The following is a 143501-nucleotide window of genomic DNA, read 5'->3' as shown; positions in this document are numbered from 1 at the left end:
TCTCAGTAATTTTAGGCCCGGGCAGGCAACTAGTGTTCTATAATGTCAATGTCATTATCCAAACGTGTAGACTAAACACAGCTACAAGACCTCAGCAGGCCACCCTATCAAGAGGTGGAGCCTTATCACTTGCTTTAACCAATAGAATGCACCAGAAGTAACATTGTATGACTTCTGAGCCTGGCAGCTCTGGTTCTTGCCCTCTGAGAACACTGAGTCTCCCCCCCGCCCCCAGTGCTGTGAAGAAACCTGAGATGAAAGATCACATGGAGAGAGGGACCTGGTCGCCCCTCAGCCATTCCAGCCAGGCCAGCCCAGGGGCCATCAGAGATGGTCCAGCCCCTGCTGATCCAACAGCTGTGTGAGGGAGCCAGGCCCAGCCAGCAGAACTGTCCAGGTGACCCACAGAATCAGAAGGCGTAATAAATTGTTATTTTAAGCCGCTGAGTTTGGGGGTTGTTTCATACCAGAGAGAACAGAAATGAAATGTCTCTTTTGGAAATTCATTCTAGATCTCACTCATCTGTGGAAACTAAAAATGTTGAAGTCATAGAAACAAGAGTGGACTGTGGTTTTAGGGGGGATGGTATGAGGGCAGTAGGTGGGGAGAGGCTGGTCAAAGGGGACCAACCTCCAATGATTAGATGAATGAGTTCTGAGGACTTAATGGACAGCGTTGTGACTATGGTTAACAATATGGTGCTGTATACTCGAACGCTGCTCAGAAAGTTCAATCTTTTTTTAAAAAAATATTTTATTTATTTATTTTGGCTGCACTGGGTCTCAGCTGTGGCAAGCAGGATCTTTTAGTTGCGGCATGCGGGTTCTCAGTTGCTCTGCAGGATGTGGGATCTAGTTCCCCGACCAGGGATCGAACCTGGGCCCCTCCATTGGGAGCGAGGAGTCTTACCCAGTGGACCCAGGGAGGTCCCAGGAAGTTAAATCTTCAATGTTCTCACCACCACCCCACCACAGCAAAACGGTAGTAACTATGTGAGGTGAGGGAGGTATTATCTAAACTTTTTGTGGTAATCCCTGCAAAGTATACAGGTATCAAATCATGACATTGTACAACCTTCAGCTTACGCAATAGTATACGTTAATTATATCCCAAAGGAGCTGGAGAAAAAGCTCGTTCTGCTCTTTTTTGAGACTGTACATATAAACATACAAATTCCAAATTGGAATATATAAATTCCAAAAATACTTTTGATCTGGAACAAGGCTGAACCAGATATGGCATGTAAATAATCTCCAAATTCCAGCTTCTATAACAGCATTCTTCATATGGTATTGTGACTACTTGTTTTTTCTTAAAAATATTTTTTAATTATAGAAAATATTAGACATGTACCAAACTACAAAGAATATTATATTGAACCCCAAGTAGCCATCATCAGCCTCAACAATTATTAACTCATAGCAATTGTGCTTTGAATATACCCTCCACCCACTTTCCCCTTCCCCCAGGATTATTTTAAAGCAAAGCCCAGATATCACATCATTCCCTCTGCAAATATTTGAGCATGGAGCTCTTAAAGATAAGGCTAATTTTTTTTTTTTTTTTTTTTTGTGGTACACGGGCCTCTCACTGTTGTGGCCTCTCTTGTTGCGGAGCACAGGCTCCGGATGCGCAGGGCCAGCGGCCATGGCTCACGGGCCCCGCCGCTCCGCGGCATGTGGGATCTTGCCGGACCGGGGCACGAACCCGTATCCCCTGCATCGGCAGGCGGACTCTCAACCACTGCGCCACCAAAGAAGCCCAAGGATAATTTTTATAACCACCTGTTTACATCTCTCTGACCACCACAGCTTATAAGCTTTGTGAGAACCAGACTTTATCCTCTCCCTTGTTGTCTGCCCAGAGCCCTAGCTCCACTCGTGTGTGACCTGGGCAATTAATTGCATAGGGTTCCAGCACTCAGAGGGTCCCATGCTTGGTTTAATGCTCTACAGTTGCCATCTTGAAATTCTTAATCCCTTCTGAACAAGGTCCTGCATTTTCATCTTGCTCTGGGTCCCACAAATTACATAGCCAGTCCCGGCTATAGCTTAACCAAGCAGCAAACATTCAGTGATGGAGGAAGGGCACTGTGTTAGGCTCTGCAAGCACTATAGCACACTCATGATCTTGACCCTGGACTGAGCCTTCCATGCTCAGTGGATGATACCGCTATCCTTCCGACTTGCAAATCCAAAACCTAGATATCATCTCTGCCTCCTCCTTCTCTCTCAACCTCCCATCCCCTCACTGTGCAAGCTTTTACCAGATCCTAACATTGGCAACTCCAGAATCTCTGTATAAGACGAGAGGCTAAGGGAAAGCTCATTTTGAGCTCTCTTTGCACAGCAGGTATTAAAGTTGTTTAGGTTTATATTTATTTGGGTGGCTTATTGGCAAGGGTCTTAGTTACGGGTTCTCCCAGGTGCTAGTGGTCTCTTTGGAAGGTGATTCCAAGAAGTCCTGTGAGCCAACAGGGAAGCGAGACAGGGAAAGCAAAGAAGCACACGGCGCGTGTGAATGAATGGGTTACCCCTCTAGGCAGCTGGAGTTTGATTCTGTTGGGTACCCTCTGTGAGATGGTAGCGGACACTCAGAATTGTCCCACTGAAAGGAAAGGAAGCCGGGGTATTTATCCACCAGCTCCAGCAGGTGTTGACTCAAGGTTGCTCCTGGGGGCTTTAATTCCCCAGCATTTCCAACTGTGTGCATGCTGGCCGAGCACACATCTACTGCCCAGGAAGGCCCTCAGGCAGGAAGACACAGGTGCTTGAGGTAAGAAGCCCTCTGTGTGTAGAGGGAACTCTCTCTCAAACCTGCAGGTGACCTCTGAGGTGCTGAGGGTTATGGGTGAGACATCAACAGCACCTCCTCTAGGAAGATGGACGGAAACGTGGGACAGCTAAATTTTTTCCCTTCCCAAGACCTGTTTGACGTTGTTACTGGAATCAGTCCATTTCTTTTCGCTGCTCCCATCCTGGACCAAACCTCCATCTCTCGTCTCCTTTGGTTAGGCCCCCATCATCCACATTTCCTTCTTGCCAATCTCTTCTTTGTCCCACAAACAAAGAGATCATTAATACTCATTGGGTGTTCTCATTGCTCCTAGGATAAAGGCCAAAATCCTTAAGGTTACCTGGAAGACCCTACAAGGTTTGGCCCTGACCTACCCTCCAGCTCTATCAAGCACAAGGAAAATGGCTTCCTATACTCAGCCATGTTGCTTTCTGTTCCTTTAATAGCTTGTATTTCCTCCTGCCACAGGGCCTTTGCACAAACAGTTCCCTCTTCCTGGAAAGTTTTTCCTAACCCCCCAGCTTTCTCACCAATTTAATTCACAAAATGTCTCAGCTCAGTCAGAACTTCTTCAGAGAAGTTTTCCCTCAACTCTCTGGCTTGGTCAGCTCTGTTAACACTTATCACAATCATAACATCACATTTATTTTGCAATTAATTATTTGTTTCCTCCATGATGGCATAGTGCCCTTTTATTTCTATTTTCTTACTGTTGTTCCCCGACACTGAGCTCAGGGCCTACCTAGCATGCAGTAGGTACTCAGCAATACTTGTGGAATGAATTTGAAGACATACCCAGCCTAAAGGATGTTTAAAAGGAATGTACTGGGAGACAAAGTTTAACAAAATATTTATGATAACCACAGACATATATTAGCATGAGTAAACAGACATCTCTTTAAGGGTACATATTGTCTGTAGTTGAAAAAGGTAAAGATAACCTAAAATTCTAGAAACATGTGAATGGCTAAATAAACGGTGCTATATTCGTGCTATGGATACCCCGCACTCTTGATATAATAATACAGAAACATTATGATAGAGTTAAAATCGAAAAGCAAATTGTAGAACACTATGTGTAGTATGGTTCCATGAGAGTGTGCGTGTGTGTGTGCGTGTGTGTGTTCCTGTGCAGGCCCTTGATTTGCATAGAAGCTATATGAAAGGTGACCCAAGAAACAGTGGTTGTCTCTGGGGAATTGAGTTGGTGAGGTAGGAAGGATATTTGTACCCTTCTATAATATTTGCACACTTTACTTTTATAATGCTTTGCTTAATGTTAGTGAGGGGAATTTTAGACATCCACAGTGGAGATTTTCTTTTTCTTTTTTTGGGGGGCGGAGAGGTGAGCCCCGTGGTATGTGGGATCTTATTTCCCCAGCCAGGGATCGAACATGTGTCCCCTGCAGTGGAAGCATGGAGTCTTAACCACTGGACTACCAGGGAAGTCCTGATTTTCTTTTTGAATGGAGACTATTTCTCTGCCTAGGAAAAAGGCCTCTTGTGTTTAACCCAAGGAAACATCTTCATTTGTCAAAAAATAACTTCCACAGGATCCAGTTATGAGGCTATTAGCTGTGTATCCAATAATATGGAGGAAACACCAATGTTTCAAAATTCTTTGTCTTGTTGAAGACTTCTGGGACGTCCCAATATTCCATTTACTTTCATTAAAAAGCAAATTGGCAGTAAATTTTCCTAGATTTATTTACTCTCAAAGTAAGCACAGCCTTTGGCTCAAATACTCTACATTTAGCAGAAGCAAGAGTGACACAGTGAACCTGCTTTGGGTTATAAAATATTCTAATGGATTGAGTTAAGGCATTACTTTTCTGAACCCCAGTCAAATTGCTATATTCAATATTTAATTTAATTCATGTTTATTGAAAGTCAAAGTACCTATTACTTTACAAAGCACATAGGGAATCAGAATAGTAGCGCTGGAATTAGACCAACACAACTTGAATTAAACCAGACACCCCCACTTAAGGGTTGTGAGACCCTGTAAATCTATATTTCTTTGTCTGTAAAATGGGAATAGCAGCTCATAGAATTATTTTAAGGAGTAATCTATATATTTCTACATTAGGGAAATGCAAATCAAAACCACAGTGAGAAAAAAAAACAAACCACAGCGAGATACCACTTCACACCTATAAGGATGAATATTATCAAAAAAACAGAAAACAACAAGTGTTGATGAGGATGTGGAGAAATGGAATCCTTGTGCACTGCTGGTGGGAATAGAAAAAGGAAACTGTGGAAAACGGTATGGCAGTTCCTTAAAGAGTTAAACATAAAACTACCATATGACCCAGCAATTTCACTGCTAGGTATATACGCACAATAATTGAAATCAGGAACTCAAACTGATATGGTATACCCATATTCATAGCAACATTATTCACATTAGCCAAAAGGTGGAAACAACGAAACTGTCCATTAATAGATGAACGGATACATATTGGATTGGCCAAAAAGTTCATTCAAGTTTCCCGTAAGATTGTAGGGAAAAACACGAACGAACTTTTTGGCCAGCCCAATAAAACGTGGTATAAACCTACTTTGCAATATTATTCAGCCTTTAAAAGAAATGACATTCTGACCTAAGCTACAGTATGGAGGGACCTAGAAAGCATTATGCTAAGTGAAAGAAGCCAGTAACAAAAGGACAAATATTGTATGATTCCATTTATAGAAGGTACCTAGAATAGGCAAATTCACAGAGACAGAAAGTAGAATAGAGGCTCTTAGGGGCTGGGGTTGGGGCGACAGCAGGGATGGGCAGTTATGGTATAATAGGTACAGACTTTTTGTTTGGGTTGATGAAGAAGTTTTGGAAATGGATAGTGGTGAAGGTTGCACAACACTGTGAAGGTACTTAATGCCATTGTACTGCACACGTAAAAATCATTAAAATGGTCAATTTTTTGCTATGTATATTTTAACCATAATAACTAAACTATATATATTTCAAGCACCTAGCATGGTACCCAGTGGGCACTCAAATTTACTTTGAACCATTCATGGGGTAACACCTTTGGCCCGGACAAAAACCTTTCCATAATTAAGGAAATAGTGTATAGAATGTCTACTGAAAAGACCAATATAGCAGGGTACTAAAAACAAGGCAAAGATACTCTTTATTTCAGCCTTTGATTAGCCCTGGTTCCTCTGGTGGAACACAAAATGCACAAGGCAAAACCTGCCTACATCTGTCCCTGGTGCCGACATCATCACATTTTATAAAAGAGATGCTACAGCAGGAAAGGGCAGGAAACCTGAATTGACAAACATGAATTCACAGGCCACGACTTCTACCAAACCCTGCGAGCACAAGTGAGTTCTGCAGTGGCTCACCCCCTCCAATGATTCTCACCCCATAGGGTCACTTTAAATCCACATTCTGCAGGAAGGGACCTAAGACTCAAAAGCTTCCAGGAGCCAGGAACATTAAGGAGTGACACAAGCTGAGGCAGTAGGGAGTGGTGAGGATTATGGCAATTTGGAGCTTTCAGGCCCCACCTGAGTAGGCAGCAGCTCAGCTGACACTCGCTGTGGCCACGCCCAGACACAGGTCCAGCTTTACAAGATCCTCTTATTTCACACAGAGAAGTCACAAACCCAAATTCTTATGTGAAATATCTCAATTTCTAGGGGGTTCCCTGGTGGCGCACTGGTTAAGAATCCGCCTGCCAATGCAGGCGACACGGGTTCAAGCCCTGGTTGGGGAAGATCCCACATGCTGCGAGGCAACTAAGCCTGTGCACCACAACTACTGAGCCTGCGCTCTAGAGCCCGCGAGCCACAACTGCTGAAGCCCGCGCGCCTAGAGCCCGTGTTCCGCAACAAGAGAAGCCACCGCAATGAGAAGCCCACGCACCGCAACGAAGAGTAGCACCCGCTCACCACAACTAGAGAAAGCCCGTGCACAGCAACGAAGACCCAACACAGCCAAAAATAAATAAATAAAAATAAATAAATTTATTTAAAAAAAATCTCAATTCTAAACTCGGGTGTATTAATCACGCCTTTTATTTTCTGTACTTTTGATGCTTTGACACGTGGGTCCTTGCTGACCCTGGAGGGACTGTCCGTCCTAGGTTTAGCCAATTTCTAGAGCATAAACAACTCATCTGTGAGTGTACTTTTCCAATATAAACCAACCATTCCAGAGCCCACACACCAACTACCTCCTTTATTGGGCTCTCACGCTCTGGCTCACTATCTCCCTGCCCTAACCACCCCAGGGCAGGTGCCGGACAACCAAGGGCACACCCTATGCCCCCCCCCCCAACCCTCCGACATTATTCAAACCAGCCAGTCCTAAGCCTGTTGACCCTACTTTGCTCGTTCTTCCCCAGAGAAACCACTGTAGGGTCTCCAGCCCCCAGCCCCGCCCCCTCCCTGCCTTCTGACCTACAGCAGTCTCCCCATGTGTCCTCACAACCATGGCGTCGCATTCCTCCACCTCTGGGGAACTGTAATAAACTATCTTTTCAATGACAGTTGTTTCCTGATCAGTTGGCCTTACTAAACCTCACATTTTCATTTAATATACTGTATTTTAAAACAATGGGAAACACTGATTTAAAAAAAAAATTAAGTGGCGAGAACAGTGATGCCTGTTGTAATATCTATGAAGCAGGACTGAGCCATGCTACTCTCCAAGACTTTCGTTTCGATGACTTTTTACATCCATCCTATATGGATATCATTTCTTTCTTTCTTCTATGATAAGGACCCTGAGGCCCAGAGAAGTCAAATAGTTGCCCAAGGTCACCAATAAGTGGCTTAGATGGCAAGTGAGTTTGAGTTTTGAACTTGGAGAAGGCAAGATTAGGGGAGGAGGAGAAACAGAAACTCCTAGATAGAGAAGATTAGGACTGTGATGTCACAGAGGTTAAGGAGAGAGATTGTTTACGTGGGATGGCCAAGTAGTAATTTCCATTTCTTAGGACTTAAAGAAAAAGGTTTTGTGAGTGCCTATTGGTGATGGTTAAGAATTGAATAAAGAGTTTTGTCTTGCTATAAGGTATGTGTTTTACTTGGGATCTAAAAAGAGAAGGATTTTGTCCAGTCACAAATCAGCTTGGTGGAGAAGGAGGAGGGTCAAGCCTCATGGCGGATATTATTCCCAGATAATAAAACACCTGCTAGTACTGAGCTAACAGACCTGTAAGTAGCTGCTGTATCTCAGGCCCAAGGTCATTCCCAAGGTGACACACATATTGAGTGGTACCTTTGGAATTTTCAGATTGATTATTTACATATACAAAGAATGCATATTTAGATCTGATTGTTAATGTGCTTCATAAACGTCAGCTCAAAATAGGGGAAATCCAAGGCATCTCATTTCTGGGATACTACTAAATTTCTTGACTGATTAAATTCTATTTTCAGCTGTATGACTCATGACACCACTAGGATCTTCAAGTTGTATGACACACTGTGTAGAATAGCTGTGTAAGGTCCTCAGCCATGGAACCACATATGTTTTGGGGTGTCTTTTTACTGCCCAGCTAATATGGAAGTTCAGAGGAAGCAACTAATGCCAGAATCACAGAAATACTAGCAACATCTCACACCAGGCAGTGTGACCAATAATAGACGTGACACACACCCTTAATGTACCTCTCAGTATCCATCCCATCTCTTTGCTAACAAACCAAATGATGGGGGGCAGGGAACTTGACAATGTACCCAGCTAATTAATCACTTTCCCAACTCTCTTGTAGGTATGGTTGGCCTTGTTAACGAAGTTCAGGACAGTGACAGGTAAGGAGAAATCTGCTGGGAGGTTTTTGGGAAAGACTTTCCTTTTCTGATGACAGGGGACAGAGGCAGCAAATCCAAGGCTTCTCCCTCTAATGGTGATCTGATATCCATTCTCCTGGTGATAGACATTTGGGATATGTCTAGGTTTTGACTGTTATAAATAAAGCTGTTATAAACATTATTGTGCAAATCTTTGTAGAAATATGTTCTCCTTTCCCTTGGGTAGATAATTAGTAGCAGAATTGCTGGGTCATAGATTAGGTGTATGATTCATTTTCTCAATAATGTAAGGGCGTTCCAGTTGCTCCACAGCCTCACCCATATTTGATGTTGTAAGCCTTTTAAGGTTTAGCTATCTGGAAGGAAATGGTATCTTATTGTGAATTTTGTTTTGTTTTGTTTTGTTTTGCGGTACGCAAGCCTCTCACTGTTGTGGCCTCTCCCGTTGCGGAGCACAGGCTCCGGACGCGCAGGCTCAGCGGCCATGGCTCACGGGCCCAGCCGCTCCGCGGCATGTGGGATCTTCCCGGACCGGGGCATGAACCCGTGTCCCCTGCATCGGCAGGCGGACTCTCAACCACTGCGCCACCAGGGAAGCCCTCTTATTGTGATTTTAATTTGCATTTCCCTGATGACTCATGGTCGTGAGGACTTTTTCATGTGCTTATTCACCATTTGGGTATCTTTTTTTGTCAAGATGTCAGAACCACAAGCTGGGAACAGCCAGAATCCCACAGTCAGTGCTTGGAGAACCATCTGACCAGCACAGGCTGCAATGAGAGTGAGAAATAAACTTCTATTTTGCTAATCCACTGAAATTCTATTCCATATGTTTCAAGAGTTAAACTGTATATAAATTATACCTCAATAAACCTAATTAAAAAAATAAAAAGAATGGCAGAGGAGGGGTGGATCCTGAGAAGACAGGAACCCAAGTGGATGTTGAGCTGACCTGGACCTCCAAGCATGACTCACATGTGGAGACGGCTTCTGGGCCCTAACCTTTTGTGTTGGGATTTAATCCTATGCCGCACATACATTAACTAAACGGTGATCCTTGCTAGAATACTTCCACTTGCTAGAATGAATTCAGGCTTGAGATGAGAAATTGAACTGGACAAATGCAGATGGGCTGCAATGACCTAACACTGTCAAAATTCCCAGCTCCCCTCTGTTAAACTGGAAGGCCCAGTCTCAGGCTTCAGAGACCCTCAGGTCACATTGCCCGCGAGCTGCTGATTCTGGACCTGGCTGCCCCCAGAATTAAGTTGAGACCTCCGGGAAGTCTGCTGTGCAGAAGTATCTGAAACCTTCTGAACTGTCTTAAGCTGAACTTTCCTCCACTCCACAAGGCCTGCTAAGCTCTATCTGAAGAGCTTGCAATTTAAAGAAGTGAAGAGGCCGGGAGGAATAAATTAGGAGTATGGGATTAACAGATACACACCACCACATACAAAATAGATAATCAACAAGGATTTACTGTATAGCACAGGGAACTATATTCAATATCTTGTAATAACCTATAATGGAAAATAATAGAGAAAAAAATATATGGAACTTTGCTGTACACCTGAAACTAACACAATATTGTAAATCAACTATACTTCAATAATAAAAAAAATAGTGTAAAGAAGTGAAACAAACACATGGGGTTGAAAATGAAAAATATTTTCTCCAGGGTTAAGTCAGGTCCTGGGGTTAAGACTTGTTAGTGGAGGCCACCTGCTATCCTTTTAAATAGATAAAAGACTTTTCAGTCTGCCACCATGAAAAACTACATCCATTTCTCCCCCCAGCCCCTCCCATTCTCCCACACCCTGCTCCCCTCACCCCCAAAACCCTATAATTAAAAAGGCTCTTTTCATTCTGGAATACAATTCAAGCACAATCACTAGGAAAACCCTGCCCTGTTTCTGTGGTTACTGACAACTCCCTTTGTGTAAATCTCATTAAATCAAACTGGGGACTCCCAGTCTTTAAGACAAATCCTAGGGAGAGAAAGCTATGTTGAATTTAAAAATGATGTTGCAAATCTCAGGTGTGAGACCTCTTTGGATTAGAAAATAATATTATTTATCTCCCTGAAACCACTAATAAATCAACCATGAAAAATTGATAATGGTTTTTGTCACCAAGCGCCCTTTTTCTACTGTGGTAGTGTTCTTTGTGTTTCCCTTTCCAGAAACAGAAGGCTTTCTTTGACAAGCTATCTTATTTTCATGTCTTTAAGAAGACAAATGAAATTACTGAAAATATTGCTTTGGAAACTATTTTCAATTCATTTTCATCCTGTACAGTTTTTGTATTTAGGAGCAATTTGCTTCTCATTTGAAAAGAAAAATGTCTCTTATTTAAAGCATAAGCAACAGTGGGTGTTCCCTATAGCCTAAGAGGCTGGAAATGTAAAATGGTTCTCATGTAAAACTAGAGACAACAGAGAGATTTCCCTATAACAGAGTAGCATACAACATAGAATACTCACACATTTAACAACCTCCGGGCCTAGAGGTTGTGTTACCTGCTCTTATCCTTTTTTTTCCTCCCCTTTAATTTTGTTATTTCTATTTCCATTCTAGAATTTCCAAAGTCCTTAACTATAAAGAGTCCTCTTCTCTTGTGTCTTTTTCCATCAAAGGATATAAATAACTTAGACATTTCCTTATCATCCAATGCACAAATAGACTATACTGAGCCCTATTCTGGGTACTACCCAAAACAGGGCTGTGATGGGACCCACCCTGTGGGCTTATGTACGGATATGCCTTTCTTTGTGTGAATTCTCTTCCCTGCCACTGTGCCAAGTCCTAGTGACTGGAAACAAGCTCCTTGGGGGCTTCATTTAAAGGATTAACTTCCACCGACTCCTCAGTCTTAAAGGGATCTTTCACCTTGCTTAATTCATGATGATTTCCTAACTTTGCCCATGTGTCTATGCCTGAGAATCTAGAGCTGTTGGGACTTGGTCAGACATACTTTATAGAAAAAGGATAACCTGGTAGAATAATCTTCAGATAGAGATAAATAAAGATAGCTTTAAATCAGAACTAGAAATATCTTTACCTTGAATGAGATAGTGAAGACCTAGGACGACCTTAGGAGGTTTAGGAGTAGAGAAAAGACTGTCAGACAAAAGGAGGGTGGAGAAGAGGGCAAAAGGGAAGAGGATTACAGAGGCACACTCTCTTGTGAGATGACATCGTGATTAGCACAGAGAAATGAATATTTATGAAGGTGGCACTGATTATATTACGAGGGAATCATTTGAATAATCATGAATATGTTTCCATGCATTTGGACCTAATGGGACGGTGTTCAGCCTTTAATGAGGCATTGGCGCGTGTTTGCAGAGCCTGGGAGAGGGGAGTGGGAACACAGAGAAGGGGATGAACAATACAGGTCACAAGGTTTCCGCATGTAGTTTTCTCACTGTACTGCTCTCTTCTCCCTGCAGTCCTGTCTATATAGATCTAGGGGAAAAACTCTAAAGTCATGCACTGGGTGCCTTCGGTGCAGAGGCCAAAATGGTTTGCTGTTTTTTTGTTTAATTTATTTATTTTTTGTTTTATTTTATTTTTTGCTGCGTTGGGTCTTCATTGCTGCGCGTGGCCTTTCTCTAGTTGCAGGGAGCAGGGTCTACTCTTCATTGTGGTGCGCAGGCTTCTCGTTGCGGTGGCTTCTCTTGTTGCAGAGCACGGGCTCTAGGCACGCAGGCTTCAGTAGTTGTGGCACACGGGCTCAGTAGTTGTGACCCACGGGCTCTAGAGCGCAGGCTCAGTAGTTGTGGCGCACGGGCTTAGTTGCTCCACGGCATGTGGGATCTTCCCGGACCAGGGCTCGAACCCGTGTCGCCTGCATTGGCAGGTGGATTCTTAACCACTGCCCCACCAAGGAAGCCCGGTTTGCTGTTTTATCTAAACCTACTTTGCGAATGAATGGGGCGGAGTGAGGCTCTAAGTGTTATGCAGATTGTGAAACTGAGTTTTTGGATGGTTAAGTGACTTTTCCAAAGTCACAAAGCCATAGAATGGCCAAGCCAAGGCTTCAGATGCACCCCCTGGGTCACTCCCAAGTGCATATAGGGTGAATATGCCACCCCTGCTCTTAACCAGGTCCTGAAACCAGGGGTGTGATCTCAGTTGGAATACTGTGGGTTTTGGCCAGGTTCGAGTCTTGGCCAAAACCCAGACTGGGACTTGAACCCACGTGTCTGAGTGGTTTCAGGACTTAATGAAGCTCAGGTTCTTGATGTCTCATCACGGAAAGAATTCAGTGAGAGACAAAGTGATAGGTAAGAAGTGGATATACTTAGAGAAAAACACACTCCACAGAGTGTGGGCCATCTCAGAAGGTGAGAAAGGCACCAGGGTTTGGGGTTGTCAGTTTTTATAGGGGTGGGTAATTTCATAGGCTAATGAGTGGGAGGAGTATTCCAGCTATTTCAGGAAGGGGCGGGGATTTCCCGGAATTAGGCCACCGCCCACTTTTTGATCCTTACGGTCGCCCTAGAACTGTCATGGCGCCTGTGGGTGTGTCATTTAGCTTGTTGATGTGTTACAATGAGCGTCTACTGAGGCTCAAGGTCTAGTGGAAGTCAAGTTTTCCACCATCTTGGACCCATTTGGTTCTAATCCGTTTACGTCATGTCCTCAGGCTATGTCATTGTTTCAAAGCTTGTGCCCTGCCCCCTTCCCTCCTGTGTCCGCAGGAGGCAGGAAAAGCATAGAGGGATGGGTGCGTGATGCTGAGTTGTTCAATGGGCCGGAGGAGCTGGGGGCGGAGGAGGAGGGCTCCGAAAGGGTGGAAGGTTCCACCTCAACAAACTGAGCTGGACTGGTTTCTCAGGAAAGACACACGGAACCAGTCCCGCATAAGGCATAAACCCGCATGCCAACTCAGTTCTTTTCTACCAAGAGAAATAGAGCTCTCCTTGGTCCAGGCATGCTCGTGTGGGCGGTACGTGCAAGGGAGAGGCAGGTGATCTTGTGCCCTGGAGCTGAGCGAGCCTGGCTCCAAATCGCGGCTCTTTCTTTTTCCATAGCTGCAGTTTGACCTGGGGCAAGCCCTCTAGCATGGGTTCCTCGGCTGGAAGATAGGCTGTGTGAGGCCGAAATGCAACAAGAAGTGTAGCAAGACGCCTAGCACAGGATGCAGACCCACATATGGGAGCTATTATTAGCTTCTCCCTGCAGGCGGAAGCGGAATTGCACGCGGAGTGCAGGCTCGCTGGGAACCAGAGCGGGGGAGGTAAGCGCGTGATTCAGCTGCCCGGTGCATCCTTTCCGCGCGGGCTACACCTGCCACGTTCGCTGGCACCTACCGCCGGGGGAGGTTTTGGGTCCGGCGCTGTCAAAGCTGGAATCCGGCTGGAGTTTATTCCCCCCAGGATTGACACATTCTTTCTTTAGATATGCTAATACAGTCAATTAGATTACAGGCTAGTCTGGCCTTGGCAGGCTTTGTCTCTTAAGCGACTTTACCTATCTCAGGCCTTTCATATTAGATTTTTTAAATAGTGCATCTCAAAGGAGGACTTTTAACCCTAGTTCCGAGTTCTTTCAGGGGTACTCCAGTCTGGTGATCTCCAACCCTGACCGGGGCCCATCCATTCTTCCATCCTGGTATCTACTGGGACCTTGGGCACTTTTTTTTTTTTAATAAACATTAGAAAGTACATCTCACTTTCCTAATCTATGAACTAGGTTGTTCGGTGAGTTAAGAATCAATGAAGTCATCCTTGAAGGATTAAATGAGAAAATCTTGAGCACCATAGTGTATGGTGGATAGTAACGTTTAATAAAGGTGTTGAGTGAGTGAATGAATGAATATTACCTGTGATTACTGGGGCCGCCTGCCACGTGCCAGGCACTTCGCTACTCTGCGGATATAATGCTGAACCAGATAGCGGTCCTGCCCCCTTGGAGCCTACAGTCCTTGAGGGATAGAGACAAACAAGAAACCCCCATGCCGGGGAATAAACGCAACCACTGGAGAAATGCAGGGTGTTCCTGGAGTGCCTAGCTAGAGGACCAACATCAGTGACAAGGTCTCCGAGGCTCCCCAGAGGATGTGGGCTCCTGATGCTAAAAGCTCAGCCTCTCTGCACCAGTGCAGAATCAAATCTCGGAGACAGTTTTGAGTGAAGTAGAAAAGGATAGCTTCATTACTTTTCCAAGCAAAGGGACACAGAACGAGCTCCTGCCTTGAAAGGGAAAACTATGTGTCCCAACCCCAGAGGATTTGATGAGGGGTTTATAACAGTGGTTCAAGGGCGGGATCTCTGACAAGATTAGGGTGTGAGCAGGGCCTGCCCTCCTTTAATGTCGTCTCAGGTGGTCGCTCTCCTAATCTCCATGAGCTTCTCTGCTCCCTTTAATCTCGCCTCAGATGGTTTCTTCGCTGCTCCTCCCTTGATTAGCAATTGTTAGAATCTGCCCTTTGGAACTCAGGGAAGGTCATGGAGGCCGGAGTCTTCCCTACAAGAAACGGGGGAGCAAAAAAAAGGCCTCCGTGCCTGGGAGCCCCACAGGGCCCCGCTCGATTTCACTCCAAGATATGACATGAGTGGTAAGAGTTAGCCAGCCAGAGGTGGAGAACCTCAGTGCCCTGGTGCAAAAGTCTTCAATGCAAGAAAGACTTTCTTCCTACAGTGAGGCCCTGAGGGACAATGGGAGTGTACCTTGCGATGGGGGGGGGGGATTTGGGTCTGAGAAGAGGCATGAGAGGTAAGCAAGGGTTAGAGTTTGGAGAGCTGTGTAAACCACGTAAGGGAATTGGATTTTATCCTAAGTACCATGGGTGTTTAGGAGACAAGGTCCACAAGCTTGATAAAAGTGACTCAGGGCTTTCAAGCTTGGACTCCATGTGGAGTAGTGGTCAATATGAGACAGGAGGAAGGGGGCAGGGCACAACCCTTAAAGAAGGACACAGCCATTGAGAAAAACTGGATATGTCAAAAAGTGGTTAGAACTGATTAGGCCCGAGATGGTGGAAGATTAGACTTCCAGTAACCTTGAGCCTCATTATACCCTCATTTTAATACCTTAGCGTATGCTACGTGACATGCCCACAGGCACCGTGACATTTCTGAGGCTGGCCAAAGACTGGGTGGTGGCCTAGTTCCTGGAAATCCCCACCCCTTCTCCAGAATAGTTGGAATAATCCTCCCATTCCTTAGCCTATGAAATTACCCAGCCCCTAAAAACTAACGACCCCATATTTCAGGCCACGCTCGCCTTTTGAGACGGACCTCATTCTGTCTATGGAATGTGTATCTCTCTCAATAAACCTGCTTTCACCTTGCTATGGCTCACTCTTGAATTCTTTCCTGTGCTAGGCCATGGACCCTCACCTGGCAGCACATCCCAGGGACCCATGTTCCGAGGCTTGGGACGTGAGGTGGTCTGCTCCCCCTCTCCACTTTTCCTTTGATTATTTTTCTTTTTCTTTTTATTTTTTGCGGTACGCGGGCCTCTCACTGTTGTGGCCTCTCCCGTTGCGGAGCACAGGCTCCAGACGCGCAGGCTCAGCGGCCATGGCTCACGGGCACAGCCGCTCCGCGGCATGTGGGATCTTCCCGGACCGGGGCACGAACCCGTGTCCCCTGCATCGGCAGGCGGACTCTCAACCACTGCGCCACCAGGGAAGCCCTCCTTTGATTATTAAAATTTAGCTCACTTAGTTCTCGGGGCAGAACCGTCTTGCCTTGACGGCTTGTATTCTTCACAAGCTTCCTATATTAATAAATCTATTTCTTACCTATCGCTTTGCCCCTTGCTGAATTCATTCTGTGCCAAGACATAAAGAACCTGAGTTTCATTAAATCCTGAGACAAGTTGTGTAGTTTCAGTTGGAAGACTGTGGGTTCAAGTCCCGTCTGAAGTGCGGTTTTAAATAGAACGTGGCGCCCGACTGCCTGCGCTTGAATGCTGACTCCATCGTTAGAGGCTGTGAGCTCGAGAAAATTACCCAGCCTCATTTGTAAACTGAGATCATCACAGGGCTCAACGCTTAGGTGTGTGTGAGAATGTGGGTTAAATGAGATAATAGATACAGAGCAAGATACTTAGAACAATACCTGGCGGGGAGTCAGGGCAGCGTCAGTGTTGGGTATTGTCCTTGCTACTACAACTCACACACCTAGAACCACAGGTCTGGGGAGTGTAGGGGGAGGGAGAAGCTTACAAACTGCCAGGTGAAGGAAACGCCAGGAACTTGGAGCTCCTCCTCTTAGTTTAGTCATGGTTCTTACACACTTGATTACTTGGTTTCAATAGCTGATTAGAAAAGGAGGAGGTACTGGAAGTAGGTTCCCTAGGAAAGGCAAAAGTAACTGCTAGAGGCTCAAGAAAGATCGAAGTACCAGGAGAAACAGATGCAAGAACCTATGCACCCAAAGCATACGAAAATCTTCACGGTATTCTAGTACAATTACTGACAGCATAAAGACTCTGTTCAGAAAATGGCTCGCCCATGAAGGTGGGAGTATGTCTTATGAACTTTAGAAGTAATGTTAAGTTGGACAGAACATAGATTCACAAGAGATCCAGTGCTAAACCACCCAGTGTATGTATGGTATCTCTTTCTATAAACCTCACCTCCAAGATGCCTGGCCATTTAGGTCTTGCACCTGTTTCCATTTTTTCCTTTAATGGGATTGTTTCTTGGATCTTTGAAATTTTCCTGGCAGGCTCTCAGTAGCAAACTGTGCCAGCTAACCTCACTTTCTTCCTGTATCGCACCACTGTATTCTTGGTATCCCATCATTTACTTCAAGACATCCTGAGATATACATTGCTCATAATAATGCTGTAGGGTGAAGGTATAGCGAAGCTTAAAGGCATTAGCAAGACAAAAGACATACGTGGCTATTTCTTTGTATAAAGGTAGATGTTTTCCATTTTTATTTTATTTATTTATTTTTTTCTTCCAGGTGGGTGAGATATGGAATAGGCAGAAGAAAAAGAAAACTTGGTTTGCATCTGGGTGGAAGCTATTAAAGATCAAACCACGGCAAGAAATACTTTCTGCTGCTGCGTGGAAAAGGTGTGCTTTCTGAGCTTCTACCACCTTTCTGGCTTCCTGCCTCTGGAAAAGACCCATAAGAGGAACGCCACGGGTCACAAGAGTTACTTAGCTGAGTAAATACACATGAGTGATTGGGGGTGGGAGGATTACAAAGTCTTCTCTAAGTAACCAAGTCAAAACTAACAATACCCAGTTGTCAGAACATCAAATGAAGCTGCCCAAACTATCACCCTAGACACGGCCAAGTATTTTAAAGACTGGCCGTTGAGGACAATATTTGATGGATGTAGTTTTGTTTTCTAGCTTATGTGAACAAGAGCGCCATGGAGGAACAGAGTGAATGAAGTTGGGGAAGGAAATCCGGTGATTGTAGATGGAGAACACTTGGCAAGACAAGGAATGGTTAGGGGTTGTTTAAAAAAAAGGATTTGTTTTTACTGCCAAATTTATGGCTCAATTCTGATTCGTATCAGTGGGATTTGTAAGCTGTCCTTTGACTGGGGTTTGGCAGTTTGGTACATATTGGTGGTCTTAATCCAGTATCTGGACCAGAAAGCAAATGTTTTCATCTTTGGAATCCCCGTTACAATTGAAAATTTTCCAAGGAGACAGTGGAAGCCAGATGGGAATGCGGCATGCATCGCCCTGTTAGCACAAAGTCCTCAGTTGGTGCCGTGTTGCTTTGTGCTTTCTTCTTTCCTTCCTGAACACTCACAGAGTGCCTACTGTGTGCCCAGCCTGATGAGACTCCAGAACACTAGATGCTGGGGATTTAGAGCAGTGAATCCAACAGACCACATCTTTGCTTCATGGAGTTTGCATTCAAATGGTAGGGAAAGGAATGAAAGATGCCAGATTTAGCAAATAAAAATACAAGGCACCCAGTTAAATTTGAATTTCAGATGAATAATGAATTTTTTAGTGTTAAGTAGGTTCCAAAGATGGGATGTATTATATCTGGCAACCTTAAATATAATGCCAGGTAGTGGTAAGTGCTATGGGACAAATAAAACACAGTAAAGCGCTAACTAGAGATAGAAGGGGGCGATTTTAGTTAGGGCAGCAAGGGAAGCTCCCCTCTGACAAGGTGATGATGGAGCAGAGACATGAGTGAAGAGAGGGAGGGAGCCAGGCTGGTAAATATCTGTGGAAAGCCATCCAAGACAGCAGGAACAGCACCGCAGAGACCCCGAGGTCCAGTACTAGGGTCACGAATTGGGCTCTGCACCAGTAAGCATTCAATAACTTAAATCAACTAACTCCAGGTCAGTCCACGGTTCTATTAGCCACTCATTTCATATCCTAATTCTGCAATGTGTATTATTAAAGTCTAAGTGATGGGGGGGTGGTAGAAAAGGACAAAGAATGGTAAGGAAGAAGGGTAGTACGTGGAACTGTTGACCTTGGCACTGAGGATGGGATTCAGCCTCAAAGCTCCACACCAGGGTACTGGGAGAGCTCCTGTGGAACCTTATACTGCTACCTTGCTCTATGCTAGAGAGTACTACTGGGGTCTCTAAAGGCAGGCGAGTCTGTCAGATGGAAGGGCTGCTTTAAATCTCACCTGCAGGGCCTTCCCTGGTGGTCCAGTGGTTAAAACTCCGCGCTCCTAATGCAGGGGGCCTGGGTTCGATCCCTGCTTAGGGAACTAGATTCCGCATGCTGAAACTAAGACCTGGTGCGGCCAAGTAAATAAATCTTAAAAATAAAATAAAATGTAAAAAAAAAAGAAATCACATCGTACAAGCAGAATAGCTTGGTATGAGTGTGAGCACTCCTATTATTTCTACACTTGCACGTATACTTCATGACTTCTTCACTATCAGAAAGTGCCCAGGGGCTTTCCTGGTGGCGCAGTGGTTGAGAGTCCACCTGCCGATGCAGGAGACACGGGTCCGTGCCCCGGTTCGGGAAGATCCCACATGCCACAGAGTGGCTGGGCCCGTGAGCCATGGCCGCTGAGCCTGCGCGTCCGGAGCCTGTGCTCCACGACGGGAGAGGCCACAACAGTGAGAGGCCCACGTACCGCAAAAAAAAAAAAGTGCCCAGGATAACAGATCAAGAATAGTTTTCCAGGGCTTCCCTGGTGGCGCAGTGGTTAAGAATCCGCCTGCCAATGTAGGGGACATGGGTTCGAGCTCTGGTCCGGGAAGATCCCACATGCCGCGGAGCAACTAAACCCGTGCGCCACAACTACTGAAGCCTGTACGCCTAGGGCCCGTGCTCTGCAAAAAGAGAAGCCACCGCAATGAGAAGCTCGCGTACCGCAAGGGAGAGTAGCCCCTGCTTGCCACATCTAGAGAAGGCCTGCGTACAGCAATGAAGACCCAATGCAGCCAAAAATAAATAAATTAAAAAAAAAAAAAAGAATAGTTTTCCAAATTCTACCTAAAGAGCCAAAGCTCTAAGGCAAAGGTAAGCCTTCCTTGGCTTTATATTTGTTCGTGGGCTTTTGCTATTAAATTCTAAGTGCTTATTGGTATATTAGCTAGGATAGTAATCACAAAGGAAAATTATCTATTCTGTGACAAGCTTCCTAGCAGAAACAATATAAATATTTTAACACGAAATAAATAAAGAGAAGGAAAATTGAAAACAGTTGTTTCCTCAGATCCGCCATATGTGCCACTAAGATCCTACCCACCTGATCGTGGAGGAGTCCTGCGATGGTCTTGGTTTTACAGAGGGTAAGATTTTCCCCTCTTTTTTGGCAAGCTACTTTGGATTTGCTAAGGATAAAGGGATCAGACCTTTTTTCAAATTGAGATTGTCCTTATTTACCCAAATGCTTTATTACTTAGTAGGTTCCAGAGAGGAAGGTTTAGGGATACTTCTGTGCATGTTTTCTCTTTCTTCTCCAGTCACCTGGTACCACAACCTCAGACAGGATGGATGAGATGGAGGAGGCTAGAGTCAAATTAGGGAGGCCCTGAAGAGGCAAAATCAGCAAGAACCAGAACTGGCCACTCCCCACCCCAGCCTGGACTTTGAGAACCTACACTATACCTTAGTGTCTATGTTAACATCACTTTCTGTTCCGTTATTTTAATTAGCATTTCTTTATTCTTCCAGAGCTCTCCTGTCCCAGAAAATGGTTTGGTTGTTTCTTAGAAGAACTCCTCTAAAGACCCATCAACTCTTGATGAAAAGGACACAGTAATCCGTGCGCTAAGATTCTTCAAATCCCTCGCCTCTAAGTCCTAACCTTGCTGTTTGTATCAATCCTGGACTCATGCCTCCTAGCCAAGCTCCCACATTGATAGGCCCACCTTAAACCAAGCTTCCAATTCTCAGTAAATTCTTTTCTTTTATTTTTCCCGTCCTCGCCCCTCCTCCCACCCCACCCCCTGATTCTGACCTTCCCCCTCCCTATGAGACATTGTGCGAGCATTTTTTTTTTTTGCGGTCCGCAGGCCTCTCCCGTTGCGGAGCACACGCTCTGGACGCGCAGGCTCAGCGGCCATGGCCACGGGCCCAGCCGCTCCGCGGCATGTGGGATCTTCCCGGACCGGGGCACGAACCCGTGTCCCCTGCATTGGCAGGCGGACTCCCAACCACTGCGCCACCAGGGAAGCCCTGTGCAAGCATTTTGAGGAGTGTTCTCCCCGACTTCCTGTGGTAAGCCTTCAACTCAGCTTTGTCTCGTCAGCAGGTGGTGATGATCACATGAGGGGGGCGCTTTTTCTTCCAGCGGAAGGAATAACATGGTGTATATGCATTTAATGTGATAAGCTGCTTGCTTAAGGGCTGTTTGGTGAGCAGAAATTGCTTGAAAAGAGGTTAGCGATAAGTGAAGAAGTCTCTGTAAGAGAGCAGGAGAGGGACTTCCCTTGAGGGAAGTGGTTAAGACTCTGCGCTTCCATTGCAGGGGGCACGGATTCGATCCCTCGTTGGGGAACTAAGATCCCGCATGCTGCACAGTGCGGCCCAAACAAACAAACAAAAACAGAGAGAGCAGGTGAGAGGGAGCTCCTTAAACCAAGGCATCCACAGAGCTGGGGACAGAGGACAGGTGCACGGAGAAGGCTGCTGAAAGCACAGGCAGTCCTCGCCTCCTGGCTGTGGAGGCAGGAGTGCAACATGGCAGAGGGGTGGAGAAAGGAGCGTGGGGCCGTTGAGTCACATACCACCATGGAGGATGGGAGAAGAGGAGGTATCTTTTGGACCTCCTGAGTTAGACATGACTGTGAGTCATTTCTCGAGCTTACTTGACAATTCATTGTGATCTGGAGTTAGAGGCGATGTTAGGGCTAGAAACAGAGATTTGGAAATCCAGAATAAAGAGATACTTGAAGCCCTGAGAACGAATGTGTTTCCCCAAGGAATGCAGAGTTCGAAAAGAAGAGGGTCAAAGATAGAACCTTGAAATATGAAAAAGAATGTATATATATATGTATATATATATATGCTGAATCACTTTGCTGTACAGCAGTAATTCACTCACCATTGTAATTCAACTATACTTCAATAAAAAATAAATTTTTTTAAAAAGATAGAAGGGCTTCCCTGGTGGCACAGTGGTTATGAATCCGCCTGCCCATGCAGGGGACACGGGTTTGAGCCCTGGTCCGGGAAGATCCCACATGCCGCAGAGCAACTAAGCCCGTGCGCCACAACTACTGAGCCTGCGCTCTAGAGCCTGCGAGCCACAACTACTGAGCCCACGTGCCACAACTACTGAAGCTCGCGTGCCTAGAGCCCGTGCTCTGCAACAAGAGAAGCTACCGCAATGAGAAGCCCGCGCACCACAATGAAGAGTAGCCCCCGCTCGACGCAACCACAGAAAGCCCGCACGCAGCAACGAAGACCCAACACAGTCAAAAATAAATAAATTTATTAAAAAAGAAAAAGAACTTTGAGAACATCCATATTAAACAGAGGACTGCAGAAAACTCAGCTAGGAAGAAAGGCTGAGAAAGCATGATCTTTAGAGAAAGGGGAATGGCATCAAGCTAAGGGAAAGAAAGAATTTCAAGAAGGGGCTGATGTGAGGAGTTCCATGCAGAATTCCCAAAGTAGGGACAATCTTTCAGACTATAGTTTCATTGGGGAGGCAGCCAGAAAGAGGGGTAGAGGGTTTATTTTACGCCCCAAGAGAAAGGGTCTTTATTCCTCTTGACTTAATTTGTGCTTAGAGGGTAAGGGTAGGATGGACTAGTTAAAAGAATCTAGGAAGATGGGTGGCAGCCCCTGGAGGGGCTTAGTTACTGCTCCCTTTGCAAAGCAACTGCGGGGTGCCTGTGGTGCGCAGTGCCTGGTGCTAAGGTACAGTAAGTCCCCTACATAGGAACGAGTTCCATCTGAGAGCGCGTTCCTAAGTCCAACAAAGTTAGTCCAACAAAGGTACCCAACTAACACAACCAGCTATATAGTACCGTGCTGTAATAGGTTTATAATACTTTTCACACAAATAATACATAACAAACACAAAAGATAAAACATTTTTAATTTTACAGTACAGTACCTTGAAAAGTTCAGTAGTACAGTACAACAGCTGGCATACAGGGGCTGGCATTGCAAGAAGAGTTACTGACTGGAGGAGGGAGAGGAGGTGGGAGATGGTAGAGCCCAAGGATCGTCAGCAACGGGAGACAGAGGGCAAGCTGCAGTTTCACTCACGCCTGACGCTGATGGCACAGGTTCTGGTTCCTTGCTGGATTCAATTCTGTCTACCCTTTTGAAAAAATGATCCAGTGATGTCTGGGTAGTAGCTCTTTTTTTCTTGTCATAGATGACACGGTAGCACTGGATTGCATTCTGAACGGCTGCTGCAACCTTCGTGTACCGTTCTACATCCGGGTCTGTGCCTCAAAAACTAACAGTGACTCCTCAAATAAAGAAAATCTCCTTGCGTTGTGAATCTCTTCGGTTCTTCAGTTACTTCTTCCCCTTGTCTTTCTTGGTCCTTTCTCTGGGCCTCCAATTCCGTCAGGTCTTCATTAGTAAGCTCCTCATGTTGCAGAGCAAGGAGTTCAATGAAGTCGTCCTCTTGCAGACCTAGCTTGAAATAAAGATACTCTACTACCGTACTCTCTACAGTACTGTGAAGTACACAAAAGCACAACCACTTGTAGAGGATGCATGCATGTGACAGTGTACCTCAGACATGTGAACTAACTTATGTAGTTGGACATGCGAACACACATTTGCAACTTGAAGGTTCGTAGGTAGGGGACTTACTCTAGTTTAACTGGTTGTGGTTTATGCTCTGAATTTTCCACGTGCTACAGTCAAGTTGACTTAATACTCTGTGTGATGGACTGGGAGGGACAAAATGAGAGAAAGGTCAGAGGAGAGGCGCTGATGGAAAGGGAGGATCCAGGAATCCTCTGGAAGTGATACAGTTGATTGCCTTTATATTTGGTGAGAGGCTGAGGTGGAAACTCAAGACGGGTGTGATGATGATTATTTATCTGATCATGGTTATTTATTTCCCCAAATCTGGACTGTCAATGCAGTGAAATTAAGGAATACAAGTTTTCACTCTATCTAGCAAAAATTGAGCTTGTCCACTCAAGGAAAATTTTCAAGTCCAATGGCTTTTACTCTCTTTTTTTTTTTTTTCTTTTTTGGACCACACCGCGCAGCATGTGGGATCTTAGTTCCTGACCAGGGATCGAATACGTGCCCCCTGCAGTGGAAGCGTGGAGTCTTAACCTCTGGACCACCAGGGAAGTCCCCAGTGGCTTTTACTCTTGATGAATCACACCTATATATTCACTTATAAATTAAACACAGAGAGTACTATCCTGATATGTCTTGTACATTACAAATTATATGCAAAAACAGAAGTCAAAGAAGGTTGAAATTATGATGGACTAAACAATGTCATTAAAATTTAATTTTCTTTATGAGCAGTATAAAGTATTTTGCTCTCATTAAAACTTTTAGTATTCAACCTGCATCTTTTTGGGAAATCTTGGTAGAACACATTGTGATAAAGTGATTTGAAGATCTTGTTCTAAATTCAGTTTCTTTTTATGTTGGTTGTTTTAAACGCTGTCTTAGTGGGAAAAGTTATGTACCATTGGAACAGGCGGATCATTTTCACCGAGTGCTTAATGATAAGGCTCACTTTTTCTTTTTTTTTTTTCTTTGAGGTACGCGGGCCTCTCACTGTTGTGGCCTCTCCCGTTGCGGAGCACAGGCTCTGGACGCGCAGGATCATCGGCCATGGCTCACGGGCCTAGCCCCTCCGCGGCATGTGGCATCTTCCCGGACCGGGGCACGAACCCGTGTCCCCTGCATCGGCAGGCGGACTCTCAACCACTGCGCCACCAGGGAAGCCCGATAATGCTCACTTTTTAATTCCACCTACCATCTGTGCAAAAGGTTGAGTGGAAATTTGGGTGATGAGTCGCTGTTTCCCAACGTCAGTCAGCTGTTCCTGTAAATGGGAAGATGTTGCAATTGCATTTTTATATTTTAAACAAATAGGTTCAAATATACCAAAGCTCTTCATCTGGGAGTTGTATTTTTTTTTAAACAGTTTAGAAAATTCACTTTATGATATAAACTACATACTTGGTAGTTGTTAAAGGTAACATTCATACATAATTTTTAGCACCGGATCACAAGTGATTGCTAAACATCTGTTTCTAAAATCTAAAATGCTCTCTCCATAGCGTGAGTTTCTTTCTAAAAGTAATCACTTTCTTCCTCATGGTTAGAACATTATCTTTAAAAGAACAGATTAAGCTTTTTTTTTTTTCCTTTTTTGGCCTTGCCGAGAGACTTGTGGTATCTTAGTTCCCCGACCAGGGACTGAACCCCGGCCACCACAGTGAAAGCGCCAAGTCCTAACCACTGGACTGCCAGGGAATTCGCACGCATTTTTTTGTTCTAACAAAATATCTGCCAGGCAGTGTGTAATGGACAGCATTTACTAATGAAAAGGACAGCAGATTTGAAACTACTGTCTTTAAGAGGACAACGAATAGCTTATCTTTATAAAGTTCTTTGCTGTAACATATCCAGCAAACCACTGTGTGGTACGAAGATTTCAGTAGTGATGCCTCATCTTTCAAAGTCCAAGATTGAGTCTTTCTGGCAGGAAAGTCCTTCTTTTCCCCCCCACCCCCCCTTTAAAAATAAAATTAACCTCACTGATGATATCCTGTAGCAAGCTCTGAAATTTTGGCTTCAATATCTTGGCTGCAGTAGCTTATCTGTGAATGATTCAGTGATCGATTTTATGTGCTAGAATTTTTGTAATTTAATCCCAGAATTAAAAATTCCTGGAGAGTGGCTGCTTCTTTGGTTGTTACTGTTACAATAACATAAACTCAATATATGAGTTTTTAAAAAATCATATATTGTTTCCATTAAAGAATCAGTTATTATTGAGAATATACCTTCTCTGCTAAACTTTTCATTTAGTTGTTCATAAAAAATCAGTTTGTACAGCTCTGTCATCACTGGAACAGGATCGTGCATATATACCCTAAGCAGTGGCATGTTAGAAATAGCTGCTCTTCTCTTTCAACAGTACAGCAATCTTCCCACACTGTGTAATTTATTCTAATACGTGTTTGCTCAAATCTACAGCAATATTTTTTAAGCATCTTCCAACTGTTTGCTGACAAATGAATGTATTTTATTTTGCAGTCATATTTTCTGGTTATTATTTTCCTAATTTAACATTTGTTGGTTTATATTTGTGTTTTCTACCTCTCCAGAAATAACCAATGTTTCCCTAGTGATATGTGGCTTTGGGTCTTTTGGTGTTAAATAAACTTATCATTGTTTAGCAAAAATTGTATTTAATCATCTCTTATCTCCAAATGTCATTGAGAAAAAAAATCCCTACGGGCGTTTAATCAATCTGGATGTTCTGAACACCTAATTTTTCAATGTCTTTCTATATGTGATGATGGCACTGGAGAGACCTCAGTGAGCCAAAGTATCATTGTCCCTGATCTCACAGGTTTCTTGTCACATGGGGAGAGAGCCGAAAACTCAAGTGTCGGGAATTCCCTGATGGTCCAGTGGTTAGGACTCGGCGATTTCACCATGGTGGCCGGGGTTCAATCCCTGGCCCGGGAACTAAGATCCTGCCAGCCGCACAGCAAGTGTCACGTGAAAAGAATAACTTAGGGACATGTCAGGGCCACTCAGCTTGTACATGTAGAGAGAGGTCAAGGAAGGCTTCTCCAAGTGAGTGACATAAATTTAGACCTAAAGATACATGGGAGTTAGTTAGACGAATGGGATTGGGAAGGGTGGGGAGAGCCTCCCGGAAAGAGGGAACAGCGCTGTGAAGGCCTGGCAGCGAGAGCCATCAGGTCTCATTCAAAGAACGAAAAGTTCTACAAGGCTGGATCTTAGAGTGTGAGGAGGGAGGGCAAGGGATGTGGACAGGCAAACGGCTTGACTCATGGAGAGTCTTCTGAGCCCGGACCTTATTCTAAGGACAATGGAGAGATATGGAAAGGTTTGCGAAGAGGGGTGACAAGCTGGCATCTTTAGAAATGTTCCTAGAGTTCTCAGTGTGGAGAATGTATTGGAAGTTGGGCAGGTTGGAGGCAAGAAGATCAGTTAGGGACCAGTTTTGAGCTGAGGGGATGAGCAGGAGGTTGAGTCCAGGTGATGGATATGGAGAGAAGGGACTGGAATCAACAGATCCTCGGGAGGTAGAATCCTCAGCACATGGCGATGGAATAGATGAGGTAGTAAGTGTCATCAGGTGGCAGAATCAAGGGGGAGGTGGATCTGGTTTGGTTGGTGTCTGGGGCTGAGTTTCTTAGAAATAGGCTCTGGATAATCTCTGGAGAGCCACCTGTGAGGGAGTGAGGAAGGCCAGATTAGGTAGAAGGAGTTGACCCACAGTGCTGTGGAGACTGAGGCCTAAGCCAGTTTCCAGGGAGTTCTGGAGCTAGGATGGCTCTTTAGAACTGGCCCAAATTAAGGCAAGCCTTGGTCTTGCTACATCAGCCAGACATTGGCTGCTCCCGGGGGAGGAGTGTAAACTTGGGTGAGACAGTTCACAGAACCTGGCACAAAATAGCCAAGGCAATTTGCCGGGGACTCAGTTGTGAGTGGTCAGCTAGCAATAGTCTCAGCAGCTAGGGGATGGGCGTGTATACCCCAAAGATGGTTCTAGACAAAACGCTTACAGTATCCACTACAGTGGCAAAAGATCTTATGTTTAGCTTGGGACATGCTTATTTTTAGGTACTTGTGGGTTTATTATCCATTCTTTAGTTCACAAATAACTAGTTAATTTCAAGTATGGGATGTACAAGGTATTGGGCTAACTGCTACAGATGGTGGGGGGCGGAAGATGCAAAGATGAAGATGCACATACAGAGTGCCCAGGTAGCCTCTGTGCTGCAGCGAACCAATGAGATCCGTTCTTGGGTGGAAGTAAGTCCCCTTTCCTATGTGTTAGCTTCTCCTCCTTAAAGGATTAAGTCTGATTGTCTTTCCTTTTCTCATATACCTTCCTAGCTCTCCTCTTTCTCTTCTCCTCCTCTTAGTAGGAAAAAGCCCAAACAACCAGTTTCTTTCAAAGAAGCCCAGACATAATGTAAAAGTTACAAAGGGTTAGGAAATCTTACAAAGTTCTCAACAGGTATTGTCTGTTGGCCCATAGTTGCTGAAGATGACTCTTTGCTGGTATCCCAATCCCAAAATTTCTTGCTCTTCTTTGATTCTCTAGAGTTCATACAACAACCGTTTCCTCGGTCCCTATCCTTTTCTTTCCTTAGGCAAGGCTGGCTTTTCAGCATTTAGGCCTAAAGAGACAGTAGGAGATGAAGATTAGCGAATTCATCCAGGGCCCAGGAATTCGGAGGTCATTCGGATACCTAGGGGGACTCTTAAATAATGCCCAACTTTGCACCGTTAAATTAATTAAATGAGGAGGCCATTAAACTGAGGTGGCTCTAATGCCACTTACTTAAATAAACCAAAATCTTAGCCCGGAAATACCTCCAGGTTACAAAATCAAAACCGATAAGGACGGCCAATCACAAACAGCCAACTAGGTTTTAAGCTGTAGCCAATCAAATAATTTCCTTGCTTTGAGTCCTCACCTTCTCCGATGCCTCTCCCCAGCCTCTGTAGGTGGAGTCCCCTAGCACTTCCGGTTTGGCACTGCCCTAGTGGAATCGATTTTTGCTCAAATCCCCATTTAAAAATTTTAATGTGTCTCAGTGTATCTTTTAATAGGACATAGCCCCCACCTCCTTCAGGTCTCTGAGTGAAGGCTCTGCAGGTATTTCCAGATAAGGTTTGGGAAAGGGGAGGTAGCTTTGCTATGGAAAATCTGTTTGTGAAATAACTAACAAAAAATAAGGGGAATCCTCTCCTAGACCTCCCCTCAGTCTATTTCTGGCAGGTTAATATAATAATAACTTAAATCTGGTTATGATTTCTTTCAAAGGTATGTTTTTGGAAAAGATTAAAAAATTCTGATTCTTTCAATATTTTGTTGAAGACGTAGGATGGATTTTTTTTTCCCCCTTTGCTGGCCACTCAGCTACAGATCTTGAAATTGTAATGCTAGTGTTAAATAGTGTAATACTTCCTTTGAAAAGAAGCCAACAAATTTAACATATGAAACTCTATAAACTCCTAGGCCTAGTCTTAGTTTTGAGCTACGAAATATGTGGCTCAAGTCAGGGGGCTGTCAGTTTAAGGAGTGGTTTGTCGGGCCTTTTGATGGTGAGATAAAGAAAAGGCTTTTCTTTTTGTTTTCCTTCTCCTTTCCCTCAAGGAACACACCTTTTGTGTGCTCTGCCTAACCAAGGAATTTCCCAATCTCATAGTGGAATTCAGAGGAAAAGTATGATGTGTAGAGTGATATCTATATGCGCCTACAAAGTCAGCTTCAAACCACAAAAGGTTTAAAAAAAAAAAAGCAAAAAAAAAAATGCTGGGATTTTGCAATACACTGATTGGAGGAATAAACGAAGACATTAAGAGTTAGCAATAAAAACAGCAACAACAAAATCCCAAAGGATTTGGAATTCCTTTAGTTTCTATTTGACAGAAGAATAATATGATTTCTTTGTTCTGCCCCTTCGTATCTACAGCAGTCAAATAATAGTTTATTTCATTCTTTACTTCTATTGTTGCCCAAAGCAGGGTGGTGCCCAAGATAGCCTTACATATGCACAATAATAGAATGAACCTTTGTATTAATTTTTGGAAGAGGGGTAGTGCTATTTTTTTTTAACTTACACTAAAAATTGTTTTTTTCTGCTGTGAAATTCAGTGATTTCATAGAATAAAGATGGGTGCTTTGCTTTTCACTACTGATCTACCTGGCAAAGGGATTTCTCTGAAATCCTCTTTGTAAAAAGAGAACTGAGATAATTTGCAAGAAATTATTATCTTTTACTTCTGGTTGGTTAAGGTTTTTAAAAAGCAGATGCAATGTTATCTGTTGCTGTTTGTGCAAATGATGAATTGTGCTTTCAAACTAATTTCCGAGGCTTGACCAAAATACTGGGCTTTGTAAAGAGCTCTGCTCAAAAAGTATATGATATTCTGAAGCCATGTGAGGTGGTTCTACAACCGAAGGCTCCTGCGATAAGCAATCCAGACTTGAGTTTTGGAAGTACAATTCTTGAAACCATTCAAACACTTTGTGCTGTGCTTTCAACTCTTTAGGAGAAGGGAATTGGGGGAGGGGTAAGAAGGTATTCTAAGTAAACAAAGATTCTAAATCGAGGAAAGCTAGGATTTACTATTGTGTGGACATTATGAAATTCCATACATCGTAATATGTGTAGTGGATCACGATTTCAGATAAGCAAGGCCTTGTATCCTTTCCACTGCACGTAATGTTTTTACATGCATATTAATAAAGGCCCACCTTCGGGAGAAGAAAAAAGGCCTCCTTTCAAATGAAATCAAGCCCAGGTAAAGTTGAAACTCAACCCACAGAGTACTGGCACCGTTTTCAGGCTAAAAGAAGATGAGTTTCAATTTCACCATTTTGTAACATTGATAAATGTGATCCCGTGGCTGGCAAAATGTGCAGATTACATAGGTCCTTCTAAACACGTGTAAATGTGTCCCAATTTACGTGCCACTCCAAACAATTTGCTGTTTGAAATTAAAGACCAACAACTCTTCCGTGAAACATTCAGTTCATTTACATGAAAAGTCTTAAATAGCAAAAATGCTGCTTCCAATTTACATCAGACAATGACCCCATAACAGAGAACAATGGCTTCCTCGATGGAAGTTAATGCAAAGCAGAGGCACACTCAGATAACAAAACAAAACAAAAAAACACAACACCCTCCCCCCCCCAAAAAAAAAACTAACAAAAGAAAACTTTGCAGCACACTTTGCAAATATTAACCAATTAATGTAATTTAAAATAAAGCACAGAAACGCTTCCTGTGCTGGGAATCTTCACGGCTCCTCGAGTAACGTTAGTATCTTCACAGTCCGATCAAACAGGAGTGAGCCTTTTTAAGAGGTGTTGGTGACATTGTTTTCAGATCCTTCCATTTTGTCCTATTTCTAGGGTAAGCACAATTCGGTTGATTTGCGGGTTCCTCGTTTTTTAAAAAACCTTTCAACCGAGTGCACGTCTGTGAACCTTGTACGAACCAGGACCCAAGGCTATATGAACAGCATACCTGATCTGGTGCTAATATATTGTCTCCATCTCGGACGTGGTAACGATTATACACCTTTGTAGTCTTTACGGGGTTTATGTATGTATCTTTTGTGTGTGTGTGTTCTGGAGGCTGTGACCACCTGCTGTATGTACAATATGTGCTTGTTACATTTGTACACATCTCCCTTCGTGAATTTAAAGACTTGGCTATTACATCTTGTTTACTCAATATCATTCCCCCATTTAAAAAAAAAAAAAAAAGCTACATGAACTGAACATGCCATGTTTCAATCTGGCCCCAGTGGCTTTTTCTCCGAAAGCAAAACGTGTGTCTTTTACACCAGGGCTTTCTCCCCACCCCAGGGGGTGTCTTCCATTCTTTTGTGGCTCAGTTTAAGGCGAAAAGGGCTCCAAACCACTAACTACCCAGAAGAGAGCCCCTTCTTCCACCTCCAGGGAGAATTCCAGATTTAATGCATCTGAAGATAGCGTGCTCTCTTCTGACTTATTGGCCACCATTACGAGGATAACAAAACACCACCTTGGCTTCAAGATCCTGGGTAGAGGCTCGCGGTCTTTTGCAACCATCTTTGGCGAGGCCTTGCTTCCTTCCACTCGAGTAAGTTGCGGCTTGGGGCCATGAAAAGGACTGGGTGAGAGCCTGCAATGCCGCTGGAAAAAGCAGCAGGCCCTCAGCACCACCATCACCACCACCCCGCTCTCCGGGGCGAAGCCGCGATGCGGCGGCCGCATATGGGCGAGACTTGGCAGGTCCGCGCGGCTCGCCTTCCCTCCGCCGAGTCGGCACCGGCCGAGCGTCCGCGCCCGCGGGCTGCGGGGCTTCGCGTCTCGCCTCCTTCTCCCCGATCCTCCCTTCCCCCACCGGCCGCCCCCTCCCCCTCTCCCGCGCTCCCTTTTGTTCGCTCGCCGCTCGGGCCGAGCCGCCGGTGCCGCCGCCGCCGCCCGGGCCCGCACCCCGATCGTAGGCCCCGGCGTGGCGGGCCGCCGCCGCCGCCGCCGCCGTGCGGCCTAGAGCGCGGCGCCCGGGGAGGCGCGGGGCCCGGGCCGGGCGCACCGCAAGGCCGCGGCGGCGGCGGTGGCGGTGCCGGCGGCGGCGGCGGGGCGGCCCGGGCGGCGGCGGCGGCGGCTGCATCGGCAGCATCGGCGGCGGCACCGGCGGCGAGGCCGCTCCGCCGCACACGCACACCTCGACCCCGGCAGCGGGAATGCGGCTGACACGCCCGTAACATGGAAGCCGCCGCCGCCGCCGCCGCCGCCGCCGCTACGACGACAGCAGCAGCAGCTACAGCAGCAGCAGCCGCCGGCGGCGCCGCGCTGAACAAAGGTCATCCGAGCTGCGGCCCAGACGCCCGGGCTTGACCGCTGCGAAGGCCAACCCCGGGCAGGGGGTGGGTGTGCGCCCGGGACGCGGGGGGCGGCGAGGGGGCGGCCGGGCCGAGCGAGGGGTGCAGGGCCGCGGAGGAAGCGGCGCGGGCGGGCTCCGGCGAGGGGCGGGGGCGCGGGCCCCTCGTGCCCGGCCCTGCGGTCGGGGCCGGCGCGTGAGGCTCCGGCCCCTGGGCCTGACGGCCGCGGCCTGTCCCACCCTGGCCTTGGGGCCGGCCGGCCTTCGCGCCCCGCCGGCCTCCTTGGGGGGGCCGAGGACCAGCCGGTCTGGCTAGGCCCCGCAGGTTCCGAGAGGGGGGCCACGTGAGCGCCGCCGCTCGCCTCCTCCCCCCTCCGGCGCTGGCGCTGCGCAGCGGATTTTTTAAAAGGCCTCTGTGCCCCTCTGTCCCACTGGCCCCGAGTCCGCCCCCCCCACCCCCCCGCCTCCACCCCGGGCAGCCCTAGACTTCTTGCCCGAGGTGAAGGGATTTGGACTACTCCCCCCAGGTGCTTGAAAGAAGAGAAGGTCGGAGGAGGAGGAGGAGACTGGGGGGCTGCTGGTGGTGGTGACAGGGCTGCGAGAGAGAGGAGAGGAACGGGAGGAGGGGGCTGGGTGGGGGGGTGACAGGCAGAGAGGAGCCTGGTCAACAAGCCCGCAGCACTCTGCTAGGAGGCCGAGGCCGGCCCCTGCCGCCGACGCAGCCAGGGTGAGCAGACACACATAGATTGCTTTCCTGGGGGCTCTTTGTCAGCCACCAACCCAGAGCACACACACTGACACACACGTACACAAAGATCTGAGCCAGGTTGTGGGAGGTAAGTGGGGGAAGGAGAAGGAGGGGCAGCAGTGTCTGCGGTGGGCTTTGGGGTGGACGGGAGGGGGGATGGGCCCGAGGGGCTCTGGGGTGCTCGTGAGGGGAGCCCTTCCAGGGCTGTGTGCTTGTGCGCCGGTGGAGGGGACCCACGATGACCTTCCCGTCCTCACCAAGACCTAAGAGGGAGCAGCCACCCCCAGCGAGATCCTCCCTGTGCTGATGATTTTCAGGGACTTGTTGGCAACTCAGCGAGGGTTGCCATAGCTTTTTTATGTAGGGTGACCAGAACCGGTTGAAACTGGTTTGAGGCAGATCAGCTCCTGAGCACAATGCAGTCACTGAGCTACTACAGTGGGATAGCAGCTTCCTCCCTTCATGGCAGCCAAAAGCAGAGGAGCTTGCAGGAAGGGACCATCCCAACACAGTATGTGAATGCACACTTAGACACCACACAGCACTGGTACGTGACTAATGGAGCCCTAGAAGAGTCTGTGTAGAGAAGATGGGGGAAAATGTGCAGGTTTGCAAGGTCTGAGATTACTTGGGCTTTTCCTGCCTTTTTCTTTTGCTTAAGGGATGGACAAGGAGCTGAGATTTATGACCCTTATTAAAGAAAAAAATGTGCCTTGCTAGGGTGGGGACACTTGGTTTCTGCAGGCTCTCTCTCTCTCTCTCTCTCTCTCTCTCTCTCTCTCTCACTCTCTCTCTCTCTCTCCTCTATGTTTTTAACAAAACAAAACCAAAATGAACTGATGGATTTGTAATAATAGTTTGTTGCTGGAGAATGCTACTTTGCATGTTTTTTTCTCTTGCAGGGTATGTTCTGTTTTGTGCTTTTCCTTTTAGAAGCTACTAAAGGGTTTTGGGGATGCTTCTGACTATTATGAAGGCCAAAAGGTAACAATATTGTTCTAGGAAATGAGCATAAACGCGTTCCAGTGATGCTGTAAGGCATACATGCTGTCTTTTTTTTCCTTGTAGGCCTGTTGACTGGGGCTGCTTTTAACCCTTTCATATTTGCAGAGAATGCAACCGTGTGACAGTAACTGAACATTGGTCCAAAGTCTTTCCAAAAGGTCAAGGTTCACAAGGTGAGATATGATAATTTTGAGCATGATTTTAAGTATTTATTTGAAGATCCGTTCAGACACAGATTGACAGTGCATTGGTACCCTGGAGATAATATTGGGTGGAGAGTGGAGAAGAAATACTCTTGACGTTTAGCCAAGTTTAATGGGATTAGGGTGACTTTATGATAGTGTTGCTATCAAGGCGAAATCAGAATGACTTCATTAAATCGCATGTGGCTGGTCATTTATAAGAGGCAGGCCTGAAAAGAAGCAAGTTGAAGAGAATGGTAGGCGTCAGGGCCTTGTGGGGAATGCACTGTTTTGCATAAGACTAAAGCAGTACACATGGGGCATTTTCCCGATGATTACAGGGAAATGGAAGGACTTTGTCAAATCCAGGCAGCCTAGCCACCTTTTTGGGATCTGAGGAGTCTGCAGGTAGATTTGCCTTTTGTTCATTCATCACCTTTCTTTTTACCTTGCTCTGTGTGTTAACCTGAAAGGCTTTTCACTCTGAGTCAAGTGGTGGAATGGCTTTTATTGATTTGGGCGGGGGTGGGGTGTTGACGGTGAGTTTGCCATTGGATTATTTGTGGCATACGTTTTAATATGGAATACTTAATGCAATGCCAGGAGAAGACTGGGTAGTCTGGCTTCCTCTGTGCAAAGATGCCTGTTAACTCAGAGCTTTACAGCAGCGGATGGTAGAAAATGTCCAGGGCCTTAAAGGATGACAGTTTGCTTTGAGCTGGCATTTTTTATGCATCCTCCAAAACCAAAAGAGGTTTTAGAGGAGAAGAGAGAAGCAGCAGTGATCAGTGGTAGCCAAGTAAAGAACAAAGGCAGTGAGACCTCACAGGGGAATAAGAAACATTTCGCCTTGGGGTTCCTTGTGAAAAGAACTGCAACTTCCCCAAACAGGAAACCAGCAGTTCCAGAATCAAATCCAAGATGAACGCCAACAACGGATAGAACTAGTTCTGTCTTCTGGTTTGGTAAAAGTACAGTCAAGAGGAGCCCATAGAAGACACGATTGAAAACAAATTTCTCCCCTACTCTGTGGAGGGTATTTTGTTCCTCTTTGCATTCAGCAGAGCAGTCTTTTCAGAAGTGCCGAGGGTCTTAGAATGGGTTCTGTGCTGACAGTTGGTGGGCAGAATATCTGCAGTGAAGGGTGTCAAGTATGCAAGGGTTTTATTGTTGAAATGTTTTTCATAGGATTTCAGAGCATCCAGCGTGAGATAAAACTGGCAAAAGAGAAACAACAGGGCATGGTTAGCTCAGAATACTTTGTGTGGTATTTAATAGAGATAAATGTAATCTCGGACCGGGAGACCAGTAAATAGCTCACGTGATGGAACAAGATTCTTGACAAATCACTGTGCGAAAATTGGTTTTCAATTCTGCAACATTTTTGACTGCCAGAGGTTCTGTGTCTGAATGTGGCAGAAATCTGCTTGCAAAGCAGATCCCAATCCACGTTGCATGATATGCTGTTTCTGCTTTTCTGGTGCCAACTAAAACTCAGATGGCTAATGTGATAAACCTTAATTAGCTTAATACTACAATAAGCTGTTTTATAATTGAGTCCTTCACTCCTATCTTTAGAAAGTCAGTGATTTTTATTTACCTTTGACAGCTAACCCCTTGCAGTGACTGTTTCTTGATAGGATGTTTTAAAGCCCTTTTTGTAAGGCGTGGCGTGTCCCAGAACGTTCTGGTTTACTCTCTGTGGTTTTTAGATTTGTTACTCCCCCTCCCCCCAGAAGGCGCCTGGAAAATAGCATTTGCTTTGCACGCAGGCCCGTCTTTCCACTTTCCAGCTGCAGAGAGCCGTTGCAGGTCAGAGAGCTGGTTCTCCAGGGCTGCAATCAGGAGCCCATCTTGGCTGGAGGTTTGTCTCAGGTGGCGATCTCATGCTGGGCTCTGAGGATGTGGCAGGCCCAGGTCTCCCGGAGAGGAACAGAGTTTTCTGGGCTCGGGAATGTGAGTGCGGAGAAGCCGCAGTATCCTCTTGCCCAGAAGAGCCAGGTGGGAGTAGGGTGGCACCCACCCTTGGCGCCCTCCGGGTCCCCCCCCCAATCTGTCGCCCTGTGGGCAGCCACACCTGGAGCCCGGAGCCCAGCGCCTGCTCGGGATTGCCTGGGGCAGTCTCCAGGGACGCCAGGCGGGCTGTCCCCTCTGGAGGAAGAATGCGTCGGTTTGGCTGACGAGGGTCCGCTGGAAAGAAAGTGTCACTGGGTGGTGAACCTTTGCTTGTTTTTATCATTTGCCTACTTAGCATCACTTTTTCCATGTTAAAGAACGTTGGATCCAGGGTTTTTAGAACTCTCAGCCTCCTGGTTTAGGAGAACTCTCGCTCGCCTTCTCTCTCTCTCTCTCTCTCTCTCTCTCTTTTGCTGTCTTTTCTCACAAAGAGATTCCCCACCCACCTCCCACCTTGACTCCTTTCTAAAGGAGGGTCTAGGAATGCTGCAGCCAACACGTGGATGGAATTTTCTGCTGATACCTTTGACTAGGATGAGTTAGAACTTCAGGATTTGTAGTCTCTCCCCCCTCCCCCCCCCCGCCGCCTTTATTTCTTCCCTTGAAATGCTTTCTTGGGCTGTACTGTGGGGTACCGTCTGTCTCCCGTTGGTTGTGAATAAGCTTTCCCATATCCTTGGTGGAACTCCATTTAGCTGTTCACAGCTGGGGTGGAGGTTGCCTTCCTGTGGAGCCTCGCAAAGGTTGCCAGCACGGGGAGGGGGGAAAGACTTGGGGTTGCCCCCCACCCCGTCCCCCTAACATTTCTTCCTCATCAGTGCAATACAGTAGCAACAAAATAATAACAACAGCCACTGTTTAACGTCGAGGAAATCCACACCTTTGTGTTAATTATACAGGCAGTACCTCAGAGATCCCGTGGGTCTGGGTTCCAGACCACCACCAGAAAGTGATGATCGCAGTAAAGCAAGTCACTTGAATTTTTTGGTTTCTTGGTATGTATAAAATTTATGTTTACACTGTACTGTAATGTGTGCAGTAGCGTATCTAGAAAAACAACGTACGTATCTTTATTAAAAAATACTTTATTGCTGAAAAAAATGTTAACTATCACCTGACAATGCACAGTTGCCACAAACCTTGAATTTGTAAAAAAAAAAGCACAGTATCTGTGAAGTGCAGTAAAGCAAAGCGCAAAGGAGGTATGCCTGTATTTGGCGTATAATCTTTAACTATGTCATGGTTAAATAATTAACTTTTTACCCTTTTTTACTTTTAAATTTACATACAGTAAAACCCATGGTTTTATGGGTTTTGACAAGCGTGTAGTGCTGTGTATGCGCCACCACTACCCATAGGGAGTAGTTCCCTTGCCTGAAAAACTTTCCTCCTGCTGTCCCTTTGCAGTCAGACTCTTCTCTCCACTCCAGCCTCCCGGCAGCCAGCGATTTGTTCTGCCCTTATATTTGGTCTTTTCCAGAATGCCATACCAATGGCTTCTTTGACTTACAAAGTGCATTTGAAAGGCATCCATGTTGTCTTCTGTATCCATACGTGGTTCTTTTTTTTATTGCCAAGTTGTGTCGACCACTGTATGGATGTACCACGGTTTGTTTCTCTGTTCTCCCGTTGAAAGACATTAGGATTATTTCCAGTTTTTGGTGTTTGGGAATAAAGCTGCTATAAACATCTGCATACAGGCCTTTTGTCTGAACATAAGTTTTTGGTAAGGGCTTAGGAGTGGGATGGCTGGGTCATATGGTAAGTAGATAAGAATTAGAAGTTAGGAATGAAAGTAAATTCAGCTGGTCATTCCTCACAAAAAAGATCTAGCCTTGTCAGCTGCAGTTAAGACTGCCCAAGTAAATTTTTCATAGCAAATGTTATCTGAAGACACTTGAGAGATGTTCATGATAATAGACCACTCACTAACGGGATGACAGGCTTTATAACCCAGAACTAATTGGAATTAGCCGAAAGTGGAAACAAGAACCTGCCAGTGGTGAAATGGCCTTTATTCCCTTCAGCAGTTATTCCTCATCTCCTCAGAGGCATTCGGCAGGTTCCATAAAACACCAACCAATAATAGAATCAAAATTTTGGAAAGGGGTACGAAAGAGCTCCGTTGAAATCTTAGCTGCAGAAAGAACTTACCGTTAATGATAAGTTGTCTGATTTATTGACTGTCAAAATATTGGTGTTATTTTAATATTTGAAGTTATTATTCAGCTTTTGTGTCTTTTTTTTTTTTTTTCCTGCGGTACGCGGGCCTCTCACTGTTGTGGCCTCTCCCGTTGCGGAGCACAGGCTCCGGACGCGCAGGCTCAGCGGCCATGGCTCACGGGCCCAGCCGCTCCGCGGCATGTGGGATCTTCCCGGACCGGGGCACGAACCCGTGTCCCCTGCATTGGCAGGCAGACTCTCAACCGCTGCGCCACCAGGGAAGCCCTGTGTCTTTTAAAGAAGTGAAAGTATTTAAGCAACATCAGAGCACTGAAGTAGGGAGATTTTGGAAGCAGCTTGGTTTTTTTTTAGAGGATAAAGCAGTGTTCAGGATCAGGAGAGGTTATGGTGACGTGTGGAGGGAGAGGAGCTCGAGAAGTGGGAATCATTGTTAATTTGGGGATTATTTCATCCATTTAGCAGATACTGCGTGTTTACTAAGCACCGGACGTTGTGCTAGGCACTGGGAGGACCGAGGGAAAAGGAATCCAGAGAGGAAAACCTAGTGGGAAGTAGCCTACAGATGCTATGATAGGAATGTGAATAGGCCACCTAGTGCCAAGCATGGAGGGAGGAGCCCTGGAAGAGGTGGCTGCTGAGCACAACCAGTAAGAGTATGTAAGGCAGGCAGAGACTTGGGGGAAGAGCATGAAAGCCCGATGGAGTGGCGTGTGGAAAGGCCCTGGGAGAGCTTGGTGTCGCAGGTGGGGATGGGAGAGTAGGAGGAAGCTACGAGGCTGACAAGGGCCAGGCTTCTGAAGTTCATTTTATATCGTCCATTCCAGCGTGGGCTTCCCTGTGTAGACAGCAGAGGCAGAAAGACTCTTCATGACAGAGGTCCTGGGCCAGCACCACGAGGATGGAATGAGGACTGAGGACTTCTCTGGCTGGAGGCAGGGAGGTCAGAGGGGAGGCCCCACCCCAGCAGTGCAGGAGAAAGGAGGAGGGCTCCCTCTGAGGCGTTGGCGTGGGGAGGGAGTGGTAGGTGGCTACTGCATCAGGTGCAGGTGTGTGTGTGCTGGGCCCCGACTGGATATGCAGCGTGATGGAGGGGTAGGGGCAGAGGCAGCTCTCTGAGGTTACCTGCCGCCACGGGTTACTTGTGTCTCTCAGATTCTGAACTCAGGAGGCAGAAAAGATTTGGGAGGTGGAGGTGTTGATACAGTGAGTTCAGGTTTGGGTTGTGTTGCCTGCCCGCGGGGTGTCCTTTGCCTCCCAGATCTGTTTGAGCTGGAGGTCTAGACTGGCAGCAACTAATACAGAACAGAGATGATAGAAGAAAGGTATGAAAAGGTTTGAGTTTGGGCTCCCATAAGATAATGGTTTCTATAGTAAAAAGCATAAATGAAGGGGAGGTAGGGGCTGAAGAACTTGAGAAGCATGCTTCAGAAAGTTGGAGGGCAGGACATTTCCAGAAGGGCAGACCACGTGTTAGTAGCTGACACCTGCAGGCAGCACAGTCCGTTGTGGTGGCCTTTCCCTGCATTTAATAGCAAGACGATGAGGTGAGCTGTATGCTGTTATCCCCATGGTGCAGGTTGGGAAACTCAGGCCAGGATCCTGGCCAAGGTGTGCCAGCTCAGAAATGGTGGTGGCCACCTAGAGGGGTGGGATAGGGAGGGTGGGAGGGAGATGCAAGAGGGAGGGGATATGGGGACATATGTATATGTGTAGCTGATTCACTTTGTTATACAGCAGAAACTGACACACTATTGTAAAGCAATTATATTCCAATAAAGATGTTTAAAAAAAGAAAAAAGAAATGGTGGTGGAGGGAGAATTTGAAGCATGTTCCTCGTCACTGGGCTCTTCTGCCTTGGGGACAAGGGGAAACCATGGAAGGTGCTTGGGGGGAGGAGGCTGGAGAGACACAAGTAGCTGGTAAACAGCAAAGGCACCGAAGACTCTTGCGTTGGGAGTGGCCGTTAAGGACGGTGAGTGTGTCATGGAGAAGCGGAAGGCACAGTCGCGGGCCTTTGTAATTAGGCAGGTTTTCCTGACCTTAGTCGTCACGGAGAGGGGAGAATCTGTATCTACACCCAAGATGGACAGTGCTAGGAATAACCTGTTGGAAAGACTTAATTAAATGTTTTTTTCTGGGTACTAGGGTGAGGTACAAATTGGGAGAAGGAACCAAGAGGTGTTTTTGTTTTATCTATTCTTTGAAAAGGATAAGAAAATCAAAGGAAACTGAAAGTGGTGTTGTGAAAAATCTTTTGTTCTAACACAGAAACATAGTTTAAAGAATTCTTTGAATCATCTGCTATAGACAGGAAGTTCTAAATTCTGCCTGTTTTAGAATGAGGGGGGAGAGAAAATTCTACTTAATCGAAATCTGGAGACTGAAATAAGTAATTTTTAGATGAACTCAGAGTGGCCTTCTTAGCTGTCCCAAGTATTCCCCACCAAGTATCCTCTAGTTGATGGTCGTTAGGGCCCCCAAATGCAGGTTTTGTTTTCAGTCAGATATTACTACAACTGTACATAATTAGAGATTCTGAGCATCTTGAAGGATTCATAGAGACCTAAAGGTAAAGTCAAGGTGGTGTGGTTCTTGAATGTCTGTCTTCTCAAGTCAGTCTTACCTTCTAGGGAACCAAACTCCTGCTGACTCATGGGTCTGGTAATGGGTATTGATTTTGATAATTTTCTTCTGTGAGGCATAAATTCTTTAGGTATCTGAGCAGTAAGAATTTTTGAAAAACTTCTAGGTTAGAAAATTTCTAGCTCTGTGTTAAAAAAAAATCACAAAACTAGAAATACATTAAATATTTACAGTTATCTCCTTATTTTCTATAGTGAGCCTAAATCAGTAGCAGTGCCGGCCGGGGCCGGGGGTTGGCGGTTCAGCAGGTAGTTAATATCAATAGCACATTTGGAACTAGAACCCAGCACGCTAGACCTCCTGGTCTGAGACTGTTGCCATCATTCCTTTCTCTCTGCCTTCCAGAATTTCTCATATGTGTTTTGATGGTATATGTAGGCCAGCTCATACCTACAGTCCTTACATCCTGTGAACCTGAGAGCTTGAGTGATTCAAATGAAGCCCTCATACAGGTACTCATTGATAAGCTGGTTCTTAACGGTTTTGCTGATTTAACATAGCAAGAGTGGGGAAGGTAGTTTGAGGTCTCTAGCTTGAGAAGTGATGATGGCTAGTGTTCTACTTAAATGGGGGTGGAAAGGCCATGGAGATTTTCAGTTGCCTTTGGTCAGCTCTCAGTGATAGATACCTGTCTGCCCAGCCCTCAATGATATAAACCTGTGTTCTGCCCCTGGCTAGCTGTGAGACCTCAAGCAAGTTACTTAAATTCTAAGCCATACTTTTCTTGAGGGTTATTTTGAAGATTAAATGCATATGAAGTGCTTAGGGAAGTGGCTGGTGCGCGATGAGACCTCCCTAAAATCTTAGCTATCGTGTTCCTGAGGCTTCCTGTTATAGGGGAAGGGCCTTAGGCCGGGCATTTTCTGTCTTGGAAGGTAGTGTTTCTCCTGTTCTTTTACCTCCTTTATCAGTAGCGATTTTTGTTTTTGGAGGGCGGGGCGTGAAAACTTACACAGTGAGTGTCTCCTGCCTTGCCTTTAGGTTTTCAGTTACAGCTGCCCTATATCTGGTGAAAGTGGGTGAAATCTAGGTAAGAGTACTTGTTCCTACTTGGCTGCACTTCCTTTTGTAGCTGGAGAATCTTGGACAAATTTTGTAGTTGTAATCTTACAACTGCCTTTGCTCCCAGAAAAATTCAGCCCAGTCGGCGAGTGGCTAGAGTCTGGGTTGTCCGTCTACTGGCGTAATTTATGTCAACCAGAGTTTAAAAACAAGCAAAATTTGATCGTGACTATATGGCAGGTAGCTCAAGCCTCTGTTCCGTCCCTTTCCTGCGCATGTTCGCTTGCAGGGACCAGATAGTTGTGTCTTGCACACTGGGATTTGGAGGTGATGGAAGATTGAGTGGAGAAGGGATCCCCGGGACCTTTCTGTCCAGGACTGCCCTGTCCAGTGCGGCAGGCACCAGCCTCACATGGCTTTTGAGCACTTGTAACGTGGGTAGTCCTCCTTGAGATGGGCTGTAAGCATAAAGTATACACCAGGTTTTGAAGACCTATACAAAAAAAGAATGTAAAATGTCTCACTAATAGTATATGTTGAAAGGACATTTTGGTTGAATAAAATTTATTATTAAAACTTACTTCACAACATTCTCTCCCTTCTATTCTTTTAAAAATAGGAATAGAAAATTTAAAACCATGTATTTGGTTTTCATTCTATTTCTGTCGGACAGTGCTGGTCTGGATAACTAAATAAATTTAACAGTGAAACTCCACTGGTGCCCTGCAGTGTTCATATTTATTGATGTTGAGTCCCTCTTTTGGTTGAAAAAGATAGTGTAAGAACTACGTTAGGGTCTCCTTGTTAGAGAAACTCATTCTCCCCTAGTTTGGGCTCCCTTTCTCTCCCAGATATTCCTAATTCATCCCCGGGTTATGGGGTTTAAACATGCGTGCCGGTTGGTGTCTGCTTCTGAATGGAAAGGGAACTAGCATTTACTGCAAGTTTACTGGGTGCTAGATGCTTTACACTGACTGTCGCCTGAAAGGTAGGATATCCCCAGGGAGACTTAAAGAGAGGCTAAGTGACCAGGGGTGGCACCACTAGTGAGAGACTGAGCCTAGACTTGGACCAGGGTCTGGCTGGCTCTGGAGTTCTTCCCTGCTTCTTGCTGCCTCTCCCTACCTGCCGCTGCTGTCCTGTACCTGCGGCCCACAGTCCCATGTCCTTCCTGGGTGCCCTTGTTATCCAGATGGGACTTCTGGCACTTTAATTTACATACAGATCACCTGGGGGTCTTGTTAAAAGATGCAGATAATGATTCAATAGGACTGGTACGGGCCCAAGATTCTGCATTTTTGACAGGCTCCCAGGTGATGGTGATCTGCTGGCCTGTGGACCACACTGAGTAGCGGAAGTCTCCACTGTTTCCCTTGGTTTCAGACCTGCTGCCTTTGCTTCCAGAGTGATCTGATTCTCCCAGCCTTGCCTGACTGTGGGAACTCACCCTCGCTTTGCATCTGATGCCAGTGAGTGCAGTTGGGGTCAGCCCTGGTTTTCAGCCATGGACGCCCAGTCTGGCGTGAACGCTGATTTCTGGGTACACGGGGTCTGACTGGATCCTCAGTTTATTCTTGTTCCCACATACCTGCGTTACTCCAGCTTTATTACCTTGAGCCCTTGGCATCTAGTCTGATGAGACAAGGTGATTTTAATATTGAGATGAGATCCAGGAGATACACGACAGGGCTCCAACCATTTCAAGTCATTGTGATGAAGACTCTCAGACCTTAAATCAACACGTAAGGGTGACTGTGCGATGTTTGGATCAGGGACTTGGGATCTGATGGGAGGTGAGGACTCGGAGCTGTTAGCCGGCCACTATTTCTGCCTCCATACCTGACAAGGAATTGGGTGACTTGTGACTTGTCCTTAGAATGGGAGTCCTAATGAGCCGCCTCCCAGGGCCGTGTTGAAGAATGGCTAATCCCCACCACCTGCTTGTCCAGCGCCTGATGAAGGCGACCACCCTGGAGTCCCTGGATCCAGATGCCTTGGGAAGGGTCACTCCGGGGCCTGGGCCAAACAAGAGATTGAGTTCTAGGAAGGAGTTTGGTTATGCGTTTGAACGATAAACTGTAGACTACGAAACTGTAGTTGGCTTGTTTCTGATGTTGGGAATGGACATTGACTAGATTAGTTGTAAGGATAAAATGGTATCTGTTCCATGAGATAGTTTGCCACCCCATCTCTCTACAAGTAAAGCCTCCCATTTCACAGAAATCCTAGTTGAGTTTTAGCTCTTACTGGACATTTGGACCCAGAGTTCTATGATACATGGATCCAGCACATTGAATACGATTTATTAATTGTTGGCTAAATCCGTCAGCTCCTCGTTTCGTGCAGAATCCCTGCCTGGGGTGGTGGAGGTACGTGTCTTGGACCTGTGAGTATGTCGTCCGTGGTGTCACATTGCCGTGCGGGGAGCAGGGACAAGTCTGGGCATTCAGGACGGGCACGGCCACGGAGGCAGCCCTGGAGAAAAGGATTGGAACCGTGGATGTTAACCTGAGTTGGGGGTGAGTTCAGGATGTAGTGGGGTAGTGAGTCAGAAGCCTTACTGGAGTATGCCAGGAGTCAGCGTCAAAGACCAGGCAGATAGACGTGCAGAGAACATCACAAGGCAAAGCAAAGATGGCTGGTCCCCAGTGCAGTGAGCTAGGAAAGAACCGGGAGTGCGCAGCATGTAAGAGTCCAGGACCACAGGCACCAGGAGATGTGCACGATCTCTGTGCTCATAGGAGAGCCCCACGGGATGATTGTGGAGCGAGTTAGTGAACAGGTGAGTGAGTGAGCACAGTAGGAGATACAGTGCCCATGGTCCCTGGATAACTGAATTGGAACCAGCCTTACGAGGTGGCCTTCACTTGGGATGGTGACAACCAAGGACAGCTCAGGCGGCCGAGGTGAGGAGACGGATTGGGAGAAGCAGTAGCTCCTTGTAGACAGGATTCACGTGGGAAGGCATTGCAACACTAGATCGTTTGGAGTTTGCTTGACTTTAGAGGACACACGATCAGGACACGGCTGTTTAAACCAACACCATAAGAAAGGGAGCTAGCCGTTAGGCCCCAGCTGCTGCCACGAGGACCTGAAACCGGGAACTCAGACATCATCTTGCTCTAAGATTATTCTTTGCTCTTTTTAGGGCCACGCGTCCTCAGTTGTCACTTTGTGCCTCTCCCTTGGTACAGCGGCGTTCTCTTTCCTGAGCATGTGGCTGTCCCACAGCCCACGTGTCCCCGCGTCCTCGTTTAAGCCGCCGGTGGACATCACCTGTATTCCTCAGTCTCACTGCCAGTTCTCAAGACCAAAAACCTAATTGGTCCTGGTCTCATCCGCTGTGGCTTGGAGGGCAGGGTTACTGCTGACCCTAAACAGGGGACAGTAGTTTCAGAGGAGGTGGCCAGTGGGCTTGTGCAACACCCTGAGGAATGTCTGCTACAGTAGAGGGCTCATAACGGCAAATGGCTGCAGTGTTAGCTGTCTTTGGTGCATCTGGTCCAGGCATTCCCCATTGTAGGATGTGATGCTCTAGAGAATGTCATCCGAAGAGCAAGGTCTGGCGGCCGCCTTTGTTCTCACATCGGTGCACCAGTAAGTAGATGAGTAAAGGCTGTGAAAGTACGAGCTGCTCGTGTTTATTAGCGAAGTTCAACAGGCTGTAGGCCAAAAGGAGGCAATGAAGGGGGGGGGGGTGCCTTTTATAGAACGTGCTCTTGTTCACATGTGACGACGATGCTGTGGACCAGCTGTTGGCTTTTTCAGTCAGGGTGGGGTCTCCTTGGTTTGTCCCGTCTTTCATCTGCTCTCCTCTCTAGCCTAGAGCCCGGGGTTGCTCTCCGACTCCACCGTTTAGGGAGCGCAGCCTGTAGCATTGCCGTAATTCGTTACTGTCAGGAAACAGCTCAGCCATAAACGAGTGGAATTTGTGTCAGGTTTTCACACTGTTCTCTGATAGGCTCATCTGGCTTCTAAAGGTAGAGGTGGGAGGAAATACACAAAAAAGGAAACATTGCGTGGAAGTAGCGGTTCCAGTAAAGATAAACTTCGGGTGCAGTTTTGAAAAATAGAGGGATGGAGTTTTTACAAAAAGGGAAAGCAGACCCAAGGAGGGAAATGATGGGAAAGCTTAGCGCCTGGCATGAGAAGAAGACGTGTGCAGAGGACGCCGGGCAGAGTCTTCAGGCTGGGACAGAGATTTTGAGGCAGGAAATGACTCAGAAAACAAGAGTTGCAAGGAAGATAGGTAAAGGGTGACTTGGTCACTTTGGGAAAGTGCAGTGAAGGAAACTGTGTCTGTTTGGAGACACTCTGGATTTCTGAATCATCAGGCCTCACAGCAACCCTGACAAGTGGGTGGCCTTAAACCATTTTATGCCTGAGGCACTTGAGGCCCCGAGGATGAACAGATACGCCAGGCTGAGCGGCCAGTCATTGTTGGAGTCGGTGTTCACAGCTGCCTCTTCGGGACCCGACGCCTGTACCTTTTACATTGTTCAGTATAGGAGCCAAGGTGTACGAGCTCTTTTGAGTGTAGAAGTGCAATCTTTTCTCTATTTTGTCTTTACTCAAAAATCACAAAAACAGAATGTTTAGCTTTCAGTATTTGCTCCATAAATGCATAGCACGTGTCTGAGGCATGCCCTGGACTGGGGCGCTGGAGGTAGGAAAACTGGCCGAATGGCTGGAGGAATTGTTCAAGCGTCATGTTTAGGGTCTCTCCTGGGTGCGTAGATGTATATGTGAGGACTCGCATGGGGGGTGGCGGGGGCTTGGTGTGAGTGTATGAATGTTTGAGGCCCCTCACAGGTGTATGTCTGTTTAGCAAAATGCAAGTCTGGTTTAGCTGTCCAACGTTCATTTGGGGGAATGATTAAACACATGGTTTAGTACTTGAGTAGTAATAATTAAGCTTTGCTGGTTTTCATTTAGATGACTCACAGATTTTTAAAAAATTTCTTTTCCTCCTAATCTTGGGCATTAGGGTATTGTTGACTTCTGTTGGAGTTTCAGATTCAGCTATAACTTCTTTGGTTACACAGTGCTCTAATTTCAGGTCATTGAGGATAGGAAAATGGTGTTCTGCCTCTGCTGGCTTCTTAGAAGACCTTGCTGGGCTGCCTTTCTGCTAGAGGCATTTGAGTGAAGGATGCTCATTATTAAGTCCATGTAGTTGTTGAGAATTCTGGTGGCATCTGTGTCCTTATCGTCCCCTATTTGGGGGCATCAGAGTTGTGGCTGAATTTCTTCTAGGACTTTCTCTATGCTAGAATTCTATCACTGGCCTTGTTTTGATGTTTTAATAACTCACATTAATATGTACTTACTATATTCCAGATACTGTAGCCAGCACCTCCCTGGATTGTTTTATCTAATTCTCACAATAACTGTGGGGTAGATCTTACCATCTCCATTTTCTACTCAAGAAAACAGAAGCTTAAAGAAGTAACGTGCGCAGAATCTTGTAACTTTTAAAGAGCAGAGCCAGGACTTACTCCAGTTTGTCTTATTCCAAAGCCCAGGTTTTAGCTGCCACAACGTACTGTGGTTTAGAGGTGTCATGTCTATAGCTGATCAGTGGGCGGCTCAGATATCTTTGAGGTTCAGAGCCACGGCTTCTGGGTCAACCAGTATTTCTCCTATTGTCAAGATTCAGGAGGTGTGTCTTGTTTGCTGCCCGACCCTGATGTGGCTATGGCTACTGAGAGTAGGTGAACATTAAGAGATACCTTGGTCCCCTGATTTTTCTTCCTTTACCGTCCGTAAACGTGTGCCTACCTGTGTGCATGTGCGTTTGGCAACACAGATAGCCTCCTCTTGGCAGTACTCACAGAACCGGTCAAACACTGTTTTTATAGTCATTTCTACGGCAGAGTCCCTTTAGAAATACTACCTCTTGTTCTTCCTCCATATTTGGAGATTCTGCTCTCTTGTTCTTTCCTTAAGTTGTCTTGGGTCGATGCAGAGGTGCCCCTGGAGAGGAAGTACCAAGAAAAACATGGAGGTAGAGTTGTTCAGAAACATGGGCAGGAAGCGTCTCCCTCACACTCGGCTGCAGAACTCCTATTTCCTAATACCGTCTTCCAAGGAGGGCATAATTGATTAGACCTTGTTTCAAATATGTCCCAAAGATGTCTCCCCCCGAAAGCTTCCAGCATCAAATAAGCTTGGGTAGTGTTCCCAGCCTGGGCACCGGAGCCCCATAATGAAGTTTCGCACTAGAAGTTCACATCAGCACTTGGCAGGTTCAGAGAAGCCTTAAAAGAAAGGTGTGTGTGTGGGTGCTGAATCCAGCACTTCCCAAATTCCTAGACTGTAGAATCCCTTCTTTCGCCTTTTTGGTGGAAATTGAACAGCAGGAGGAGTGTTCTTGGGGGACCATTGTTCCAAGCTGTCGGTTGTCTTTGATGAAATTAGTAAAAAATGAGGGAGGGCCTTGTGAGAAACAGACACCTTCCTCCTCCTCCTCCTTTTAATAGAACATAGCGTTGGACAAAAATATGATCAATTCTCTTTCTCTGTGTGTTTCTGTTTTCTGTCTACTCCAGGAAGAGAACTTTAAGTGAGTTTTCTTTTAGAGTCAGCAGCCTGTAGACATGCTGTGAATGATAACCTTGGGGGATGCTCTCAGTCATGTTTTATAGATGAAAGTACTACCTTTCATAAATCCAAAAATGCCTTAAGTGAGTTTGGTATCTGGCAAGACTAGGCAATGGCCTCATTTTGGAATTCAGGACCAGTTGTGATAACCCTGCGGGGAGCCCCTTTGTCTACACCCTTCCTCAGCTGGTGGGAGAGGAAGTGGAGGGGTAGCTGGAGTGGTGACGCCACCCTCTCTAGGCTGGGAGGTGGCTCTGGTGTGCATGCGCAAGGGGAGCAGGTTTCTCGTGATCTTAGGAGGATTAGGTGTTGGTGGGAGGAGAACAGGTGATAAGGGGAGTGTCTGTTCATGCAGAGCAGGGCTTTTCACCCTCAGCACTGGTGACATTTGGGGCTGGGCAGTTCTTTGTCTGGGGGCTGTCTGTGCAGTGTAGGATGTTTCGCAGCGTCCCTGGCCTCTACTCAGTACCCCGCTGGGTGCCAGTAGCACCCCTCGCCCTGCTCCGATGTGCCGACCAAAAACGTCCTGGACATTGCTAAATGTCTGTGGTGGCAGACGAGGGCCAAAATCACCCCCGTTGAGAACCACTGACTCAAAGCCTTGTAGCAAGGACGACACTTCAAAACTGGGCTAGTAAAAATTCCAAAAGAAAGACCTCTGAGGGAAGCCGGCGAGCACGTGTGGCTGGACTGTGAAATCCCCAGAGAAGAGCAAGATACCTTCAGCTGCTAGGGCTCGCCTCCATGTTTTCTAACGCTGGAAGTCTCAAAAATGTTTGCAAATAGCTTGTTTCGTATTTAAAATAAAAAAGTTGCTGGTAAAATGAATACAAAACAGCAAAAGATAGAGCCGCTGGTTTGATGGGAGCATTTCAGGGACAAAGGCTTCTGTGCAGGATTTAGGATTTTTGTGCAAAAATCTGGAAGGCTTATTCAGGTGACAAAGGAAAATTACTTTGAAGCTCTCCTGTCTGTACTCTCAAAATATCACCTCTAATTTAGAAAATCTATACTTTGCTTCAAGCTAGAATTACAGAGATGCTACTGAAAAGTGTGGCATTTATAAAATGCCAAAGGAATGCTTCTGAAGCCTTCATGAGTTTTTCTCTTAAGCCAGGATCTTTTGTTTTTAGTACTTAAATGGGTCTGTAAGTGATTTCTTAGTTTTGAAATAATTGGAATTCACCAAACACGAAGCATTTTGTATCCAACTAATAGCAAAGAAATTTAGAAATTTTTTTCTTGCTCTCTCATCATTGAAACTGTTTGAATAACCCACTTCAAGCAGAGGCTGTAATGACTTTTTCTGAAGTTTATTAATGGTGACAGATTTAGCCCAGACCCTTTCAGTATTTCTATAAACTCATGGACAAATTAGTGAATTGCCGGCACAGGGGCCTTTTAGTTAAAAGAATGTGGAATATCCAGTGGGAGATAGAGCACTTGCAAAAGTACCTTTGACAGAATTGCCAAGGTTGATGATTCTGACTCTCCCCGAGTTCATAGGAAATGTAAACTTTCATCTACTTCCCTGTAGGTAAGAGATTGTGAAAATGCTTAGGTGGTGAACTTTGAAAACCATCCTGCCCCTGCCCTTTCTGGATTCAGGCGTCAGATGTTTAGTGTGAAACCTGAGCCTTTCTATGAACTTTACGTATCTATACATTTTACGTATCTGTATGTATAAATGTATAAAATGCAGTATGCTTATTTTACATAACTGTATAAACATGTACAATGCAGTATGCTTATTTTTTCTTTTTGATTTTAATGTAGTGTATATATTGTTTTAGGAACTGGTTCCCCCCCCCCCCCCCACTAAATGGTGTATCTGGATTGTTCCATGTCAGTATCTATAATAGCTCTACCTTACTTTTAATGAGTGCATAGCACTCCATTAGAAAGGATGTACCATAAACAATGTGAATGTACTTAACACTGTTGAACTGTACACTTAAAAATGTTTAAGATGGTAAATTTTATGTTATGTATATTTTACCACAATTTAAAAAAGAAAAAGGATGTACCGTAATTGATATAATCATTTCTCTGCTGATGGACATTTATACGTTTTCCAGTGTTTTGCTGTATTGCAAATAACTGTGCACCAAACATTTTTACACAGATGCCCCTCACTTTGGAAGATTTTATTTCTCTGGTTTAAAGCTTTGCGCCTGTGCACTAAGATCAATGGCATGTCTTCCAGATCCAGCAACTGGGATCCTGGCCCTTTTTCCCTTGGGAGTAGCTAAGGAAAGAACAGGTTTTTCCTTCTGGACTTTAAGAATTTCTTGGTTGTGAGTGTGGTTTTGGAGAGAGAATCCCATAGTTTGTAATCTCCTCAGCTGAAGGTTTTCTTTCATTAGACTTGGAGGGTGTCTGGGCAAGCCCCTTGCCCCAAACACCTGTTTACTGTCTCGCGCCAGATATCTGCAGAGACCGTCGGCCCAGGTAGGTGACCTGGTTCCCAAAGGCATTCCTGGAGGTGAAAGGAAGGCCACCCGTTGGGAAGACCGGTGGCTGAGTTTCAATAACCGGGTTTGGCCGGCCGCTTAGGGGCTTACTCCTTCACACAGTTGTCTGGGCAGAACTGAGCCAGCTCTTCAGACGCAGGGCTTTGGTATTTGGTCAGCTCTGACTCCGGCCTTCGAGCTTTTCTAGCAGAGCCATCATGTTGAAATGCTAACCCGAGGGCAGTCCTGCCCTTCAAATTTACATTCTGCTTTCTAAAGAAAAACACAGGACAGGTATTTTTGGACGCTTTGTGTATTCGGTTAAGTAGATATTCCATGTTTGAGAGCCCTGGCGCTCACGGCAAGTCAGCACAACTCTATTTTTGACTCTTGCGCAGGGAAAGAAAACAGCGGTCACGTGGATGGACTGGAGTTGCTTAATTTGGGTATGTCGGGTGCGGCTTCAGTCACGGGGCAGTCCAGCACCCTGAGTCTCCCGCGCTTGGTGTCGGGGAGGTGGTCTGGTGGCAGAAGAGGGACATAAACTGGTCCTCGGCAGCAGTGCGGGACCCGTCCCCTCCCCCTGGGGCCTCCACAAAGCCAAGCCAGAACCCCAGGGCTGAGCGCGCGGGAGCCTCTGCCCTGCGGGATGAGCCAGTCGTGGTGAAAGTGTCCTTTCCCAAATCCTAGGACCACGCTGGGCGGGGGGGTGGGGTGGGGGGGTGAGCTGTGGTTAGTCCCACTTCCTGAGGAAGTGACTGAGGGCGAGCTCTGTGAAAGCTGCTTTATCCAGGAGTCCCGCGGGGCCAGCCGAGGAGGAGCAGACATCCCATGCAGATTGGTTGTCCTCTGGGCAGGGCTTTGAAATCAAAGGAGCCCTCTGCAGACATCTTTCTGTTAGTTCCGTTTGATGTTTTTGTGCTTCGCTCTCAAAAATTATTTCTTACTGCTCTGCCGTTCCAGTTGTCTTTCTGTGGATGTCCTGTACCTGGGTAAACAGAAGATGGAAAGAGCAGGAGTTTGTCTTCCACACAGAGGGTTTTCTGGGGTTATGCTCTGATCTAAGTTACAAAAACGCAAATGCATTTTAAAGGAATGTAGTCACTTGAATAATAAAACACAATTTTCAGGGGATATTTAATTTTCTACAGGCAGACTCAGGATACAACTCCGGGGTGTTCATTAATAAAGCAAAATGTGGAAAATGGGACATTTTGGAACATTTTAGCCAACTGCAAATTAAAATCAAATATTAAATCCGTTTTAACTCCATGTGAAAGTAAAGAACCACTTCTGACGTACCCTGTCATGGCTCAGTGTTGCATATTTTCTAATTTTGTGAAGATGGAATAGAATATTTTCATTTTGAGTTAAAAAAATGATTATGTGATTCAGACTTTCCTTCTCTTTTCCTCCTGTCTTCAGCATATTGTGGGCCATATTTTCTCTTTCCTTGATTTTCCTCTCTTCCTTCCCTTCTTCCCAAGCATTTAGATAACACTTAAGAGCTAAAAGCTCTGAAGTTAGGTAAGTGGAGGTGAATAAACTCCTCGTGGGCTCCCTGTGTCCAGGTGGGCGTCACATATAAAGAAGGATGTTTGTCAGGGTGGAGCCTCCATCCTGCGGGCTGTCTTTCTTTTACTTTTTCTTTATATTACTTTTACTTGCCTCTTCATAGACATATTTGACTTTATTTCTATAAAATACAGTTACTAAGAAAACAGCATCACATTAACTTGTACATTCAACTTGAAAGGGCGTTTTCCCAGACTGGAGCAGGTGCTTAGAAAATATAAACTCCTAAGTAAAATGAAGTACCGTTGTCAGTGCTCCCCTGTCATAACCGGGGCATATCCAGATGTTGTGTGCCTCAGGCTTCCACATTCTTTCCTACTCTTTTTCACCAGAAGGGTGGTTATTACCTCTTTAATGACTTCTAGTTAGTTTTTTGACCTTTAACTGTACCTGGTATCTGCTTGCTGAAATCTCCGTGACTCTGCATTGCCCTGTTGAAGGAATTCTTTTTTTTTTTTTTTTAAATTTTCATTGGTGTATAGTTGCTTTACGATGTTGTGTTAGTTTCTACTGTACAGCAAAGTGAATCAGCTATACGTATACATATATCCCCTCTTTTGGCTTTCCTTCCCATTTAGGTCACCACAGAGCATTGAGTAGAGTTCCCTGTGCTATACAGTAGGTTCTCATTAGTTATCTATTTTATTTATTTTAAAAATTTTATTTATTTAATTTAAAGATATTTATTATTTGGCTGCATCGGGTCTTAGTTGCAGCATGTGGGATCTTGGTTGTGGCACGTGAGAATCTTTCATTGCGGCACGTGGACTCTTCGTTGTGGCACATGGGCTTCTCTCTAGTTGTGGCACGTGGGCTCCAGAGCATGCGAGCTCTCTAGCTGCGGCACGCCAGCTCAGTAGTCGCGGCCCGCAGTCTCTCTGGTTGTGGCATGCAGGCTCAGTAGTTGCGCTGCGCAGGCTTAGTTGCCCCGAGGCATGTGGGATCTTAGTTACCCCACCAGGGATTGAATCCACGTCCCTTGCATTGGAAGGTGGATTCTTAACCACCGGACTACCAGGGAAGTCCCAGTTATCTATTTTATACATAATATCAGTAGTGTGTATGTGTCAATCCCAATCTCCCAGTTCATCCCAGCCCCCACCTTTCCCCAAAGGAATTCTCCCCCCAACCTTTTTTGAGAAATTTAAAAGTACTTTGTACTTTAAATTTAAATTAAATTAAAATATAATTTAAATTTAAAAATTATGAGTTACATATCAAATACTACCTATATTCCTACCAGCCACTCTTTTAACTGTGAATGTCTTGGTACACATGTTCTGTTCCCTCCCCCTCTGTCTCTCTGTTCAGCCCTCTTTTCTCCTCCTTTCCCTTCTCCTCCTCCCCTTTTCTCCTTTTTCCTGGGACCTGGGACCTTTGTACTTAAGGATATTTTAAAAATCACCAGATAAAATGGATTATGCTTTATAAATGGGGTTTTAAAGTTTTTTTATACTTGGTTTTGGTCTATTGTTTTGCATATGTCTTAAGACTTTTTACCTAAAATAAGAATTTATCTATACCAAGTCTGACTAAAGGTGCCTTGGAAAGTTGACTAGCTACCTCATTCTGTCCTTCTGACCAGTGCTTTTCATTGTCGACCATACCATTTTCTGTCTCACCCTGGCATGATAGGACAGTAAGTGCCAGCCTAAACCACTTTGCCCTCTCTCCTGAGGCTTGGTGAACTCCTGGGTTCATACTTTGCTTGACTTGGGGGAAGTAGTCGATTGCCTAGAAAAGATTTCCTTCAGGCTAAGATCCTTTAGGAAAGTGAAAGTAAAGGAGTACCAAATATCAGGTATATGCATACATATGGATACTTCTCCGTAGACGAGCCTGGTTTACTCTGAAGTCAAGAATATGTGGTCTCTTGATGAGTGGAATGACAGAAATTGTTCTTTGAGACATGGTAAACAAGGGTTACGCTTTACGAGCGTGAGTAAATGGTTTTAATGTCTCTGTTTCCCTCATCTTTCACTTTATCACATGAGTTAAAAATACATCTTCAGAATTTTAAAGCAAATGGGTGAAACTCAGCACTGTATATCTTAAAGGTTATTTTTTGAAGTGTTCTTATTTTTACAAGAATTCTTGAAGATAAAGTTTTCTCTTGCGGTTCTGTGCTTTGGCAGAGTCTTTTTGGAATAGATCAAAGTCTGTATTTAAAAGGGTACTCCTGCACAAATGTGTGTGTTGAAATAACGTGGATGTATGTCTGTGACATGATGGAAACGTGTATAGACATAGAAAGTTGTCTGATATATTGTTGAACGTAAAAAAAGCCTATTATGTTAAAATTATATATGTGTTTTTATGTTTATGCGTGCATTTAGAAGTCTGTATCCCAAATATTATCAGTGTTTCAAGTGGGCCTCCTGGAGACTTTGACTTTCTGTTGCTTATACTTCTGTTTTTTTTTTTTTTTAGAATATTGGCAAAGAGCATATACTACTCTTACAAGAAAAATGTTTTAAAAATCCAGGAAAGAAAGCGAGGTATTTTGAATAAATGGCAGTCTGTTGTTTAAATAAAGCTCTTTTCAAAGATGCTACCTGGGCATTCAGTTAAGAGTGATCCTAAGGACGACGTAGCGATGTTCACGTAGAGATTTTGAATCTAAGAATCTAAGAGGTTGTGTTGGCTGGAAGGTCCCTGAGTGGGGGGTGAAGAAGACAGAGGAGGTAGGATACTATTAGTGCAGCGGAATTCATGCAGAGGGACTCAAGGTTCTGCTGCTGATGGACGAAATGATGGGCTTCTTGCCCTATCGTTGCTGTAGTGTTCATTACACAGAACGTCTAAGGAATGCTTGTCAGTAAACTGAGAGCAAGTTGGTTATTCCAGGCTATCAAATCAGCAATTTCTAATTTGTACTTCAAAGAAACAAAAGAGTAATTAGAAGTTTCTCATTACTTTTAGACGTCAGTGAATCTCTTCCCATTGTGGAGTAAGTTAATGGTTAGCTTTCAGAAATGAGGTAATTAGGAAGCTGTATACATTTTTGGATCTAAGTGCTTATTACTTAATATATTAGAGCTGCTTGAAGACCTAGCTTCCTCGTGAAACGGTTGGCTTTAGTATTTTATCTTCAAAGGGTTTGTTTGGCCTATGCGTCTCTGTGTGGAAGCCAGAGAGAGCAGTGGTTGTGTGGGGTGGAATGGTGGCACCGTTGGAATTTAACTGTGGATCAGCTGGATGGTTCCAGCGTATCCGAATCCTTCAGGAAAGCCGGCAGAGTTCACTGGGCTTATCGTGGCTTTGTCCTTCTCCTGTACTGACTGCCTTTGGTAGTGCGGTAGAGGAGCCATTTCCTCTGGCTCTAGACTCACACTGCTTAGAGAGGGAAGAGATGCTCCACGGCCCCGTGCTGTCTTGCTGGTGCCTTTGTAGTGGATCCCCATTGTCTTCTTGTTCTTAGTCCATCATTTGTCTTCTCATTATCAGCGCTTTTGCAAAGAAGCATAAATCCATGATTTTCATCGTGGAAAGCCTTCTGTTTAGGAAGTGTTTAAATAATAAAATAAGTGAAATAATATTCTCATTAATCAAATCCAATAAACCATGGCTCGCTCTGGGTATTAATTGGCGAGGCTTTAGGAGTATTGACCTCCTTACTCTTCCTGAAAGAATCAATTAATCATTTGCTTTTTCTGCAGTTTTTGTTTTTTTTAATACATCTATTTATTTATTATTTATTTATTTTTGGCTGTGTTGGGTCTTCGTTGCGGTGCACGGGCTTTCTCTAGTTGTGGTGAGCGAGGGCTACTCTTTGTTGTGGTGCACAGGCTTCTCATTGTCGTGGCTTCTCTTGTTGTGGAGCACGGGCTCTAGCCACACGGGCTTCAGTAGTTGTGGCATGTGGGCTCAGTAGTTGTGGTTCATGGGCTCAGTAGTTATGGCACACGGGCTCAGTAGTTGTGGCTCAGGGCTCAGTAGTTGTGGCACTCGGGCTCAGTAGTTGTGGCGCACGGGCTTAGTTGCTCCGTGGCATGTGGGATCTTCCCGGACCAGGGCTCGAACCCGCGCAGGCGGATTCTTAACCACTGTGCCACCAGGGAAGCCCTTTTCGCAGTTTTGATCCTCCCTTTACTCGCTTCATTGTCAGGCACTCCTTGGCATTTTATGATCAGAACTAGCCTATCAAGTTTTTCTAGATATTTTGGCAGTTTTATCTAGGTTAATGTTGTGCCCTACCTGGAATATTTTAGACGTTAATGTACATTAAAGTTGGAGGGAGGTGCTACTGGAATCATAAGAACTGTGTTGTGGGACTTGGAAAAAAGTTAATATCCCACAGGAAAGGGCAAGAGAAATTGTACCCGAACTTTCCCCTCTTGTCTAACATCCCTGTGGCACGGGGCCAATGAGCAGAGGCTCTAATTGCGTTCTTCTGTGTAAATTGTCACTAAATTTTGACCCCAGTTGGCTCGCCCCACTTGGATTGTCTGACAGCGTGTGCCAATCGCAGCCGGCATTGGTGGTGGTCTACAGAGACTAGGCATCTTCTGCATGCCTGGCCGTCTCTGCTTTGTGTGGGGCTGTCTGCTTGTGAATAGACTTCTTTCTTTCTTTTGGTTTTTAATTTTTTTGGCTGCACCTCGCCGAGAGGCTTGCGGGATCTTAGTTCCCCGACCAGGGATGGAACCCTTCCCCCCTGCAGTGGAAGCAAGGAGTCCTAACCACTGGACCTCCAGGGAATTCCTAGACTCATTTCTTGAATGTGGTATTTCCCAGAAGGCATGGAGCACCTCTGAGATATTCTCCAAGGAAAAGAAGGTCCAGGGGTCAAATAGATTTGGGAAACATTCCACATTCCAGCCCTTCTCTGTGATTCAAGATGCACGTTGCTCTGTTGAAGATCTCAAAGGAGGTGGGAAGAAAGATTCCCACATTTTGTGGAATGTCTTGTGGTAAAGAAGCCAGTTTAAACTTCGTTTAACCATGGGACCCTAGGATCTTCCTTCCCTCCTAATATCTGTAAAGAGAGCACATTCTGGGGACTTGCGATGGTGGGAAACGAGTTGAGGCTGCCTCTCACCAGCACACCGCGCCCGTCGCAGGTACCTCTTCTCAACCCCCCGGGGATGTCATATCAGTACCTGGAAATGTATCATGGTGGGAGTATTTAAATCACAGAAATGGGTAAACACTAAAAATCAGGACTGCCCACCCCTCAGACTGCTGGTTGTTAAAGGTTACAAGCCCTCTGCTGATAAGCAGCCCATTTCAAGATGTTGCAGAAGAGAGCCGGACGTTAGAATACACTTCTCAAATCGTCATTTAAAAATTGATTGTAACTTGTTCTCCCTGTTCAGTGCAGCAGGTTTGTTTTTTTTTAAATTGTGGTGAAACACATGTAACATAATAGCTTTCATTTTAACCCTTCTTCAGCGTACAGTTCAGTGGCATTAAATGCATCACCCTCAACAAACTTTTCCATCACCCCCAACAAAAACTCTGAATCAATTAAACTATAACTCTCCCTTCCCCTCTTTCCCCAGCCCCTGGTAACTTCTGTTCTGTTTTCTGTCTCTCTGAGTTCATCTATTCCAGGTACCTTAGATAAGTGGAAAGTGTAGCAGTTTTTTTCTGGCATGTCTGCTGTGACCCAGCCGAGCCATCCCTGGTGTCCGGTGGGAAGGAGGGTTGCAGCACATACCTGGGACATCCTCAGTCGTATGATCTTTATATTCCTCCTCCCCACACAGTTTTTTTTTTTTTTTTTTTTGTGGTACGCGGACCTCTCACTGCTGTGGCCTCTCCCGTTGCGGAGCACAGGCTCCGGACGCGCAGGCTCAGCGGCCATGGCTCACGGGCCCAGCCGCCCCGCGGCATGTAGGATCTTCCCGGACCGGGGCACGAACCCGTGTCCCCTGCATTGGCAGGCGGACTCTCAACCACTGCGCCACCAGGGAAGCCCCCCGCACAGTTTTTGGTCCGTATATATGAATCTCTTACTGTAAACCACCTTAAATCCTTCTTTAGAGGTATTATAGAGATAAAACAACATACGATATACATAAATGTTGAAAAGACCAGTAACTTGGGACGGACTGGAGCAGGTTGGGATTAATCAGTTAGAGAGAGGTGTCTTCAGGAGGCTCTGAACAGGAAGAAGATAGAGTAGGCAGAGGAATAGAGCATATGAAGAGAAACCAGCAAAAGAACAAGTTGGGAGACAAGATCTCAGCCTTATGTGACCTTCCATTTTAAACTGGGCAGCCTGGTTAGCTAGAGACATAAAAGGCTACACAGAATATATTCTTCAAAGGGCCATAGTTCTGTTTTGGGGTCAAGCCTTCGGTTGTAAGCCTTTTTCTTTTTTCTTTCTGTTTCTACCCCCCAGGACTTGGACAGAAACACAAAAAATTCTCTGGGTTGGAATTTCTCTTTGATATTGGTCCTGGTCTAAGGGGGAATTGTTACTCACATTTCATTATGTTTGCTCTTAGATTGGGTAAGTTTGACAGAACAGTTAAGCTGTTTCTGAATTAAGCAGTTTTGTAAGAGGTATTTTTTTCAGAATATAGATCATCTAAAAGTAGTTGAATGCCAAAAGCTTTTCTTCTCTCCCCGTTTTTCCTTCCCTTTATTTATTTTTTGAATCTATCGCTCGATAGACCATCTCTCTCTCTCTCTCTCTCTCTCTCTCTCTCTCTCTCTCTCTTATAAATTTATTTATTTATTTTTGGCTGCATTGGGTCTTCGTTGCTGCGAGCGGGCTTTCTCTAGTTGTGGTGAGCGGGGGCTACTCTTCCTTGCAGTGCGCGGGCTTCTCATTGTGGTGGCTTCTCTTTTTGTGGAGCACAGCCTCTAGGGGCGCGGGCTTCAGTAGTAGTTGTGCACAAGCTTAGTTGCTCCATGGCATGTGGGATCTTCCTGGACCAGGGCTCGAACCCATGTCCCCTGCATTGGCAGGCGGATTCTTAACCACTGCGCCACCAGTGAAGTCCCTCCTTCCCTTGATTTTTAACTCTCACTTGAGTAAGGGTCTCCTAAAAGCATTGAGGTTGGGGAAGAGAGACCTAACAAAGAAAAATACATTAAAAAATTCTTTCTCATGACACCTAATTTTGGAATCGAAAATGACTATTTTGGGGTTTTCAGTTACATAACATTTTGGGACAAATAATAGAATTTGCTGTATTTCACTGTAAACAATTTTGAGACCACACAGAGTGCAGGAACAGCCTACGGGTTACAATCAGTGAACTGTTTTCATATTTGCATTTCTGTTTAGGAAAAGCCATGAACACATTTGATGTATTTTTGGAGAAATGAGGCTTGAGGAACAGAGTGATTTTTGAGTTGTTTACACTGAGGAAGGTGATGTGAAGTTAAGATGCTTAATGATTTTTAACAATTTAAATTTTTTGTTGAAGTAATACTTGTATACATAGATGAAAAAAAAAAACCAACAGTATTTTCCAGTCCTTATCCCTGTAGGCAGTCAGTGTCAGCTCTTTGATCTGTTCTTCCGTTATTCTCATTGCAAAGTAATATTCTTACGCTGCTGAATTTGGACTTCTTCATTTTAGAAATTACCTTCTGGCTGTCTGTTCTCGTAGGGATGATGAGCCTGGGCTGTGGACGCAGAAGGTCTGGGTTCTCGTCCATCCTCTCCCCTTCACTGGCCATCTTGTCCTTGAGCAACATACTTAAACGTTCCCTGCCTGATATACAAAACAGGGATGATAATGATAATCATGGCCCCCAGGCCTGCCCTTAATGTTGCAGGGCCTGGGGTAAGAGCACAAAAGGAGGCCAGATGGCTAAATATTTAAAAGGGATGATGAAATATTTAAGAGATACATTTAAATATTTAAAAGGTATATACCATATGCCTAAATATTTGAAAGGTTTAAATCAAGCTGTAGCTATGGCCTAGCCCCTGTTTTCACCCAGGGCCTGGGAGCCTGCTCCTCCAGCGTCTCCCTCAAGACCCAAAGTCTGGAGACGCCCTCATCCTTGGAGCAGCCCCGTGAGCTGAGTGACGGCAGGAACCTGCACGGGCGGCCCCGCTGGACGCTGGCCCTGGACCCACTGAACCAGCTGTGGACTGAGCGGCTCAAGCCTCCCAGGGAGCCTGGCTGTGGGTGGATTCTCCCAATGGGATAATTGTCTGGAGCTTTTTCTGACTGAGACTTATCCAGGCAGTTGTAAGCACCTCCCCAAACCTGCACCTTCTGGGTGGGGGGGCTGTGCGCAGGGGCTCTGCCACCCCGGGGCAGAGGCTGCGATCTGCACGCAAATGCCCCTCCCTCCCTCACCCCATCTCTCTCTTTCCCATGATTCCCAGTCACTCAGCCAGTTTCCAAAGTTAAAAACAAAAACCAACAGAAACAAAACTTGGCTGTGAGACTGAAAAAAGAAAAAAGAAAAACCTCCGTGTTTAGATAAACGGGTTGTATGAAGCTTGGGCCCAGGGCAGAGGCTCCTTTTGTCTGGAGGCAGAGGTACTGAGTGCCCCTGGCTGTTGCGGGGAATCACAAGCAGAGCTCTCACCACAGTGCCTGCGGCACACCAAGTCCTGTACTGTTGTTTGCTGTGTTTCTTAAATTTGGGGTGTTCTGTAACTTGGCTGTGGTGTGGACGTTTGTCATATGAGGTGCTGGGCCATCAGAGGTAGAGGCTTGCCAGGTTAAGCAAAAAAAAAAAAAAAAAAAAAGATGCCCAGATAAACAATGGAATGTACTTCTAGGGAAAGACTAATTGTCGTTTATCTGAAATTCAGATGTGTCTGGCAGCTCTGTGAGGACCCTTTCAGTCTGAGACTTGGCTCCTTTAGTCTTGGGAGATATATTCCTGTATTATTTCTTTGATAATATAGTCTCTGTGTTTTCTCTTTCTGAAGCACTCTTATTAGACGTTGGACCCACTGGATTGAACTTTTACTTTTAATGCCTTTTCTCTCCTATTGTCCAGATCTCTTTTCTGAGAGATACCCTGATTTCCTTGACTTTTTTTTTTTTTTACTTGTTTTATCTTTTATTTCAGTTATTACTATTTATTCTTTCCAAACATCCCTTCTTGTTCTTTGGGTGCTGCTTCTCCATAACTTCCTGCTCTTTTTCTCTGAGGCTAGTGTTTGTGTACGTCCATATGTTTCTCTACTCTTTGAGGCATATCTGTCCTCATTTTGCTCTTTTATTTGTTTGTTTACTTTGGTCTGTCTTGTGTGGGAGGCTTTCCCACAGGTCTGGTGATCTTTAAGGACGAGACTGTGACAAGCTCCTTGGAAGCGGTGCCCGCCCAGACCCGTCCTTGGGCTTCTCTGTGATCAGTCATGGAGCCGGACTCTCCACCGAAGGATCCCCCAGATCAGCACCTGGAGCTTTCGTTTCTCAGGGTCCATTCTTCTGCCTGGGGAAGAAACTTGGCTTTTGGCCTTAGGGGTGGAGGAAAGGGAAGGCTAGGCTTTTCCATCTCCTGTCTCACCATGGGGGCTCTGAACCTTGAGCCTCCGTGGCTTTGGTTAACCCAGAGAATTTTCCTCTTGCCCTTCCCCCACCTGTGCCAGGTAGCAGAGGGTCAGAGCGCCATCCAGGAGCTCTTACAGGGGCATGCCCATCATACAAGGACATGCGGACTTCATCTACTCCCTGTTTTCAGCCCCACCCCACTCCTTCCAAGGCCTGAGCTTCTTTGAAGTCCCTGGGACTAACTGTCCTCCATGTCTGCAGCGCCCTCCTGCAGGACCTTGGGATATAACTTCTCGACCACTGTCCTCTTCCCTTTCCCAAAACTTTACTGGTGTCTTATGTTGGCTTTGGCTCCATTCTCATGGCCCTATCCTGTGGGTGTATACTGTATATTTTTGGTAAAAACTTTATTGAGATCCAGTTCACATACTATACAATTCACCCATTTGTACCATACAGTTCAGTGGTTTTTGGTCTTTTCACAAGAGTTGTGTAACCATCTCCACAGTCAGATATAGGACCTTTCCATCACCTCAGAAAGAAAGCCTGTCTGTTGGTGGGAATGTAAATTGGTGCAGCCACTATGGAAAACAGTATGGAGGTTCTTAAAAAACTAAAAATATAGTTACTATATGATCCAGCAATCCTACTTCTGGGCGTATATCTGGAGAAAACTAATTCAAAAAGATACATGCACCCCAGTGTTCAAAGCAGCGTTATTTACAATAACAAAGACATGGAAGCAACCTAAGTGAATATTGACAGATGAATAAAGAAAATGTAGTATATATATATATATGTGTGTATATATGTGTATATATATATGTGTATATATATATATACACATGTAGATGTAGTATATATATATGTATATATATGTGTATATGTATATATATATGTATATATGTGTATATATGTATATATATGTATATATATGTAGATGTAGTATATATATGTGTGTATATATATATACACAATGGAATATTACTCAGCCATTAAAAAGAATGAAATAATGCCATTTGCAGCAACGTGGATGGCCCTAGAGACTGTCATACTAAGTGAAGTAAGTCAGACAGAGAAAGACAAATATCATATGATACCACTTATATGTGGAATCTAAAGTATTATACAGGTGAACTTATTTACGAAACAGAAACAGACTCAACAGACATAGAAAACAAACCAATGGTTACCAAAGGGGAAGGGGAGCAGGGAAAGAATAAATTAGGAGTTTGGGATTAGCAAATACAAACTACTATATACAAAAGAGATAAACAACAAGGTCCTACTGCACAGCACAGGAAACTATATCCAATATCTTTAACCTATAATGGAAGAGAATATGAAAAAGAATAGATATATATGTAGAACTGAATCACTTTGCTGTACACCAGAAACTAACACTACATTGTAAATCAACTATACTTCAATTTTATTTATTTATTAAAAAAATTTTTTTTTAAAATTTATTTTTGGCCACGTTGGGTCTTCATTGCTGCACGCAGGCTTTCTCTAGTTGTGGTGAGCGGGGGCTACTCTTTGTTGTGGTGCGCGGGCTTCCCATTGCGGTGGCTTCTCTTGTTGCAGAGCACGGGCTCTAGGTGTGCGGGCTTCAGTAGTTGTGACGCACGGGCTCAGTAGTTGTGGCGCACGGGCTTAGTTGCTCTGCGGCATGTGGGATCTTCCCAGACCAGGGCTCAAACCCATGTCCCTTGCATTGGCAGGTGGATTCTTAACCACTGTGCCACCAGGTAAGTCCCTCAATTTTAAAAAATAATAAAAAAGTAAAATAAAATGGAGTAAAAATAAAAACAAAAATACAGTGCTTTTTAGTTGTCTCTCCCTAGTTCTCCCAACTCTCCAGCCCTAAGCAACCGCATATCTACTTTCTGTCTATATGTGCTATATTTATCTTTCTAAAAATACTTTTAATGTCATCTTTGTAGGATTTCAGGAGGGAAGGGAAAGAAACTCATGAATTCAGTCAACTTTCTTTCGTGGCAAGTTCTTGCCATGTATAAAATATTAACATATAAAAGCATTCTGCGCGTTTCTCTACTTCTGCATTCTGAGGATTGACTGAAGTACCCTTTGACAGACGTGGGAGTTTTCCTTGTATTCTCTCTCTTTTCCCCCGCCTTTTTTAATTCCCTTGTTTAATGCCTTTTTTAATTCCCTTGTTTAATGCCCTTGCTTGACCGGAACCTCTGATCTTTCAGAGCTGGGAATTGCCAAGCCCAGACGAGTGGCCTTCAAGTTCTCTTGGCTTCTGGAGTTTTCAAGTGTCTGAATAGTGGTTGTATGGGGTAGGTGACTTGGAGCTGGCAGGTCAGCCTCTGAATCCAGGCCCCCAGGTACCTTCTAGGTTGAGGCTCTGAGCTTGGAAAGTGGGTATTACCTTCAGTCACTTAACAGCTCTCACTCTCGTGCATTCACTAGTCAGTCAACACCTGCCCTTGGGCAGTTTTAGAAAATGGACTTTTGAGCTCTGACTGAGCCAGTGAGGTAGAGAAGACAGACACACAGACAGACAACATCACCTGTTATAAATGGTGATGAATACAGGGTCACAAGTTCTCATGGCCTTTGGGATTGACAGTGGATACTAACCTCTCCTTGGGGCAGCTGCCAGGGAGCCTTGCCCCCATCTCTTCTGGACTCCAGGATTCCTCTGCAGGTTCTGTACCTCACGCACTGCGTTCACAGCCTGCCAGGCTGTGGTCCTCTCCTTTCCCACCTCCAAGACTGCCTGCCTTCCTCTTTCCCTGAAGAAAGGGATCTCATCTTTCCAGAGAATTAGGTGGCTACGAGGTAGATGCTGCTACAATATGGGGGGCACTTAGCCCACGATTGCTTTGACTTTTCTCCAAGCCCGGTCTGCATTCCTGTTTTTCTCTAGCTTTTGTTGGTGTAGTGACTTGTTGGTGTTGGTTTAGGACTTGGACACTGCTTCTCTAGGATGGGGGCTCCTGGCTGGGGGCATGATGCTGGACTCCCAGCATGGCGTTCATCCGCCCATGGCGTGTTATGGCTGCTCAGGCTGGCGCTCAGCCCTCTGGGGGGGGCCTGGTCTGAGCTGGGCTCTGGTGACCTGTCAGTCAGCGTGTGAACATGGTCCAGAGGTGTGGGTTGGCCCGGGGTTAGGCAGGGAGCAGGTGAGACCGCAGCTCGTCCTTGGTTATCCTCGACTGGGAGGACAGAGCTTCGGAATTAAGAGAGAGAGTTATAGGGCTGTCAGAGACATAGTGAGTTGCTTTGTGAGTTGAAATTTTGCTGCCCTTTTTTTTTTTTTACATCTTTATTGGAGTATAATTGCTTTACAATGGTGTGTTAGTTTCTGCTCCATAACAAAACGAATCAGCCATACATACACATATGTTCCCATATCTCTTCCCTCTAGCATCTCCCTCCCCCCTACCCTCCCTATCCCTCCCCTCTAGGTGGTCACAAAGCACCGAGCTGATCTCCCTGCGCTATGCGGCTGCTTCCCACTAGCTATCTACCTTAGGTTCGTTAGTGTATATATGTCCATGCCTCTCTCTCGCTTTGTCACAGCTTACCCTTGCCCCTCCCCATATCCTCAAGTCCATTCTCTAGTAGGTCTGTGTCTTTATTCCTGTCTTACCCCTAGGTTCTTCATGACATTTTTTTTTCTTAAATTCCATATATATGTGTTAGCATACGGTATTTGTCTTTCTCTTTCTGACTTACTTCACTCTGTATGACAGACTCTAGGTCCATCCACCTCATTACAAATAGCTCAATTTCGTTTCTTTTTATGGCTGAGTAATATTCCATTGTATATATGTGCCACATCTTCTTTATCCATTCATCCGATCATGGACACTTAGGTTGTTTCCATCTCCGGGCTATTGTAAATAGAGCTGCAATGAACATTTTGGTACATGACTCTTTTTGAATTATGGTTTTCTCAGGGTATATGCCCAGTAGTGGGATTGCTGGGTCATATGGCAGTTCTATTTGTAGTTTTTTTTTTTCTTCTTTTTTTTCTTTTTTTAACATCTTTATTGGGGTATAATTGCTTTACAATGGTGTGTTAGTTTCTGCTCTATAACAAAGTGAATCAGTTGTACATATACATATGTTCCCATATCTCTTCCCTCTTGCATCTCCCTCCCTCCCACCCTCCCTATCCCACCCCTCCAGGCTGTCACAAAGCACCAAGCCAATATCCCTGTGCCATGCGGCTGCTTCCAACTAGCTATCTACCTTACTACGTTTGTTAGTGTGTATATGTCCATGACTCTCTCTCGCCCTGTCACAGCACACCCTTCCCCCTCCCCATAACCTCAAGTCCGTTCTCTAGGAGGTCTGCGTCTTTATTCCTGCCTTACCCCTAGGTTCTTCATGACATTTTTTTTTTCTTAAGTTCCATATATATGTGTTAGCATACGGTATTTGTCTTTTTCTTTCTGACTTACTTCACTCTGTATGACAGACTCTAGGTCTATCCACCTCATTACAAATAGCTCAGTTTCGTTTCTTTTTATGGCTGAGTAATATTCCATTGTATATATGTGCCACATCTTCTTTATCCATTCATCCGATGATGGGCAATTAGGTTGTTTCCATCTCCGGGCTATTGTAAATAGAGCTGCAATGAACATTTTGGTACATGACTCTTTTTGAATTTTGGTTTTCTCAGGGTATATGCCCAGTAGTGGGATTGCTGGGTCATATGGTAGTTCTATTTGTAGCTTTTTAAGGAACCTCCATACTGTTCTCCATAGTGGCTGAACCAATTCACATTCCCACCAGCAGTGCAAGAGTGTTCCCTTTTCTCCACACCCTCTCCAGCATTTATTGTTTCTAGATTTTTTGATGATGGCCATTCTGACTGGTGTGAGATGATATCTCATTGTAGTTTTGATTTGCATTTCTCTAATGATTAATGATGTTGAGCATTCTTTCATGTGTTTGTTGGCAGTCTGTATATCTTCTTTGGAGAAATGTCTATTTAGGTCTTCTGGCCATTTTTGGATTGGGTTGTTTGTTTTTTTGTTATTGAGCTGCATGAGCTGCTTGTAAATTTTGGTGATTAATCCTTTGTCGGTTACTTCATTTGCAAATATTTTCTCCCATTCTGAGGGTTGTCTTTTGGTCTTGTTTATGGTTTCCTTTTGCTGCCCTTGAAGAGGAAACGGTATTCTTTTCAATGTATGAACTCCAGGTGACCCACCAGTGGGTGATCCCGAGAGCAGGCCTTGGAGGCACATCTACACTAGGAAAGGGACCAGCGTTTCGAAATGAAATGAGATGTGATAAAGAGCCAGGGCATCGTTCTGTAAGTACCCAAGAATGTTCCTCCTCCTTTTTCTCCAGTCAGACCATCATCACCTCAAAACTACTTCATTTTCTTGTCTCAAGAACATTTCTTCATTTTTCCTTTCTTTCCCCCTAGTTTGTTTTATTCTAACAAAGAGACAAAGAGGAAGAAAATAGCATTTTAATGCCTACGTGTTTGGTTCTTTTCATACATATTGTTTTCTTAAATACAGCAGTCTTATGATATGGAAGTTGTTATTAGTTCTCATTTGAAAGATGAGGAAATTAAGGCTCTTTCTTCAGAAAAACCTGAGGAATGGGTTCTTCATCCTTGGCTAATGGAGGGGTGTGTGTGTGTGTGTCTGTGTGTGTGTGTGTGTGTGTGTGTGTGTGGGAGAGAGAGAGAGAGAGAGAGAGAGAGATTCCAGGTTAAGAAATAGCATGGCCCTAGGAGGAAAGGTGTGTGTGTGTGTGTGTGTGTGTGTGTCCCCCACCCCCCCACCCAAGGAGAACAGTGGTTGGTCTCTGATTGAATAAGGTCTTTGGTGTCAGGCCAAGGAATTTGGACTTAATTTGGAAGGTGATTCAAGGATTTCTTTTTTTTTTTTTTTTATTGCGGTACGCGGGCCTCTCACTGTTGCGGCCTCTCCTGTTGCGGAGCACAGGCTCCGGACGCGCAGGCTCAGCGGCCATGGCTCACGGGCCCAGCCGCTCCGCGGCATGTGGGATCTTCCCGGACCGGGGCACGAACCCGTGTCCCCTGCATCAGTAGGCGGACTCTCAACCACTGCGCCACCAGGGAAGCCCTGGTTCAAGGATTTTTAATAGAAGGGAGTGATAGATAGGATTAAAGTGTAGTTTTAGAAAGATTAATCTGGCAATTCTGAATGAGAGCATAGAGAACGGGGTGTTGTGTTTTTCTAGGTGTAAGATGGGATGGTCCACAGTGAGAGGAGTGACAGGGATTATGTTCAGCATGGATGTAACATTGCCAAGGAAAAGATACAGGACTTGGTGAGAGAGAAAAATTTCATATAAAAAGTAAATGTATATATTTGAGATGGTAAATTTTATCACAGTTTTAAAAAATGAAATGCGTGCCTTGCTTTGCTTTCCTGTATGTGGGCTGTTAATTACATTGGCTTCGTGGTATGTGTGGATTTTAATATTTGGTTGGGAACTTATACTGCTTATAATTTATTTAAAGGGAAACAGTAGTTCCCGTTTTAGCTGTTAACTTCTGAAATGGCAAAACCCAGTTATGCTGTTATTGTAAAAAAGGAAAGGCTGGCCTTGTTAGAAGACACCTGAAGGATGACAAGAGGGGTAAATGATTCATTTCTTTCCACGCGACCTGTATAACCAAATTGCTAGGAGGGACTTATTTTTCAGGCTGTTTGTTTTTTTGCCTGCGCCACGTGGCATGCAGGGTCTTAGTTCCCCAACCAGGGATTGAACCTGTGTCCCCTGCAGTGGAAGTCCTGACCACTGGACCTCCAGGGAAGTCCCCACATAGGCTGTTGTTTTATACGGCTAACTGTCAGTGATTCAGTAGTCCAGCTGCCCACCTTGGGCATAAAGAGAAACCAAATAAATCGTTTATCGTCTCTGGCCACAGGCTGGGGCTGCCTGTAGTAGCAAACGGTCGGTCTCCATCATTTTGTGTGCAAGAAAGCATGGAGAATGCAAACTTTTAGAAATTCTATTTCTAATAAACTTAGGTTTAAAAGTTGCTAAGCTGTTTTGATTACTCAGTGGCTGACCTTGAGGCAGCTTATTGGTAAGAGGATAAAATGGAAAATTAATCTCCACATATGCAGAGCTGCTATTTAAACATTTTAGGAATTACTTCTTGTTTATAATGCCATTCGCCAACGTTCTTTGGGAGTAAAAGGATAGAAGTACCCAACTTCTGCTCATCCCAGCTCCCTTCTTTGCATTTTAATACTCCCCCACTCTCTTAACTATTCGTTATCTCTGTCTTACTTTTTAAACAAAAACTAAAGTCCATGCTTTATTTAGATTTCCTCAGTTTTTACCCAGTGTCCTTTTTCTGTCCCAGGATCCCATCCAGGAGATCACATTGCATTTAGTCACCATGTCGCCTTAGACTCCTCTTGCTGTGACGGTTCCTCAGACTTCCCTTGTTTTTTGTGACCTTGATAGTTTGGAGCAGGACTGGTCAGGTAATTTTGTAGAATGTCCCTCAGTTGGGATTTGTCTGTTTTCCCTGTGGTTAGGCTGGGGTGTGATGTGTTTCTGGGATAACGTGCTGTTCTGTCACGTCAAGGGGACGTACTATCCATATGACTTATCACTGTTGATGTTGCCCTTCGTCACCTGGCTCAGATAGTGTTGGTGAGGCCTTTCCACTATGGAGTTACTCTTTTCTCTCCCCTTTCCGTACCGTCGTCTTTGGAGGAGAGTCACTTAAGGAGTGGGATTATTCTTCGCCTCCGTAAGGGTAGGGCATCTACCTAAATTATTTGGAGTTCTGCACAGATTTGTTTGCCTTTCCCCATTTATTCAATCATTTGTATCAGTACGGACTCATGGATGTTTATTTTATATTTCAGGTTACAACCCAGTATTGCTTTATTTGTTGCTTGTGTTGTAACAGCTTGAGCCGTTGGGAACTCTTTCAGTTCACCTCTGTCCCTCTGACATGCTCCTCTCAATGCAGTTTGTTTCCTTTCTTTTTGTCTTGTTTTGGAGCACTTCCTTAATTTCTGGCACTACAGAATGCTCCAGGCTCATTTTGTGCATTTCCTGCCCAGTGCTGGAATTGGCCATTTCTTCAAGGAGCGCTGCTCTCTTTTTCTAGTGGAGAGCAGTGTTAGAAACCCAGGTCTCGGTGCTGGCTGTCCTCACTTTTGGTCTTTGCCAGGCATCTGCCCCAGTGCTGGGTTCACCTCACATGACTTATTTCTTCATTTTCCTGTCAAATCTTTTCATATGGTTGCCCAGATCTGTTTTTTTTAAATTAATTAATCAATTTAAAAATTTTTGGCTGCGTTGGGTCTTCGTTGCTGCGTGCAGGCTTTCTCTAGTTGTGGCGAGCAGGGACTACTCTTCGTTGCGGTGCGTGGGCTTCTCGTTGTGGTGGCTTCTTTTGTCGTGGAGCACAGGCTCTAGGTGCGCGGGCTTCAGTAGTTGTGGCACACGGGCTCAGTAGTTGTGGCTCACGGGCTCTAGAGCGCAGGCTTAGTATTTGTGGCCATGGGCTTAGTTGCTCTGCTGCATGTGGGATCTTCCTGGACCAGGGCTCGAACCCATGCCGCCTGCATTGGCAGGCAGATTCTTCATCACTGCACCACCAAGGAAGTCCCCAGATCTGGTTTTTATAGCTGTCAGAATTTTAGCCTAGATCAATACAAAATTATTCCTTGGATGGGCAATCAAGCTGCTTTTATATATTTTAAAAACGTGTTTTGTGTTCTAGTATCAACACTACATAGGAATCTGGCTACAAATTTAGATTGCATTTGGCTGGGTGATATTTTTGGTCTGTGATTTGTCTTTTAATACAGTTTTTACAAGAATTTTACAGATTCATGAACCTTAGGGAGATAGTTAAAAACCTATTAAAATTAAATTTTGTGCATTTGGTTTTATGAAGGCAAAATAAGCAGCTGAAATAAAATGGACCTGGGAGCTAGAGGTTTGCATTTATCATTCCCCAATTTAAGGTGCAGCTTAGATGGTAGAGAATGCCAAGGGTAGCAGTATAGTTAAATGAAGATTAATTAAAGTGTAGGCAACTGGAATGATATAAAATTCACATCTTCCGGATGTAATTTCTTCTCTGTATTTGTCCTTCCTGGGAAACCCTGCCTGAGAACCTTCTGAGCATGTGTCTTGCTATTGAGTGTGAGGGGGGACTGTAAGCTGAAGTGAATATTCTTCTTTACTCCTTGTCTCAAAACAGAGATACACATTTTCTTTTCTGTTCCCCACATCACATTAATTATTAATCAGTTTTTTTTTTGTTTTTTTGTTTTTTTTTTTTGCGGTACGCGGGCCTCTCACTATTGTGGCCTCTCCCGTTGCGGAGCACAGGCTCCAGACGCGCAGGCTCAGCGGCCATGGCTCACGGGCCCAGCCGCTCCGCGGCATGTGGGATCCTCCGTGACCGGGGCACGAACCCGTGTCCCCTGCATCGGCAGGCGGACTTTCAACCACTGCGCCACCAGGGAGGCCCTATTAATCAGTTTTTTATTCTATTTTATTTTACTGAGACTCAAAACTTAGAGCTTGATAAAATTCTTGGATCTCCCGTGGGGAAAACTTACTCGTGCGGGTCCTGAGGATTTGGAGAAGGCAGGTCTCACCCCCGGCCTGCCCTGCATCTGGAGGACAGTACGTCTTCTGCAGGGCACCGAGCAGCCAGAATCCTTTCAGCTGTGGCTGCCGAGCTTGCTGCCGCTGCTCGTGGGAAGCTTTGCCCACCATGGAGTTGCTAGTCCATAGTTCTGCTGTCCTTTGGGCGCTGCGGAGCTCAAGTGAGGGCGGTGCCCCACGCCTCTGGTCTGAGCATCTCTTTGTCCACCCCCCTGGTTCTGACCTGCTGGGTCATTTGCACCTCAGCCTCTAATTCTGATCCCGACTGAGGCTCACGCCTCAGCCTGTGGGTTCTGTGCTGGACAGGGTGAGCCCCTGACCTTTGACCCCTAGCCCCTCGGTACCAGCCCCCCTGCTGAGAGTGCTGCCCACTTAGGCTCCTTTCTTTTCTTGCTCAGATCCAAACGCTGACGAGGAACCTGTCAGCCACACGGGTCTCCCGGCTGTGGTTGCAGGTCTCTGGTCTGGTTGTGGGATGAAAAGAGTAGGAACATGCCTTGAAAATGTCTGACCACCTGCCCTCCGTGTTTGAATGTTATGCTCTCTGTGCTTTTTGTGTAGTGTATTTGATCATGACAAAGTTCCCTCTAGATATCTAAATAGCACAGCCCTGGGGTTGGGTGTATGCTGTTATCTCCATTTTTAGGTGGAAAACTTTCCAACACAAAGAAGCCAGAGAGAGCACAGGGATTGTTAGTGCTGGGAGGGACATTGGGCCTCACACCCGCTGTCTGTGTGTTGTCGCTGGGACATGAAAGCTCATTCTCTTCACCAGGGTTTGTCCATAGAAACTAGTTTATTTTAGGCAACTGTATGGATGGGTTTTTGTATGCTCTTGCTTATTAAGTGACAAGAACGTAGGTCGGTAAGTGATTTCATGGAGCTGCAGAGAGAAGTAAATAGGAAATTCATCATCTCCCTCCATGCATTCATTCATCAGTCACAGAACAAATATTTCTTTTACAGCTAGTAAGCAAACCATATTAGGAAAAGTTTAAACTTCCTAGTAATGTAGAAGTTGTATAAGAAGTCATCATTTTGTGTCATAAATATTTATAAAGTTGGGGGCAGGGTGGGCTTAAAGTAACTCTAATGCATGGTGGCAGCAACAGAATTGGTGCAGCCATCTGGGAAATCATTCTGGCATTTGTGTTCACAGATCAGAAAAAATGACCTGTGGTTAGATCAAAATTTTGGAACTATAGCATCCCTCTTTTTGGAGACTTACAGTATTTGTTGCGTAATAGAGGCTGTCCTGCAGAAAGAAATCTGTTCAGCGTAGAAAAGTTCAGCATTTACTCTATGTATTTCAGTGTTGCATTTGTGAAAAGCCTAGTAAGGTCCTTCAAAACTGGGGTCTGTGTTTCGCAGTGTGTGAAGTGCAGCACGTGAAGGGCTTTTACTGTTTTCCTAGTGGAGGTGAGTGTCATGGACAACGTGGATAGGACTTGGACGGGGGACAGGTTGGGAGGGAAAACGAAGGAGGGCTTTAGTGTAAGTTTGACCTCCTGTTGGGAGAGTGAAGTGGCATATAAAGTTGGCAATTGGAAAGGTGGCTCTGAAGGCAGAATTAGGGCTGTAGGTAGAAATGTGTGAGTTCTGTGAATATATGGGATTGTTGTGACCACAGGGGTGGCCGAGGCTGCCTTTGGACAAAGGTAGGTGACAGAGTCTGACGGGACCCAGGAGGGGAAGAGCCAGGGAGTCAGGGGAAACCCGAGGGGCTTCTAGCAGTGCTTGCAGGGTCCACGAGAGGACAAGATGGCTGGAAAATGAAATTCTGCTGAAAGGCAGCGGCAGTAAGAAAGGACACAGGCAACAAGGACCAGCACAAGGCAACAAAGAATGGGAATGGACCGTTTTTGGAGTGTTTTCTAGCTGTGAGGCACTCGCTTTATTTCATTTAGTAGCTATACACTATTAAATGAACGCATGCATTTTCATTTAACTTTTTATTTTGGAATAATTTTAGCTTCTAGAAAAATTGCAAAAATAATACAAAGAATTTCCAGGTGCCCTTTACCCAATTTTCCCTAGCCACCTTGTATAATTATAACATGTTAATCAAAACTAAAAAATTATCATTGGTATAATGCTAACTAGACCATAGACTTTACTCAAATTTCAGCAGTTTTCAACTAAGTGGAGGACACTATTTGTGTACAGTTCCCTTTCTCTGTAACCTTACAGTATACAGTCAAGGTTTTGTTTTCCAAAGTTACTTGGGTGGGTTCTTTTCCTCCGTACGGTCTCTTCATCTTCAGCACGGGTGTTACGTCATTTGCTTGTGATATAGTTAGTTCTTTGTTACACTTGGTCTCTTATTTTGGGCCTCTCCTCATTCCTGATTGCTTTTATTTTTTGTTTACACACAGTAAAACTCTCTGGGTCTTGACAAAGACATAGACGTGTGTATCCAGCCCCACAGTTGTGGTACAGAACAGTTCTGTCACCTCCACGTTTCCCCCTACAGCCTGGATCTTAACGGTGGTTTCAGGCGAGTGGGTAGCAAAGGGGTGGGGAAGGAGCTGGGCGGTGTAGGATCTCCCGACGACTGAGAACTTGACTGTGAGGGCAGCGTGCCCATGGACAGAGCACAAGGGTAGGGTCTCCAGGTTGAGGCTGGGGGACGTCTCTTTAGCCAGTAGGTAGAGGTAATAGGAGTGGCCAAAAGCCCCGGAGCCGGGCAGCAACCTCCCAGTGAGGACCAGCTGGGAAAGGCCAGCTGTGCGGACCAGGCAGGGTCTGAAGGGGCAGGCGGACCGTGGGGAGGGGTCCTGCCTGTTGTCTTCGCAGCTGACTGTGGAAAGAAGGAGGTGTGGAGTAGGTACCGGGGGAAGGTTAGAAAACAGCCTCTGTCCCCTGGCAGGGTGGGAGTTAAGGAGAAGGAAGAGAGAGGGTGGTGGGGCAGAGTGACACAGAGGACGGCCTGGGGCACGAGGAGCGGGGATTTGCTGCAGTCCTCTCTGGAGGTACCCTTGACAGCTGCAGAACCATGTGGAAAACGCAAAGGAGCTTTTTACTGCAGAGCTTTCGTGTGACCTGTGAGTGCTTGGAGTTGGGGGGAGTGATGCGAGGAGTAGGCCAAGAACTGCGAGTCAAGCTTCTGGAAGAGGCTGAGGTTTGTAGGGACCATTTGCTTCTGTTCCTGTGGGAGGAAGGGTGGGTGGAGGAGGGAAGGGGAGGCGCTTGTCGGTGTAGCCTTGAGGGAAAAGTGAAGGATAACCCGCAGGGAGGGGCAGGGGCTGGATATATTCTTGTCTTTCCCAAGGTTGTGCCCTGATGCAGTGCCTCTGTGTTTATGTTTCCAGAAGCAGTTTGAACTTTCACATCGGTGGTTTTTCAAGTCAGGAATATTAGGTATTAACTGAAGAAGAAAACACGGCTTTGGCCAGAGTATCTGTATGTCAATATTGATACCATCAGGATTCAGTGAAACAAGAAGATATCTATTCTGGACGATAGCAGCTGCCTTTACTAATTTCTTATTAACTCATACAGAATTAAAACGTATATTCTTTCCTTTTCACCTTATGTGTAAACTGTCTTTTTACACGTGGGCAGCTAACCTGGTGGGGGCTGTTTAGAAAGTGAAGTTCTTCTGGCCTCAGCAGGTGGTGTGCAGGGAGTGGGGGGGACGCCCGCCAGTGCTGGAAGCTGAGAGGGGCTGGGCGCTCTGTGGTCCTGGGTCACACTTCTTCCCAGTGGCTGGAGAGGAGCCTCAGACCTACATGGTGCCCTGGCTTACCGTCCAGATCCACCCAGGGCCTGATGAATGTGGAGGATGGAGATAAAATAAACACTTCTCTCTGGCGTTTTGGCACTTGTATGGGGCCTTCAACTAGCATGTATTTAAGAGATTCCATAGCTCCATTTATTATTGCTTATTTTTTCCCTCAAAGCTATACGCACGTAGCCATTCGTGTGTGTGTGTGTTTGTGTATTTTTTTTAGTTATTATTTTTTTGAGACCTAAGTGTCTGCCAGTTTTTGGGGCCCAGTCTCGTTGTCCATCCCCCACCCTTCCCTAGAGAGCAGCCCTGAGGCAGAGACATAGCCCATCAGGTGTTTTGTTTTGTTTCTGTTTTTTGTTTTAAACTCCACAAAACTGACATCGTTTCCCAGCTGGTTTAGGAAGAGCGAGCAAAGAAGCATGAAGCAGATTTGTGTAACTGAACCTGCTGTTGGGGATGGAATTGCAGTGAGAAAATATTTTTCCCTGATAAGCAATTCAGATTGAAGTGAGGGAGAAGGAAATGGTCAGTTGGGGAAAAAGAGATGTGATGTCTTTTTCTCTTTTGTGGTTGAAGAGATGTCATGATGGAGGGCGTTGAAAATGCTAAAGGTGAAAAGGGATTGGTGAAGAAGGAAGAGCCCAAGGGTGTGTGTGTACTAGTATGAGGGGAAAGGCAGGGATTGGGAGGTAGAGGCCAGGAGAAACCAACCCCCTGCTTATTTCTTTGAAGACATGAAACCTGAGGGTGCTAAGTCATTTTCTGTGAGCAGCAAACTGAATGTGAAGCATTGCATAATATCAACACACATAAGAACATTGCACAGTTGAAGAAATGAAGGTTAGAAATGTGAGTTAGATTCATTAATCTGTTGAATTACTTCTTCGAAAAGGGCTTCAGTGGCCAGATAAGTGCCAGAAAACAGTGACAAATACAGTCCCCCAGAAGGATAACAGACCTTGGATTATCATAGTTGTTCTTTGAAAAGTTTGTGTAATGCTGTTGAGGCGATCTGTAGACTTGGATTTGTTTTTCTTTAGGATTATTATGACTTAGCGTTTATTGATTTTCATTAAAGAAAATGTTAGTTTCTCCATTTACATGGGGAAGCCGATGTGTTGTCACCGGTCACATCGACCTTTGCGTATTCATTTTGCAGGCGTGTATCTGGGGATTATTTGCAGTTGGGTTCAGTGGTTACTTTATGACTGGGAGCTTCTGTGCCATCATCCTCTAGTTGGAAATTGACAAGTGCCTTCATGAAGAACAGTTTCTTATTGCAAAGTGTAAGAAGTATGATTAAGGGGTGAATGGGTTTTTCGTAAGCTTTTCTTTTGATTTGATAACTTTTGACTTTTACCAACAAAGATGAAATAGCTTACTATAATTTTAAGAGACTTTGGTAGGAAAGGAAGTGTTTTGTCTGTGTCATAGGAGGGAATAGAGTGACCATGTGACAGACTAGAGTTCTTTGATTTTCTTTTTTTATAAACAGGCCTAGCATTCCCCCCCCCCAGACATTTTCAAGGTGAAAGGACTTTTATACATCAAGCACAAATGCTGTTAGTGAATTATACGTTATTTATAGGGGGTTTAGTTTTAAATTAAAAGACTGTTAGTGCCTTTGAAGGAAGCTGTATTTTACAGGGTTTAAATGAGATGAAAGACATTGTTGCAATAACTAAAACTAATTCTGTTTGAAAGTCAAGCTGTTGAGGGAAAGGGAAGCTAAAATGAGATCTTTTTATCTTATCTTTTAAACGAGAAGACTGAGATTTATCTTTGTAATGTTTTTAAGCAGAAGAATCTATTTTTAAAACAGTACTTAGGAATTGGGGTGAACAAAAGTAAAGAAAACTTTCAAACATAAACATTTCTCTCTGTACTTGATAGAACGGAGAAATGAAGCAGGAGTTAAGCATTTTTCCCCCCAAGTGGTAAATTCACTCTTGCCTTCCAGAATGTGGGAAGGGTGAGGGTAGTAATAGGACGGTGTGATTGTGGGCATGACAAACATTTCTATAAACCAAAAAAGAAGTGTGAAGTTACAGACAGCGGTGTTTATTACATTGATTATACAGCCCGGGAGAGGTGAACTCACCGCCACTATGGTCTTGGGTTTCAGACAATGCGATGTGCTTTCAGCAGCCGCTGCACTTGGCCTGTTATGCCCGCTGTGCATTTTCACCTTATTCTTTCAGGTGAACTAGGAGAGCTGACTCATATGTTTTTAAACTGCTGCTAATTCACTCTTACCTCTCCACAGTGTCCCAGTACTTCACCCCAAAGAGTTCATCTGGGTTTATCTTCTTCCCTAAAGAGAAAGTGTGTACATCTTAGGCGTTAGGAGGAAGGGGGGGTGGGGGCAGGTATGCCTAGATGTCCACAGAAAAAGTTGTTCCTGCATCAGGAATGTCTTCTGGACTCCTTGGGGGGCTTGCAGACGTGGAAGTTCCTCTCTGGGGTTTTCTAAGCCTTCACTCTGCTTTACTTATGCAGATAGGAAAAGATAACGGCAGTGTGGTGGGCGACATCCTACCATTGACTATAAGATTTAATGCTGCTGCTGTCGCCGCCATATGTGAGCACCTGTGTGTCCATAAAGCAGGCAGGTCCCTGTTGTGTGTAAACAGGAGGGAGATGGTACGAATCATGTATTAATCTTCCAAGTATTCATCAGAATGCCTGCCAGCTGCACTGCCAGTGTGAACTGCCAGTCGCTTAGCAAGTTGTGTTTCACGTGGTGACCCTTTTATCATTTCTTGTGGTTGTGTGTTCTGGGCCTCCCACCCACTGAGTATTTGAATTTTCTGTTATGTTCTTTTTGTTCCTGAACCGACTGCCCTCTAGGATGAATGGTGTGAAACTGGATGACGTCTTTTGCTCACCAAAATCATAAGGAGAGGGCAAATGACATAAATCCCATGTAGCTGTAAAGAAAGGGTTGAGGGATTTGGGCAGAGCCCGGCCACCACTGGGGACATCCAGAGGCTGGATCCCAGCTTTGGATAAGTGGTGGCATTAAAAAACCACCTTTCAGGCCCGTTCGACTCCAGTGGGGTTTTGGGGGTGGTTCATGAGTCTATGTTTTGAATTCTCTAAAAAGTGGTCTACAGACTTGGATCATCATGGCTGGTAAAGATAGATCATAGGGACGCTTCGCTCATGGTGGTTTTATTGTGAGTGTTCAATTTATAAAGGCAGTATGATGCTTAAAAATAAAGCTGGTGAGGGGCTTCCCTGGTGGCGCAGTGGTTAAGAATCCGCCTGCCAGTGCAGGGGACACAGGTTTGATCCCCGGTCTGGGAAGATCTCACTTGCCATGGAGCAACTAAGCCCGCGAGCCACAACTACTGAAGCCCGCGCGCCTAGAGCCCGTGCTCCACAACAAGAGAAGCCACTGCAATGAGAAGCCCACACACTGCAACGAAGAGTAGCCCCCGCTCGCCGTAACTAGAGAAAGCCCACGCTCAGAAATGAAGACCCAGCGCAGTCAAAAATAAATAAATTAAATAAATAAATAACACGGTGACATTCAGGGATTATTCCTAAGTGGGTGGACTCTTAAGTGGGTATATTGTCTGACAGATGGATTTTTCATTGCCCACATTTTACAGTTCAGCTTCATTTAAAAAAGAAAATCATAATATCAAACTTTCTCGCTAGATTTGACTTCATATAGATGTTTTCATGTCATCATATGCTTAGAAGTGTTGTACTTTGATGCCGGGGGTGCATTATTCCCTGTCTGGTCCCGCAGGCACCCATCTGGGAGAAAAGTGGCCCAGAGTGTTCTCTCTAGGCCAAGCAAACCATCTAGAGAAAAGTACATGTGACTTCTGAGACATAAGTGCATGGAAAGTGATTTATTCTTTTATTTATGATATTTTTTGTTGCTTTCTCTCTTTATTAATGCACTTTAAAAAAATTTATTTATTTTTGGCTGCTTTGGGTCTTCGTTGTTGCACTCAGGCTTTCTCTAGTTGTGAGTGGAGGCTACTCTTCATTGTGGTGCGTGGGCTTCTCATCGTGGTGGCTTCTCTTGTTGCGGAGCACGGGCTCTAGGCTCACGGGCTTCAGTAGTTGTGGCACGTGGGCTCAGTAGTTGTGGCTAGCAGGCTCTAGAGCGCAGGCTCAGTAGTTGTGGCACACGGGCTTAGTTGCTCCGTGGCATGTGGGATCTTCCTGGACCAGGGCTTGAACCCGTGTCCCCTGCATTGGCAGGCGGATTCTTAACCACTGTGCCACCAGGGAAGCCCTGGAAAGTGATTTATTCTTCAGCTCCTATTGAACCATAAGTGTTTGTTTCATCTTCAACAGTAGTTTTTCCCAACGAAATTCTGTGAAGTATTTGGGTGTGTCCCAGAGTGGGTGAATATGCTGAGGGTGTCTTAGCAGCTGATGATGGATTTATGGTTAATGTGAATTTTCACGGGTATGTTTATTGTTGCCTGAGTAGAAATCCTACTGTGATCCTCTTATAGTTATTTTTATTAGGAATGCATGATTTTTTACAGATAGTACAAGAAAAAAATCATTAAATACTTTCGTAAAATATGAAAGACAACTTCTCAGTGATTTAAAGCAGACTTAAAGGAGGAATGATGTAGTAAATATTGACAAGGAAAGAGTCTAGGTGTCTACAAATCACTTAGGCCGATTCTTCCATTGAAAGTTGCCTGAGATCAGCTGTGATCCTTGTTTTTTCCGACATTGATTACTTCTTGATTCCCCTCTCTTCTTCCCTTCTTCTCCTTTGCTTTCTTTCTCTCCCTCTCCTTCCCTTTCCACTTTTTCATTCATCCTCTTCCCTTTCCTTCTCTTCCTGGCTGCTGGCCTCCATGGCAGAAGGAAGGAACAGGCCCAGAGAGATCCCCTTACTTCCTGAGGGTCTCAGAGGCAGTGAGTTGTCTGCAGAGCAGGGTCAAGGCCTGTTCTTATTGTAAGTCCTGTGTTGTGGTCCCTGACTTGTGTCCTGTTGGTTATTTGGCATTTATGGTGCAAAGGCAAGTGGGACGTTGCCTGTCTTCAGGCAGCTGACCAGGCCGGTGGGTAAGAAGAGACAAGTACACACACACTTTAATACATACAGAGCATAATCGAATCCTAAGATGGAGTGCTCTGGGGGTTCAGGGAGGAGGAAGAGCTCCCCTACAGTGGAAGGGCCCCTTGTAAAGACCCCAAGCAGTCTGTGTATTTATATATCCTTCATCTTTAGTAACGGCTGTGACTGTCCATTTTCCTAAAACTCTCCATCCTTCTACCATCCAGGGCTTCGTGCACATTAATGCAAGCACTTCTTCTTTTTTTTTTTTTTTTTTCCTGCGGTACACGGGCCTCTCACTGTTGCAGCCTCTCCCGTTGCGGAGCACAGGCTCCAGACGCGCAGGCTCAGCGGCCATGGCTCACGGGCCCAGCTGCTCCGCGGCACGTGGGATCTTCCCGGACCGGGGCACGAATCCGTGTCCCCTGCATTGGCAGGCGGACTCTCAACCACTGCGCCACCAAGGAAGCCCCAATGAAAGCACTTCTTCGTAGACTGTTGTCCACCCTGATCTAGCCTGGCTGCCAAAGAGAGGGCCTTCCTCCCCCGGGCTCTGTCACGTACTTGGGTCCATGTTGTCAACGTGCTGGGAGTAATTTCGTGGAAGGCCTTTCTCAGCTGCCACAGCCATTTGCAAGACTGTGTTGGCTGAGTATTGATTAGGAAACAGCTGTGCATTCCCTTAACTAGCGAAACCACTGGACTGGGGAGGGAGATGGAAGGGACACTGCACTTTTCTGCCTGGAGAGTGTTTTTTTCCCCTAACATAATGGAGGGAATTAAGATTAAGTAAAACGTGATGGAATGAGCTCCTGGGGGATTTTTGAAACTTTATCAGCAGTAGACGGCCTGTGCTGGGTTGGGATGCTCACTTCTGTGGATGAATTGAAATCTGTAATTGGGGTTTTGCCTGTAATCTATTGCTTTTCATGTGATACCCCAAATCTGACGGTGACTGTGTTAGCAATAGTTTTGCCAGTAGAATTAAATGCTGTCAAGATCAAGATATGTTTGGAAGTAGTTTTTTGTGAAAATGGTGAGGTGAATCCAATGATAAATAACATTTTCTAGTCATTAACACCAGAACTTGCTCTTCGTGCTATAATAGTTTTGATCAGCTTGTTAGAGAGGCTCCACGCTGGCAGTGCTGCACGGCCTTTTGGAGGAATTACTTCAAAGCTGTAATCGTCAGGGCTTTATACCTGTTTTCCAGATGCTTGTTTACTTTGGCTCAATGTCCTGACATTATAATAAGTACAGTTGACAACTCGCTCTTTCATGATAATCATCACTGTTCGTGTAAGTCCCATAGGGGTGTTTATCTGCATGTTCATTGCTGATGGAATTATTTTCTGTTCGTTTAACAGAACATCTGATCAAATTCATGACCATGGGGGATATGAAGACCCCAGACTTTGATGACCTCCTGGCAGCATTTGACATCCCAGATATGGTCGATCCCAAAGCAGCTATTGAGTCTGGACACGACGACCAGGAAGGCCACATCAAGCAGAACGCCCACGTGGACGACGACTCCCACACGCCGTCCTCCTCCGACGTCGGCGTCAGTGTTATTGTGAAGAATGTGCGGAACATCGACTCTTCCGAGGGCGCAGAGAAGGACGGCCACAATCCCACCGGCAACGGCCTGCACAACGGGTTTCTCTCGGCGTCCTCTCTGGACACTTACAGTAAAGATGGATCGAAGTCCTTGAAAGGAGACGTGCCTACCTCAGAGGTGACTTTAAAAGACTCCGCTTTCAGCCAGTTCAGCCCCATCTCCAGTGCTGAAGAGTTTGACGACGATGAGAAGATAGAGGTGGACGACCCCCCGGACAAAGAGGACATGCGCTCCGGTTTCAGATCGAATGTGTTGACAGGGTCGGTTCCCCAGCAGGACTATGACAAACTGAAGGCACTCGGGGGAGAAGGCTTAAGCAAAACTGGCATCTCTACGCCAGGCAACCTAGAGAAAAACAAAGTTGTCAAGAGAGAAACGGAAACAAATTCTATAAACCTGAGTGTTTATGAACCTTTCAAAGTCAGAAAAATGGAGGATAAACTGAAGGAAAACTCTGAAAAGGTGCTTGAAAACAGGGTCCCCGAGGGCAAGCTGAGCTCGGAGAAGAATGACGCCTCCCTCGGCGGTGTGGTGCCCTCGAGGACCAAGCCATCCTCCAAGCTCTCTTCCTGCATCGCTGCAATTGCGGCTCTTAGTGCTAAAAAGGCCGCTTCGGACTCCTCTAAAGAACCAGTGACCAACTCCCGGGAGGCCTCTCCGTTACCAAAAGAAGTAAACGATAGCCCTAGAGCCATTGAAAAGTCTCCGGAATCCCAGAGTCTCATCGATGGGACGAAGAAAGCATCCCTTAAGCAGCCGGATAGTCCCAGGAGCATTTCCAGTGAGAACAGTAGCAAGGGATCGCCATCCTCTCCTGCAGGGTCAACACCAGCAATTCCCAAAGTCCGCATAAAAACCATCAAGACGTCTTCTGGGGAAATCAAGAGAACAGTGACGAGGGTGTTGCCTGAAGTCGATCTCGATGCCGGAAAAAAGCCTTCTGAGCAGACGGGGTCCATGGTGGCGTCTGTGACGTCGCTGCTGTCGTCTCCGACCTCGGCCGCCGTCCTTTCCTCCCCGCCCAGGGCGCCTCTGCAATCGGCGGTCGTTACCAACGCGGTGGCCCCCGCCGAGCTGACCCCCAAACAGGTCACCATCAAGCCTGTGGCGACTGCCTTCCTCCCGGTGTCGGCCGTGAAGACGGCCGGGTCTCAAGTCATTAATTTGAAGCTCGCCAACAACACGACGGTCAAAGCCACGGTCATATCTGCTGCTTCCGTGCAGAGCGCCAGCAGTGCCATCATTAAAGCTGCCAACGCCATCCAGCAGCAGACCGTCGTGGTGCCGGCCTCCAGCTTGGCCAATGCCAAACTCGTGCCAAAGACTGTGCACCTTGCCAACCTTAACCTTCTGCCTCAGGGCGCCCAGGCCACCTCCGAGCTCCGCCAGGTGCTCACCAAACCTCAGCAGCAAATAAAGCAGGCAATAATCAGTGCCGCGGCCTCACAGCCACCCAAGAAGGTGTCGCGGGTCCAGGTGGTGTCCTCCCTGCAGAGTTCTGTGGTGGAAGCTTTCAACAAGGTGCTGAGCAGCGTCAACCCAGTCCCAGTTTACATCCCCAACCTTAGTCCTCCTGCGAACGCGGGCATCACGTTACCGACCCGCGGCTACAAGTGCTTGGAGTGTGGGGACTCTTTCGCCCTTGAGAAGAGCCTGACCCAACACTACGACAGGCGCAGCGTGCGCATCGAAGTAACGTGCAACCACTGCACCAAGAACCTCGTTTTTTACAACAAGTGCAGTCTCCTGTCCCATGCCCGCGGGCACAAGGAGAAGGGAGTGGTGATGCAGTGTTCACACTTGATCTTGAAGCCAGTCCCAGCAGATCAGATGATTGTTTCTCCATCAAGCAATACTCCTGCTTCATCTTCCGCCCTCCCGAGCTCCTCGGGAGCCGGCACACACACTGTAACAAAAATTCAGTCTGGCATAACCGGGACAGTCATATCAGCCCCTTCCAGCACACCCATCATTCCAGCTATGCCTCTGGATGAAGACCCATCCAAGCTCTGTAGGCATAGTCTGAAATGTTTGGAGTGTAATGAAGTTTTCCAGGATGAGACGTCGCTGGCCACTCATTTCCAGCAGGCTGCAGATACAAGTGGACAAGTAGAGTATCATTTACATTTTGGTATTTCGGTGACGAGTCTGTAGACATGAGTGCTCTATACCGTGCCCGTGGATTTTAGGGGCGGGAGCTCAGTTAAATGGGGGGATGTGTGTGTCTATTTGTGTACACACTCACATGTGACAGAGGACTGTTTGCATAAAGCAGTGTTGAAATATGAATCTTATTTAAAAATCAGTGTTTTTGAAGATGACTGTTTTAGACAGAAGCTGTGTACTAGTTGGGTCATGGCACCTTAGATGTGGGGTAAGTAAAGGAGTTCTTAATTGTTGGGTGATTGGAATTTACGTCGGAAGTCTGAGCTCTAGCGAGTGATAGTATAGACCCTTTGGATTAAGTGTTCAAGTCAGGCTACGTCACCAGCGTTCCTGAGTCATTTATTAGCGACCGTTGTGGGATTTAAAAATTTCCTGTTGTTGTTTATAATTATTGTCTTTTACAGTTAAACACACCCAGTTGATACCCACTTTTCAGGCATGCCTGCTTACTTAAGGTGTTGGTCTGGTATATTCAGTAATATTCTCCACTGCAGTGAATTTAACCTTCTAACGGAAAACCCATCCATTTAAATAGAATACCTTTGAGTTTGTTTGTGGCATTTTTTTTTTTTTTTCTTTTTTGGGCTACGTTGGTTCTTTGTTGCGGTGGCTTCTCTCGTTGTGGAGCACGGGCCCTAGAGTGTGCGGGCTTCAGTAGTTGCGGTGCGTGGGCTCAGTAGTTGTGGCGCATGGGCTCTAGGGCGCAGGCTCAGTAGTGGTGGCGCATGGGCTTAGTTGCTCTGTGGCATGTGGGATCTTCCCGGACCAGGGATTGAACCCCTGTCCCCTGCCTTGGCAGGTGGATTCTTAACCACTGTGCCACCAGGGAAATCCCTTGTTTGTGGCATTTTTGGTTTGTTTTTTTGTGGTGATGTGTAGGTTGGTGTTGGTGAGATGTATTTCACAGTGCGCGTCAGTCGGCGGTTTTATCTCTACCATTTGCTTCTCTCCATGAGGCAACTTCTGGGCAGTAGATAAATGTGTTTTACAGATATATGGAAGTAACTGGGCATGTTGAGTGAAACTAATTCAAGCTAGAGAGACCATGTGATTTATTGTGCAAACCAGGAAACGTGTGATATTGGAAGGGGCGCTGGTTTGAGCTGATATATACCCTGGCTCAAACTTCTGTTTTGGAAGCCCCAGTGGTAAACTGATCTTTCCCTTACTTGCCTCCGCTGTCTTGTGACGAGGAGCTTTATGCTGTGGTTCAGACGTCTGGTACTGTCACCGTGATCAGCTCCCCAAGGGCAACTGCTGAGTCAAGTTCTTTGTAGGATTTAAGTTTGGGGAACAAAAGATCAAGAATACCTCAGTGACTTTTCCTGTGGACATTCAGTTGAGTGGAAATGGAGGCGATAAAGAGTTTCGAGAACATTCTTGCATCGAGAACGTTGGATGTTACATGTTTCATTGGCTCTGACGGTAAAGCGCTCAGGTGGTTAAGCTGGTTCAAGAAGAAGTGATTGTTGCAGCCCCCCAAGCACGTCCTGGTGACAGGGCTTGGGTTCTTTCTGGGTTCCTCTTACCTGGTCACCGCTTCATCAAAGGGGCAGTCTTTCCTTCTGTCTTAAAAGGATGCAGTTAAAAAAAAAAAAAAAAGAAAAAGCCGTTTCCGTAGTTCTCTCTGTTCTGCTGGTATTTTGTGCAGGTGGTGGAGTATGTCCCGGCTCACGTGTGCTGGTCCGTATTGGCATGTGGAGCTGCCTTGAGAGATGTCTGTTCCCTTGGGGACCTTTTCTTCCCTGTTTTCCCCTCGTTTTTGTTCTCTGTTAACTATTTAGGCTCATCCGCTGAACCGGGGTCAAATAGGGAAGCGCTTTCCCTCGGGGAAAGAGATTGACGTCTCTTCTTGTGTGGGTGGTTGCTTTGCCTTGACTCTTTGTATTTTGCTGGGACAGGTGTGTAGCGCAGCTCCCCCGTTTCCCCTGGAGCACTGAGGGATGAGTCAGGGCAGAATATATGTTAACTCCAGGGCCAGGTAATACTAGGCCAGACAGTCACCCTGTTCTGGTTCCTTCCTCTGACTCTGCCGAGCTAGGGTCCACTCAGCCCACCCGAGAAGAGCATTTCTGTCGAGTGAGCTTCAGCTGCCGCCTGAGCCAGCCACCGCCTGGCTGGCAGCGCCAGCACACCCCGAGGCACGTGTCCCGCTCCTAGTGCCCCTGCTTTCACCCAAACGCTGCCCTTCACCACGGTATCCCCTCCACAACTTGCCACTCTTCTCAGGCTCTGCCGGGGGCTCTGCGCACCCAGGGGCAGCCTGGTCTGGTCTGTCACCCGGCCGCCCAGCCTGCGCCCCTGGGTGCGGAGCGGCTGCCCCTTCTTCAGCCTCCTTAACACCTTCCTCGAGTCTCTCCTGCAGCCCAGGAGGCCAGTGGCATCCGTGCAGCTCCTGCTGTCCTAGCCTCAAGTGTAGTGGGAGCTCGGGTGGTCCCCACCTGTGGTTGGCCCCTGGCGCGGCATCAGGTACCCATGGCGATGGGAGGCTGGGGCTGAAGACAGGAAGGACGGGAGAGAAAAGAGAAAAATTCTTCATTTCGTCTTCTCCAGTTTGCTATTCACACAACCGCTGGCCGGTTTACAGTTTGTGAACTTAAATTTAAGTGTGGGGGAAAAAGTTCACCTGTATAAACTGTTTCCTCTCTGACGAGGGCACTTACAACACATAGTTCAACTTCTCAATTTTGTAAGAAGATCTAAGGGCACCTCAAGCACCAGTCTTTGCCTGAGTGCCTTCTTTCTGTCTTGCTTTCCGTTTCTCCGTTGGCCTCCCCGTTCCTGGTGACTCGTGCGTGAACTTGAGCCGGAGCAGGCTGCCTCACTGCCCGGGGGTGGGGACCGTTACAGGGTCAGCTGCGGGCCCGCAGCTGCCCGTTTTCTCTTCTGGCTCTTCTCAGGTCTGCCCAGGCCGGGCTTCCCTACGTCTGCACATAGGCTTAGAGTCATGTACAACAGCTTCCTGTACTGACCCCAGCTAGCGTTGATTCTGGAGGTTAAAGGGTGTGACCTCAGGGCCCTGGCAAGACTAACAGGCCCCCGGGCCCTTGCTCCGTGCCTTTCCACGTGTGAGTTTACCAGACCTAGAGAAAGGTGTGCCGGTTCACTGACAGCGGGGATATTCCTTCCTCCTTCCCTTCCTGCCTCCCATCAGGGATTTTCCTATTCCTCCCTTCCTTTCTCCTGCCCACCTTCTACTTATAATTGCCAAGGTAGTTAAAAAATTTTATGTGATAATGCCGAAAGTATTCCGTGCTAATTAACACCTTGAGTCTTCTCAGATCATCCCATTTTCAAATTAAACTTTTTATTTTGAGGTAATTGTAGATTATGGTAGGAAATAATACAGAGGTATCCTGTGTACCCTTTACCCAGTTTCCCCCAATGGTAACATCTTGCAAAACTATTAAACTGTATCATATCCAGGCTGTTGGCACTGATGCTGTCAACACGTAGAGCCCTTCCACGACCATAAGAGTCCCTCATATTGCCTTTTTAGAGCCCCAGTCACCTCCCTCCCACCCCTGCCTCCCTCTTAACCCCTAGGAGCCACTAATCTCTTCTCCTTTCTATAATCTTGTCATTTCAGGAATGTTATATTAATGGAGTCATACTGTATGTAGCCTTTGAGACTGGCTTTTTTCCACTCAGCGTAATTCCCTGGAGATTCATCCAGGTTGTTGGATGTATCACTAGTTTGTTCCCAGTTTGGGGCTATTATGAATAAAGCTGCCACAAACATTTGTCTGCAGGTTTTTGTGGGAACGTAAGTTTTCCTTTCTCGGGGGTAAATCCTTTTGTGTGCTGGGTTGTATGGTAGTTGCATATTTATATTCACAAGAAATTCTTTTCCACAGCGGCTGTACAATTTTGAATCTCAAGAGCAGTGTATTAGTGGTCTAGTTTCTCCACATCGTCACCGACATTTGGTGGTGGCATCATTTCGTATTTTAGCCATCCGGATAGGTGTGTAGTGATATCTTGTGGTTTTAATTTGTGTGTCCTCCATAGCTAATAATGTTGAATACCTTTTTGTGTTTATTTGCCATCTGCCTATCCTTTTTGGTGAAATGTCTCTTCTTCTGTCCATTTTCTAATTCGTTTTTTTGTTTGTTTTTTACTGTTGAGTGTTAAGAGTTCTTGATATATTTTAGATACTGGTCCTGTGTCGGTATGTGTTTGCAAGTCTTTTCTCCCAGTCTGTGGCTTGTCTTTTCATCTTATGAGGTCTTTGGCAGAATAAATGTTTTTAATTTTGATGAAGTCCCATTTATCAGTTTTCTCTGTTACGGCCTGTGCTTTTGGTGTCAGGTCTAAGTTCACTTTGCTGTAGATCCTGAGAACCTTCTTTTATGTTTTTTTTCTAAAAAAAGTTTAGTGTTATGATTTGCGTTTAAGTCTGTGACCCGTTTTGGGTTAGTTTTTGTATAATGTGTGAGACTTGGATGGAGATTTCTTTTGCCCCATGCATGTCCTTTTTCTCCAGTACCACTTGTCGAGAAGGCTGCCTTTCCTCCATTGAATTGCCTTTGCAGTTTGTCGGACGTCAGCTGGCATATTTGTGGAGGCATTTCTGGGACTCTGGTGGACTGACTCCTCCAACTTTATTCTTTCCTCTCAAAATCGTTTTGTAGCTATTCTGGTTATTTTGCCTTTCCATATATATTTTAGAAGAGTCATGTCTATAATCTACCAAAAAATTCTTGTTGGGATTTTGATAGGAATTATGTTAAACCTGTATATCAATTTGGGGGGAAGTCTTTTCTTTATTATGTTGAGTCTTTCAGTCTATGAACAAAGAATGTCTCTCCATTTATTTCGATCTTCTTTGATTTATCATTTTGTAGTTTTTATCATACAAGCCCTATACATGTTTTGTTTGCTTGCTTTCCTTCTTTCTTTACGTTTTGTTGGTGCTTCCCCTCCCCCCTGCCCCCCTTGCACGTGGGCAGGTGTAAATGGTATTATATTTTTCAGTGTTCACATGTTCGTTGCTAATATATGGAAACACAATTAATTTTTGTGTATTTATCATGTATCCCTTGTCTTTGTTAAACTCGTTATTGGATTTAGGGTATTTTTTGGGGGGAAAGATTATATTGATTATTTTTCAGATATTGAACCAACCTTGCATCTCTGGGATGAATCCCACTTGATCAAGGTGTGTAATTCTTTTTATATATTGTGAATTATATTTGCTAATATTTTGTTAGTATTTTGCATCTGTATTCATATAGGAAGGGACTTATAACTGGTGTTAGATTTTCTTTAAATATTTGATAGAATTCTTCAGTGAAACCATCTGGGCCTGGAGATTTCTTTTTTTGGGATTTTTTTTTAAACACCCGCTGGGCTGGTGGAGGGGCTCATTATCACTTGGTAGGGATGAAGGTCCCACTTTCCTGCTGCCATCTCTGATACCATCTGGGTGAGGGTACTAGGACACCTTATTACAGCCTCAGGAGCGGAGGTCTGGGCTCCACCTGGACTTGGCGTGCTATGGGTGAGGGCGCAGTGCTTCCTGGGGTGTTTGGCTGGAGTAGAGCAGTAATTGTCTTTTGCTAGGCTTCCCCTTTCCGGATCCTTTGGCTAAAGATAGCAGGCTTTTGTTGGGGATTTTTTTGTCTGTGCCCCTTGGCGTTCCTGGGTTCCCCGTTTCCTCAGCTCCAAATCTGGGATCTGTGAGGCAAAAAGAACCCCGGAGAACTCATCACTAGGGACCTGAGGTGCCTCGCCAGCCTGCCTCCTCTCTGCCTTCCAGATCCTCATTATGTTTGTTGTATATATAACGCCCAGGAGTGTTAGTTGTACTTAGTGGAAGGAATAGAGAGAGGTGCTTCTATTCCATTTCCCTTGAAGTGGAAGTTTCACTCTACTTTTTCAAATACAGCTCCTCCAGGAGAGAATGTGTGGTTACGTCACTGGGCTCTGCCTGAGGCCCTCCGGCCTGTGGTTCTCAGGCGCTTTTTGGAGTCAGGCTTCCTGGGACGACAGCATTCCACTTGACTCTGGACTCCTCTCCTCTTTGAGCCTGAGGCATGTCCCCTGTTCAGTGAGGTCACCTCCATCTTGGCCTATCTGTGGCAGCTGTCAGGAGTGAGCGTCTCTTCTTCTCCCTTTCATATGTGTTGAACGTGGCCTCTTCAGACCTCAGCCTTTCTGTTGAGAATGACTTCTCGGTTTAGTGCAGGCACCATCTCCCTTCTCTTTTTATCTTTCATTTTCTCCCCATTTATATTTTTACCCCTGTTTATGGTTCGAAAGTCTCCTTTTCCAGGTTGGTCCAGGGGTGCTTGTTTGAACCCGGTGAAGGGTTTCTTTTTCTTTTGACACCAGCTGTGGCTGTCTGTGCGAAACTCCCCTCACCGTCACCCCGTACATACGTGCTCAGGCTCTGGAGCCAGCATGTCATGGGATAAAGTAAGGTTTGGGTGGCATTTGCTGAATTCTGCCTTGTCAGTTACTCCTTCTCTTAAAGGTATTCTGTGGCCAGTCTATACAAGGGAATGATGGACTCAGGGACTCAGAGTGCTGCTTTATCATTCGCTGGCCCTGTGCTCAGCAAACCCGCATGCAGGTCTCTGTGGCGAGCCGGGTGGGAAGCTGTGGTTCAGCTGGAAGCCCTCTTCACCCTGCATCCCCCGAGCCTGAATCCGAGCCAGGACCCCAGGCAAGCTTGGGCCCAGGTTAGTCTGCCCTGCCTCCGTCTGCTTACCCTGCCGAGGAGCAAGCCCCGAGGAGTGGGGGTGCGATGGAGCATCTGGGATGGGTCATGCCCTTCCCAGCCGCCCTGAACCAAGCGGTGCAATAAGAGTGGAGCACGTGGACATCGACTTCTAACCCTGGTAAAACTGCCCTGGTTGTCGGTTTATGTTCCACCCTATCTCATTAATAATTCCTGCCTTGGGGCACACTGAGAAAAAGGAGTGGGTGGAGGGGCTAGGGAAGTTTCCCTCCTCTCCATGAAGTAGTTAAGAGCTGACAACTGTAGTTTTAATAATTGAAAATTAAACTTATTGGAATGTTGTTGCTTCACCTCTTGGTAAAACCACAACTAAACTTAGCCAAGTACAGACTGGAAGCGCGTATTATAACCTCCGAATTGGTAAAATCAGTTTTCTTCCCGTAGAATCTGTATCAGCCGTAGAATCAGAGGATGTCATAGGTCCTTTGCTCAACTCTTTTATTTTACAGTTGAAGAGACAAATGCCCAATCAGTGGCCAACTCAGAACCTGAGGCAAGATTTCTTTATTGCTAGCTATTCTTTCCAGTTTCTGATGCTGGTAACCTAAGATGTAGAAGCATAGAACTTTACAGCTGCAGGGACCATAGGAGTCTTCTGACAATGGACCCTGGGGTTACATTCAGATTAGCTTCAAGGGTGCAAGTGAAGGTGACTTATCTGCCACGGTCCTTATTTTGGGGGGTTGCTGATTCAGTTCAGGTTCAGGGAGTTTATGGGCATCATTACTAGAACATACCAGGTGTATTAAATTATCCCGAGCAGCCTCCCCCAGGTCTCATTTCTAGACGTACTCTGCTCCAGCAGCTGCTTCTGGAGGCCGTGGGGCCGCCTCAGTTCCCGCGCCCACCCCAAACACCATCATTAGCTTGGTTTTTGGCCCTGCTCTCCTAAACGTTTACTATTAATTTTGGTCAGGCTAGTCCTGTCCCAGTTGATAGTTTAATGTTATCAACTCTTAATTTATCTGTCTTCTTGAGCGATTGTCATCTGAGTGGATTATATGTGTGGACCATACTGCTTTCTGCGAATTTGCTCATTTCACTGTCAACTTTTATTAGGGATTTTTAGTGCAGAATGATTTGAGGACAAAACCAGCACCAACAGCTAGCTTTGGGAACAATGGTATATACAGTTATTTCTGCTATAATGCTTGCTTTGTGTTACTTCCATTTAACTGAGATCTGAAATGCAGTGCTTTGTCTGTGTTCTCATTGTGAAACTGGGTGAAAGTGAGAGCCAGAAAACAAACTGGTATACTTTTATTATTATTACTATTATTTGGTAATTATACTGTAGATGGAAAATTACAAAACTGCTGTCAGTGAGGCAGAAACAGTGTACTTAGCATCTGGGCTGACTGTTAAGTTGACAGTGTTTTGACCTCTGGATCAGTGGGTCTCATGCTGTCACAGGCTTTTGGTCTGTTTGAAATTTAAGCATGAGTAGATGCTATATTTACTCACATTTCCCGAGCCTTCCTCATCTTTTCCCTTGCTCCTCTTCTCCCTAAAACATGAGGTGAAACACATAGAATTGTTTTCCTTGTTACTCAGATAATTCCTCCTGTATACAGAGAGGGTGCCAAGCCCTAGGGCTATCTGAATCCTTACCAGGGCCCCAGTGTACCCCGTTCCTCACAGCCTGCGTTGGAGGCCTAGCCTTCACTCTCTGTGCCAGGATTGGGCAGAGAAGGGTGCAATACAGGTAGCTGTCAAGTGTGAGTGTGATTACTTTTCAGCTTTATTTTCAGCTTTCTCATGTTACCTGAGTATTGAAAAATAATGTTTTAGTTTAAAAAGTAGCAGTTCTCTGAGCAAATGAGTCTGCCCCAGACTAGAAATTAACCGCTTATTACCTAAGTACTGCAAACGTTTTCCATTTTCAGATGACATAAGTAAACTGTCAAAAGACACACGAGACTATTTAAGTGCATTTTATTATACTGTTTTCTGTTCAGAAGGCAGGTCCTGTCACGTTAACCTGCTTTATCCTGTCGAAAGTAGCCTCAGCTTGTATAGTAGAGAGTTAGAGTTTTAAGATACATTTTTGTTTCTTTGATTTAAAGTAAGGAAAAAAAGACAGTCAGATTCTTGTAGACCACAGAGAAATCCTGGCCTGCCCCCATCCTCAAATGCATCTCCCCAGATCCAGAGAACGTGTGTCATCACTGTGAATTCCCAGTATCCCAGAGAAGCTAATGGCATCTGCTCCTCTGTGCTGTGAAGATCTGTCACCGTTGTCTCAGGAAGCAGAGAGGGCACATTATCTAAAACAGGGGCGGTGGATAAAACTGGAGGGAGAGCAATTAGGTAAACCCTAAAACTATTGCTAGCACACAAGTATCCAGGAAGAGAACGTCTGCAGTCCAGACAACTTGCTTGTTCTCAAGATGGAATGGAGTGGGAACAGGTAAACGGAAACGTGGGAGTCAGCACAGAGTCTGCGCACAAATACACATGCATCTGTGTGTGCAAACTAAAGAGTAGAACTTAATCTGATGTGATTTCCCAGGCACTGAATTCTCCCATTTCAGCAATATGGAAGCACTGTGATTTGGGGCTGTAGCCCACTCTGGCTCCCACCCTCGCCTGTACTTCTTTCTGTACCTACAGTGGGTGAGGCGCCTCAGCCCATGGAAATGGCTGAGTGCAGATTCCTGTAGCTCATCAGTGGTGGAGGGGACAGGGAGGGCAGAGGCTGCCGCCTGCTCTCACAGAGCCCTGGGGCCACAGGGAGCGCCCCGCTGCACAGTGCAGTGTGAAGGGAATGCGTCCCCTCTCCAAGGACTGGTGCGAGAGAGGTCGCTATTGAAAGGTTGGTAATTGGGTGACCTTGTTACTCTAAAAGCATTTTTCATAGTGTTTGCAGTCAGACATTTCTATCGTAAAGAGCACTTTAATTAACAAAACCTCTTCTTGAATAATTTTGATACTTATTTTAGTTGACCTGCTAGTAACAGAGCTCTTTCACCCACCAACCGGTCCATAACTATTTTTATAGTTACGTGTGTTACAAACATACGGGCATCCAGTAGGGGAGCGTGTTTAAGTAATTCATTGTGAATTTTATGTGTATCGTGAAGGGTGTTTGTTAACATGTCTTGATGAGAGATCATGTGAAACTTCTCTTCAGCTTTAAGGAGCACATACTTTGTCTCCTTTTTAGATCTCCTGTTTTTATTTTTGTTGCTGTCTCTCCCTATAATAAAAGTGGTAGAACCACATCACTCTCCGAGAAGGAGAAGCTGCGGAGGTGGATTGGGGGATGGCCTGTAACCCTGACAGCGGTCCTCTGTCCTTCACGTGCATTTGCCCGGCGGCGGGGGGCGCGTTTTTGCTTGTTTATTCCTTGTGGACCCCCACCCTACTCCTCCCTTGGCCTTGGAATTAATTATTCAGAGCCCAGTTCAAATCCTGGTTCTTCCACCTCATAGCTGTGAGGTCTTGGCAAGTTTCTTAACTTCTCTAAACCTCATTTCCTCATCTGTAAACTGGAGATAATATTATCCACGTCATAGGTTATGATGAGAATCAGATGAGGTGATGTATCGAAGTTCATCTGTTTAAAGGACCTAGTTCACCACTTGGCTTAGAGCGGAATGGGCTCAATACATATGATAAACATAAAATGTTTTGACTTGAGTGTAGAAAACACTGGTTTTATTCCTAAGTAAGTGCAAGACATTCTGAGATGTCTGTGGAAATTCAGACATTATCATTCACTGCCTGGGATGAATGATGGTGTGGTAAAAGCGAATAGAAAACCTTCATTCAAAGAAACAGACTACCTGTGATAATGTAGGTGTCACCAGGATCTTATAATTAATGCATCTGTTGATTGGTTTTCGTTGCTGTGGCTTTGGAATATGTGTTATTAGAAAAGGAATGCTATTTTTAAATGATGCTTAACCTCATCATAGCTGCCTGTAATGTTCTTATTTTGTGACTGCAATAAACATTTTTTGGGATAAAATTTGTAATTTAGGCCTTTCAGGAGAGAACCAAGAAAGAGTTTTCAAGTGAGTTTCTGATTTTTCTTAGTTTAGGTTCCTCAGAAGTTTAAACCTTAATTTGTTTGCAATAGCTGAAAGAATAAAAAGTCTTTTGAAAATGTCTTAATTCTGTTGTCAGTACAAAAGATTGTTTCAGTTTTAGCTGGAGTCTATATTTTGAGGCTTTCTTTAACTGACTTTAATAAAAATTACACATTTTAGAAGGTAGTAGTAGGTACTTGTGGCACGAATGTCCAGATAGTATTCAGACACATTTTATCTTCTGCTATGTTAGGTTTATTTTTGGAATGGAAGTAATTGAGTTCTCTATTTATATTTACTTTGAGTTTTTTGTGTTTTAAAAACATGCCATGTTTGTTTAGTGCTTATATCTAAGGGGATGAAAACGATGTAGTGTGTTCCAGGTTTTCCTGGTTAGTGAATGGTGTAGAGCCCTTTCCACAGAGGATTTCAGTCTGTTTTAGTTCATATGTGATTAGATTTTAAGCTCTGTGAAGTTTCAATTTCATATCTGAATTTATGTATCTAAACTTGGTTCGTTGGTTTTAATCATAAGTCATAATGATCAGTTCATCCACTTAAGAAACCAGTTCATGTGCAAAAAAGAACAACTGATTGCTGCGGCTATTCTTTTTGCATTCCTGTGTTTCAGATCTCAAATAACTGAAGTGAAAAAAATTAAAGAAAGAAAGAAAGCTGGATTAACCACTAATTAATTTTTATTATTTTGAAGAAACTTTTTTGAGTTGTGGGAGCTCTACTGTCAAGATAGATGCCCATAAACTTGTATTTTAAAGTTAATTATACATTAAAGTAGATTTACTAACATACTTTATAAGGATACCTCTTCTTCACACTAAAAAAAAAATGTAAATGTAACAAAATTGGAAGTCTACCTAATGCTAACAGTCTCTTTACATCGTACTTTGGGATGAGCATGACTACATAGTACATATTGTCTGTATTTTACAGGGACATTTTACATTGACCATTTAACTTTTAAGTTTGCTTTTTCTTTGGAAATCAATTATCCTAGTATTTGAAATGACCGCTGTATACTTATTTTGAGGTTTAACCAAGCTTCTTTGCATATTAGAAAATACTTCGTAGGACCAACCCTGTTTCCCCCTTTGGTTTATTTAGAAGACTTGCACTGTCTGCCAGATGCTGCTTCCTAACCAGTGCAGTTACGCATCTCATCAGAGAATCCACCAGCACAAATCTCCCTACACCTGCCCCGAGTGCGGGGCCATCTGCAGGTCGGTGCACTTCCAGACCCACGTCACCAAGAACTGTCTGCACTACACGCGGAGAGTTGGTTTTCGGTCAGTATATCATTCATTTCTGTGCAAATAAAGCTTATTCACGTCTGAGGGCACAGGGTTCTGAGTGGTCTGTGCACATCGTTTTCAGGGTCATACAGTGATACCTCGATTAACAGATCCTCTGGGAACCTGGCTCATTTGTAGTCGAGTTGATCTGTGTGAATCCTGTAATGTGGTATTGACTCTGGTCCACACGAAGCCGAGGGTCAATGGGACCCATCCTTCTAAGCAAAAGTGTGCAGGTGGTAAGGTTTGGCCTTGATTGACTGTTAGAGCCTTTATACTTTCTGTACCCTTTCTAGCATACTTCTGTTGTCACGCTCTCTGCATTTTAAGCCCTGCAAGAATGCAGTGCGTTTCTGTACCTCTGAATACTTGCTCTCATCAAAACAGAAAGGGTGTGGATGGTCCCTTACTTTTATCTTGTCTTGTTAAAGGATTGGGTGTGTGTCCTTTCCTACCACCGCTCGTTGTGGAAGAGCCTTCCACCCCAGATCACCTTCCTTTATTCCTTCTTCTCCATTACCTGAGTCCAGGCTTCTCCCTCATCTCTGCACATCTTAACCGTGACCCCTTTCACTGCCCCCTAATATTCTCAGATGTGTCTTTTACAACATGACAAGGCTAATGTTAGTTTAGTCTTTTACAACATCTGACAAATCTAAATGTTAGTTTCGTATCGAGCGATGATGCATTTGAACTTGATCCTCCACTTTGTGACCTTCTGAAATGCATTCCTGTACCTTTTAGAAACATTTTATTCCTGTACATTTTGATCCAGTGAAGGTCCACCCAGAAAACACGTCATTGATATACAGTGTCTTTGTTAATAGAGGTATTACTGTATTGTGTATTTATCTTAAACTTGAACATTTGTTCACCTGGTATTGTTAATGTTAGACTGTTAATATACAATTATTTTTTTTCTTTTAGTTGTGATACAGATATGATGTTTTATAAAAATGAAGGCCAGTCGGTATGATTTAAAAGTTTTATTTCAGTTAAATTTACGTTATGGCATCACCAATTTCTAGGTGGTTCAGTCCATTCTTCTAACACTAAGACTTATTTCACATTTTTATCTCACGCCTCCAAACCTGTGATGCACAGATATTTAATGGATTGGCAACCACCCTAGTAGAAAACCTTTGGTTTGGAAACTTAGAAACCAGGGTTTTTGTACCAGTTAGGCTCCTCATTGTGTGGTAATTCATGTGTTCTTCGTGCCTTGGTGCCCTGTCTGTAAAATGGGTGTGACGTTTGCCTCCATCTCTGTGGGCGTGTTACAGAGCAAAACAGGATAGTCCAAAAGCATGCTAAGTGCTTAAGAGGAATGTTCCACATTGAAGGTGCCCTTGATTCCACAGAATTCATACACAGTGATACTTTGGTTCTTATCCCATGTTTTGAAACTCTTATTACTGGATTCTTTATTTAATGTAAAACTACAAGTGCAGTTCTTTTAACGGATGCCAATTTCCTCAGATATTTATAGTTGATTTTTCTAATATAATGAAAGTGAACTTAAGTTGGAATGAATAAAGGAAGTAAGATTCCTATAATGCTAGCTATTCCTGGTATCTTTTTTTTTTTTTTTTTTTCCTGCGGTACGCGGGCCTCTCACTGTTGTGGCCTCTCCTGTTGCGGAGCACAGGCTCAGCGGCCGTGGCTCACAGGTCCAGCCGCTCTGCGGCATGTGGGATCTTCCCGGACCGGGGCACGAACCCGTGTCCCCTGCATCAGCAGGCGGACTCTCAACTACTGTGCCACCAGGGAAGCTCTATTCCTGGTATCTTTTCTAAATTAAAACAAAAGCTCTGCCGGCAAGCTAAAAGTAATTAACTCAACTTGGAAAGACCATCTCTTGCTTTTCTTTTCTTTTTTTTCCCCCCTCATTCACAGAGTTGCTTAAATTTGGCACTTTGAATTTTTACTAAAATTTCTGTGTTTAGTATAGACTTTTTTTCTTGCATTTGAGGGGTTACAAGAGCTATAAAAAAAACCCTATGTTTGTACATTCTGAAGTTTAGTTCATGTTTACCTCTTTAGGTAATAGAACAGAATGTGACCTGAGTTTTTTTCCTGTTGTTTCAAATAACGGTCCAGTCTGCTACTTGTCTGGGGTTCAGCAGCCCCTTGACCTTGTACATTTTCCCCTCCTTCTTTGGCTTTATAGTTTTTCCAATTAAAAAACTTCTTTATTTCATTTTTAGCCGGAGGAGCCTCTCTGGCGTGGCTCCCAGCCTGACTGTGTCAGGATCCCAGCCTCTTCCTGGTTTGGTGCCTTGTCTGCTCTCTTCCTGATCATACACTGCGTCTCCCAGATAGTGAGGAGGCCATTTCTAGCTTCTGGTTGACTTGGTAAAAGTCATTTATTTCTCTGAATTTTTCTGCTTCTTGATCCACTAGATCTGCGTCTAGGGAGGGGAATTATAGGATTGTATACTGTAAAATTTTTTTTTTAATGAAGAGAAACTTAATTGGTACCCGGAACACACAGGGCTTCAGCTATATTAAATATTTATTAATAGACTGGGTTTTTAGTAGCATTAGGATGCTGTATGAACCCTTCAAATTCTCCTTCTATTTTTCTGTCTTATTTGCGTTCCATATTGGCCTCTTCCACTTGTAGGCAGATATTTTACAACTTTCTTTCAAGTTCTTTTAAGTTTTTCTCCTTTCTTTCCTCACGTTAAGGGGAGGGGGGCTTTCCCTCGGCCTCCATGAGGCTCTTCGGACCAAGCCTTAGCCACCTCCTTTATCAGCTGTAGGTTCTCTAACCTCCTGCTTGTTTTCTTAGAGATTAAGTCTTCCTCTCCAGGCGACTTCAGAGAAACAGCCCTTCCTTGGTGTTTTGCCCTTTGAATACACCTTTGTACTCTTGATGGGGAAAATACTTTATGATTCACAATGTAGCAGATTCTTTTGTTTAATAGTTAGTAACCCATCTGTTTTTGTTTTGTGTTATCTTCCTCTTTCATAGGAATTACTGGCTTCTAGGGTTGGGAAGGACTAAAAAATTATCTATTCCAACTCTTCTCATTTAACAAATGAGAAACCAGCCCAGAGAGGATCAGTAACCTGTTCAAGAAAACCCAGGTTCTAGTTAACTCAGAATTGTTGCAGTGTGCTTGGGTGGCTTTATTGCCTAAAACAGTAGGTCAAGTAGATAGGACAGAGGAGCATTCTGTATTTATTCTCCTATATTCAGTGCTTTTAATGTATATGCTGCTGAACATGATGCCGTAAGTCATTTAAAATGCTAAGGCATTAATTATGATTTTTATGAAATGCCCGCAAAGCTTAGCATGGCAGGCTTTATAGAGCACGTGTAGTTTAGAGTGTGTCACTCCTGTACGACTCTGGAAGCTGCTCCTTGAATTTGGAGGGAGGTTCTAAGAACAGAAGTGTCTTAGATGTCAACGCCATCGAGCGCTGCCCCTGGAAGGCAGCCCCAACTGCAGTCTTCCTCCCCCAGGTCAGCCCTCACATTCACACCAGGACACATCTGCCGGGTGTGTGAAGGGTCTGCCCCTGCAGACCCTCGAGGGTCGACAGAGAGACCGCTCTCAAATAATTTTCAGGTGTGAACAAAGAAGGACGACTAGGTGATAGATGGGTGGACTGTTAAGGGGTGCTGGGCGTCCTTGCGTGAGAAAGGTGAGGCTGGGGGGAAGTGTCTCCAAGTTCTAAAGTTTGTTTCTGTAGGACTAGATTTGAGTGAGGAGTGAGCTAATCATCAAATTATTAGAAATTCAAGAAGAGGTTAGATACAGAGGCAATTTACATAGGGAGGTTGGTTTTTCAGACGGTTTATCTTTCACGTCATTTGTTAAACTAATGTAAGTGTACTTAAATTGAATTTCCAGGAGACAAACACACTAGGTGGTTGACCTTCTCTGTAGCCTCCAGGAACGTTCAGTGCCTCCTGTGTGGTCACGACACTGCGGCTGTGGCTTTGGAGCCAGTACTCATGCATTCCTCTGGGTCCAATGGCATATAGGATTCCAATGGCATATAGGATTAGATAGCAAAGCTTTCTTCCTTTGGGTATTGGGGATGGGTGGGAACCTCAGAATCCAGCGTGCGGGGGTCCTCTCAAAGCCAGCAGTCGTAGGGTCTTGCTGTGCTGCTGGCCTTGACGTGGCCCCATGGTCCATTGGTCTCACCACAGCCTGGCGTCTGGATGTTCCTTCTTAGAAACTTGAAAGATGCTCAGAAAATAGTCCATTGGAGTGTTAGTTTTCTTCTTCATGATCTTCCTTCTCAAATATATAAAAATAATTTGATCTGTTACAAACAGAAAAAACCCACACGCTTAAAAAAGCTCCTAAGAACCTTAAAGGGCTATTTGTTCATTTTACCCAGTTTTACACAGTTAAGTTATACATGTTTAGTGGTCTCGTGCTAACGACTGTGTGTTTATTTTCTAACAGATGTGTGCATTGCAATGTTGTGTACTCTGATGTGGCCGCACTGAAGTCTCACATTCAAGGTTCTCACTGTGAAGTCTTCTACAAGTGTCCTATTTGTCCAATGGCGTTTAAGTCTGCCCCAAGTACACATTCTCATGCCTACACGCAGCATCCCGGCATCAAGATAGGAGAGCCAAAGTAAGTCATGCTGCCTTTCGCCTTTTACCCCACTCCTTTATTAGTAATTTAGAAGAGGTGGTAGTTCTGTGGGATATAATTTAAGATATGAAAAGTTATGCTGCTGTGCAGATTTTGATGCTCTGCGAAGTATAGCTCGTAACTCCCTAAACCTCTCAGTCCTGTCCAGGGGGGACTCTTTGCCCTAAAATGTCACTTACCATTCATGCGCTTGTCATCAGTTTCTGCTAAACAGGTGAATGTTTATCATTTTTGTTCTTTTTCTTAAGATGATTTTGTTCTTTTTCTAAGATGATTTTAATAGGTTCTTGGAAGACTGTAAAAAACTGTCCTCTTTCAATTTTCATAGTTTCTTATACACTTTTCACAGTAACATTTATAAGATGAAGTCTACTTAAGACACTGGTTCCTGCATTTAACTTCATAGCCGATGTAAATCCTTGATTAGTAAAAAGTAAATTTCATCTTTTGCTTGATTTCGCTCTTAATTTTGTCAGTGTTTGCCTCGTTGAGTTTGTGCTTCAGCAGGCAGTTACGGGCTGCCCGCCTGCAGTGGTGGCCAGCTTCGCAAAGACGAGGCAGTGAGGGCGCTGGGGTCAGAATCCTGCTGCCACCCACCAGCTGAGTGACCTTGGGCCGGCACTGACCCCTGTAAAGTGAGGGTCACGCGTCCCCGGGTTTGTGTGAGGATAAAGCAGGGTGAGGTCTTTAAAATGCATGGCGCGTGGCCCCTCTCTCTGGCACACAGAGAGCCCGTAGCCTCGGCACCTCCCCTGCTTCCTTGGTCCCTGGATGTGCACACAGCCCTGGATCAGATGCCCGGCCTGATGTTCACTTTCTTCCTGTGTTGTTTGCGGCAGTGTGGAATTTGATAATTATGTGAGGCTAGATTTGCTGCCTCAAACCTATTGGTGTGTTTTGTCTAAAACTCTATAATCAAGGAAGCATTGGGGGAAGATATGTGGATATGCCATATTATGTATGTCTGGCTTTCATGTAACATTTAGTTTGGGAGAAATGTCATTGGCTAAACACGATAGAAGTGACTCTGTTTACTAAAAAACTATGAGAAAATGGAATTTTATTCTAATAGGACCTTCACTCTGATCTTTGTAGATCTTCAAAATGAAACACATTACAAATTAGGGGATCCACATACGACTTGGTGTCTTGACTCCGAAGACAGACATTAGTGAAACGTCAGTTAAACAGCCTTCGGTGTTCCTGGTCATCAGCCTTTCGGACAATAGCATAGTCTGCCCTACCCCCTACTCTCTCCCCCCACAACCCCCCGGTGAATATAGTTTTTGACTTGTTTTTTTTATTCAAGTAAATAAAACTTTATTCACTGGAATGTGCATGAAATCTGGAACAGTAGTTGTTACCTGGGAATACAGCATAGCAAACGATTAAAGTAAACTAAAACAATATTCCTCAAATTTGAGTAATGTATAGGAAAAAAATCATTCCAGTATTTTCTTAAAAACTTTTCTGTACTACAGTGGTTTTTTAACAGGTGCAAGCCCAAAGATAGGCATTAACGATTGAGTTTTAAACTATAAAACTAAAACAAATTTACAAGTAAAACACAACAAAACTCCCAGACCAGTGAGCACAGCTAACAGCATTAATTCAGGGTAATGAGTCAAGACCTCACTGCAGCAGCAGATGCTGCTCCTCGGGCCCTGTGATTGTCACCCGTACTACAGGTGCCACCTTTCCCTATGCACACTCTATAAAGCCTGGCTTCCTGTGCCATGCTGGGAGCTGCTTGGCCTACATTTGACCCAGAAGCTTTCGTTCGACATTAGATCTCTGTTCTGTTAAAGTTATAGCCCCACGTAAATAAGTAGCTCCCACACCAGTAGAACATCAGGCATGAAATCTCCCAGCAGTCTTTGGTTAACTGGTTTTATGCAAATGACTCAGAATCTTTGGTTAAGGTGGTTTTATGCAGATGACTCAAAATTATGCAGATGATTTACATTAATTTTTAAAGATCAATATGAAAATCCCACCTCCCATTTCCTTTAGAGAATATATGGAAGTCTGAAAATACACCCATGAAGAGTCCCAGCACCTCAACTTGAAAAGCACAACATAAGACTTTTATTTCACAGATGTAGTGATTATTATGTGCAGGTACCATTCCAGTGCTTTGTTTTCCAGTGTGTGGTCAGGCATGTTTCCCTGCTGTGTCAAAGGGAACTTTGAACACCCTTTAATCTTTTCTGGGTAATTTAAGATCATTTTGAATGTCCACTACTAGGTTTTATGGGGATACAGTCTTGTGACTTTTTATATCTTCCTCGACGTCTGATTAACCAGCCGTTTCTTTGGGTGCTTTTCCCTTCCTTCCATTTGCCTCTTCTAAATGTATATAAATAGAGCAATGAGGGCTTCAAAGTGAATTGTATGAGACGGAGTTGTTCTTTTTTTTGTTTCATTTTGTTTTTTTAAAGAGTCTGAGTGCCCTCATCCATGACACTCCTGGGTCTCCTATCATGAGTGCTCAGCTGATTGCTATGTGATTGAATATTGGCCCTGAATCCAGATTATTTGCTCTGCCATTTACTGGCAAGTTGTTTAATTTTTTATGTCTCAGTTTCTTTTCTTTTCTTTCTTTCCTTTTTTTAAAAAAAGATTTATTTGGTTGCGCCAGGCAAGCTCCTTAGTTGCGGCTCGCCGTTTCCTTAGTTGTGGCATGCATGCTCCTCAGTTGTGGCATATGAACTCTTAGTTGCGGCACATGGGATCTAGTTCCTTGACCAGGGATCCAACCCAGGCCCCCTGCATTGGGAGTGCAGAGTCTTAACCACTGCGCCACCAGGGAAGTCCCAAGAGATGGAGTTTTGGAGCAAGTTCCTGAGAAATAAAACGGTACAAAACTACAGTAGCGGCGTGGTGGAGGACTTTGATTCAGACGAAGCTGAATTTAAAGCACGGCCCTGGGATTTACACAGCATCAAGCAGATTCTCTAATCTCTGAGCCCGTGTGCCAGCTGTGAGGGGGCAGTGGTGCAGATCCACCTAATGGAGGTGTGGGGATGTGTCCTACTCGGACGGTGCCTTGTACCTGGCTGTACTCACTCAGTGGCGATGGAGGCAGTTGACAGCAATTCTGAGCTTAGAATCCTTTACTCATGTGTTTTTACATTTGTTTCAAGGGTAGCACTCTGTCCTGACTGAGGGTGGGTTTTTGGATTGACTTTTTCCTTTCCACCTCCTGTTTTTCTTCCCCTACCTTCCATCCCCTGCCTCCCCACCCCTGCAGATTTTTTCAGCCACCTCCTCCCTCCTTTGTTCTAGTCCAGTTATCCTGCCATTCTACTCAAGTCTTGCAGTTGGGTCAAGTCAAACTTTTAGGTTTATCTTTCAAAGTACCTCCCCTGCATCCAGCCACACTGTCCCCAGCATGCTGTGCCCGTGTAGACTCCACCTTTGTGCGCACTGTCTTTTTTCTAATTAATTAATTTATTTATTTATTTTGGGCTACGTTGGGTCTTCATTGCTGCATGTGGGCTTTCTCTGGTTGCGTCGAGCGGGGGCTACTCTTCGTTGCAGTGAGCGGGCTTCTCCTTGCGGTGGCTTCTCTTGTTGCGGAGCATGGGCTCTAGGTGCGCAGGCTCAGCAGTTGTGGCTCGCGGGCTCTAGAGTGCAGGCTCAGTAGTTGTGGCGCACGGGCTTAGTAGCCCCGCAGCATGTGGGATCTTCCCGGACCAGGGCTCGAACCCTTGTCCCCTGCCTCGGCAGGCAGATTCTTAACCACTGCGCCACCAGGGAAGTCCTGGTCTCCTTTTCTTGAACAAAAGCCCTCCCTCCTCTCTGCCCGCCAGTCTCCCTGTGGTTCTTTCCTGCACTGTAGCAATAGTTGGAGAGTCTGCTCTGTGGTCACAGCCTATCACTATGTCTGTCAGGTTCGTGGTACCCTTATTTGGACTTTTCTTTTTTGACATTAGCACCAGATTTTATTTTATTTTTTTATTTATTTATTTTTCCGGTACGTGGGCCTCTCACTGTTGTGGCCTCTCCCGTTGCGGAGCACAGGCTCCGGACGCGCAGGCTCAGTGGCTCTCGGGCCCAGCTGCTCCGCGGCATGTGGGATCTTCCCTGACCAGGGCACGAACCCGCGTCCCCTGCATCGGCAGGCGGACTCTCAACCACTGCGCCACCAGGGAAGCCCCCAGTTTTTAATTTTTTAATCGTTTCTATCTTACAGAAAAGTTGAAAGAGCACTGCGGAGAACTCGTGCGTCCCCTTCACCCGTATCCCCCAGTTGTTAGCATTTCTGACATTTGTTTCATCCTTTCATTTTCTTCTTTCTGAATCTCTCCCTGTCTCCTATTTAGGAATAATGGGGCATCATGACATAAATATTTGAGTGTGTTCTGCCTCTCCTCCCCAAAAGGACACTCATGTATATTATTACTACCATCTAGCCTCCCAACCAGGAACCAGCATGGATTACATTACCAACCAGTTCATAGATCCCATGAAAATTTCTCTAGTTGTTGAGATATTGTCTTTTTTTTCCCTTTCTTTCTGGTACAAAATCTAGTCCAGGAGCACATTTTGCATTTAATTGTCCTGTCCCATCAGCGTGCTTCCATCTGGAGCAGTTGCTCAGTCTTTCCCCCTCTCATCCAGCAGAGGATACCGGTCTTGTGTTCTGAGGATGACCCTCCTTCCCGGCCCGGCCCCGCTTTCTCATAGTTGGACTCAGGATACATTCTCAGGCAGGAATCTCCTCATCAAATCCCATCGAGGATGCTCACCGCCTACCTGTCCTTCTAGGGATGTTACCCTCCATCATCTAGTCCAGTTGGCAGCGGCCAGATTTCTGCACTGTGAGGTCACCATTTCCCCTTAGTTTTTTTTTTTTTTTAAGGATAGCTAATTTTTTTTTTTAATTTTTTTATTTGGCTGCATCGGGTCTTAGTTGTGGCATGTGGGATCTTCCTTGTGGTATGTGGGATCTTTTGTTGCAGCACGCGGGCTCTTTGTTGCAGCGCGAGGGCTTAGCTGCTCCGCGGCATGTGTGATCTTAGTTCCAGGACCAGGGATCGAACCTGCGTCCCCTGCATTGGAAGGAGGATTCTTAACCACTGGACCACCAGGGAAGTCCCTCCCCCTGGTTATTTGTTAGTGGTTTGTAGGGTGTATTCCAGTATTACACCAAAAACCTGTTCCTCAGAAAAATGCTGAAGTAAATAGATTATGTCCTGTCTTATACTTTCTTTGCAGTTCAGTAGAAGGCAACAAAGCAAAACAAACAGAACCTGAAAGGAATGTAGCATGAATAAAACAAGCCGTGCCATTTTTCATGAAAGAGTTATTTCTGAAAGTGTAAGAATAGAGTCCTGAGAAAATATTTAGCCTAGCTAGTAAGTCTTAGTACTTGTCTTGAGGCTATTCTGCTAATTACAGAAAAATCAGGAAATATAAGCAAGCAAAACAATAAAAAATTACCATCCAGCAGAGATTATGATAGTTATATACCATCTGTTTCTTTTCTATACCCTTTAAACAAATGTGGTCGTATCCCGCATACTGTCTTGTTACCTGTTTTTTAATTTGCATGAAGATCATTCCATGTCATTGGTATATGTCTGCATCATAATTTAAAAAAAACCATACATTATTGTTCTTATTTAACTACTTATATTACTAGACGTTTGGGTTATTTCCAGCTCTAAGCTATTTCAGACAGTGAGGAGATGCACATCTTCGTCGCATCTGGTAGACTTAAGGGTGACACATCATTAATGTACCACCTTTGGGCTGAATGATGAAATCCTGTAAACCTTGTCTGATCTTAAAAAAAAAAACCTGTCTCCCATCAAGGGTGCTTGTGCTCTGTGCCAGGGTAACTGACATGTCAGGACCTTCTAAAAACATGTCACTCACGCCAATTAAATTTATAAATTTCATGTGGAAAAAGAGAAAACAAGTTAAATCTATAATTTTGGGGTATAGAAATAGAGAGTGAAGTCCGAAGGTACGTGAGAAGTGCTCTCTTAAGAAAACCCTGCGAGGAGACAAGTGGTTTCAAGAAGAAAGCCATTCCTTTTTTTTAACTTTTCTGTAGAAATAGCAAACAACCTCAGCTTTTTCTTTCTCATGTGGCTCACACCTTTGGTCAGGGTTTCTCTGCCATTTTCCTAAGCTGCTCTTCGGTATTCTTTGTTCTGGTGATCCTGGTTGTTCAGAGGAAACACAGGTGTCCCTAGGGCCTCCCTTAAGGCCCAGGACGACCCTGTTGGGAAAGGGTGACCTCCTGTGGGCAGACGCGCTCACCAGTGACCCAGTAAATCCCTGGGGGCAAAGGTTGGCAGCGGGGAGGACTCTCTCCTGACGGCCAGAGGAAAGTGTAGATGGATAAAGGAATTATGTCCAGAAGGTTCAGAGCTGCTGAGTTAACTTCAGGAGGCTGCTTGGTAGTAACATATTAGGTAGGGAAATGGTTTGTAGTGGATAGTGAGTATTTTAAACCATTTAGAGCACAGTAGGCACTCAGGTGTTGAAGCAGCATTTGATTTGTGGATTTTATTGTATGCGTCTTTATTTTCATGCATAATTGCTTCCTGGTGCAGGGCTTTCGTTGTTAAGAACAGGTATAGAAATAGTGATGTTCAAGTGTAAAATTACTACTAACTCTGAAAGAAAACCTGGAACAAGTAACAGTGTGTTCAGGCATCCAAGATGTGTGGGCCTGCTTAGTTCATCAGTCAAATTCTCTCAAGTTAGGGTACTACCATCAGGCTGTGTTCCTTGTCTGATCTTTAAAAATATTTTAAAAAAATCAAGGATGCTTTTGCTCTGTGTTAAAAGTAGCTTACGAGTAAAGACCTTGTAAAACCATGTCAGTTGTAGATCTGTGGGTAGTAGAATGATTTCTAAGCAAATGTGATCCAGTGCCTCTATCCCAAAATGTTAAGTTGAGCTGCACTCCAGTGATGCCAGCTGCCTTCGAAAGTTTGTTTCAAAGCTAAACTGCTCTATTCTTTTTATTGTGTTTGTCTGTTCTTGCTGCTTCTGCCTCCTGAATTCTTGGATGTGAAGTAGTGGTTCCTTTGGCCTGAGAGATGAGGGCTGACTGACATTTCCCTGCACCTCTTCTGTTTTAGAATAATATATAAGTGTTCCATGTGTGACACTGTATTTACCCTGCAAACCCTGCTGTATCGCCACTTTGACCAACACATCGAAAACCAGAAGGTGTCTGTTTTCAAGTGTCCAGACTGTTCTCTCTTATACGCACAGAAGCAACTCATGATGGACCATATCAAGGTGTGTGCGCATCTCTTACATCCTTTAAATGAACCGCAGATCCATTCATTGGTCATAAATCAAGGCTGAGCTGCAGATTCCGGTAAAGCATGTGCTCTGTCGAAGGAAGGGATGGACGCTGGTCGTTGGTAATGAGCAATTTACAACATGCTGTCATCACGAGTTCACTTAACTGAGGGATGCTTTTTATTCCCGAGCCCTGGTCTGCATACCATGAAAAATCAAAGCAAAGTAACAAATGCATGCCCTGACTTTAAAAGAATAATCAAGCTTTAGGTTTTTTTTTTCCCCCATATGTGAAAATGAAGGCTGTGAAGTTTACTTTTTTGAGAACTTGGTGTTATGTAGGATTTAGAAATAGACAGGGACTCTGATGAATTATGTTAATTTGTATAAATACTGGTGTGTTTAGAAAAATGAAGGTTTTCCCTTGAAATTACTTAAGCAGTTAAGTTTGCATTATAATTGATGCCCTGGATCTTGTAGTCTTTTTTTTTTTAATCAAGTTTGCATGTAAACTGACAGTGAAATGTCCAGGATACAGCACAGTATCTGGCACCTGCTGGGTGTTCAGTTAATGAAATGAATAAATGTCCAGTTTGGACGACCCACTCTCCAGTCCCCAAAAGGGGCACCTAAATCTCTTTATAGCCTTTTAAGCTCACTAAGGACAGAGCTTAGTCCTAGCCTCTTAACTGTCCACTGTGAGAGGTTAAGCAGTTTGATTCCTGTGTCATTAGGAGATAATATCCATTGGCTCTCAGAGATTAAAGTGACTTCCTTTTTAAAAAGAGAACAGACCCAGTATTACATAAACTCAATCCCTCTTTCTCTTAGTTTTTCTGTTTTTAAATGTATTATACAGAAAAGTTCAGTTTAAAGAGCAAACCAAGTCTCTAAATTATTCTAACCTCATGTTAGTTAAATGAATGGACTCTTAGTTCTTGAAAGTTCCCGTGTTGAGTGTATATGAGCATAACTGCCTAAAACCTCTCAGAGAGGCCACTCACTAGAAGCCACTCACTAGAAGCCAGGTGAAGGTGGTGACGGCGTGGCATTACTAGGACGAAGAAAATGCATGGGAGAAGTGTTTCCTCATTCTCACTTTAAGTACAATAAAATCCTCTGAAGATGTTTTAAAGATTCTTACTAAAATTACAAAATTATCTTGACAATAAATATTTAATGAATGATCAGGAGAAACTACATACTGCTAATAAAAACACAGGGACATAGGAATCAGACCCAGATATTTTACATGTACGATATGCGGGTTGGGTGGGGTGCGAGGAAAAGAAGAAAAGTTGCTTCTTAGAGGCTTTTAAAGTATTTGTTTTCTGGAACTCGTGTTACATCTGGAAGTGGGGTCATCCGACTTGTGGTTAGGGTCTTCCTTGTGTTAATACTGAATTTGGAGGAATACAAGGTTCCAAGAAATAGAGACTGAAGAAAACTGGTAAACCCTGTGGCCACAAGGAGGAGAGAACTGTGTTTATTCATCTGAACCTTCACGAGACTCCATGGTACAAAAACAGTGGGAATGCTCACTTTTGTTCTTATTTCAAGTATGTTCTGTATGTTCGAAAATATTATCCTGCCCTTACGTGTTTGGGGCTGGTAAGGATAAAGCTAGTTTTAGGGGCACCCTGTTTTTGTTTTTTACATGTATGTATATATCTAGCTTGTGAATTTATTTACATTGTCTAATACTAGCGCTGTTCAGTTTTTCATGAGGAAGAAATTAAGAGAAAGGAGCCCAGGAACCCTGTTTCTCTACATACATATTTATTTAGAGGTAGATTTTTATTTGCCCAATTTAATCCAATTTGTATAATTTCTTTGTTCCACCACAGTGTGGACTTATTCACTGTGTGGGACCCCTGTGCTCCATGTTGGCATCTCCATTTAAAGTAAACCTTCAAGTTATAGTCATTCAGGTTTTTTTTGTTTGTTTTTTTTGTGTGTGGTACGCGGGCCTCTCACTGTTGTGGCCTCTCCCGTTGTGGCCACAGGCTCCGGACGCGCAGGCTCAGCAGCCATGGCTCACGGGCCCAGCTGCTCCGTGGCACGTGGGATCTTCCCGGACCAGGGCGCGAACCCGTGTCCCCTGCATCGGCAGGCGGACTCTCAACCACTGCGCCACCAGGGAAGCCCCATTCAGGTTTTTTATTGTTGCAGGAGCTAAGGAAGCATTAATTCCAGAAGAATTAAGTTGTTTTTCTTTTATTTAAAAAAGACATTCATCCTTAAAAAATAATTTTATTTTTACTTAAAATATAAAAACAAAATGAGTAAATCAGAAATTCTCATTTTTGCACACATTCCATTGCTCTGTGGTCACAGCAGCACTTTTTGCTGCCTTTCTGGAGTTTCTATAGCATAAGGCTATCTTAGAATACTTTGATACTTTACCCTCTCTTCAACTTTTTAGTTAGTAAAAGTGCATTTGCCTAGAACCTTATGAAAAGTATATCAGAAGATTTGGGGTTTGTTTTCTTCGGGTTTTAAGTGGTTAAAAATGTAAAAATTTGGCTTCTGTTTTGAAAAGGACCATTTAAACACAGGCCTCTGCACTGCATGGTGGAAAAGAAGCAAATGCACAGTGTTTGGTGTCAAGAGATGACATCTCTCCCCAGATTTTCTCTTTGCAGAGGCACATTAGACATTCAGCCCAGGCCCTTTTCACAGCCCAGTTTAACGATTGTCTGGGGAGACCTATAACCTCTGCTCATGAGGAAATTATAGAAGCCCCATTTTTCCCGCTGGGGTGAGACGGTATTGAAGAAGGTTGGTTAATTCTTGGTACAATTTAGAGAAGAGCCTGCCTTGAGAAAGTATGCTGGTGAGTTCGCCAGAGGAGCAGCTTCTTACCTGAACACTCAGAGTAGGGAGCTGAGGTCTGTGCCAGTGTGAGTCTCTGTGGCCCAGGGCACTAGCCGTGCTAACACGAGTTAGGACGTGTCCTGTTGTCTTTCTGAAGATTCAAGAACTCAGAGGATACTGATATGAGACAGCCCCATCCAAAGATAAATTGTAAATTGAGGCACAGACATATTTGCTTGCTTTCTCTTTTTGGACTCCAGGCTTCTAGAACACAAACAAAACAGAAACCAAAGCGAGGGCTTCAGGATCAAATTGCACTAATTTTACGCCAGTGGAATTTGAAATCCTGTGAGTTTAAGTTGAGGCTATGGAGGCTACTATGTTAATGATAATAAACAGGCAGTTTAGAAAGGCTTTTTGAGCAGCTACTGTGTATAGTTCACATGTCTGGGTGCTATCAGTAAGAAGGGATGGATTGGGATAGGGGTAGAGAGATTAAAATTACCAAAAATCCCCCCAGCAAAAACCCAAACTGTAAGAAGTATTTCAAGAATGTGAAAGACATTCGAGGGAGGGAGAAAGGTTTGCTATTAACACATTGGTCTCAGGTGTTTGTTAAAGTTGGTTAGCTAAGGGTTTGGAACCCCTACCAGTATATTAGCCTATTTAAACATTTTTGGGTAGATGTGAAAGTAAAATGTTCTTCACCAGAAGTGGTCTGTGGTAGAGAGGACTCACTCTGGTACATTGGGGGATGACAGAGTGCCAGGAATGATTTGGACTCAATACAGAAGTCTTTCTTTTCAAATTTTAAAATGGCACAAGCAAATAAGCTTTTAAAAATTACTTGGAACAAGAAACGCATAACTTAGAGCAACTGTAAAAGTTAATACTCCTTTATTTCTTTTTATGTGTATATCTTGCTTAGGTTTTCATCTTGCTATATTAAGAAATATTTCTGAGTGAAAATAAAATCATACTGAAATGTCTATAATGTAGTAAGATAGTCCACATGTGCTTTCTTTTAGTGGTGTGACTTGTGAAAGATATTTCTTTTTTTTTTTTTTATAACATAGTCTATGCATGGAACATTGAAAAGTATTGAAGGGCCTCCAAACTTGGGTATAAACTTGCCTTTGAGCATTAAGCCCACAACTCAAAATTCAGCAAATCAAAACAAAGAGGACACCAGATCCGTGAACGGGAAAGAGAAATTGGAAAAGAAATCCCCATCACCCGTGAAAAAATCTTTGGAACCCAAGAAAGTGGCCAGTCCTGGGTGGACGTGTTGGGAGTGTGACCGGTTATTCACGCAAAGAGATGTTTACATTTCCCACGTGAGGAAGGAGCATGGGAAGGTAAGTGACGAGTGAAATCCTCCCTGTCAGTGTAAGGAGGACACTCCAAGACGTGGGTGCTTGCTTGGCTCTGCTGGTAATTAGTAGGATGACCTCTAAAATCACTCATTATCTCTGAGCCTCAGTTTCTTAGTCTATAAAATGGACTCTCTGGGATTTCCCTGGTGTTCCAGTGGTTAAGACTTCGCACTTCCATTGCAGGGGGCACGGGTTCGATCCCTGATGGGGGAGCTAAGATCCCACATGCCGCGTGCCGTGGCCGAAAGAATTTTTAAAAAAAGACTCTCCAAGTCCTTATAATCTTGTGTGATTTTGCTGATAACGCCTTCACTTGTCCTCCCCGGGGCCAGCAGGGAGTTATCCACCACAGCCGTGTTTATAGCTGAGGAAACGGAGAACCATGATAAACCAAGGTTAAAAACATTTGAATTTGCCTGTTAGCTCTATGACAAACAAAGGAGAAAGGAGGAGAGAAAGAAAGTGGGTGTTTTGAAAACTGTAACATTTGTCTGACTTCTGTGATTCTCTCCTGAGTTTGGTGATAGGAGAAGGACCTCAGCCATAAACCATCCAGGAGAAGCTCTGTAACTCAAAATCTCTGAAAAATCTGAGTGTGCATACTTTTTCTTTTTAAAATAATAAGTATACATCTCTAACTACTACGGATTTTTTTTAATGCCCGTTATTAGACTTAATAAAAATAGCAAGATTATTTTTTAATATTACTCTCATTGTCTCAAAGTTGGTTTGTTCCAGTTAGGATCCAAAGAGTCTGCTTTGCTTTTGGTTGTTGTATAACTTAAATCTCTTATTCTCTAGCATTCCTTCTTCCATTTTGTTTTATTTTTTAATGTGCTGTATATGTTGGAAAAATTGGGTTATCTGTCCTGTAGTTGTCCCTCACATTTCTGGACTTAGGTAATTGCTTCCTTTTGACATTGTTTGTTTCTCTTTATCCCATAATTCCTAGAAATTGGATTAGATTCAGGTTGAATTTTTTAGATGGGAATACGTCATCGTTGCTGTATTTTTGTTTCACATCCTGAGGCACCTAATACCAGCTTGTCCTACTTTTGGTTCAGATGACACTGTACTTTTAAAGAAACCATCTTATTGCTTTAATTTAAGCCAATAAAACCAAATAGTTATTCTTGGGGAACCTGTGTAAAAAGTGCATAAGAATTGGTTTGTGATTAGTATATACTAGATCCTTGAAAAGTCTGTTTCTGTAGCATTTACGAATTAATTAAAAGCATTACTTTTGTATTCTCATTTATGCTGTTTATTTGAGGTACTCATGAAGCTGGCATGTTTGGCTTTCCTGCCATCCAAACAATGTAAACTTGCCTTTGAGCGTTGATCACAATGATCACAGATGGCAAAAAGATGTTTTTTTATTATATTTTGTCTAGCTACACTTAATTCAGTATCTCCTCATGTAAGAATTAGTTACTTAGAGAATATAAATGGCTTTAGCAGCAAGCACATCGCTCATTTAACTGTCTCAACCTTAGGCTCCCCTCATGGGCTGTAGCATCTTAGAATATTTGTGCTAAATATTTGGTAGTTCTTTTGCAGCAATACTTGATAAACCTAGTATATAAATACACGACCTGTAGTTCTTTCAGAGCCCAGTGTGATGATTCTAGGAAAAGTCTTCTTTTCTTGGCATCCAAACTGGATTTAACAAATGTTGAAACGAGAGCAGACGGTAATAATTATCTGGTAGTCCGAACCGTTCATTTCTTATACATTTGAGATTTCTGTAACCAACTTGGAACCTTTCAGAATTATTTTCTTTCCTTTTTTTTTTAATATCTTTATCTTGCACGTCTGACAATTATTGGGTCTAGAATATAACATGAAGAGACAGCTCGTTGAAAGAGTTGGTGGGATGAAATGTCACACCTTCCTGCGGGACCACAGCCGGCCGTGTGCGCATGCGCGCCGCGCACGCGGTGTGAGCCCTGACGTTCGGGGCACCGCTCGTCACCGAGGAAATGTTTAGCTTAGCAGGATTTTAGGATTAGCTTTGAAGAAGTTGAGACTCTCTGCCTTTTGGAGTGAGGCACATGAGGTTAGATTACAGCTTCAATTCTGTTCACTTGGGCCTCCTGAAAGAACCAAAGGGAGGTGGGGAGGGAAGGAAAGACACGTCTTTATAAGCTGTTTTGAAATGAAAAGAGTGTTGAACTTGAGTCAGAAACCAAAGTGCGAGTTCTCCGCACTGAGTCAGACTGGACCCTCTGCTTCCACACCCCACCTACAGACGTCCTTGTGTCTGTTCCCACTCTTTCCTCCTTCCCTCCTGTCCCCAAACCTCAGATCTCCTGCCCCCTTCTTTTCTCTCTCCTGCCTTCGGACAGCCAGCAGGCACCCTGCCTTCCGCACATTTCCACCCCCTGTGCTCCTCAGCTGACCACTGCGGGCTCCGTCACCAGACCCGCCTCACTCGTGACCTCCTTGTCGAGGCAGGTGGTCATTTCTCCGTCTTTACGTCCCTGACCCACTGCAGTATTTCACCCGACTGACAGTTCTTCCTAAAAGCATTTTCTACTCTTAAGTGTGGAACAGTACACTCTCTCCTGCGTTTTCTCCTGGTAATTCTCTCTCTGGGAAGTTTCAGGGATCCTCACAGCTTCACTTCTCATATATATCAATATATGTGCAGATAACTTCCAAATCTCTGTTTATAGCTTTGGTTTCTTGCCTGTATTCCAGTCCCTGAAATCCAGCCACTTATCAAGTGTTTCAGCTTCTTGTATCATTTACAGAAGCTTTAAGCCTGTTCAACAAGGAACTTAAACTATTCTCAAATATGAAATCAGAAAGATGAGCTTGTCAGTATTATTAATCCAGTGATCTCATCCAAGCTGTGAGCCTTCTCCCAGATAAATGTACAAATACACAGAATTTTATATACAATTTTAGGGGCTCACGTACCTCCTGAGATACTTTCTTGGTTGCTCTAGGGGCGTCCTGGGGACCTCAGATTAGGATCCCCTCAATGAGATAGTGTCTGAGGTCATTCTCACAGATCAAATAAATCTAGAATTTAAGGCACCTGATAGTAAATAAAAAAGTGAAAGTTGTCTGTACTTGTTCATATCTTGAGAATTACTCAGTGATCTATGATAACTGTAGCCATTTTCTCATTTGCTGCCAGGTACCCCTACCCATCAAGGGACCATTATTAACTTTTAAATAGAAAGATCCTAAAGCAGATTTGCATTTACTGAATTCTGGGACTCAGATGCCATCAAAATGGACCTTATGAGACTTGCTGAGGTTCTCTCGGGGTATAGGTGTGGTCCAGTTCTGTGTCTAGAAATTGGGAGGAGCCTGGGCTTTCAGAGCCTGACAGACTTGGGTTTGAATTCTTTCTCTGGCCTTACGGAGCCCAACCATTTCAGAGAACAGGTTGTCGAGTAGCTTGGTTCTGAGCACCAGGAAAAAGAATGTGGTGAATCCTAACTGCAGGTAGTTCCAGGTAAGTTTTATTTTCTTCCGTTTACCAGGGTACTTGGTGGTAGGTAGAGTAACACCAGAGGTGGAGAGTAAGTGGGTTTTGCACAGCCTTTGACAGGGTCACTCAGTGCTGCTTTGTGTAGGATCGCACAGACGGGCCTGATGAGACGTTGAGTTTATAGCTGGCTCTCGACTCATTGCTCTGTTGGAGAGAAAGCTTCCATTCTGGATCAGATTTTACCCAGTATTTCTATCAGTGACTTTTGACTGTAGGGAAAGAAACTGGGGGGGATTTCACAAGGTAAATCTTAACAAGTAAACACAGACGTTTCATTTAGGTTTAAAAAAATCAAGCACACTGATATCATGTGGAGAAGGTAGGGTTTAGTCATCTTACGTGAAAAAACATTGCACCTTTGTTTGCCCATCTTAAGACCACCATCCTTTGTGGCTGCAGAGATAGCATTCCCATCGGGGAGGCGGATGCCCTTTGATTTGGCGCTGTAATCTGGCTAGTGGCTCTCCAAACTTGATTGTGCAGCTGAATCCCCTGGGGGAGGGCTGGTTAAAATCTTTATTTCTGGGTTCCATCCCCCCCACAGTTTCTGATGCAGTAGGTCTGAGATGGAGCCTGATAATTTGCATCTCGTATAGGTCTCCACTCTGAGAACCGTTGGTGTACCCTAGGTAGCAGTAAAAGCCCCTAGAGCCCATCGATTTGTACGAGAAATGCTTATTTCTTGCCCATGCAGAGTTTCTTACTACAGGTGTGAGCAGTTCTCTGGGGCAGCTCTCCTTCCAGTGACTCAGTGATCAAGACCATTTCTTTCACCCCCATCATCTCAACATTTCCTGCAGTAGGGAAAAAAGACTAGAGAATCACACGCCCTTATATTTCTGGCTGTGACATGCAACACATACCATTGGCCAGTACAGGTCATGTGAGCAGACCCACTGGCAGTGTAGTCTTCACTGTGCCCCGGCTGGGGGGCCAGGGAGGGGGAAACGACAGGCAACGTTTACCATGCCCAGTGCGGTGGCTACGGCATTGGAAGTGGTGTGCCCGGGTTTTCATGGCACTGACCGAAGGTGGGTATTGACACTAGCACTTAGGAGGGTAACCGGAAGGGTGAGGGTCTGGAAACAATGTAAGGAGGAAGAGAAGTTGGAGTCTGAGGGAGCTTTTATAGCTGTCTTTAGATACCTGTATCCTCCATAGAAGGACCAGTGCATGATTAATTACGGGGCAGCTGGAGCCTTGTGGGTGAAATACCTACCTACTTGTCATGGGCAGGTAGATTCAGGCAGCAGCCAAGTGACCACCTGTAAAGGGATGGAATAGAAAGGATGCCTTTCAGACTCACACCGGGATTAAATGAAAGCATCTGTAGTAATACATGCAGTGGTGGCCTAGCTACCAGGAAGTAGGCATCTGTATGCGATCATAGTCTAAAAGTCATTCCATCCATCTGCAAAAAGCATTTCTTCTTACAGTTGATCTGATTTGTAAATTGCAGCAGAACTTGCAGAACAAAGTCATTGTGACCCCCAGTGGAACTGAGTCCAACAGAGTGACCGCGCATTAGAATCACCTGGGACACTAAAATCCCAGCACCCATGTGCTCCCCAGGCCAATTTCCTGGGCGATGCTGGGGATGGGACCTGGCATTGGCATGTTAGGCCAGGTGATTCTGGTGTGTAGACAGGGTCAAGAGCACTGGTATCACCAGGGACCTGCTGTGGCCCTCGCTCATCTGACTGGAGCACACACCTTTGCTGGTTTGTGGTGCAGGGGAGGCTGGTCCCAAGTGCATTTGTTTATGAGACTCCACCTAATGCTCACTGTTGCGGGTGAATGCAGGTGACACAACTCATGGAAAGTTCAACGTTAGTGAGTAGATGCGCAGCTGGGCCTAGAGTCTCACTCTTCAGTGCCTAATTGGAAACTATTCCAGGATGTCTTCATGTTTCTGTTTCTAATCGGTTTGTAAACCCTTTTAAAAAAAGTCCACAGATCTCATCGCCTCCTTTTTTGGTACTGGTTGCGCGTGACCTGGAATACTTGATATTATTTCGTCTCTTCTGTTGTGAAATACACTTTGAGCATACTCAGAGGTGTAGGTGAAAAGGGGGCAATGGCAGAAACGGAAAATGGGAGAATGAAATGATGAGAGTGTCTGGGAGTTTAGCAGAGCTATTGGTGTGAGCGTGCTGTCATTTGCCTTTTTAAATGATGCTGAGTTTCCTGTGTGTGTGTACGTTTGTGAGTGTGTTTATGTATGTATTTTTTTTAAGCACCCATCCGACCTGGATCCTAGCCATGCTTATGAAATATATGATAGGGCATACTTTTCCCTTAATCTTTCTGAAACACTTTTAGAGAAAATTATGTAATAAAATGTTACATCTCCTTTTTGTTGCTGTCTTCCTGCTTTACTGTGGTGGTGATTATTAGTTAAGAGTATGAAAATATTGTTTGCAGTTAACTGTTTGCAGTTAATTGCCAGATGTTTTCACTTTCTTTTAGCCTTAGTTAGAGTTCATCCTGTTGTCATTATGCCTGCGTTACTTAGCAATACGAAAAGGCCTTTAATTAATATGACTGTAAGAAGAGGAATAGGGTTTTATCCTGAAACTCAGTCTTTTAGCTGTGGTGGTGTTAACTCTGCCAAAATTATACCACCCTGGCAAGAGGTGAAAAACATCAGTTTCTCATATCTTTTTGGCTTAGAACTTATTTGTGATTGCTCAAGGTCTCAGGAGAAGTGTGTTTAAGTCACTTGTGTATTCTGCACTATTCCTGGTCAGTTGTTGGTGAAGGATGGTTTCCCACCTGATTGTATGTTTGGCATCAGATTTGAACCCAAGGGTTGAAAGTCACATAAGTTAGAGTTTGTATATTAATGCTTTGTGCAAGAAATGTACATCATTGCTGGTTTCAAGAGACTTATTTTTAATTTTGGCCACTGAAATTGATATTTTGTTAATATATTTATTCTTTTATTATAATTCAATTATAATATGTAAAATTTTAGAATATATTTTAGTTATATATTTTACTATATAATTAAATTATACATTTATTATAATTTTAATATATTTTATTCTATTACATGGTTTATTAGTATAGTTTATATGGTTTTATAAAAGTCTTCTATGTGATTCAAAAACTTTAAAGGTAAAAATGTCAACGTTTTTAGTTGAAAGCATATTAAGACACACCTATTGATGATGTCGGTGAGTTGTGCTGATTTGGAAGGTGGGGTGATGAGATGACAGGGTTTGAGGACTTCCTGCCTGTGTGGCGTGCACCATTTTGATAAGTAGTGCGCTTGTCCTTGAAGCAGGCTCTAAGGTGGACGTTGTTACGAATGCCGTTTTACAGGCGAGGAATGGAACCTTAGGGAAGGTTGATTTATTGCCCCAGGCTCTACAGCTTGTAAGCAGCAGAGGGAGGATTCCGATCCAGACTCCCCAGTGTAATGCTAGCAGCTACTGTTTGCAGAGCAGGAAAGCCTGATATTTCAAAAAGAGCTTACTTTTCGTCTCATTGGATCTTTCAATACCGATGTGGAACAGTTAGCAAATATGTGACTTTCCATCCATCGTCACTTTAATTTAGGCGTTCGGTCTTGGTTAAAGTTGTTTATGTCATCCTTAAACGAGCATGTGTCTATGGTTTAGGGAGAAGGTTGAACGTAACAGTCTCAGATTCCTTAGCTGGGACCCACGGCTTTCCTGGAGTGGTTGCAGTGATGGGAGGTGTCGTTAATTCATTGTGCGGGTCTTCCTGTGGGGTCTCGGGATGCTTGGGGTGGCTCCCCTTTCTTAGAGACTGCCTGGGTTGTGTTTGTGGCTGAGTGGATTGTAGCGGGAGTGGGTTTCCTGGGAGATAGAGGATCTTCCTGCAGAAAGAGAGCTCAGAAACCTGCAGAAATGCGTGAAGGAGTCCGCTGCCTGACTCTAGGCGTTACCTACAGTAGAGGCTCTCAGGGAGAGCAGAATCAGGATGAGAGTTTGTCTGATGGTCTGGGTCTGGGGGGTTGGGACGTGGAGAGGCGGGTGGGACCTGGGTGGGGTCCACCGTGGGTAACTGTGACAGCGTCACACTTGGTCACACTCCTCCCCTCGATGTGTCCCTTGAAGTTCTGCTCCGAAGGAATTAGTTAGTTGACTCTGCATGATGAGCTGTTGAGGGTGTTCACTGTTCACTTCTTACTGATGCCTAACAGGGAGATGGCACTGGAGAATCACTTCAATTTAGGAGTTAATATATCTTTTAAAATATGTAGAAAGCAGCAAGTTTTTATCTTGGGCATTACCTTCCATTTAAAAAGTTTAGGGAATTTCCTGGTGGTCCAGTGGTTAGGACTCTGTGCTGAGGGCCTGGGTTCAATCCCTGGTCAGGGAACTAAGATCCCGCAAGCCGCCCAGTGCGGCCAAAAAAAAAGCTTAATAATTACTTCTTTGATGTTAGTTTCTAATATATTCCAGTTAAACTATTTTAGCAGACCTATTTTTTTTTTAACCCTGAACAAGAACTTGGAAAGCCCCTGCCTTCCCGGCAATTCTGCCTTGTTTCACTGAACCAAAATACAGTTACAGATGTAGAGAAGGAGCTATGAGATTTGGCACTAAATTCAAAGAAGATGAAAGGACAAGTTGAGTGACCAGTTTCCACTTCTGAAATTTATGAGGGACAGAAAATGAAGAAAAATAAAACCTTCAAGAAAGATTAAGTTCTTTTGAAAATGTGACTCAAATGAGACTCTAAAATATTATTCCAAATTTTGTTTATAGCCAGAAGAGATTTTTTTTGCAGATGCTTCAGAAGATTTGCTCTTAGATGTAAAACATTTATATCTGCTCGTACATCCGTTGCAGCTATTTTAGGAGACAGTTTTCTGTAAACTCACCAGAGGTTTCTGCAAACAAAGTTGAAGGACTTTGAATATATATATATTTTTTATTTATTTATTTATAAAATACATTTATTTAATTTATTTATTTTTGGCCGCGTTGGGTCTCTGTCGCTGCACAAGAGCTCTCTCTAGTTGCGGCGAGCGGGGGCTACTCTTCGTTGTGGTGCGCACGCTTCTCATTCAGTGGCTTCTCTTGTTGCGGAGCACAGGCTCTAGGCACGTGGGCTTCAGTAGTTGTGGCACGTGGGCTCAGTAGTCGTGGCTTGCAGGTTCTAGAGTGCAGGCTCAGTAGCTGTGGTGCACGGGCTTAGTTGCTCCGCGGCATGTGGGATCTTCCCGGACCAGGGCTCGAACCCGTGTTCCCTGCATTGGCAGGAGGATTCTTAACCACTGCGCCACCAGGGAAGCCCTAAATATATATCTATATATGCCCAGTTACATAGTCTAAAGGATAAGAATGGCTTTCTCTATGAGCTCCTTTGGTGAACGTTTTCTGATTCACTGTAGGACATGGCATGTTACTGCACATTCCATTGGATATTCAGTATAAAACCCCAAATTGAAAAATGTACAGGGAATTTCCTGGCTGTCCAGTGGTTAGGACTTGGCGCTTTTACTGCCGTGGTCTGGGTTCAATCCATGGTCGGGCAGCTGAGATCCTGCAAGCTTCGCAGCATGGCCAAAAAAAACCAAAAAAGATGTACAATACACATAATAACAAAGTAGTAGGCAAATATGTTAAGTCTCAGGTCAGTGAGGTCGCCTCTGAAAGTCTTGTAGGATTTAGGGGCTGGTGGAGCCAGAGCAGGAGCTGCTAGTGGTCCCAATAGAGAGGGTCCCCAACAGAACCAGTCGCCCTGCAGTCAGAACTCAGGAGATCAGACCCAGCAGCAGGTAACACAGCTTAGCGGTAGATCCCCGCACGACTGCCAGAGCATCTCCTGGGAACGTTGTCTGTCTGTCACGGGTGGACCCTTGTGGGTTTGTCTGAGGTGGAGTCCCGAGGCCCTTGGTGTCTCCCCTGGGCCTTCCCACACCTGCCCTGCCAGGCCTTGTGGTTGCAGCAAGAAGAGCTGCTTACGGTCCCTTCACACACACCACACTCTTCCTTGTCTTTGCCACTTCGGTTCCCTTTGCCTGGAAATCCCTGTCCTTGCCTCGTTGCCTGGTTAACTCCCAGGTGGATCCAGCTAATTGTGGCCAGCAGCAGTGCCCCTGTGCCCGTGGGGCCCCTCTGTGTTCTTCCGCCTGCCTGTGGCCACTGCAGTCATAAATGGGACATCCACTCTTTTTTTTTTTTCTGTCTTCTTCAGCAGACTGTGATCTTCCCGCTACACAGCAGGGAGATCCAGGTGACTGAAAGTAGGAGCTCAGTTAACAGTGTGGAATGAATCAGAGAGCCCTGGGCCCCATGGGGTACTGGAGAACCAGGCTGTCCGGGCCTTCAGTGTGGCCAGGCCCAGGCCCTGGCTGGCTACTCTCACTCCTTTGTGGAAGTGTGGATGGCACCTGTATTTTTTACCTTGCCGCCTGGCGGGTGCAAGCCTCTGGCCAAAAGGGGCTGGATCAGTGTGAGCTCATCGAACTTAAAGCACTGGTGCTGCCGACCAGCACAAGGTATCTTTTTTTTTTTTGTACTTGAGTATAGTCGATTTACAGTGTTGTGTTAATTTCTATTGTACAGGCAGGTGATTCAGTTATACACATATATACATTCTTTTTCATATTCTTTTCCATTACGGTTTATCACAGGGTGTTGAATATAGTTCCTTGCAGCGCAGCGTGTCTTTGCACTTGAAGTACAGCTCGGTGGTCCTCTGCCTTGGGAGCGTGCAGGCAGCACCTGGTTAGAGAGGGCTGCCTCCCGCGCCTGCAGGGACTGAGGTGTTCGCAGACGTTCAGGTGCTTGCAGTGCACGGCCCAGCAGGGTTGCTGTGATTTTGGAGACCGAGGAAGACTCTTCCTCCCTGGGCTCTTTCTGTTTATCTCTCGAGGTTTAGGAGGTGGAGGCTCCCTGGATGCCGGGCTGGCGCTGTTGCCAGATGGGAGGAATACGAGACTTGGCCGTCTCCGTCTGCTTTGGGTGAATGTACCAGGACTTGCTGGCCTAAGAACGTTTGTTATTAAAAACATTGCCTGAAGCCGGGGACTGACTTCCCTCGCTGTCACCAATGAGCAGTTTTCCTCCTCTCCGCTTCCACTGCCCCCGACGCAGACTGAAGCCTCCCAGGGTCCCACCCCCTGTTCTCTGTCAAACCTCAGTCCCTTCCTGTGCCCCAGCGTCCCCTCCCTGCCCGTGGCATCCCCGGCAGGCAGATGTAGGTATAGATCCAGTGGGCTGAGGCTAGGGGAGGAGAGTAGTTTCTTTTATGACCTGAAGTGTCCAGGTTTGCTCTGGGATTGGGTTTCTTCATTGAACCAGATCGGAGAATGGTGGCGAGGCTTTAGAATATTGGTGCGGTATTGTGGTGTGATGTGAGGAGACTTCTGTGTGCTTGACCAGGAATGCAGCATCCATGTGTAATCTCTTTAGGAAAATACGTTCCTAAGTCCCAACTGGCAGACCAGATTTTTAAATTTTAAGAATTTAGCACCCGACTGTGGTGACCTACATGGGTGGGATGGGGCGGGGTGGGGGGAGGTCCATGAGGGAGGGAATATACGTATACATACAGCTTATTCACTTTGTGGTACAACAGAAACTAACACAACATTGTAAAGCAACTCTACGCCAATAAAAAATTAAAATTAAAAAAAAAAATAATTCAGCACCCGATTCAGTAAGCTGATACTACCTTGAAGCCCAAAACAACCAGAAAATAATTTTACATCCCGAAGTGGGGGCATCAAAGAAAATACAAGACCATGGTTGACTTGGTAAGAATCATAAAATAGATGGCTCTGGAAGGTGACTCAGAGGTCACAGATTCCCACTCAGTGTTCATTCAGTAATCTAGATCCTGGTGGTGCGTGGGACATGTTCTGAGCACTTCCTATGAAAGGAAACCATTCTCCTCTACAAAAAGTAGTTATGACTTTTTCTTTTCTTACCCGGATGGATTACTTACTTTGTTAAATAGTTTTGGTTCTGAATGATTGAGACTTGGCTCTGTTTTCTGTAGAATGCGAGACAGGGGTCTAAATCTGGGTTAGCAAACTGGTTCCCAGGCCAGCCACCTGTTATTGTAAATAATTTATTGAAACACAGCCACGCCCACTCATTTATTCGTCATTGTCTGTGGTGGCTGCTTTTGAACTACAAGGCAGAGTTGAGTAGTTGCAGCAGAGACTTTATGGCCTGCAAAGCCTGAACTATTTACAATCTGGCCCTTTACACAAGAAGTCTGCCAACCTCTGGTCTAAATTTATCCTCTGTATGTATTTCCCCCAAACCACGCAGTTCCAGTTTGTAGAAGCTTGGATGGTTTAGTACTCAAAAATTATTTTTCTTGGTGCTTTCACATGTACGAAGTTTGAGCTTCCTGTGCTGTGTTCATCTAAATACCTTTTTATTTGTCTATTCTTAGATGTAGTGAGACTGGAAAATCTCACTAGTGTCCTAGATATTAAATTCTCTCAGAAAAGACTAGAATTTATGACCCACAGTATTCCAGATTTCGGAGGAAGGCTACTCTACTTGTGTGCGTACAAGACCGTTTCCTAAGAGAGCACAGGTGGCTTGGGTGAGCAGGGCTATTTCTTGTGATTCACCATCCGTGACTGTAGGTAATACTCATACAGAGTGAAAGCTTTACAGTTTTGTGGGCACATACTGACTATATCTGGATCTAATAGAAATAGATGAATTAAATACGTAATGAAGCATTACTTTTTATTTATCCTGGTGAAAAGTTTCAAGAATCCTCACAATGCAAATTATACCTTTTATTTATTTAATACATATGCTAATGATACATGTTTCATTCGTGAATTTCTTTTTTAATAATCAACTTATTGAGTTATTTATATGTAATTTGAGTACATTCTTATTCTGTAGGGAAGCTAATTTATATTACAGGAGGCATATATTAGACTATATGTATATATAGATAGATAGATAGATAGGTTTTTCACCTGTTCAGATTATCAGTCTAGACTGCTTTGTTTTTAAAGTCTTTGGTGCCTCTGGGTACTTGCATATTATAGGAATAATGTACAGTTCTGCAACTGCTTAGAACAGGCCATTCAGTCATACTTAGGGAATGTCTAGCTTTACACCATGTTCTTCCGTATGTATCTTTCTTTTATTCTGTAAATATTTATCAAATTGCATAGTGTTTGCTATGAGGGAGCTCCAAGTGTGAAATGTAATTCTTGCCTTATAGATGCTTATAGTTGGGTAGAAAAATAAAGGATAAATACTTTTAAAGCTAAAACTAGTTTGAGTTGGGTATGAAACAAGAGTCTCAGGAGCATCACAAGGTGTGAACGTAATTAAGTGCTAAGCGAAAGGTGCATTCAATTCAGATTTTAGCTCAGTACCTGTTGAGGCTCTGTGAATAAAGCGAGCAATAAAATATAGTCCAGCCTTATATCACGGGAGGATAGAGTGAAATTAAAAATTAAAATTGGGTTTGATACGTGGAAGAGAAGAATTAGACTTACATCTAAGGTACAGGATTTGAGCGTCACTGTTCCGTGGGACATCGGCAGGGGTGGGGAGATGCCAGGGAAGGCTGCACAGAAGAGATGCTACCTCATACTATCCAAAGAGGTATTTGGGGGGTGCACAAGAGGGATTTGCCCTGTGTGCAGACGAGCAGGAGGAGAATGGATATGTGGTACAAACCGTCACGGCTTTGCCAGGTGGCTGCCAGCACGTAGTACTGGAGGGTGATGCTCTAGGAAGGGGGTGATGGGAGGCTGGGACGGGTGAGGCGGGCAAGTCCAACGGCCTCATTCCCTGAAGCTGCAGAGAACGCCAGGTGGGCTTTAGGGAGAGAAGGGACACATTGAGATGTGTGTTTCCAGAGGTTCACTCATAGCTGTGTGGGATGTGGGCAAGAGAAGGAGAGGCAGGTGGCTGGAGAGCAGAAGGCCCACCAAGGACCTGAGAGCTGAGCTGGCTGGAGGGGGAAAGGGCGTGAATGGGCGTCCAGGAGAGGGAAGGCTGTCTCAGAAGAGCAGGGAGGAATGTGTCATGGTCTCCAGAAGATGTGGATTTGAGAGGCTTTGAATGGAAGGTTTATAAAGTCCCAGGAGATGTAGTCATAATGGTGGCTTGAGGATTAGATTGTGGACCGTCTCGAAAGCCAAGAAGTTTGGATTTTGCCTTACACATAAGGAGACGGTGCAGTGAAAACCCTGTTGCATCTGATCTCAAATACTGTGTCATCTCCCATTACAAAGGATGATCCTGCGTCCCCGCCCCCTGTAAGGGCAGCCCATCCATCTGCACGCTCCATCCAGCCCCCTGTTGACCACTCGAGGGTGTCACAGCCGCCCGCACTCGTCCACTCTCTCCTGCATCTTTCTCAGCATCATAAAGCTCTGCCCTGGTACCCTTATCCTAGCAAAGCAGCCTTCCTCACCCGCCTTCCCTACTGCCATTTTTTCTCTCCCTCCCTTTATAATAAATCTCCCTGGAATCGTTTTCTGTCCTTCTGTTTTCTGCCTCCTTCTCCTGTTTAGACTTTCGTCCCCCCATTCCACCAGAGCCACTCTTGCCAACCTGTCCAGTGCTTCCGTGTCCCTGAGTTCAGGGGCCTTGGGTTTCTCAGTTGGCGTCTTCGTTGACCTGCCTGAAGCACTCGTCTGCTCTGTCCTCCTAGAAGTGCTTTCTTTGCTGGGCCTCTTAAGCACTGTCTTCTCTTGGTTCTCATCCTGCCTCATCGATAGCTCTTCTTGGGCTTTATCATCTTATGAACGTTGACGTGTCCTTTGACTCTCAGACAGTTCTCATCCAGGCCCATGACTCAGAGTGGCATCTATGTCCTAGTGACTCACGGATCTGTATCTGCAGCCAGACCTCTCCCCTGAGATCCGGACTTGACGCTAACCACCTATTTATTTAACATCTCTGCTTAGATCTCCAGTGGGCTTCTCACACTTAACGTATCCAAAACGTAACTCTTTTGATCCCTCTCCTTCCCTAATCCTGCTTCTCCCCTGTTTTCCCAACTAGTAGCTGGTAACTCTGCTCCACCGATGCCCAGGCCAAAGAATTTGGAGTGATGACTGACCCCTCTTTTTCTCTTCTTTGTCACCTACATTCAGCCCATCCATACATCTACCCTGGAGGTACATACCAAATCTAACCACTTATCATCACCCTTTTTCCCAAGCCCAGGGCACAGGATCTCTCCTCTGCAGCCTGTGCCCTGGCTCCCTGCTTCCACACTTGGCAGCCGGGGTGACCCATCTAAATTGTGTCGGTCATATTGGTCCTCTGCTCAAACCCTTCAGTGCCCCCTCCTCGCACTCATGGACGATCCGGAGCCCTCACCATGGTGTGCAAGGCTCTGTTGTCTGCCCTCTGAGCTCCCCACCTGCTGTCTCCAGCCCTCACTGCATAGAAAACCGCAGAAAGGATGTGATCGGGCAGTTCCCCAGGGAAATATAAATGGCTCAGGAGTACGTGCCTAGATGTCCAGCGTCACTAGGCATTGAAGAGAAACAAAAGTGCAGTAGAATTTTTACCATTGACTTCGGCAGAGTTGAAGAATGTGACCTGGTGTTGAAGACTCCTGATGAAGAGACACCGACTTAGGTCACTGGTGTCCTTTTTGAGGACAGTTCGGCAAGAAGGGACACAGAGCCTTAACATTTTTACAACTTGAAAGTCTATTTTCAGAAATCTATCCAAAGGAAATAATTGGTTGACTATAGAAAATTTTATCTGTAAAAGTTGAAATAATCTAAATCATTAATAGAAGATATTTAAATGGATTATGGTCCATTTATACAATAGAATACGATGGTGGATTCAGAAGAATGTGGAGTCATCAAAATATGTGTAGCTATGTGTGCTTTACAAGCAAAAAATCAGGTGACAAATCAATATGTATAATACAGACTCATAAGTACACGTGAATCCGTGTATCCAGAAAAGACATGGGCAGGATATACAGCTAGAAATTGATAGTGGTTACCTCAGTTGGTGAGATTAGAAGCAATCTCATTGTCTTTTATTTTGCAATAACCATTTGTTATTTTCATAATTGGCAACAGTAAGAGAAAGAAAGTGAACGCTGCAGCATCTAGATGCATCGTATCACTTCACTTTGATATGGAAGCTGCCAGGCAGGAGTTCCTTCCGTTTCCCAATCCCTTCTTCACCCGCCCACCACTGGCCATGTAAGCATTGCACCTGTTTATGGGCAGAGCCTTATCTCTAGTCACACAGGAGGATGTGCTCTTCCTTCTGTGTGAGTCCCTCCCTGTCTCCCCACCTCTGTCCTCAGTGTTTTGTTTTGTTTTTTTTTGCGGTACGCGGGCCTCTCACTGTTGTGGCCTCTCCCGTTGCGGAGCACAGGCTCCGGACGCGCAGGCTCAGCGGCCATGGCTCACGGGCGCAGCCGCTCCGCGGCATGTGGGATCTTCCCGGACCGGGGCACGAACCCGTGTCCCCTGCATCGGCAGGCGGACTCTCAACCACTGCGCCACCAGGGAAGCCCAGTGTTTTTGTTTTTTAGAGGCTCTTACCAGGATTTAAACGTGCCCGCGTCTCACCCATCTTCCAGAAACAAGCAGTGCTTGCTCTCTGTCCAGGACTTTATGGTAAATTTGTTATTCTGTGAACACTTTGTAGCACATGCTCGTATTTTTCCAGTAGATAATTGTGTATTCAGTTATTTTTTTCTTTTATTCATTTACACAGTGACTATTTACTGAGTGTTTTCTGTGTGCTGAATGCCAGGGCTGTAAGGATGGATGACCCACAGCTTCTGTTTTCAAGGACCTTACAAGAGAGTGAAATTCCTCCTGAAATCAAAATAAAAAACTAAAAACAGAGTTCAGGGCTTTTCTTTGGAGGAAGAGGCACACCATATAAATAGGTATTTTATCTGTTAACTGAAAAATTTTTACCTTACTATCATTAGTCATTAGAGAAATGCAGATTAAACCACAATGAAATACCACTAGCCACCCTTGATAATGGCTATAATAAAATAAAATAAAACAAAATGGCAATATCAAGTGCTGGGAAGGCTGCAGAGCCATTGGAGCTCTTATCCATTGCTGGTGGAAAAACAGAGTACAGCCATCTGGAAAACACTTTGACAGTTTCTTATGTAATTTACCATAGGACCCAGTAATCCCATTCCTAGGTATTTACCCAAGAGAAATAAGATCATATGTTGACACCAGAACCTGTCCATGAATGTTTATACTGTATACTTTAATAATTTTCAAAAACTGGAAACAGCCTTGAAGTCCTTCACCTGGTAAGTGGTAAACAAACAGGGGTCTGTCCATACAACGGAGTACTCCTCTGCAGCGAGAAGCACGGACTACTGATGCACTCAATAGAGTTGCCGATGCGTGATGCCGAGTGAGAGATGCCAGGCTCACAAAACCACACACATTATACTGCATGGTCCCACGTACGTGACAAATGGAAAAAGCAAAACTGTAGGATGGAAAACAGATGAGTGGTTTTTAAGAGCTGGGTGTAGGAAAGAGGGGTTGACGCTAAAGGGGCACGTGGGAATTTGGGGGGTGATGGAACTGTTCTATATCTTGATTGCAGTAGCAGTTACTTAACTGTGTCCATTTCCCAAAACTCATTAAAAAGTGAATTTTACATTTCGTAAATTAATACCTCAGTGAACCTGACCTAAGATCTTTTTGAGGCAACAGAAAAAAATAATTTTTTTATATGAGCTATATTCACATGGTTCAAAAATCCAAATAATATGAAGGAATGCAGTTAAAAGCCTCATTATTTCTACCCTTGCCACCCTTGAAGTTTCTCTATGCCAGTATCATCGTATATGCATCTGTGTTCTCATTTTTACCTCTTTTTAACACAGAACACAGTTTATTAAGTTAATTTTCTGCACCGGTTCCGTCTCCATGTAATTTATGTTACAGTTCTTTTCATACCAGTGCTTTGAGATCTTTCATTCTTTTCTACTGCTTTATGGCAAGAATATTGTTTTGAGCACGTATCATTTATTTAACCATTTCTCCTTGGATGGACCCACATTTTTCCCCATCTTTTCCCCTTACACACAGGGCTGCAGTGAATAACCTTGTATGTACAGTCAGTTCTGCTGTAATGCCTGTGTTGAAAACACAGATTTGTTCCAATGTAGTTGATACATCAGGGAACAATTGAAACATAATGTGAATTCCGAGTTTGCTCGTGTGATTCCATCCCTGAGAAACACTAGATGATCATTAAACTGTGCAACAGAGTTGTGTAGGAGTCCATCCGGCACACTTGTGCACACACCTTCTGCCTTCACCAGTGACCTCATCTCCCCGTGGGCTGAGTCACACAGGTCCACACCTGGTGTTACAACTTCCCTCCAATTTCAGATAACCCTCCTTACACCACTTCACAGAAACTCAAGCAAGCCCCCTGGCGCTCACTTCCACAAGCAAACTGAAGGTCTTTTTCGAGGTAAAGTGCCACATTTTTTGCAGCACCTAATATGTGTTTCTTAACCGTTTAACATGTGCAAATCCATGCTAGTTTAGTTTTTTATTAAATGGGTCATTGGCAGTTTTTGAAAGTTATGCCCTGAACTTCACTGTTGCTGGAAGTCTTGTGGGTTTTGTTGCCTGATTCTGCATAGTTCAATGATTTAGAGCACGTGTTCTATGTATGTTGTGTTAAATCAGAACTGACTGTACCATGTGCGGGTTTATCTGTAGAATAGATTCCCAAGTGGAAGGGTCCAGGGTTTTAGGAGTTAAATTCTGAGGGATTGCTGCTGTGGTAGGCGTAAATTATGCAGTTGGTTTGATTTTCCTTTTTCATAGAAACCGCTATGATAAGAGCTGAAGGATGTGTGTCAGCGTGCTTTGGGAATAACTTCGCTCCCGTTTAATCTTAAACTTGCGGCTGTTCCTGGACGTGTGCTGGTTGTCAAGGAGGCCCTGTGCGTGTTGGTGTGAGGCAGATATCTCGTGGAGGAGGGAATCGCAGAAGAGATGGAGATGCGTGGGTGTCTGGCCAGATGGGAGTGTGAAGTTGTGGCTTTTCTCCCTCTAACTTCTTCAGAGTCACCTGAGACAGAGGCCTTCAAGCCAAGAGACAGGAAGGGACTGGTTATCAGCATGGAAATGTCTGATCGTGAGAGCGCCCACCTCCACCAAGTGCCATCCGAAAAGAATGGCTCTCAGAGGCATTTTAAATCCCAGAGCTCAGACCTGAGCCCAGGGCTGGGGCATGTAGAACAAAGGAGTTTGTTTGGTAAGAGCAGTTAATAATAATGCTTTCTTCCCTACAGGACACAAAAGTAAAAGAGTCAGAAATTGGAGATGAGGGAGACAGTTCAGGAGGTGTGCCCACGTGTTTTATTTGATATTTTGCTCTAACGTTTTAGCAGAATTTTCAGACCCTTCCAGCTTATTAGTTCACTGTTTCTTTCAAGAGTTCTATTTAAAAACAAAATAATTTATAATTCATAAATTTCTTTTCTGATTTTAGTTAACTATAAAGAGTGCACTTAAGGCCCTGGTTCTGTTGATATCAGTTTATGCAGCCTTGGAGCCAGCAGAAGTAAAGGACATTAAAAGTCTTGAAAACAGAATGATGATAGACTTTTACACTTTTTTTCCTTTTTTTAAAAGTTAATTATTTATTTGTTTTTGGCTGTGTTGGCTCTTTGTTGCTGCGCGCGGGCTTTCTCTAGTTGCGGCGAGCGGGGGCCACTCTTCGTTGCGGTGCGCGGGCTTCTCACTGAAGTGCCTCCTCTTGTTGCGGAGCACGAGCTCTAGGCGCAAGAGCTTCAGTAGTTGGGGCACGTGGGCTCAGTAGTTGTGGCTCGCAGGCTCTAGAGCGCAGGCTCAGTAGTTGTGGCGCACGGGCGTAGTTACTCTGTGGCATGTGGAATCTTCCCGGACCAGGGCTTGAACCCGTGTCCCCTGCATCGGCAGGCGGATTCGTAACCACTGTGCCACCAGGGAAGTCCTACACTTTCTTAATACTGTTTTTTCCCATGTTTGTTTGATTAAAAATTGCTCCCTGTGTCATAAAGTAGCAGTATGAACTATTATAATATTGAAGATACAAGTTATGAAGATAAATTAGGCAAAGCACCTTTAAACAAGTTAGTATTTAAAATTTAACAAAGAAGAAAGTCATTTGTCTTGATAGGTATTGTGAACATGGCAGGTTTGATCTGGAAACTGGAGTTTAACTTGTAGTTTTCTTGTCGCCAGTGATTTTGAAACCTTGCCCCACTGTTTTGAGATTGCACAGTTCATTTCTGCAATTTTTTTTCATAAAGATGTTGAAAAAGAGTATCGTCAACTCTTTTTGAAAATAATAATTATTGATTTAGCTAAACTGCTCTTCATTTATTTTATTATCTTCTGAGGATTTCTTTATTGATATTTCTCTATTACAATTTTGATTTGATATTAATATAACTACACAGTAACAAGAAGTAGAATATTAAAATCTTCACCATAATAGAAAATCCAGTCTGCATGTCTCTGAGGTCTCTGCCCTGTTCTGTGCTTAGAAAGATACACTTCCGTTGTCTCCCTCCTTTATGATTATTTGCTACAACTGTCTTGCTTTTAGAAAGATGTCTTATGTTTCAGCTCTCCCAGGTGATCTTAACATTGTCCATCTTATATGTACAGAATTCAACAGGAGTTAGGTATTTGTAGATGTTAAAAACCTTTATTGAAACATAGTAGAACTCTTCATAACTGACTGTTCTTGACTTAAAGTTTTATTGTAAAAGAAACCTCTTATTCATTCTCTGGCTACATATGCTAATAAAAGAGACTAGGGATGGCCTATTCAATGTGATCGAAAATTTTTATGAAGGAGAAGGGACAGGATATCTCAGGCACTAGTTGGTCACTTGCTTTGTTGTGTCTTTTTTTCCCCAGAGATGATTCTTACAGTCTGGGATACATGATGTATATGCATATATCCCGGGGATATGCTTAGGAAAGCAGTACGAGCAATGGTACGACTTTCATCTTTAACTTGGAGAAGGAACTTCCTCCTTTGCCTTTGTCTGGGTTCAAGACCTTTTCAGCGTCCGCCGGACTGATTTGTTTTATTTAAAAGATTGTGTTTTCCACTTTTTAAAAAATGAAACTTGGACATGTAACTTTCTTATTACTAATAAAGTAACACATATTGAGGATTTCTCTGTGTCCCAAGCACTGTGCTAGCCCTTCAGTGGCCCCCTTCCCCCAGCACTCTCTCTGAGGACGGCACTGCTGTGATCCCCACTTGACAGCTTGGGGAGTGGGTGTTTATGGAGGTTGGGACACTTTCCCCCATCACATGGTTAGTGAGTGGTGGAGAAAAGGTGCCAGCCCATCTCTGGGACTCCTCTCAGCCGCCTGAATAGAATTGCTTACCAGATTGAATAAGGATGTGTTTGTCAGGTGATTAATGTAAAAATAATTTTTTAGAAAACATCATTTCTTTATCACTTAGGTCACAGTTGCTTGCTTATCTCTTCTTACTGCCAAAGTAGTAACACAATTTCACGTGAGAACGTATTCCTTCTTCATCCCCATTTTTTACGAGGGCTGATGAGCCAAATTTGTTTCATTCACGAGGCGAACAGTTCTTTCTTGATTTCATTTCCTTGTGATGTGACATTACTTCCAGACTGCAGTGCGTATCATGCCCAAACAATTTGTGTTAAATGTTAAGCCACCAATTTGACTTCAAACGTTCCACATGGGAATCTGTTGAATTAACATTATGTCTTAGCCAAAGTGGGAAACTTTGACTTTTATCTCTCTCTCTCTCTTTTTTTTTTTTTTTGTGGTACGCGGGCCTGTCACTGTCGTGGCCTCTCCCGTTGCGGAGCACAGGCTCCGGATGCGCAGGCTCAGCGGCCATGGCTCACGGGCCCAGCCGCTCCGTGGCATCTTCCCAGACCGGGACACGAACACATGTCCCCTGCATCGGCAGGCGGACTCTCAACCACTGCGCCACCAGGGAAGCCCAGATTTTTATATATCTCTTGATCGTGCTCTCTTGCTTTCTCAGTGTCCCTCCCCTGCACACACACACACACACACTCTACATACACCAACAGGCAATATCCCCAAAGTGGTTTCAAACTTGTGTTCTTGAGATAACCAAATGGTATCATTTAAAACAAAAAGCATTCTTGGAAAACTCTTTCCTTATTTAAGCAATAATTAGTTATTAGGGGGAGAAGCTAAAATGTTTAAAATTAGCCAGAGATGTAATTTAAAATGGCATATTGGAGAAGGAAACCTGTTCTTTCTGGATATAACAAATTAACTAATGGCTTTATTTGGTATCTGCTGAAGATTGTTTTTCTAGGTTATCTGTTTTTTAAAAATAACGTCTCTTACGCAAAGAAAATTTATGTAATGTTTTCTTTTCAGCTATCTGGGTGTTTGTGTTCAATCAAAACAATAAGTCTTTTTAAGGAAAAAAATAGTTTTTTAGTCTTATGATAAAGTGTGTTCTCTAGAAATGAACCCCTCCATGATTACTCCAGCCCTGCCCACCCTTTCTGTTACGTTTTTTTTTAAATTGATGGATTGATTGATTGATTTTTGGCTGCACTGGGTCTTTATTGCTGCGTGTGGGCTGTTCTCTAGTTGCGTTGAGCAGGGGCTACTCTTCACTGTGGTGCCCAGGCTTCTCATTGTGGTGGCTTCTCTTGTTGCGGAGCACTGGCTCTAGGCGCGTAGGCTTCAGTAGTTGTGGCTCACAGGCTCTGTAGTTGTGGCGCACAAGCTCTAGAGCGCAGGCAGGCTCAGTAGTTGTGGCGCACGGGCTTAGTTGCTCCGTGGCATGTGGGATCCTCCCAGACCGGGGCTCAAACCCGTGTCCCCTGCATTGGCAGGCTAACCACTGCACCACCAGGGAAGTCCTCTGTTACACCTTTAAAATCTTCTAGTCTTGTTACTGTATTGCTAAACAGCAGTGATACTTAGACTCTTACAAAAGAGTTTTTAATTTGTAAAGTGTTCCCGTTTTTGTTCTCTCAAGTGTCTTTCTTTCTTTTTTCTCCTAATAAAGCAAATGAAGAAGCACCCCTGCCGCCAGTGTGACAAGTCTTTTAGCTCATCCCACAGCCTGTGCCGTCACAACCGGATCAAGCACAAAGGCATCAGGAAAGTTTATACCTGCTCGTAAGTCGTGATTTCTAATGTGGGAAGCACAGTGAAAGGATTAGCCTGGAACTTCTCGAAGGTTTTTCCCATTTCACCATTAACTTTTCATTTTCCCATTCTCTGCTCCATGGTGTATGGATTTCCTTTCGGAATTGTATTTTGTTTTGACAGACCATTCTTGCTTGGTTTGTAACACTTAACAATATTAAAATAAAAAGGAGCAGCCCCTTGCCCACCCTTTGTATGTTCTTATCTGTTACCTTTGTTCTTTTTTTTTGGCCACACAGTTTGTGGGATCTTAGTTCCCCGACCAGGGATTGAACCCGGGCCCTCAGCAGTGAAAGCACAGAGTCCTAACCACTGTACTCCCAGGGAATTCCCACCTATGTTCTTATCCATTATATAGAGGTAGGCGTTTTATTACTGAGAATTTTGGAGAAGTGGCTCACGGGCAGGTAGGTGCACGGTTGAATGAGATGCTCTTCGGTCTCTTACACACAGGGAGTTGGCAGCATCAGTAAGCCGTTTGGTCTGGTAGATGTACTCAGGGTTCCGAGCAGGCCGTGGTGGGGCCAGTCATGGAGTCATCCTGGGCTGGACGTTTGCCCCTCGGCTGCAGTGCATCCCTCATCTCAGCACACGCTGTTGGTTAGAGACCAAATTCAAGGAACTGAGTGGGCCACCCCACTGAGTGGACAGTCCATGAGACTCTTTGTGTATGAAGGTCAACGATTGTCATATTATTATTAGTGAGAAAGCTTTCTCACCCACTCAGAACATGCCTGAAGTGAGGTGATGTAACAGGGTTACTTACTTTAAGGCACTTCCCATAAAAGAGGACTAAACGACACAGAAGCCATACAGCCAGCGTGTGGCCGTGATGAAAGCAGGACTCCGTGTACCACGTGCCTGAGGGAACGTGAGAAAGTCAGCTACCAGATCGCCGGGGCTTTGCTGTGTCTTGGTTAGGTAGGGAATGTTTCTTGGGTAGGAAAACAGGGACCCTCCTTCCGTGAAATTGAAGCTGGGAGTGATTTTGGTGAGATGAGAACATTCTGTAAATACAGTCTGTATGTTGAGACTGCATTGAAAGAATCAGTGAATTTAGGAGGAAACCCTGGGCTGAGAAAATGGAAAGCAATGCTGGCGTGGATGGCACAGTCCTTCCTCTAACGGGGGTGTTCGTTTCCTCGTGAAGTGACTGTAAGGCAGTAAGACGCCGGGATTGTCCAGCTATTTCGTCTGTTCTTTGGTGTCGGTGCTGACTCCCACTGCTGCCCCACAGAGCGTCTCTAACATGACACCAGAATTGGGAGCCAATCATTATAAAATGCTTAGAAGCCTCTCTGAAGACAGCAAATTTGGTTCTTCATAAGCCGTGAGGCACTTTCCATCCACCTTCGCTGCAGTGGTATTCTTGATGTCTGGCTTAAGAGTATCTGTAATCACCATGGTCATTAACTTTCGTTTACCTGTGTTTGGCCTGTTTGATTAAGAAAATGATAAATTCATATCTTCTAAAGAACAACTGTAATCGTAATTAACATAATTTTGCACACGCTGAAATGACAGTTTAAATAATTGACCTGTCTTGGATATCTGTTCACAGTTTTCTACATTTTAATCGACTGACTGAACACATGTATTTGAGCGCTGCGGTTCTAACCATGCATATTGCATTTGTGCTTTGATGAGGAATTTGACGGGGAGACAGTCTGTCTTGTCTGTGTTACGGCAGAGTGGACAGGAATCGTTAACACCAGCGTGAAGGAGTCAGGCACGGACTTTCTTCCTATCAGAGTGTCTCATGACGTAAATTCTGAGGGAACCGTCTGAGTCACTGGAAAGGAAACTTTTGAAATTTAATGTTCTCCATGTTAAAAATTACAGCCATCTAGAATAACGAATCAAGTAATACTTTAACCAAACTCAGAAAATAAATACTCCATCTGACCCAAATTAGGCTGATCCTGTAAGGACACAAAAACTGATAGAAAACTTTTAACAAAAGCTGCAAGAGTTTTTTTTTTTCCCCCACCAATTGGAAACTATGATCATAGCAAAATTACTCTTTCGCTTTGGACCAGTGGTACTCATGCAGACGACCCTGGCCCCTCTGAGCGGGGCTGTCGGCCGGCTGAGGGCTTTCAGCAGTGAATGTGCGCCTCAGTGAGTTCCTTTAAAGCAAGTAGGTTATTTCCTTGTCTTTTTCCTCACAGGCACTGCCCAGACTCCAGGCGTACCTTCACGAAACGGTTAATGCTGGAGAAACACATCCAACTCATGCACGGAATTAAGGATCCTGACTTGAAAGAAATGACAGAAGCCACCAATGAGGAGGAAGCAGAAATAAAAGAAGATACCAAGGTCAAACACTGCACGTGTTCTCTTTACAGTGAAGTTGTGTTGACTTGCTTTTGCCATTTTTTTTTTGCATTTAAATTATTCTACGGTTACACAGTTCTAAAAATTCACACTGTGCCTAAAACTTTAAAATAATAGGGAAGCTCTCTCTGCACTCGTTCTGAGCTTTCATCTTGCTCCTAAAAGGTTAACCGTTATTAAGTTTCTTCTGTATCCTTCCAGACACAACTTTAGGGATTGATCTACTTACATATAAAATGTTATGCTGACTCACAGAAGTGGTCTCTCAGCCAGGAGATTGTATGAATCTAGACTCCTCTTCATTGGCAGTATATTGGTTGTGAGAGGTGCCTAATCAAAATTGATTCCATTTAGCTTCTCTTTGTACTGATAAAGGATTAAGATAAGATCCGTAGATAGTGCCTTATCAGTAGGTAGTGAACTTGAAGCAGACAACAGAACGTATACTAACCTGAGTACACGGTGTGTGTGTCGCAAGTGCTGTTGCAGTAAAGCAGACACTTAGGAGACCTGCCGTCTTTGGCCCTGTGCTGCATCTGGAACGTTCCTGGGTAAAAGCCTGTGTGTGCTTTCAAGGAGTTCATCATTGAAATCAGAATACAAGTCAGACTCGTGTCGCATTAAATTGTAACCCTTTCCCTCAAGTGATGGGGAGGCGGGGATGGAATTAAAGAATGTACGTGCAGGAGCAGCCCTAGGTCAAGGCGGAAAAGCAGGACGGCTGCAGAGCTGGGAGGACAGGGCGGCGCCTCGTCTTGGCTTTTTAGAGAGCTGGAAGGGAGGGGATTTGATGAGGCCAGAGGGGAAGGGGTGGGAGGAAGGTGAGTGGGCAGGAAAGGGCGCTTAGGAGACCCGGTGAGGCTCAGGTGGCTCCGCCTGAGTCTCGGGAGAAGCACAAGTGCGGACATCTTCTCCTCCACGAGGTGCTTTTCAGTCCGCCCGCCCCCTGCCTCTCCTCGGCCTCATCTGCACACTCACCTGGTCGCCCTGCCCCGGCCCCCCTGGCCGGCCTCCTGGCTCAGGCTGTCCCTGCCACACTGCACGCTGGCTCCTTCGTGGCTCTTCGTCACTCCATTGGCGCCTGTGTCCCACGAGGGCTGGGACCTGTCTGTCCTACCAAGCCGGCTGTTGGAGGATGCCTGGTCATCCCGGAGCTGAGTCCACCTCTGTTGGGGGGCTGGAAGGCACGACCCTTGGGTGGGGCGGCAGCCACGCAGCCGTAAGGAGCCCGCACCCCCCCGCTCCTGGGACACGTTTCCCCGCAGCCCCAGAGCCCGCGAGCACCGACCGCCCGTCACCCGCCCAGAGACCGGTTTTCAGTGCGTCACCCGCTCTGTTTTTCTCTCCAAGGTTCCCAGTCCCAAGCGGAAGTTGGAAGAACCCGTTTTAGAGTTCAGACCTCCCCGAGGAGCCATCACGCAGCCCCTGAAGAAGCTGAAGATCAATGTGTTCAAGGTGCACAAGTGCGCCGTGTGCGGCTTCACCACGGAGAACCTGCTGCAGTTCCACGAGCACATTCCACAGCACAAGTCAGACGGCTCGTCCCACCAGTGCCGCGAGTGCGGCCTCTGCTACACGTCGCACGTCTCCCTGTCCCGGCACCTCTTCATTGTCCACAAACTGAAGGAGCCGCAGCCAGCGGCCAAGCAGAACGGGGCCGGCGAGGAGAGCCAGCAGGAGAACAAGCCTGGCCCAGAGGACGCGCCGGCCGACGGCCCCGTGTCGGACAGAACGTGCAAAGTGTGTGCAAAGACGTTCGAGACGGAAGCTGCCTTAAACGCCCACATGCGGACCCACGGCATGGCCTTCATCAAATCCAAAAGAGTGAGCTCAGCGGAGAAATAGCCGCGCACCCTTCCCGCCGAGAGGCCCGGTCCACGTTGGAAGCAAAGAGACAGTTTTCTTACAAAAAGTTGGCAGTTATCATAGAGTTAACAGTACTGTCTAGGCTGTTGCAATATATCCTCCTTCCACTCCCTTCTCCGCCTCCTCCTGTATATCCTCCTCGATTAAGTATTAAAACAGTATTTGAGTTGAAAAGAGTTTGTATATATTTAAATGAATAACTTTTTATACTCTTTGTTACATGTTTATATCAGTATTTAGTGGAAAATGTTTTGAAGTTTTTTTTTGTTTCGTTCTTGGTTTTTTTTTTTTTTTTTTAATTTGAGTTAGAATTTTTCTTTTTGTACTGTTTCTTTAAAACAGTTCTTAGTATCAGGGGCAGTTCCTGAATTCAAATAAACCATTTTGTATGTCACAGATTTGAATGGGTTAACTAATTACAGGCTACGATAATGCCTTTTTTAGTGTTTTTAATTTTTAGAATTCACTACATAAATCGTAGGTGATTGTAGGTCTCAAAAACACTAGGGACTTTTAAGTGTCTTAGCACTATCCTCAACGTGCCTGCTCCGCCAGGGGGTGCCGGCCCCGTCAGGACCGCAGCCCGGCGTGTGGCGTCTTCTCCAGGCCAAACTGTGTCGAAAGCAGCCTTGCAGGTCGCTTCTTTCTCAGTGGGGGGATGAAAACTTGGGCCAGAGATCCAGTAAGGAACGTGGATTGATTCCATCTCAGAACGGGGAAGAAGGATATCCTAAAGGGAAGACACGGGGGTGCGGGGTGGCTGGGGGCCGCGGTGGCTTTCTGGGCCGATTTGCAAGGCTGACTTCTAAAGAGCACAAGGAGATACAGCAGCGAAAGGGCTGGACTACTGTCAAAGTTACAAATACGTAGTTAGACCAATAGATTTATATAGTCAAGCTTTTGTCATGTAATTTATTAACTATTGCAAAGACACAACTAAAAATATCAAGTATTTCTCTGGCTCTTGACAGGAAAAAAAAAAAATCACAATTGACTTAACCCTTTGCTGTCTAAAGAGTTGGCGTTTCCTGTTCAGGGTGCTACTGCCATACGTCCTGGTACTTAGACTTGGGATGCACAACTTCCACCTTATTGATGCAGCAGCCGGCATGTCGCAATTGGCCGTTCGAGTCAGCACTGAGCCACCTGGGTTTATTAGTTCAGCCATTTAAATAAGTATCTTTAACATCGGTAGTTCCGCTTTCTTAGTGCAGCCGAGGTACTCTTCTGTCCCTTCCAAACGTTTCTAGTTCTCTGGGAGAGTTATACTTTTTGGTTTTGTGTTTTGTGTTTTCTTTTGCATTTTATATCTTGTATTTATCCCTAAACATGTTTTGTACTTTTTTTTTTTTAAGAGAAGAAATTCTTTTGTGTATATATAGATATACTTGCATGATATACTGTAGTCAACGTTCGGTTCCTCAGAAGGTCTTGCTGCTGTCAGGTGTCATGCACTAACCATATCCATCCTAACTGTATTAAACACATTTCATATGTAAATAAACGTGGGACATTTGGCCCTTGTGCTTCCGTGAGAGAGTTATTGATGGTGGGTCGCTGACATCTTCATGCAGTTTAGGGAGTGATTCATTGCAGGGCTGGGCTACGGGGTACTGCAGAATTCTCCCTGCTCAGGAGAGCGGCATATTCATTCTTGTTAGCAATCAGCTAACATATCGACTCCATCAGTACATCGGTATAACCCGAGGGTGTGATGAAGTACGCCTCAACTTGAAATTCAATTGCTGTTACTTGTTATATTTATACTTGTATTGCTCTTAAGTTGTATTCATAGCACTTTTCATATGTTTCTGCATTTGAACCTTGCAATAAACCTGTGTGGTGGGCTGCACGGGTCTAATAGCCTAGTTTTACAGTCGAGGAAGCTGAACTCATTAAGTTCTTGGCCTAAGCCCTCAGAGCTGGTAAGTGGCTTTGCGTATTAGAACCCAGATATTCTTGCTCTAAATCTAGTGCTCGCTCTATGTGTTTATGTACATATTCACAAATACTCCTTTATTCAACAAATAAAAAGTATGCAAAACACAATACTAGAAATTTTTGTTTGTGGCACTATGACTTTTATAAGATAACTTGGGAGGCTGTCTACTCATAAATACCCAGGTGTGCTGGGTAATATGAAATTGGCATCTATTAAATGCCTAGATGAGCATCCAGGAAAGGTTTTAAATAGGCCCAGAGGTCCAAAATGAAGAAGAAACTAAAATCCAGAGTAGAAAAACAGCACCCGATGCTGTAGCCCTGGGAGGAAACCTGGATGGTTCAACTGAAGAGAGAATTGATGAACTGGAAGATGGATTGTGAAGAAATTCCCTAGAATGCAGCAAAGAGATAAGGAGATGAAATATATGGAAGAGCATAGGAGTCCAGGACGAAATAAGCAGCTCTAACAAGTTTCATAGGAGCTCCAGAGGGGGAATAGAAGGAACTGGAGAGAGCCAGTGTGGAAAATTCTTAGCTGTTAATGAAAAGACATGAATACTTGGGTTAACATGGTGAATGCTGAGCAAAAAATCCATGTTGGGACTTGTGAATTCTACCCATTTTTCATTAGCTAAAGATACTGGGTGTGGTTGTCAATGCGGGCATTTGAGAAACAGGACATAGACCAAAGGTAGAAAACTGGGGCACATTCCATGAACTTTTAGGAATCCCATTTCCTCTGTTGGTGGGGAAGGGGAGGCGAGGCTGACAGAGTAGGCTGGGTCCAAGGTGTAAAAAACCTTGAATGACAATCTTCGGGGGTTTGTACTCTGATAGAGATGAGTTATTTGGACAGGGGAGTGACTACCAGATTAATTGGTGACAGTGCTTAAGATGGAGGGTGGAAGGGATTTCCCTGGTGGTACAGTGGTTAAGAATCTGCCTGCCAATGCAGGGGACACGGGTTTGAGCCCTGGTCCGGGAAGATCCCACATGCCGTGGAGCAACTAAGCCCATGCACCACAACTACTGAGCCTGCGCTCTAGAGCCCACGAGCCACAAGTGCTGAAGCCCGAGCGCAGGCTGTGCTATGAAGAGTAGCCCCCGCTCACCGCAACTAGAGAAAGCCTGCGCACAGCAATGAAGACCCAACACAGCCAAAGTAAATAAATAAATTTATTAAACAAAAAAGAGATGGATGGTGGGAGTGTATCAATCAGCATAAGTTAGGTTATGCTATGGTTGTGACCCTGAATCTTAACGGCTTCTAACAAGACTTATTTTTCTTTCTTTTTTTTTCGGCTGCACCCCACTGCATGTAGTATCTTAGTTCCCTGACCAGGGCTTGAACCTGTGCCCCCTGCAGTGGAAGTGCAGAGTCTTAACCACTGGATCGCTAGGGAGGTCCCCTGAGACTTGTTTCTTGCTCAGACTGGAGACACTGCTCCAAATCTCTTTATCCCCTTACCCCACTTTCAACGAAATTGCTGCTTATTGGGGCAGACAGAAAGTGCAATTGACTGTTCTGGCACAGAAGTGACAGATGTCACTTTTCACATGTCATTGACCAAAACCAGTAACATGGTCCCACCTAATCACAAGGAGGTCAAGAAGTGCAATCCTACCATGCGCCCGGAAAGCAGAAGACTGAAAATATTGGCACAGCATAAATGACCATCACAGGAATAACGTTGAAATCGAAGTCGCTATGGTGCCAACACAGTGGTCCACGTGGGCATGAGGACTCGGCTCAGGGTGGGGGAAGTAATCTTGGAAAGAGGCTGCAGTTGTAGGTAGCATTTCAGGAGCATCAAGGAAAATTTCATGCTGTGGGATACAGAGAAAGAAGAGAAGCCTGAAAGTTCAAACCTAGGTGATTTCGTGAACAGATTTTTTTTCAACGTTTAGATTACTTAAATAGAAATATGGAAGTCAAAATTAAGAGCTGTTCGTGGGGCAGATGAACTTTAGATATTCATTCAAG

At 44.8% G+C, this 143501-nt stretch overlaps 1 protein-coding gene and 1 long non-coding RNA gene across 11 annotated transcripts; both read left to right on the top strand.

The window, feature by feature from the left end:
* The first annotated feature begins 13242 nt into the window (after window positions 1–13242).
* LOC137203246 (uncharacterized) lies at window positions 13243–21036 on the top strand. Its single transcript, XR_010933005.1, has 5 exons — window positions 13243–13528; window positions 13614–13819; window positions 17505–17617; window positions 20211–20286; window positions 20672–21036. It is a non-coding gene; the product is annotated as an uncharacterized lncRNA (long non-coding RNA).
* A 10453-nt stretch (window positions 21037–31489) lies between these two features.
* ZNF532 (zinc finger protein 532) lies at window positions 31490–141099 on the top strand. 10 transcript variants are annotated; one of them, XM_067698938.1, is made up of 13 exons: window positions 32325–32590; window positions 34195–34276; window positions 34361–34470; window positions 69670–69793; window positions 82093–84455; window positions 96414–96595; window positions 101032–101208; window positions 108336–108498; window positions 112398–112679; window positions 134585–134614; window positions 135228–135340; window positions 137542–137689; window positions 139058–141099. In XM_067698938.1, the coding sequence occupies exons 5-13, from the start codon at window positions 82110–82112 to the stop codon at window positions 139550–139552; spliced, it is 3936 nt and encodes a 1311-aa protein (XP_067555039.1). In that variant the 5' UTR covers window positions 32325–32590; window positions 34195–34276; window positions 34361–34470; window positions 69670–69793; window positions 82093–82109; the 3' UTR covers window positions 139553–141099. The 10 variants fall into 10 exon arrangements, with proteins under 10 accessions (XP_067555041.1, XP_067555039.1, XP_067555037.1 ...); XM_067698936.1 differs by lacking the exon at window positions 69670–69793; XM_067698939.1 differs by lacking the exons at window positions 34195–34276; window positions 69670–69793.
* The last annotated feature ends 2402 nt before the right edge of the window (window positions 141100–143501 follow it).

Source organism: Pseudorca crassidens, chromosome 12 (assembly GCF_039906515.1).
Source record: "Pseudorca crassidens isolate mPseCra1 chromosome 12, mPseCra1.hap1, whole genome shotgun sequence".
NCBI lineage: Eukaryota > Metazoa > Chordata > Mammalia > Artiodactyla > Delphinidae > Pseudorca > Pseudorca crassidens.
Note: the sequence above shows the minus strand (reverse complement) of the source record. Positions and strands in the feature narration are given on the sequence as shown.

Coding starts and splice junctions, on each gene's coding strand:
- ZNF532 (XM_067698940.1), top strand. CDS start 82,110: ATGACCATGGGGGATATGAAGACCCCAGACTTTGATGACCTCCTGGCA. Junction 101,209..108,335: donor ATCAAGATAGGAGAGCCAAA/GTAAGTCATGCT, acceptor CTTCTGTTTTAG/AATAATATATAAGTGTTCCA. Junction 134,615..135,227: donor GTTTGTGTTCAATCAAAACA/ATAAGTCTTTTT, acceptor CTCCTAATAAAG/CAAATGAAGAAGCACCCCTG.